Source organism: Temnothorax longispinosus, chromosome 4, assembly GCF_030848805.1.
Source record: "Temnothorax longispinosus isolate EJ_2023e chromosome 4, Tlon_JGU_v1, whole genome shotgun sequence".
NCBI lineage: Eukaryota > Metazoa > Arthropoda > Insecta > Hymenoptera > Formicidae > Temnothorax > Temnothorax longispinosus.
In genome coordinates, this window is record NC_092361.1 from 16,056,204 (window position 1) to 16,184,726 (window position 128,523).

The 128,523-nt window shown below is 38.3% G+C and overlaps 15 protein-coding genes across 24 annotated transcripts in view; 5 read left to right on the plus strand and 10 right to left on the minus strand.

The window, feature by feature from the left end:
• The window catches only part of Atu (Another transcription unit), a 4,866-nt gene extending 4,061 nt beyond the window's left edge, over window positions 1-805 (plus strand). For both annotated transcript variants that reach the window (XM_071776262.1, XM_071776263.1), the window contains exon 7: window positions 617-805. The gene's annotated coding sequence lies outside the window, so the exon portion shown is untranslated. The remainder of the gene's footprint in view (window positions 1-616) is intronic.
• LOC139811844 (ubiquitin carboxyl-terminal hydrolase MINDY-3 homolog) overlaps window positions 1-3,139 on the minus strand; it is a 3,278-nt gene extending 139 nt beyond the window's left edge. Inside the window, exons 1-5 of one of the 2 annotated variants that reach the window (XM_071776267.1) lie at window positions 2,756-3,139; window positions 2,012-2,411; window positions 1,653-1,921; window positions 1,230-1,527; window positions 1-1,098 (exon numbers count right to left, since the gene is read on the minus strand). The exon at window positions 1-1,098 is cut by the window's left edge and continues 139 nt beyond it. In XM_071776267.1, the coding sequence (XP_071632368.1) occupies window positions 792-1,098; window positions 1,230-1,527; window positions 1,653-1,921; window positions 2,012-2,411; window positions 2,756-2,810 (1,329 nt within the window). In that variant the 5' untranslated portion in view covers window positions 2,811-3,139 and the 3' untranslated portion in view covers window positions 1-791. The remainder of the gene's footprint in view (window positions 1,099-1,229; window positions 1,528-1,652; window positions 1,922-2,011; window positions 2,412-2,755) is intronic. The other variant, XM_071776266.1, reaches the window with a different exon arrangement.
• An 11,843-nt stretch (window positions 3,140-14,982) lies between these two features.
• Window positions 14,983-21,149, plus strand: LOC139811847 (uncharacterized). The gene is made up of 3 exons (XM_071776271.1): window positions 14,983-15,293; window positions 18,862-19,338; window positions 20,720-21,149. Exons 1-3 carry the CDS (start codon window positions 15,279-15,281, stop codon window positions 20,819-20,821), a joined length of 594 nt encoding a protein of 197 aa, XP_071632372.1. The 5' UTR covers window positions 14,983-15,278; the 3' UTR covers window positions 20,822-21,149.
• On the minus strand, window positions 20,054-29,274 carry Nes (lysophosphatidylcholine acyltransferase 3 protein nessy). Its single transcript, XM_071776265.1, has 8 exons — window positions 28,678-29,274; window positions 25,747-25,854; window positions 25,514-25,636; window positions 24,810-24,925; window positions 24,578-24,736; window positions 24,225-24,461; window positions 23,826-24,134; window positions 20,054-23,708 (listed from the first exon to the last, which is right to left on the minus strand). Exons 1-8 carry the CDS (start codon window positions 28,799-28,801, stop codon window positions 23,427-23,429), a joined length of 1,458 nt encoding a protein of 485 aa, XP_071632366.1. The 5' UTR covers window positions 28,802-29,274; the 3' UTR covers window positions 20,054-23,426.
• A 2,580-nt stretch (window positions 29,275-31,854) lies between these two features.
• LOC139811842 (putative sodium-coupled neutral amino acid transporter 11) lies at window positions 31,855-42,618 on the minus strand. The gene is made up of 7 exons (XM_071776264.1): window positions 42,207-42,618; window positions 39,144-39,197; window positions 38,054-38,141; window positions 37,688-37,897; window positions 37,282-37,534; window positions 36,827-37,175; window positions 31,855-36,744 (listed from the first exon to the last, which is right to left on the minus strand). The coding sequence occupies exons 1-7, from the start codon at window positions 42,276-42,278 to the stop codon at window positions 36,277-36,279; spliced, it is 1,494 nt and encodes a 497-aa protein (XP_071632365.1). The 5' UTR covers window positions 42,279-42,618; the 3' UTR covers window positions 31,855-36,276.
• A 676-nt stretch (window positions 42,619-43,294) lies between these two features.
• LOC139811130 (mitogen-activated protein kinase kinase kinase 7) lies at window positions 43,295-51,714 on the minus strand. 2 transcript variants are annotated; one of them, XM_071775221.1, is made up of 9 exons: window positions 51,450-51,698; window positions 50,386-50,611; window positions 50,186-50,303; window positions 49,761-50,090; window positions 49,415-49,527; window positions 48,712-49,130; window positions 48,394-48,496; window positions 45,279-45,532; window positions 43,295-45,109 (listed from the first exon to the last, which is right to left on the minus strand). In XM_071775221.1, the coding sequence occupies exons 1-9, from the start codon at window positions 51,525-51,527 to the stop codon at window positions 44,939-44,941; spliced, it is 1,812 nt and encodes a 603-aa protein (XP_071631322.1). In that variant the 5' UTR covers window positions 51,528-51,698; the 3' UTR covers window positions 43,295-44,938. The 2 variants fall into 2 exon arrangements, 1 of the variants encoding a protein (XP_071631322.1); XR_011731556.1 differs by lacking the exon at window positions 43,295-45,109 and adding an exon at window positions 45,858-48,106 and having other exon boundaries at window positions 45,387-45,528; window positions 51,450-51,714.
• An 8,180-nt stretch (window positions 51,715-59,894) lies between these two features.
• Window positions 59,895-61,272, minus strand: Grp (glycine-rich cuticle protein). The gene is made up of 2 exons (XM_071775771.1): window positions 60,589-61,272; window positions 59,895-60,491 (listed from the first exon to the last, which is right to left on the minus strand). Exons 1-2 carry the CDS (start codon window positions 61,195-61,197, stop codon window positions 60,318-60,320), a joined length of 783 nt encoding a protein of 260 aa, XP_071631872.1. The 5' UTR covers window positions 61,198-61,272; the 3' UTR covers window positions 59,895-60,317.
• A 10,346-nt stretch (window positions 61,273-71,618) lies between these two features.
• Coq5 (ubiquinone biosynthesis protein COQ3, mitochondrial) lies at window positions 71,619-75,152 on the minus strand. Its single transcript, XM_071774888.1, has 6 exons — window positions 74,932-75,152; window positions 74,185-74,531; window positions 73,633-74,045; window positions 73,348-73,436; window positions 73,133-73,256; window positions 71,619-72,890 (listed from the first exon to the last, which is right to left on the minus strand). The coding sequence occupies exons 2-6, from the start codon at window positions 74,363-74,365 to the stop codon at window positions 72,801-72,803; spliced, it is 897 nt and encodes a 298-aa protein (XP_071630989.1). The 5' UTR covers window positions 74,366-74,531; window positions 74,932-75,152; the 3' UTR covers window positions 71,619-72,800.
• An 81-nt stretch (window positions 75,153-75,233) lies between these two features.
• Hcs (holocarboxylase synthetase-like protein) lies at window positions 75,234-80,677 on the plus strand. The gene is made up of 17 exons (XM_071774890.1): window positions 75,234-75,457; window positions 75,754-75,975; window positions 76,257-76,384; window positions 76,467-76,631; window positions 76,783-76,939; window positions 77,025-77,097; window positions 77,182-77,342; window positions 77,418-77,664; window positions 77,799-77,930; window positions 78,076-78,405; window positions 78,529-78,883; window positions 79,018-79,200; window positions 79,379-79,508; window positions 79,568-79,728; window positions 79,897-80,017; window positions 80,110-80,323; window positions 80,422-80,677. Exons 2-17 carry the CDS (start codon window positions 75,825-75,827, stop codon window positions 80,594-80,596), a joined length of 2,883 nt encoding a protein of 960 aa, XP_071630991.1. The 5' UTR covers window positions 75,234-75,457; window positions 75,754-75,824; the 3' UTR covers window positions 80,597-80,677.
• On the minus strand, window positions 80,235-88,222 carry Clc-c (chloride channel protein 3). 5 transcript variants are annotated; one of them, XM_071774883.1, is made up of 11 exons: window positions 88,047-88,222; window positions 87,003-87,115; window positions 86,477-86,648; window positions 84,983-85,332; window positions 84,705-84,866; window positions 84,273-84,560; window positions 83,720-83,902; window positions 83,435-83,649; window positions 82,682-83,242; window positions 82,200-82,577; window positions 80,235-82,125 (listed from the first exon to the last, which is right to left on the minus strand). In XM_071774883.1, exons 2-11 carry the CDS (start codon window positions 87,099-87,101, stop codon window positions 82,035-82,037), a joined length of 2,499 nt encoding a protein of 832 aa, XP_071630984.1. In that variant the 5' UTR covers window positions 87,102-87,115; window positions 88,047-88,222; the 3' UTR covers window positions 80,235-82,034. The 5 variants fall into 5 exon arrangements, with proteins under 5 accessions (XP_071630984.1, XP_071630987.1, XP_071630985.1 ...); XM_071774886.1 differs by lacking the exon at window positions 87,003-87,115 and having other exon boundaries at window positions 86,477-86,623; XM_071774884.1 differs by lacking the exon at window positions 87,003-87,115.
• A 684-nt stretch (window positions 88,223-88,906) lies between these two features.
• On the plus strand, window positions 88,907-90,361 carry LOC139811233 (proteasome assembly chaperone 2). 2 transcript variants are annotated; one of them, XM_071775372.1, is made up of 3 exons: window positions 88,907-89,350; window positions 89,418-89,844; window positions 90,223-90,361. In XM_071775372.1, the coding sequence occupies exons 1-2, from the start codon at window positions 89,018-89,020 to the stop codon at window positions 89,838-89,840; spliced, it is 756 nt and encodes a 251-aa protein (XP_071631473.1). In that variant the 5' UTR covers window positions 88,907-89,017; the 3' UTR covers window positions 89,841-89,844; window positions 90,223-90,361. The 2 variants fall into 2 exon arrangements, with proteins under 2 accessions (XP_071631473.1, XP_071631472.1); XM_071775371.1 differs by lacking the exon at window positions 90,223-90,361 and having other exon boundaries at window positions 89,418-89,993.
• Tapdelta (Translocon-associated protein delta) lies at window positions 90,193-91,132 on the minus strand. The gene is made up of 2 exons (XM_071775373.1): window positions 90,756-91,132; window positions 90,193-90,498 (listed from the first exon to the last, which is right to left on the minus strand). The coding sequence occupies exons 1-2, from the start codon at window positions 91,002-91,004 to the stop codon at window positions 90,238-90,240; spliced, it is 510 nt and encodes a 169-aa protein (XP_071631474.1). The 5' UTR covers window positions 91,005-91,132; the 3' UTR covers window positions 90,193-90,237.
• A 635-nt stretch (window positions 91,133-91,767) lies between these two features.
• LOC139811232 (mitochondrial inner membrane protease ATP23 homolog) lies at window positions 91,768-93,476 on the plus strand. The gene is made up of 5 exons (XM_071775370.1): window positions 91,768-92,264; window positions 92,469-92,514; window positions 92,612-92,693; window positions 92,895-93,119; window positions 93,224-93,476. Exons 1-5 carry the CDS (start codon window positions 92,039-92,041, stop codon window positions 93,419-93,421), a joined length of 777 nt encoding a protein of 258 aa, XP_071631471.1. The 5' UTR covers window positions 91,768-92,038; the 3' UTR covers window positions 93,422-93,476.
• A 373-nt stretch (window positions 93,477-93,849) lies between these two features.
• On the minus strand, window positions 93,850-96,546 carry LOC139811231 (uncharacterized). Its single transcript, XM_071775369.1, has 2 exons — window positions 95,817-96,546; window positions 93,850-95,180 (listed from the first exon to the last, which is right to left on the minus strand). The coding sequence occupies exons 1-2, from the start codon at window positions 96,399-96,401 to the stop codon at window positions 94,947-94,949; spliced, it is 819 nt and encodes a 272-aa protein (XP_071631470.1). The 5' UTR covers window positions 96,402-96,546; the 3' UTR covers window positions 93,850-94,946.
• An 11,620-nt stretch (window positions 96,547-108,166) lies between these two features.
• LOC139811777 (uncharacterized) lies at window positions 108,167-117,844 on the minus strand. Of its 2 annotated transcripts, none has more exons than XM_071776162.1 (4): window positions 117,754-117,844; window positions 116,353-116,475; window positions 110,650-111,078; window positions 108,167-110,014 (listed from the first exon to the last, which is right to left on the minus strand). In XM_071776162.1, exons 2-4 carry the CDS (start codon window positions 116,365-116,367, stop codon window positions 109,745-109,747), a joined length of 714 nt encoding a protein of 237 aa, XP_071632263.1. In that variant the 5' UTR covers window positions 116,368-116,475; window positions 117,754-117,844; the 3' UTR covers window positions 108,167-109,744. The 2 variants fall into 2 exon arrangements, with proteins under 2 accessions (XP_071632263.1, XP_071632264.1); XM_071776163.1 differs by having other exon boundaries at window positions 116,353-116,528; window positions 117,754-117,835.
• Between the last annotated feature and the right edge of the window lie 10,679 nt (window positions 117,845-128,523).

Genomic DNA, 128,523 nt, shown 5'->3' on the forward strand with positions numbered 1-128,523 from the left:
TTATCTTGCGCGTCAATTTTTAATCCATAGCCCTGATTTTTTTGTTATATCCTTAATCGGGAAAGGAGACTTGTGAAATTGAATTTAACAGGTTTATTAAATACGGCGCTTTTTAAGACATTTCTTTGATTCGAATAATTTTTATGGCAAGAACAGCGAAAATAATAACGGAAGTTTCAAAATAATGACGTCCTTATAACACTTTAGTAACATTTCGTCTATATAATATGCAACAAAATGAATTTTATTAGAATCCACGAAGAATTACGTGTTAATTTCCGTGAAAATTAAAAATCTTTATTATGAAGTTAACTTCGCAAGTAAGCAGAAGTCTTTTAATAACCTTGTGTCACTGTAAATTACTTGCAATCGACCACCGTTAAATTCTATTGTGCTGAGAAATTTCGTTATAATGCTCTTTTGAGAAATACTGAAACTAGATTGCGCTTCTGACAATATATTCAATAAAAGTAATTATTTTAATATCGTTGACATAGTCAGTGTGGTGCAAATACTTCGACATAAATTGTAGATATCCTTAATAGATTTTTACTGACCATGCGTTACGCGAATACTACATATTTTCGTTGAAACAATTAATATTCCTTATTGGCAGGTATATTCAATGTCCTCGCGGTATTTACCGATGCAAATCAGAAGATGGCCGATTTGACTAGACTACGATCTTAAAATGGTAATCCTCTCAACGATATCCTATAGAAGCGCTCGGTCAGGTCACTCTATGCGTCAGCTCCATTGTATACATATATATATATTACAGTTTATAAATTCTAATTTAAACTAGGATTTCGTACTATGTCCCACTGTATCTCAATCCTTGGCCACTTTGTTTGCAGGACCGTTAGCATGGGATTGCTATCCATGATACATTTTACAGTGCACTCGAGCAATACCGCTTGTCCCTTGTGATATTTCACTCTGTTTTCTGGATTGCTACGCTGTAGACCATTGTAGTGATACAAGACGAACATGTCTGGGCACATACATGGTTCCTCGGGAAAGAATTCATCCATAAACGACGCGAGAAGTATTATCCCTAAATTTTCACCATCCAGTTTCTTCCTCATGATATCGACACTGTAAGAATATTTTGTTATAAAACTTACTGCAACTATCAAAATTAGAATCAAATTCAATATAAATAACTTTACATATGCCTATTAACGCAATATGTATATAACGTGTGAACTAAGAAAGCGAGTACATACTATTCCGCATCAGCTACCAGTCCTAATTCCGCCAATACGTCCTGCAGCAAATTTGCCGCGATAAAGTTATTCCCTTCAGGGTCAAAGCGTTTGAAAATTCTTCGCGCTTGTTCCGACGGCGTCTCTGGACTCACTAATCGTTTCTCCGTAGAGAACAGTACAGTTAAATGCGTGTCCGATCCTAGCACCCAGATCGGGTGCGACGGTGATTTTAAGAATGTTCCCACTTCGCAATAACGTAAATGCTCTAGCAGAGTGAGGAATCCCACCGTATTCTGTTTATCAATACCGCGTAATTCTGCAACATACGTAACGTAATGTATTAATGCAGAAAGACCAATCTAGTATCGCGCTACATTAAAACATACATAGAATCGAGACGATAAAGTCATTAAATTTAAAGAAAAAGAAAAGCCATCTCACTTAATCCACTAATATCTTGATCATGATCCCAGACGTGACTAACTGCCCGGCCGGTAAGCATTAAATTTATTAAACTTTGGCTTCCGTATCCATAGGTGGAATCGATCATGGGTTCTGTGGGGTCCGACATTTCGAAGCATATTTCCGAAACTCCTTTTGTACACATCACTGTGTAAAGTAGCAGCAGTATACCGTACTGATCTTTTAACATTCCAATTCGTTCCGTGAAGAAATCCTCTACGTCATCGATGCTACTCGTGGTAAATATCCTGAAAATGACGATCGAGATAAAATATCAAAAACGTTGAACAACGAAATAATTCTTCTGTTGGGACGTTATATTCGAACGTAAAACGTACCTTAATTGAGAATGAAAAACCTCCGATTCTAACGACGCTTGTTTCGCGGCTTGCGTTTCGTTAATTTGATTACCCTCGCTAATATCTTGGGCTGGATTCACCGTCGACTCGGTTGACTTCGAGTCAGTGTCGTCCTTGCCGGACACAAAGCCATTAGAATCACCGGCGTGCACCACCGAATACTTAGGATCCTGAATATCGGCGGCTTGAGTTATAATTTCAGTCATGGCTTTCACAAGCAGCTGATCACATTTTTCGGCCTTGATAGCCTTCCAAGTTATGACGTCGCTCTCCAGCAGTAACTGCTTCAAAATAAATGCTTGAACCGCGGCTATCACAGCGCAAGGTCCGCCCTCTCTCTGTACAAGCGCGGTAGGTTCATCTATGCTGAAGTAGAAGCCTACAACAGAGATAACTGTTATAGCCACATTTATAGGAAATACGACAATATATTTACAACATTTTTCTCGCTAACTATATTACGTTTCGACTATATCATGTTCTGTATTTATTATATAAGAGGTACATGAGTAACCAACGTTGAAACTTTACTCCGGGTCAAATTGTCAAGTTTATCAATTTCACAGTGCTGTCGAGCAACAGTTTTTTGTGCGGAATGACATTCAGAAAGGCGTGATAAACGATTTTTTTATGCCATCTTTCGCGGAAATGATTACAAATTGTCTCTAGTGATCGGCCATTAAACCGGTGTGACACGACGTGATTGTAAATTTGTATGCCTACGATGTGCGGCCGCATCTACGAGATGCAAAACGCTGGTCCAGTACCTTGCGCCCATCGCTTGAAAACGTCCTCCTTGACGGTCGAGCCCCAGAGGAGCGTTTTAATATTTTTCAGGAGCTCGTCGTCGCCTGCGATGGCATTATCGGCCATTATCTTCCGGGTTGCGCGCGATAATACGGGAGGTTAAAACGCGCCGTGTACACGAGTCTTATCTGGAGTTGATCATAATAATACTTGCGGCGCTATTAGCTTCACGTTAGATCCCGCGGAATTGTCGGTCGCATATAGGCACCACCCCGATAACCTATTTTGTACAACAGAAAACTGCCAAGTACGCCGCCATTTTGAGCCGTTTTCTCTTCTCACGTGAAGTGCGTTCAAAGATGGTTCCCACTCCGCGTCGACACGCGCTCGGCGCGGGACAAATCGATATATCGAATTTCGAGAGCGGACACGTTTTGATTATTTTCAAGCGCGACTTCGATTAAACAACGATTAATTTAACCGGCGATTTTGATTCAAGCTTGATTGCTTAAGGCCATTGTACGTAACAAAGTTTTAGTTGTAATCGTAAGGCCGTAAGAAAATAGACCAATCACAGTCGATTATTCTTTTCGCGCTTAAAGAATAATCGAGTGTGATTGGTCTATTTTCTTACGGCCTTACGATTAATATCTAAAACTTTGTTACGTGCAATGGCCTTTACATCGAGAACTATAGCTATAATTTGTTGTTCCTAATCTGAGTCCCTATTTCTAAGTTCTTTTAAGTTAACAACAAAAATTAATAAACTATTTACGTTAATAATAAGATATTGTATTATTTGACGAGTTAATTAACCGTCGCGACGGTCGATTAAGGGGCAGAATTGTTTAAAGCAAAAATTTGTCAAACAAAAAATTAATAATTTATTTACGTTAATAAGGTATTATTTTACTTGACGATTTAACCGTCGATTAATAGGCAGAATTGTTTCTAAATATATAGTTTGTTGTCCTATTGTTGTCAATCTAATCTTTTTTTCCTATATGTCAAACAATAAAAAATTAATCATTCTATCTGTTAACAAAATTATACCATCGATTGAATTCAACTAGTAGAATTGCTTAAAGTAAAATTTCCAGCTGGATGATTCGACGTTCTCAATCTTTTTTTTTTATCTTGGTCACATACTTTAGTGGCTTTAATTATTTCATTTGTAAAATTATCGCTCGTAAATTTTGATCGATGAGTTTTTTTCAGAAGATTATGACCAATTAATCTTTTTTGTGTGTCTTGTCTTCAAGAATATAAATGTCTTAATTGCTAAATTTGAATTGATTTGATAATATATATAAATTACCGTTTCAACTTACACAACTGCTTTTATATAATTTACGCACTGCTAATATCCATTGGTTCTTACTGCCCTTGTTATTTCGTCTTTGATGCAATAATGTACGTTTTGTTTTTTGCCCCGCGCGAATTACGCTTAAGTGGTCGTATCTCTTAACACGACATGTGCACATTCTTATCTCGATACAATAAATAACACGCTTTACGCTTATTTATACATATACATTATACGTTATTGCTCGTAATCGAGCATTCCGAGTGAAAGTAAAAGCTCATAAATCCACGACTGTAGGCAGAAGGCATTTCGTGATGGCTCGACACGGCGTGTATATTCTCGCGGTACCGAGAGAAATACCTACGGAAAATATTTTGCGAAAAAAATTAAGCTTACATTTTAAGACAAATTAAAAAACTAGATTTTAAAAGAAAATGTGAAAAAGAATATTGAATAATACATTACAGAACATTTTCGAAAAATATTTTTGAAAATTTTGAGTGTAAAATTGAAGCTATAAAACTATTGTTTAAACCATTTTTTCATCGTATCTTTTACCGTCTTAGTGATACACGCCTAGAAAATTTTTTTTCTATTTTCTTCAAGATGTTTTATCTGAGAAATAAAATAGCTCTAAGTATAAAATAGCTTTGAAACTATAAAACTATTGTTTAAAGTATTTAAAGTATTCTTCTTCGTACTTCTTATTGCCGTTTTAACGATACACGCTTAGAAAAATGCTTGTTTTTATTTTCTTCAAGATGTTCAAGAGCGCTATGAAAAATTACATGTCTCTTGTTTTGATCTATGCTACTAAAGGTCATGAAAAAATTTGGAAGCCTCGCGTGTAAGAGAACAAAACGTCTCGAAGTGACGAGTCACTTAGCAGTCGGTCCCGATACGTACGCCAGGAAACGTTTGTATCGTTTTTGGGGGAAACATGTTTACGTGACACACAAAGGTGGATGATCTTCGGCGTCGTTCTCTTTTAAAACGCGAGAAAATATTAATTTCACGGTTTAAAACATTTAGTATATAGTAATTCCGTTCTCGGATATACTCTTCCACCTGTCGCGACAGACCGCCGGTTGGCGAATCGTGAAAGTCTCGATTCCGATATATCAAAACGTCTCACAATGAGAACCGTCTCGCGGAATAGAGAGACGAGCGAGTTACACGTGTGGGATGTAACGGCGCGTATACTTACCGTCGCTGTTATATTTTCTCCTCGAGCACGCACTTCTACGCTAATCACGTAGCGTAATTAGATTCCGCCGGACCGCGGGGGCCTAACGAGTCATAATTGCTGGTGCAGCGCTCGCCGCTCGCGAGTAATATCGTACATATACTTTGTTACTGTTCCGAGGTTCTTACGACGCTTACGAGCGGAATGGAGCGAGGATATCTAGACGCGGAAGTAAGCCGCCGCGTTGCCTCTCTGCACTTTGCGAATTCGCTCGCGTACTCGCGTATATCGCGTAATCGCGCGCATTCGCAATCATAATGGACTAGGATGGCTATCCGTCTGTCGATCTACAGCGTGAATAGAATCCCTCATCTTCGATTATAGTTTCCAACTGAGCGCCAGAAAGCTACGATTCCGCGCTTATGCAAGGCGAGATAAACCGCGAAGCGAGTATCTCCTTGAAATTTAAACCAGTACTTTGAGTTAAAAACATTTTGTTATTTTTAACTATCATATGTGTGTCGAAATTTTTTATTTTAACGCAAAACAGTGTTATTCTCACTCCTGTGTTTCAAAACAAAGTTAGAAGTTCGAAGGCCAATAAACGAGCAATCGAGAGATGTTAAATTTAAAAACAAAAATAGTTTTAATATCTCTTAAATATACATGGGGACCTTTTGATCTACAAAGAGTCTCCCTCAATCATTTAAGAGAATAAATTATTAAATTAAATAATTAAAACAAAGAACACATAATACAGAAAAAAAAAAATAAGAACGCGGAGATAAGTCAATTAAACGTCGATAGTAAAACACATCCTCTCGTTATTGGCCTTTGAACTTCTAACTTTATTTTAACTCCATATTGGTTTAAACAGAATAATAAATTTCTTTCGCCAGTATATAGAATAACAATTAAAGTAGGTACATCAACTGACCAAAACCCATGGTCGAAATTAATAATGTCTCGATGATTGATCCGAAAAAGTGCTGTGTGAATCCGACAAACCAAGTTGGCTCACAGTTTTTCAATGTTCATATCGAAAAGACGTTATATATTGCCAGTCACGGTCCATTGGTTTAGTTAAATTAACGTTAACGACATATCGAGTATAGGAAAATTACTCAAATTGAGTACAATTTAGCAATGTAATTTGACTATGAATTTAATAGAGTAATGCCGAAATAAAAATCGGAAACATATAATCTTCCGGCGACCTTCCGTGCGACTTTCCGCCTCGGGGGAGGACAACCCATTCATATAATTTTGCCGGTAGTCACAAAGTAATCTGGAGAAAGGTATCTTTCGTTATATAAGGCGGTCCTCATTGTCGAGTCGCGTCGTTCTGCAACCGAAGTTCAAATGAATGAATGTGCGAGCGTCGCGGGCGTTTAAACTCCTCGACGCCGCCACGCTCCGAAACGCTTCGGAGGCGGACTCGTTAAAAAATTAATGCCCTCCGCCCGAGGATGGCCGCATCCACGTCCGGTCACGGTTTCGAACGTGACTTTTACGCGATCGCGTTAAATTTGTACTTCAGAATAAGTCGCGCACGGTCCATCACAGATCGGTGAACCGCGTCGGTTCCGGCTCTCTGCTTTCGCTTTCGTGGTGTCGAAAGAACGGAACGGAATACGGAGCCTATATAAAATCTACCCGCTTGCGCGTATACACGCACGTGTATACATACGCACGTGTTCGGCAACATTCATCATACGTACGTCGATGTTCTAAGTATCATAAGTAATTCGCGAGTACTCGGAAATATCGCGGGCCGGCGTAAAAGTGAAATGTACCGGTGGTACATTAAGGCCGACAATAAAAGCGGCCTTACGAAACCACCTGTATTAAAAAAAAACGGATTATCGTTTCCTTAGATCGTGCAACTACTGCTCCTGCACTGCGTCGGTCGTCGTGCGATGCTACATCCTATACGATATTGGATCGACGCCGAGGAAAACCGCGACCGGTGCCAAGGATCATTCTCAAACAGTAAGACGTCGGTTGCCCGTTGACGAACCGGCGGCGCCGAGTGCCAAGGAAATCTTCCGGACTCGACTGGAAAGTCAGTCGCCGCTGGCCGCGAAAGAGAGCGACGACGACGGCGGACCGAAAGGTGAGAGGAAGATTTTTCGCCGTGGTGAGGCGCGCGATATCGCGCCAAAGTGAAAATATTATTTCACAAGAATCTTGATCTCTCTCTTATACGCAGATCGTGAGATAAACACCACTGCCGGCGACGTCTTGCATCGCGATATCAAATGGCCCGAATGGGGCAGCGGCAGCGGCGGCAACTGGAACCCAAGTTGCGTCAGGGTCGCCCAAGCTCTGCAGGTCTCCGGTATAACCGGCAAAAGGGGCCGACCGTTCAAGGATCGAGGTTTCCTCCACGTCCTTGGCAGCCTGTCGGTTGTGCTGTTCGGTCCCGGCGAGTACCACGACAATCTCGACACGCTTCCGAGCGAGGAAGGACCGGTCCCGTTTAAATGCGACTGCTTTAAGTCTCCGTTGAGATTGTGGGGATGTATCAAGTCCATCAACGAATCGATAATGACATTTATCGTGCCCGGTCTCAACGACTGGGCGAATCGGTTGGAACCGGAAATACGCCGCATCTAAAAGCAGAGATCTGCCGAAACCGTAACAGTTCTTGACGATACGACGACGCCCGTATCTGCCGAATCCACCGATCGTTCGACAGTATCCCCGACCGCCACGTCGCTCGATGATTATTATGAAACTGTAGAAAACCACGGCAAGATACACAATGTTAGTAATGACAGAGCTGATAATGACGGTCTATTGATTGAATTGATTCTTGAAATTCACGACGAAAAATTAAACGACACAGCAAAGATACAATATACTTAACGAAGTAAAGATTGATTCTGGATACTCGAAGGTAGTAAATTGGTCGCGTAATAAGACCCTTGCGACTTAATTAATGTCCCGATAAGTATAGGATATGGACGTTATTAGAAATTAAACAACACAGTAAGAAATTAATTTAATGCTCGACTGACCATTGTGCCATATTCGTAGACGCAAATGATTTCTTCATACTTTCATTTCGCAGAACCAAAGATTGAGATAATAAAATCTAATATATATTTAAAAAAAATAAATATATAAATAGTATTTTAAAAGAAATTCGAACATTTTTTATTAAATAAGCATTTAGTCAAACATATGAGAGGACCAGCATCGCGGAAAAACGTCTATAATAAAATCTGTTACTCGATTTTTAAAAAAATAGATTCGAAATATAAATGTTTTATTATTCAAGAAATCCGAATAGAGATATATCTTATTTATTCTTCCCAACATCTTTCTAAAGTTCTTTCCAACTTTCATTTTATATTAAAATTGAGACAAAACACTTGAAAAAAATACCTTGAATATCCATGATACTTCGCAAACCTAAATATAAAAAAAATGTAACCACTTAAAGTGCTTCAGGCGTTTTTGCTCAATCTTATTTAAATTAAATAAGTATTTTATAAATGAGACAATGTATCGTTATCGAGCTTCTTATGACGCCACTTAGCGGCTTAATCGCGGCGTTTGAATTTTCTGCTTTCGCAAGTTTTAACGATGTTATGCGCGTATGGTGAAATTCGTGCGGTGAAATTCGTCCGTTAAAATCGGGCACGATGAAAGAGCATCGCCGAATACGCAGGTGACCCGTTTTACGATCAGATAATTCGCGATACTCGCGATACCAGCTCGAGATCAGCGAGCGGATGAACAAAATCCCCCTGGCTCGCGCCATCGTCTCGCGGCATCTTCTAACTTGGCTGATCAGCTTCGCGCGTCTTGAAAATTAACAGTGTTCGCGTATCGCGGATCATAGGTGTGCGATTTGGTGCGATTCGTAGGAACGCACGCAAAGGTTACATACACATCGGCGGCGGCGTAACGTAAGAGGGAGATTAATTACATTCGCAAGAGATCGCGAGGAGATTAGACTCGAGGGAAGGTACTCGGGGATACCTTCGCGCGGCGCTCTCGTTTGTGTGTTCCGGTTTAACGGTCCGGTATTCGCTCGCCCGGCGTGAATCGCGCGTCGTTTTTAGCGAGCGCTGTGCCTCTTGCAACACAGCCGGCGTGTACTCGCCGTAATTAGTTTGACTTTCACCCATCGCGGTCGCCGTCCATGTCGGGTGCCGTCCGCCACCGCCGTCATCCGCCACCGCCGCCGACGACGCTGTCCAAACAGATCGTCTCGTACTCGTGGGTCCAAGGGCTATCGAGACCCGCAATAATCGTCGTCATCGGTGTGATTTTTCACGCCGATGAGAGTAGATTTTGAAACCCACACGCGAACACGGCATATCGGCCAAGGGCACGCAAATTCCTCAGGATCGCTCCCCGAAATCTCTCTTTTTTTTTTATCTTATATGTTTTCATCGTTGTCTTGTATCTCTCTCATCGTTATTATCATATAACGTTATATATACGGGTCACAGGCCACGCGCGCCGGGAGAGCTTTGAATTCGCAATCGATACCGTATTTAAATGTCGGCGACTTATTAATAGATAAACTCCTCTTCGATAGTCCCGTCAGCCTTGAGAGCCGTCGAAAGTCTCGGGATTCTCCGCAATATCAGGCAGGTTTCGAAAGATTAGGAGAGTCCGCGATTATGCGAAATTTTTGGAATCTATTGGAGTCGATTTGGGGATCTAAGGGTGGGCGAGAAAGCGCCGGTATAATGCGACATTCGGCGATTTCGACATTATACGGGACACTCGGTGAGGATTACACGAACGTCAGAGGCGAGATTCTTTTACCATTTTCATATTCTACGCCGCCGCGCCGTGACGATCCTTTTGAAATTGTGCCACGCGTGTGTGTGTGTGTGTGTGTGTGTGTGTGTGTGTGTGTGTGGATACAGATCGTCCGTCGTCGGCGGCATCCAAGCGTGCGCGTTTGACATTAAATCTCCTGGCCCCTCACCGCGATTATATCGGATTGTGACGAAAGAAAAATCATGTAACTTCTTTTTCCTCATCGAACTAAATTAATTTGTCATCTACGAAAGGTAGCTATACTTTGCGAACTGTATCGCCGGAAATAAACGGCCGCATATATGAAGAACGTAATTTATTTCGTTGTATAAGATATACAGATGCAGGAGAAACTGATTCGTCGTGGATCGGCGAGGGACAAGGAGCCTTAGGTGAACGGGCTAAAAATGTAGGCTTTATTACACCCAATTCTATTATATCTCCGAACCGTGAAGACGGGTGAGAGTATTCGAGACTTGGACTTGGGCTTTAACTCTATACGCTGTTAAATTCGCAGTCTGGCAAATTATACTCAATTTGAGTTATTTTTAATTATTCCTGTAGATCGCCACTGCTCCTACTCAATATGTCATTAATTTAATTAGAACAATGTTAATTTAACTAAACCAATGAAGTTAAAATAATACTGTATTGTGTTAAAATAATAAATTCTGATACACATGGTAATTAAAAATAACAAAATGTAATTTTTAACTCGAGATATTGGTCTAAATTTTATTCTTTAATAACAGTGTATGAAGAGAGGAGTTCGGATAAACTGTTTGAAATTAAGAACCCGACCATCCGTCGACGATCTCTCCTACTTCTCGACGCCGCGGCGGCGCCGCGCTGAGAAACTCGTCTCCGACGACGGCCGTTGGTCGCGTCAACTTTCGTGCGAAAATCCATACAATTAATTAATTAAAATCACCATCGTATTTACAGTCTGTTACACAAGATCATTGTCTTGAAATTAAAGTTCTTCGTACCGTTTGAAAGATCGTTAGGTTGCATTTTCGTGCTATTATCTGATACAAAGATAATGTAATAACATAATATAATACAATAATCTAAAATCTAAAATACCTCTTGTACGCGCGCGGGTTGGAAAGTAGAAAATCTTACGACTTAACGTATTACATTAACCATCTCAGTCGGCCAACTCAACAGAAAAAATGTTCGGTCTTTCATCGGGATGAAGTAAACATGCGCCCGCGCGTCTTGAAACAGCCACGTACGCTTCCAAAAGCGATATAGCGATCATTATGCGTATCAAGCGTTGAAAATTTAGTGGAAAGTAGTGGAGAAACGTTGCCGAGCAGTTGGATTGAATATTATATTGGGTAATAGCACGAGAGTTAGGTAATGGCCTGAGTGTGTGTCTAATGATCTTTCAAACGACACAAGAAATTTTGTAAGGCAGCTACGCGAGAGCAATCGCCCACACGCTTTCCTGTGACAAATCTCTCTCTCTCTCTCTCTCTCTCTCTCTCTCATATTTACATATATATTTAATATCAATCATTTACAAACACATGCGTACGATACATATTTTGTGTTTCTATGTTCGTTGCTGCTCTCGCGCGCTTCGTTTAGACGCGATTAATTGATTTGCCAAGAGGAGTACATGCATATATTTAATATTAAAGGATGAAATTTAAATCAATACCTTGGGTTAAATAATATTTTGTCGCTTTTAACTATCATGTGGGTCGCGAAATTTATTATTTTAACTCCATTGATTTAGCTAAATTAACATTGTTTTAATTAAATTAACGACATATTGAGCAGAAGCAGTGGCGAACTATATAGAAAAAAAGAAGTTAAATTAAAACTTGTATACTCGTATATACGCAACAATGTATAACTTTCTTATAAGAATTTCAACTTTTTATTTTAACTTCTATTTCTTGAACTATAAAATTTCGTTTAACTATATAAATAAATGACCTTCCTTTAACACAATATAATTTCATTTTAAAATTATAGATTGTTGTGTATAAATGTTGATTTGACACTTCTCTTTTTTTCTGTGTATAATAAAAAAATGGTTAAAAAGGACTCAAATTAAATATAATTTGACACTACAAATTGAACAGTGTAGACAGTGCGCATTCGCCCGGTATTTATGGCGAATCAATCGCCGATTGATTGTTCGTGAGCCTCCATTGTGATCGGGCCTGCATCGGGGAGACTGAGATATCGCTCCGACGGAGGGGAACAATCTCAAGTCGCCGTTTGCCGAGCAAGGTGCCCTTCTACGTGTGGTAATAAACGATGCAGGCGTTAAGGAGAGCGCGCCGCGTCATATTGCGTTACATGTAATATTACACATCGGGCACGTTCACTCGAGCGATTTTGCGATTTTATAGACTCGACTCGCTCCGCTACTCGACTTGTGCGCCCGGTATCCTCGCAGACTCCTCTTCTTCCATGCTCCGTCGCGTCGTGCCCGCTGAGTCCGCTCCGGGTATAACGCGATCGCGACGATAACGCGTGGAGAGGAAAATGAATCAAATCACCGAGGCGTGAACCATCTCCTCTCCGCTTTTTCCTTCGCACGAAATCGGATCGCGTCTCGCGGTACTTTTCTACCACGCTACACCTGTCTCCTCTCGCGAAAACAATAGCAAGGAAGAACACGGATAAAGAAAAAATATTATATAATCACAGAAAGAAAGAATATTCTTGATTGGAAAATATCTTTGGTTTCAACGTGGAAATCTTAAAATAAGATAAGATTATGTTGCGTTAAACAAAGAAAACTTGCTTGACTGAAGTTATTTTATATAGTTCGATCGAGAAAAAAAGTTGAGATTCTTACAAGAAGATCATAAATTCTTTTACGTATGTACATAAGTTTTTTGATTTGACATTTCTTTTCTTTTCTGCGTATAAGTTCCAACACTTTCGTCTTCATATATATTGGGTGTAGGAAAAGTATATCCTCGACGCCTGTCTCGAAACCCCGCATCTCAAATTCAAATCTCCTTTCCGAAGGCTGTATTTCGAAGTATCGACATTAACATTAACGATTATAAGACGCTACGTGCAGACAGTAAGCAACGTGACTGAAACAATCGTTAGTGTTTCACGACGACGACCGATAAAATGTTAATATTAGAAATTGCATTCTTTTCATATACACGGCTGAAGAGAAACTTGAGGCCGATGCCGTCGAAATGGTTTATGGTTTTATGGTGTGCTCCTGGTGAAAATACCGCGTATTTTATTTATTCCATTGCAAGCGCATCTACGGCAAGCGCATGTATATACCTATCTAAGTCCGCCCGTTTCCAAGATTATAACGTCTCTTTCGGGAGATCACGGGGGACCGCACTGACCTACATAGACACGTTACAACGATCTGGGCCTCTGATCGGTAATTCGTGTCCCTCCTCGTCGTTCGCTCACGGACGTCCAATAAATAACTCGCGGGTCGAGCACCCGCGTGGATGAAATCAGAGTGAAATGCTCCGCGCGTGCTGCGCGCAGCGCATATCAAAGTTTTTCAAGAGGACGTTACGAATGCCGGTCATATCCTGGCAGCCGCATACGGTCGCGTAACACAGCGACGGACGACCACCTACCTATCCGCAGAAACAGATTCGTTTTCGCTGTTCTCCAGTTCTTGCCCCCCCCCTCTCTCTCTCTCTCTCTCTCTCTCTCTCTTGGCGTCTTAAACGAGCGACAGATAATCGCACGGCAACAAAGTATTCGCGGAAGAAAGTAACATTGGGTAACGAGCGATCGCGTCCGGCGTCCGGCTGACGATGATGACGGTCCCCACAATAATGTAGCCGTTAGATCGGTTTACGCACGGTAGCGGATTCTTTTTTTTTTACACGCTATCACGTTTCGCTCTTACCGCGAGTCCTCGTAGAAAATAATGAATAATTCATTGGTACCATCGATCGAGTGGATAGTTATGTCAAGAGCGGTTTCGCGACATTCCTGAGATTACGATAGCGCGATGAATAACTCACCTTTTACAGATTTTAAGCGCCTCCGGACCGGAGTTTAATCGGATATTTAAATCAATGGATGTCGGGTTCGGTGTAGTAAAGTGTAGTGTTTTATTAACAAGACGGCTGCCGTCGTCCAGAAATATCTTCTCGCACATTTTACGTAATGCCGACCGTGCGGTAACCGCGGCGGCGGCAGCGAAGAAAGCGAAAATTACTCTCCAGTACCGTGGATGATACAGTTTTTTAATCATTCCCAAGCGTTCGCGTTTCAATCCGTTTTCTCCGTTATATTCTTCACTCGCCAAATACCTTTCAATCTCTCGACTAATCGTCTTCTCTCGCGAACTATTCGCTGTGCGATCTCTACATAAATAATTAATTAACAAAAGTCAAGAAACAGAAAAATATTGTTCATAAATATATATTTTATTTATTCGTATATATTACTGACCATACTAAGCATTAAAAATATATATACTTCTTGCACTTTACCGAGACGTATCTCTTGCGTTTCGTCCAAGCTAATAAATAAAAATATCTAATATCTAATTAAATATATATAATTGCAATATTGAAAATAAAATAAAATCTGAAAATAAGATAAAATATTAAAAATAAAGTCAAAATATATTGAGTAAAATAATTTAACAAAAATGCACTTTGGTTTAATAATTCAACCCGAGTTAGCTACACGTTTCTTAACTTTCGTTTGCGGGCGGAATCTGCGCGCAATTGCCGCCGATTAAGAATTATCGTGGATATACGCGAGAGAATAAATGCTTTCGTTTCGGCGGTATATACGGAAGGAAAAATCTCGGCCAGGCAGCGTCAGCTAGATCGTCGCGTAAATCGTTCCGCGCGACGATGAATCTTCATTTTCTGGAGTACTTTCATTTTCTAGCTGTGTGTCGCGCACCTTTGGTCCCCGCGAATCGAACCGCGGCGGCCGAAGAAGAGGAGGCGGCCAGGCGGCGGCGGCGGCGGCGAACGATGACGACGAAAGAAGAAACCCCCTCGAGGAGGCCTGCGTAACGACGGCGACGACCACGAATACCGGCCACCTTCCTGTGCCTTCCTTTTCCGTGGGTATCCCTCTCGGTTGGCCTCTATAAAAGTTCGGAAGAGCCTCGACCGCACGCCACACGCGTGAAAGCTCGCAAGTGAAACGCTCGACATTCCTCTTTTTCTACGTGCCTCACATTTCGGGAGTACTACCTTGAGCCTCCGGCGCGCGCACACACGTGGGAGAAAATGCGGACCACCGCGGTAAGTAGCGAAGCGCGACCGCGAACGTATACGTTCTTAATTATCGAGCTCAATCATTCGGTCTCCTATCCGAAGGCTCGCGGTCTTTAAAAATAATCGGTGCATATTTTTTTTCTTTCCATCATTGTTACTTCGCTTCTCACGCGCTGCAAGTTTGGAGATGAATGCGAGGTGACCGCTTCGTCGCGAACGTTCTTAATTATCGAGTTTGATTATTGTTTCTTGTACACTGTTAAATTCCGTAGTGTCAAATTATACTCAATTTGAGTTATTTTTAATTATTTCTATAGGTCACACCACTGCTGCTATTCAATAGTTATTAATTTAACTAAAACAATGTTAATTTAACTAAGTCAAAGGAATTAAAATAATACTGTTTTGCGTTAAAATAATAAATTTCGACAAAAACATGGTAGTTAAAAATAGCAAAATGTTATTTAACTTGAAGTATTGGTTTAAATTTTATTTTTTAATGTTTAACAGTGCACCCAAAGGCGCAATTATTTCTTCGAAGATAATTGTGTATTTTTTTCCATCGTCGGCGTTACTTCATGTTTCTCGCGCTTCAAGTTTGGAGATGAGTACGAGGTGACCGCTTCGTCGCAAACGAACGTTCAAATTATATACTCAATTTGAGTTATTTTCAATTATTCCTACAGGTCGCTATTGCTCCTACTCAATATGTCGTTAATTTGACTAAAACAATGTTAATTTAACTAAATGGAATTAAAATAATACTGTTTTGTGTTAAAATAATAAATTTCGACACACATGGTAGTTAAAAATAACAAAATGTCAAGGTTTAAATTTTATCCTTTAATATTTAACAGTGTACTCAAAGGCGCAATTATATCTTCAAAGATAATCGTGCGTATTTTTTCTTCTCACCGACGTCTCTCACACTTCAGGATTCGAGATAAACGCGAGGTGACCACATCGTCGGTACGCAAGAATATCTCAATTAAATCATTATTCTCGAGTGAATCCGTTTACGGCGCGATGCGAGAGACGTTGAAAATATCCGAGTGTCACGTTTGCCGTTTTGCAAACATTTATACGCGGATGATCGTGCGTCATATGCGTGTCGGGAAATCGTTTTACTTCGATGACTAATATATTTACGACGACGAGCGTAATTTTCCTGTGAATCGCTCGCTCCTCCGAGCCGCGCGATTATCCGAAGGTGCAAACGAACGTCTCTTCTGCAACGTTCAAGACCGGTTACCAAATTTAAACGTCGATTGACGCAATCCTCTTGACCAAGTGAAACGCGTAAAGTCAATTGATCGAGTGGCCAGGTGCATTTAATAGGAGTAACTTTCGGTTCGAATTCTTACGAAATCGTCATGCAATCATCGCTGGATACATCCAGTCGCTCGTCTCTTTTTTGTCTCTTTTCTTTTTGCGTTTTCACCGCGTCGACAAGGCATATACGCGAGATTAATGATTCGTATATACGCGAGGGAATTTGTCGAAAGGCATCGGGAATTTATTCGAGATGTCCCTCGAACAAGAGATATGTTGCTCCGTCTCGTTCGAGGAGAACCCCGTGTGCGTTTACGTCAGCGCGGTTCCAGCGGTCGCGTCGGCTCCTGTTTTTTTCCCCAGCCGATGGAAAGCGACGACGTGATCGCGTTTTTCCCGAGGAGAGGAGAGGAGAAAAATCCGTCGAGCGTGCATCCCACTGTACGCGCGAGGTGCATCGGCACGAATTTCATATCGCGGATCAAAACCGCGCTCGCGGCGCGGGCAAAAGTAAAAGGGGAACCCGCCTATACCGTGTGCTGCTCCCGCTCTGTTCACCGACACCGACGCCGATACGGTCTCGATAATTATAGCGCGAAAGAAGGAAAATGGGGAAAGCGGCTCCAGAAGTCTTATAGCACGCGGAGCGGAGTTTCGATGCGGCACTAAAAGCATGATTAAATGATCGGCGCGGGGGTCGTTAAGTGAATAGGAAGCTCCGCTCGAGCGGAGTGAGTTATCGCTCACATCGCATCGCACGCCGCGCGCGCTTCTTCCGTTTTCGCGCTAATGGAACATGCCCGTCGCGGGAATGGGAAACGCTATTCGGAATTTAATGGGCTCTCTCGCAATATCTCCGGAAAGAACGCAAATCGAGAATTCAAAGATATCTGTCGGGCGGACGAATGATGGTTTCATCTAAGAGAGCGTAATTGGCGTGGATTATAACTCGCCTTCCTGCTCGCGCGACCGTAACATTCGAGATTTAAATTATACTTTTAAAACGCGCGCGGATGAGACTGGCTCAGTGGTGAAAAAAAGTAAACTTCATTTCCCAAGAGATGAAAATCACTTATCTTTCTCTCCCGTTCTTCTTCTTTGATTATACTCGGTGATTTTTATTTTGAAGTAATCATAAAATAAAATAATACTCTTCTCTTTCATTTATTAAGACTCGAAACTTAAGTTTTATGAGTGTCCACTGTATATTATTTTAAATTTTTAATCAAATTCCAATTACGGACGACTCGTCACTTCACGCGCTGAGATACACAAAGCTTTGAAAATCTATAAAGCCATTACAAGCTAACGAAATCTTAGATAAAACGTGGCACTTTGACCCTGTCTGTCGGAAATTGACCAATCAAGTGAAGAAGAGACGAATGTATAGCTTATGTGTGGGGGCTTATTGAAAGTCGTTAATCAGTTCCTTGACGCGTCGCATTTACCCTTTTACCGAAGATAAATACATGAATAATCGTGCGTGATTACGCGAGTCAGATCGTACACGGGGAGTTCGCAATAAACGAGCCATTGTGCTCGCACAATTTGGCCGATAGCGGCCGAGAGAAGTTGCTAAGTGGAAGTGTCTGTCGCAAATGAGCTCTTTAAGCGAGTTAAGCAATATACCATGTCGCGTATTTTCATTTCATTGATCCTGAATCGCCGTGGACGAGGTAATCGGTAAAATAATTCGCTGTTACACGCTTTATATCGCGAACGTGTTATATTCGACACGCCACTCGCCTGCGATAAATGATCGGCGAGTCGTTGATCTTGCGGAGAAAATATTGTAGCGTAAGTTACATAAAAAGTATAATCTGTTTTACATTTTTCGTAAAGCTGGAATGTAATGACGTAACCATCTGTTACTGCGAGGAGTGGCAATCAATTAATCGTCTATTTCGCATTAGTTAAAAATTATAATGTATATTACGAAAGATTATGCAGACTCTTCACACCAGACCGAGTAGAAACTTGTATATTATAAAAACGCCTATGCTGTAATCAGCCAATCTCTCGTTGCTATCTAAAAATTACTATATCGGTATTTTCATTAAATAACAAAATGTACAATTTAAATTGTAAAATCCTTTCTCGAACTTGGTTTTCTCTGAATTGCATTAAAGTGTATCGAATAATCGCAATTCTTTTACAAAATATAAAACGCAGGTGAAATTTTTGAATAAAGATATAATTCCCGTCGAATGTAAATGCCCGCGATATGTCTCGGGATACAGCAAAATCTTTATCGTAACTTTCGCTACAATTCCCCTCGTTAACATTACAGTCACGATCATGCCCGTATTTTCACTTTTAACAGGGCACGATTTTCGCTATCGCCTGCTCGTCGATCGCGCTGACGCTCGCGAAACCGGCGCCGGAGCCGCCGGTGAGCTCGTACTTTCCGTCCTCCGGAGGGGGTGGCGGTGGCGGCGGCGGCGGTGGAGGTTACGGACCGCCCGCGGCGGCTTACGGGCCGCCGCAACAGAACCCGGTGATCCACAAGCACGTGTACGTCCACGTGCCGCCGCCGGAAGCGCCGGAGTATAGGCCGCCCAAGAACATACCGCAGCCGCAGCCGCCGCAGAAGCACTACAAAATAGTGTTCATCAAGGCGCCGACCCCGCCTACGCCGACCGCGCCGCAGCTGCCGCCGCTACCGCAGCCGGACGAGGAGAAGACGTTGATCTACGTCCTGGTGAAGAAGCCGGAAGAGGCGCCCGACGTCGTGCTGCCGACGCAGACACCGACACAGCCCAGCAAACCGGAGGTCTACTTCATCCGCTACAAAACTCAGGTAACGGATCTTTCTCACCAAACATATGTGACTTTGCTTCGCCAATAAATAATTGACAAATTGTGATTCTTTATTCCAAAATTGACTATCTTGTATCTAATATAACTGTCACAACTATATTAAATAAAGATAGTCAGTTTGGTCGAATAAAAAATCACTGTTGATCTGTCTTTCTCTCTATAAAACTTAAGTAACGATCTTTCCTTCCAAATATGACACTGCTTCGCCAGTAAATAACTAACAATGATTTTTTTGTCCGACCAAACTGGCAATCTTTATTTAATATAGTTGTGACACGACTATATTAAATAAAGATAGCCAGTTTGGTCGAATAAAAATCATTATTGATCTTTCTTCCTCTTTCTTTTTTTACGCTTCGGCGGTGTAATTCACGCAGTTCTCTTTTTTTTCAACGCAATCGCTTGGACGCGCGCAAACTACGAACCTCGGCAAGGATAACGCACGACGTCCCTATCGTCGGATCTAAATGCAATGCGTTGCGCAATTTTTCAGTTGCTCAAACGCGCGTATATATATCTACAGCTGGCAGCCGCTTTCAAAGCGGTCTATCGAGAAACGATTTCGGCGAATGTCGAAAGACGAAAGTGTGACGTCTCGCGCGGCATATAAATTGCTCATTTCGATGATATAGGAGCGAGCGGCGCGGCGCATGTTTTTGCATAGGATACGAAAGGATCCGGATATTAAGCGTAGATGATATTCGCACGTCATATATTTCACTTCATCAGACGAGTATACGACCTTACTATTAGTCGGACGCGAATCACCTTTCCACGGCTCGACTATATAAAAAAAAAAAAAAAAAGAAGAAGAAATTGTCAAGGTGATTGCCGTGCCGACAATTTGAATAATTACAGAGAGTTTCTCCTCGAATGTCGCTTTGTAATGCCGCTCTAAGCGAGCTTGTCGAGATTTCTACTACAATGTGTCGCAGATTGCACAGGGATTAATTGTATTGTAGTACAACTCTAATATCGCTATAACTCTTTGTTACAAAAGATATCTTTCGCTCGCTATACACGTCGCACTCCGCTTAGCGCGCTACAAGTATCGAGAGCCTCGGTCCGCTTGTCGATCAAGGGATGTTCTTCCGCGTGGCGTACAATTAAACCGCTGAAAAAAATCCCTCCAGCCTGAGCTACTTTCCTTGAAATTGCTTGCCTTGCTAGCTAAACTACTAGATATATCGGCGAGAATTAAATTATGCGAATACGAAGACTAACTACCGAACTCTGCTAAATTGCCATCACAGAAAAGATCACGGCCGAGTGATAGCCACAATATAAAATTCATGTATGCGCCACGTGTCGTCTCTCTCTCTCTTTCTTGTCTCTTATGTATTTATTTTTTGCAATTGCAGAAGGAACAAGGCGGCGGCGAATACGGCCCGCCGGGGCAACAACCGGGGCAACCCATCGACAGTTACGGGGCACCGCAACCGGGCCCCAGCGGACCGTACTAGAATCAGTCGTCGCATGGAGCGCACATCACTCTCACCCTCGAGACCCTCGGCATTTCACGGAGACAAATATTTTACGTGGTGACTACTCTCGGTCGTTTCGCAATACGCGACGCGACGCGAACGCGGGCCCGGATGGATCTTAATAATCGTAGGAGGGATGTATATATATCGCCAGTATCTCATAAGATAGGCCGCATGGTGTTTGAAGGTGCTTAAGAGGCAGACGCTTCGTGTTGCTAAAGCCTAATCGTGATGTCGCTCGCACACACACACACGCACACTCACACATGCATAGATCACACACACACACACACACACACACGCATACGTAACAATAAGTCCTTGAACGACTGAGTGCCGACGTTTGTCGCGGTCCTCTGTTGAAAGAAATGTAAAGAAAAAAATAATTTTTATATACGAGACGTCGATGTTTCTTTTGTATCTTTTAAGAAAATAATCGTAAATACACTGTTTTTATATCAAATAACTTCCGGCATTATTAATCACTTCACCGCCTTTCTCTTCGCTAGTCTTACTCTTCGTTTCGCAGATTCTTACAATCCGTTTCTCTCTCTCTCTCCCCCTTTCACTTTCAAGCTTCTTGTTCCATCTTTCACTACTGACGTGACACGAAATCGAAATTGTTGAAATCTAGATCGCAAGCACACTTGCAAGTGCAATCCTTATCATTATCCTTGAAACAACGTTTTAGATTAGAGAGTCCTGAACTGTACTCGAGAATATACCTATTGTCCAAACGTCTTGCCTATCTGTCGACTAAATTTGCGATTATATATATAACGGTAACGATTCCCACGAAGACGTTTGGAACGTATGATTCCAAGATAAGGTATTCGCAAGTATTTAATAGCGCATTTGCCGAGCGTGTTCGCATTGGTATTAAGTACGAAACAAACGACCAGCGTGAATCTTAATTCTCAAATTAATTTAAGAGTTAAAATTCCACCATTCGCGACTTATCAACTACGTATAAGGGTCTCACGTCAGAAAAGTCACGTTGGACCGTCCTGTTAGTTTCAACTCTATAATAAATACTATCGGCAAATGTACGCAATATAACTCCTGACTGCGCTACGCTTGTACAGTCCTATTTGTTCCAGTATCTAAAAATTTGTAAACCTGTATGCGACTACGTTAAAGACTCCAGAGACTGGGCGTACTTGCAATCGATAAATCAAGGTCGTTAAGCGAAGGATTACATTTTTTTCGTCGATCTATCTTAATCGCACGTGAATGCGATAAGAGTGTCAAAATCGCAAAGTATATCAGTTTTCTGAACACTTTGTTTATATATCGAACTGGTATCCACTAATATCTCTTAATTTCGATGAGCTGTGTGTTCGAAGGGCTGTGTGCATAATAAGAGCCGTGTTCTACTGCACGAATAGATAAATACATCGTTGTTAAGACTTTTACCTACAAAAATAACTGCAAACGTATAAGATTGAAAATCGCTTCTCGCGTCGCTTTATACCGTATATTGACACTAATAGAGCGTGCATATAAACGATAGAAGGTACACACTCGACTAGAATCACGGTCAATCTGTTATCGTCGTATTTACATCTAGAGAGGTATAGCAAACGCGTTTAATCGCATTAGATCGGTAAAAATGTAGCACTACGATAAAATATATATATTTCAACTTCAATCGTGCACGATATCGCGTATACCTGACTATGTTCTTTTAGCTATTTTTGCACTTACAAAAACCGCGGTATTATTCTCTAGGTGTTCTCTGCAACGCAATTTCCCTGAAATTATTTTAGCGAGTGGACGTCCTTATTGCGTTACCTAAATGCACAATTGCCTCTTCCTTCGAGTCTTTTTTGAGATATTGTGACACTTGACTATCTTACGCGGCCGCTACACTATTATATTCGTAACAATCCTTATCGCTAAAATAACGCATTTAAACAGATTTTATTACAAATGGAATACATGTAAATAAAACTTTCCAATCGAACACGCTACATATACAAAAATACGATTGAAGACGCAAGAACGTACTGTTGTAGGAAAATACTGAAGTATCTAGAAACTATTTGCTAGAATCGCTTGAATTTTTGTGTCGTAAAGTTTGATCGTAGAAACGTCCAAATACAGGCACACAAAATTCTCGACCAGCGAAATTTTCTCTAAATGGTGCGTCGATTTACAAATTAAAATGTTCTTAGCAGTAATATCCGTGCATATATTCCATCTACCACCGTCATTTCATTTCAGCGATAGATTCTTCAAGGGAGAATTTTTCACTCATGAAACTCGATCGTCGACCGTATATTCAAGCCATGGAAATTCAGCATTATGAAAGGATTCACAGCCGTTACGAAACGCGATAGTGATGGTAATACGCTTTATTATTTCCCGTATCTTCCGTATTGGATATGCGCTATCACATTTCTCTCTGAAGACTAAGTGACTGTAAGTGAACGTAACTGTATACCAGCGTTCCTTACACCACAGCTGTACGTCTTCTCGAATATCGATTCGCAACGAACAACGGTGCGAAAGAAAAAAAAACCAAGTACAGGGGCAATGCCTTAACGATGTGGAGGGAAAAGAAAAGAGAGATTGTGCTATCTTATTCTTGGTGCGATCGCTGACGTTCATGTCTTTGACCAATCAATCGTTTAATGTACGGCGCGAGGAACGGGTAGGAGAGGAAGAACACGTGTCCGCAATAATACAAACTAGCGTAAACTTGATTATACCGCGGATACGAGAGAAGTACGAACGACACGAGGACGTATCCCATGAAAACAAAAGTGTAAAGCTTCATAAAGATCCAAGCGAGCATACGTGCTTCCCATCGCGTCTTCAGGAGCGTTTGCACTTTCTCGCTGTTCTGTAATACTGGTCCAATCTGAGAAAAAAAGAGAAAGCGAGCGGGACATGAGGATTAAACAAGCAAGCAACTGTCAAATGTCAAAAAACATGCGAAAGCTCTCTGTTCGTGCGAGCCGTAATTGTATATACTTACGTCTCGTTCAAAGTACAACACGATAAATTCCATAAAGAAACTGTGATAGTATCCAGAGTGAAAACCGTGCCAGAGGGCAAGGAAAAGCAGCGTTATTACTTGACTGTACATTTTTGAACCCAGAAACTTCAGCCTCTTGTAAATGTACTCGGCACACCAGTGATTGGTGTTTATGTTGAACGAGAGAATGTAGTGATTGAACTGCGTGCTAGTTTCGAATGTTCGCAGTTTAACGTTCGCACAACCGTCCCATTTAATACGACCTTTGGAGTCTTTTCCGTTATGTGTGAGACCAAAAGTGATGCACACCTGAAATCGAAACATTAAACGATAACAACACAACAAGCACATACAAATAAAAATAAACAACGTTAAAAAAAAACTGTTTCAATTACGTACCCCTTCTGTGATTAGCCAGACGCTGACGTATTTGTATAGATTGATACGGCCCCACAAGCCGATCAGCAAGCACTTCTTTATTAAATTCAGCTTCTGGAACGATGGTTCAAAGAGATACTGATCGGAAACGTAGAGTGTGCCGATTTGGAATATCGCTACATATATGAATCCAATGAAAGCTCGTAACAATCCCGCTGACACGCAATCCGGCAGCTTAATGGCACCAGTTCGAGGATCCTATAAAATGTAAAAACATGATACTTATATTAAATGGACAGTCGTATTTTCTTAAACTGAAGAACTAAATGATTCGTCGATAGATTAGTATCTTTCTAATTCATTCATCAACGTACGCGTTCTGTGAGATGACCGTTGACATAGTCCAAGTACCGTCGCATATTGAACTGCGGCCCGATGAGGAAGGCGCCTGGAAAATAAGCGTACGCCGCAATTTCCAACAGCGACGGTCGCTCCTTCAATGCCACGCGTTTTTGACTATCGGAAAGCTCCTCCTACAACACCGTGATCGTTACGCCGCGAAATGAACGAGATAATAGAATTATGGAAAAAAATTGCGTTTCGTACGTCACGTTTTTGACCGTCCCATAAATTAAATGCAAGTCCTATTAACCTAAGGGTCAGCACGCACTGCGGCATTGTCCATTTTATATCGTAATCTTGGGTACTGGTGGTGTAATAGCCTGTATTGGAAAACAATTTATGTTTAACAAACAACAATTTGTTTAAATTGCTTTGTAGCTCGAAACGATCGACGAGAGAAAATGAGAAAACGATGACGCTCATTACGAAATAAAAGCAAACGATTGCGAAACTGAAAAGTAATATTTCGACCAATTACAACAAAAATTATTATAGTGTAATATTTAAAAAATATATTTAAAATGTTATTTCAAATTATCGATACAAATTGCTCGCAACTTTTCGAATATGCCAAAGAAAATTCCGAATGGAAGGCTGTAACGCACGTAATGTAAGAAAATTGTCGTTTTTCGTTATAATTGTCGTTTAATTCTTACATTTCAATTTTTTGCGCCGTTCTAGTTTTCAGGTGCGAAAAGTGAATTTAATCGGTAAATCAAAAAAAGTTTTCTGCTAGAAACCTTGAACGCATTATTTTAATTCTACGATAACCGCGCCAGATAGCTTGAGAATAATAAATAGATAGTGCCGCAGAGTATAAATATGTAAATATATAAATATGTAAATATGCGTGGACTAGTTTTTCGAAGATGAATAAATTTTCAAATTTATCGTCATTGTTGCTTTACCGTAAAGTAGGTACGTCATGTTGAAGAGGAACGTCACTATGACGGACAATGCGCTGCTGCCGAGGATCGTCAGGATCAGATACGTCGCGCATACCGCCGTCGATGAATGGAGTATATTACAATCTGCAAAATCATTATTATTGCCATGTGATCATCTATTATAAATATACGAGCGCCGGGGTATCATTTGCGTGTCATTCTCCGCGAATTAAGATACTGTTCAAGTGAATTACCGTAATTCCAGTAGCCAATTGAGAGACCGCACGCTATAAAAAATAAGTGCTGACGAATGGGGTCTTTGCCGTAGAGCGTATACCTATGAATAAGAGCAACGGGAAATCCTGAAATCAAATTACATATCAAGTTAGAATTTTTTATAATTTTTTCCTTGGTTATTATAGCTCCACATTAATTATCTCTATAATTTTCTGCGTCTTTTCTACATTTTCTCTGTTGTATATCGATCTTGAATGAAATAAATATTGATCTGTATACAAATTTTATATACCTACGTGTATAAAATCTTTATATTGTGATTCTAAAAGTCTCTGAACCTGGCCAAAATCATTTATACAATACTTATATAACTTATATTATTTTTTAAATAAATTTCGTTTAAAATAATTCTTGTAATAACAAAGTAACACAATAATACGTGTATCTTGTAACATTGCAATAAATTATCAGAACGAACGGTATTGGTTGAGCCATTTATATATGGATGTCGATCACATATTCATTTATCATGAACACCTTTAAATATCTTCGTTAAATATTTTACGATATCAGCAAAGGGGGCAAGTTCTTTCTTCAGAAATTCAAACTTGACATTCAGATAGCACATTAAAAATGAGATCTCAATCGGGCTTTTTTGTAGGCCTATGAATGCAATAATTTATTGAATCAAAATAAATAAACCATATTGGAAATAAATATCGTTTAAATATCAAATATCAATGCTCATTTGGTTAAAATTAATTGCTCCTCCACAAAATTTTAACCAAATAAAGTAAAAACGGACATATTATTTCATATCCGAAAAAAATCCCAGAAAAATAATTTAAAAAATACTTTTGACGCTATAGAAAAAGTAACATAGAAAATTATCTATTTTTAATATTCCTTTTAAATAGAGTAAAGTGAAAATATTCTCGAGATTTGTTGGTTCTATAATCTTTCGATATAGCACAATAAAAAATCATTACAATTACCACAAATTGATAATTAAAAAACAAAGCTTTGGCCTGTTTTTTTGAAAAAATTGAAACCACTGTGCGTTGTAATGTTATATTACTAATGTAAGCAAAAAATAGTGTAACGATTGTTTTATAATTATTTTATTGTTGCAGGTATATTTATTTATAACTATTACATATCATACGATTATTTATAATTATATTATTATATATCATACGTATGTATGTCATCCAATGATTCTTTTATCTTACAATTAGATACTCATTCAAACTCGCTCGAATTCGCTTTATCTCGTTTTCTGATAAACTGTTATAATTAAAAATTTTAAGATTAAATACAGTCAATATAGTAAAACTCCAAATTTTTAATCAGATAAAGTATCAAACGGGAAGCGAGAAACAAATTGCAGAGCTAAATGTTTCCTCTTTACTTTCCTTTTTTCACTCCGTCTCGCTTCTCGTTTTATCAAATCTCATTATTTGATACAATACAAGCGCAACTTTGTGCTTATCATATGCCTGTCATATTCTTGGCATTCTTACGCAATCTGTCTGTTTAAACTCTGTTTCTCTCGTCTTACGTTCCGTTCCCTTGCGATTAAACTATCATTTTGTTACGGATAGGCATCGTATAATAGCCGCCCCTTTTGCAAATATGTATATTTTTTTCCATTTTCTCTATGCTCTTTTTAATCATCCAACCAACTTAGAACCAAATCTTGTAATGTCTTGTATATACAAAGTAATAAAGTTATCATTGTATTCTTGCTAATCACACATCTTCGACGCTATTTTAACAATAGATCGTCTAACGCGTAGCGTATTTTTCTATTGACCGGACTAAAATTCTATCAAAAGAAGAATAGAATTCGACCTTATTAGGACGGAACAGATCACGCCTGTTTTTTAGATATAGCGATGTATCTCCTAGCGTAACGTGGTTATGTAACGTGACGCGGTCGTAAATAAACACACTTGTGCATATATACATATATATGTATGCCCAGAGGTAGGTTCCGGGACTGTTTATGTTTTCTAAAATGTACAGTACTGGAATATACCCTCACATTTGTAAAACAGATTCGAAAACTGTCCTGGAAACTGGCCGTCGGACTTAAATTTTTTTCAGGACAGTCCTGGAAAATATCCTCTGGAATATATGCCGATATAAAATATAAAAGTCCCGGAACATACCTCCGAGCCTGCATATATTTATATATATGCTGCACGCACGCGTTTTTTTTGCTCCCACATATACATTTCATATTATTTTACGCTGACTAAACACACGTAATATATTATTACTGCGTGTTATTGAGCAGAGGAAGGAGCGATTGTTGACGTACGCGCGGGACCGAAAAGAGTGCAAGGTACAAAAATTATGAAATATCTTAAAATATCTTCCCCGTGTGCGTAAAAAAGCTCTCGGAAGATGAAACGCGATTTTCAGCGTCGTTAAACAAAGAAACAGCAAAGGACAAAGAGCCTGGATCCGAATCTGCGCACATGCCTTTTTACGGGACACGGAAATGAGACAGTCCGACAAGAGAAAGGCTGCTGACAGTAAAGTGTGTTTTTTAACGATTAGATAGGCAACCTTCGCGTAGGAGCAATTACGTCGTTATAGATTACTATCAACCGTATCGCTATACACGCTATAACGACGTAACGCGAGGGGTGTCCCCGAGGGGGGCTCCGCGAGGACGGGGGTGGTGATACGGGGTGGGTGGTTGCAGTTCGCACTTCGCACGCCGGCGATTCGAGCGGACGAGTCATGAATGAACACGCGCGGATCGATTCGATTCGCGAGACCGAGGAATCTCGAGAAACGGAAAGAGAGATGAAGATGAAGGGAGGGAAAATCGGGTCCGCTTCTCGGATCGCCCCTCGTCGATCGTCGACGTCGACGCGGCACGGCGCGGCGCGGGTGGAAACGCGGAAGAAAAAGAAGAAACGGGTTAGGTTTACCTAGCAGAATGGAGACGAGGAGACGCAGCGCGGGTTCCGGAGCGCCGAGCAACGCCGACAGTCTCGCCAGCCCGCCCGGGCTGTGCGTCACCGCGCTGTCCATGATCGGCGACGACGAGGACATTGTGTGTGGACGACGGAGCGGCGGACGACAGCGACGACGATGCGTGGCGTACACGCGCAGCGGCGTCGAGTGTATTGTATTGTATATACGCGGCGCGACACGCTACACTGCTACAGCATGGCCGCGTCCGTTTATGCGCGCGCGCGCGCGCGCGCCCGTGCGTGCGTGTATGTTGCACCTTTTATCAGCAGCGAGACGTGCCGCCAGACTCGGCACTCTCGGCAGCTGCCACCGTCAGCAACGCGTAAACTGTCACTATCGAGCTCTCGCGGCTCTCGCGCGGAACGGAACGGCCGCGATTAAACCTTCGCCACCGTCGTCGCCACCAGCCACCGTCGCCAGTACTGACCATCGCCACATTCGCCACCCGACACCCGACCACCGCTACTACCACTGCCAAGTTTAGTGCCAAGTGCTGGCACCGTCGTCGTCGCAGCAACGGCAGTGGGGTCGGGGAGTCGGGGTGACAACGGCGACAACGTTGACGACGCGACGCCGTTACCCGGACGACGCGGCCGGCGGCCGTCCGAGAGAGACGCGTCTCGTCTCTCGCCGCGTCGCGTCGCGTCGTTTGCGACGACGATGATGAATCAGATGCTCGGATTAGATTGGAAAATTTAGAACGAGAAAACTAGGGCCATCACTGGTGGCTCGTCGGAAGCGCTTGCGCTTTTCTTCAACGGCGATACGTTCCTCCGGATGAAAGTCCGATTCGGACCTTTTGCGTTGTGATGTATATTGTATGTTATTCGTGGGACGCATAGAGGGAAAGTAGAAATATACTTTTGCGGAATGAGAACCAGCTATCGATTAGTCCATGCGAGGTCAATCGGTCCCAGGAGTTATGACTGAAAAATTATATATTCTGTAAAAAAGGTAGAAGAAAAAGTGCGCGTACTTGAGTTGAAAAAAAAATACAGCCGGATAAGTTAAAAGCGTAGGAATATTTCGCTAATAATAAAGATAGATTATAGAGATAAATTTGAAACGGTAATTTATAGCCCTGTCCTCTTATATCGTTTTCAAATTTGAAGCATTGAAAATTATATAATTTTAAAGATAAAGAAGACTAAGCACAAAGTATTAACATGACAAATACATTACAATATATTATTGTTTAAATCTATTTTTTCTAAAAAGAAGATAACGACGTTACAATCTAAGATTTTCAGGTTCGCTTCGTCGTTCGCAGCACCGCGTCTCCCTCGATTAGGGATCTGCTATTGAACTTATAATTTTCTCACCTTTTCCCACTGTTTTCTCTAAATGCACGACTATTTTCTATTTTTTTTTTTTTTTAAATAGGAGCAGAAAATGCAATGTAATAGAGCTATAAAAAAAACAGGCCTTAGATCTCGATCGGTCGGGAGGTCGCGGTCCAAGCGGTTTCGAAATGCGGTGTATGTACGAGCGACGGCCGTCGCAAGATTAAATGGGTCGAACGGGGGCCAATCGAGGCTGACAGCGGGCCAATTGGGCCGGCCGCGGCCGCGGCGTTCTCGAGGCAGGGCTGCGCGGATATCGGTCGGTCGGTCGGGGGTTCGCGAGCCACGATCTCTTCTCATCTCGGCGGAAGATCGATCGATCGAGCGCGGGCGACCGGGGAGGGTATCTACGATTAACACGCGCGCGGTCGTCGCCATCAAGGCCGTGTGTGGATTTTGTTCCCCGCCAATTCCGTTCCCTTGGCGCTCGCGCGTATCAGTCAGTCTCGCGATTCGCGACCGCGTAATCATCGTGATGAGGAAAAAAATACGACGATCCGACACTCGCGAGCCGCGACTCCTCTGCCTGCAGATTCCGCGGGTATTTGATCGCGGCGCGATTTAGAAACCGCGAAACGGATGGACGCGACGTCGCGTCGAAGTCGATATAGCCGAGCGGGAGATTGCGCTTTCCCTGGAAACGCAGGCACGGCGAAATGGTCATGGAGTATGCTTCTCTCTGATCACTTTCGCTCCCCTCTTGCTTTCGTTGTCGAGTGAAATCCTAATGATAAATCGTCCCGATAGAAGAGACGAGCGAGCGAGCGAGCGATTTTGTCCCTGAATTGACGGGCATTGAAAGCGCGACATTGTTGCGGGCAGCGATTGAAAACGCTATGAAAAGAAATATCAATTTCTACGTGTATGAAAACGAGTTCCCAATTTTATACAATAATCGAAGTAAATAAAAACTGATTAGAAATAGAGCTTGGTACAACGTACGTTATTATTGGACATCGACGTTCTCAAAATAATCACGAGGGAAAAATAACATGAAATCCAAACGAGAAGGAAATGCCGTGTATGAATTAATGTCCGTAACAACACAATTGTAATTTAATTACAATTGTGATTAATTGTAATTGTCTAGATGTGTACATTAACAATATTGACTTTTTCCTCGACCCTGGTCACCTTTATTCATTATAATCACAAAATAATGAACAAAAAATAAATTTATTCATTGTAGTTACAACGTTTCGACAATTGGTTTTGGTCTTTCTCAATCGATTTAACTTTTGATGCTAATAAGCATCCTTTTTAAATCACTGTAAAGAATATGTGTATTAATTTATGTAAAATGAATATTAAGGAGATGCATATTACAAAAATCGTATTGCTTACATTGACATTCAATAACGCAGTAGCAATACAGTAAATTACCGAAAAACTGCATTTATTGCCGATATTACTGAAATTTTCGGTTAAATACCGGTATAATTGAGAGCTTTTAGAGCATTGCGGTTTTACATACACACTGAAAAAAATTTATTAAAATCAAGAAAATATATTTTTTTGTTTAAATAAGTATTAGGTAGATTGGATAAAATATTTTTAACTCAGAAAAATGTTTTCTTAAATCTACCCAATACTTCTTTGAATTAAGGAAACTAGATTCAAAGAAATCTATTTTCTTGATTTTAATAGATTTATCTTTTAGCGTAAATTAAAAACGCGCACGCGATATATACATGCGCATACAATAGCCATATAAAATTGTCACGACGTTCAGCCTTTATCTGCGAGGACAGGTGTACGGAAAGGAGGAATAATAAACAGAACGTTGCGTTAATCTCAAGTCGTCTTTTATTTCGCGAAATAAACCTAAATAGATAACATTATACGTATAGCGTAGCATCGCGGGTACGCGCGCCTTATGTGCACACCCGTATATATATTTTGTAAACGCATCATGTGTGCCACGTGTCTATCACAGAATAAATGTGGTCGGAAGACCCGCGATACGGTGGCGAATAACGGCACGATTGCTTTTCGCTCGCTATCAACATCCCTTACGCAATCGCCTCGCGTCACGGCTGTACGCACACGCATATACACACGCGCACTCGGTGTGCCCGCTCCTTACGCGTCACGCACTCGGAACCTCCTCCCAAGGAGGAGAGGAGGTCCTCCTCCTTCCGTGGCTCCCGTCTGCGTGAAATTACGTCGCGGCACATTTTCCCATGCTTCCCCGTAACGTCCTCTCCGTTGCGTGACCCACCGCGATTCTACTTCACTTTCTCGCATCGCGAGAAAGTACTCGCGGAGGAGACGTCGCTTCTTTCTCCTAATCTTCAACTTCAACTAATTCGAAACGCTTTGTAAATAAATTACGTTTGTCCGGAGAAACGGAATGCTTTAAAACCAAAGCAAACATCGTTGGAGGGATATTTAAGTTGGTATGAAATCACATAGAATTAATATTGCACGAATAATAAACTATAACGTTCTTTTATACCAGGGTAAGGCGTAAGTGTCTTCGTTTTGCAACCCTCAAATATGTCGAAAGCGCAAAATTTATGAAAGAATTTTTTGACATGTAGATACTAATCGATTTATCTTGTTGATTTTATGTATAAATAAGGTATAAATCGAAATTATAGAAAAATCGATATTTTATGAGATATCTCTCACACTTTTCTATCAAAATAATACATTTAAAATATTCCCGTCTCTTTTATAAATTTTCGAACTTTTTTTTTTATAGCTTTATGTTAATACTTTTATATTCAGGAAAAAATAAATTACGTAAGAAAATATTGTGGCTCCATTAATAACATCTGTGACATATATAGATACCTCATGAAAAATGCATGCGATAAAATTTGCATGCGCGCATCACGTTTATTCTCTGTTTGAGATGCAACATTTTTATTCGAGATATTTGCTTTTTAAACGCTTCGTTATTTAAAATATCTGGGGCCTCTTTTCCGTTCTCCTCACTATACCATTCAACGATCTCCAACGTGTGTAAAGTTTACTTAACGTCAATATAGAACAATCATAAATAATACGTTCACGTTTATATATTTACGAACATTAAGATTGGATTAGTCTAATAAATTTTTCTTTTCTCTTTCGTCGAAATTGGCACTTATAAATGTTTTCTCGGACGCAACAGATTGATACTAGCTTTACTAATACACGGCGTCTTGCAACGCGAAATTGTCAAATTTAATGTCTTCAAGCGTAAAAAGATCAGTCTGTCGTTCGCATCGAGTCAAATTCTTTTGATCTTTGCCTTCTTAATCGCCCGCCAAACACTAAACATATATAGTTTAAAAATTCCCTCTCTACGCGGTCAAGCTTTATAGAGACAAATCATAAAGAAAGCGTCGTTAAAAATAATATCACAGGACCAGTCCGAGTTATTAGTCGCTTACACGTGTCCTATTTGTTTGTAGAGAGTCGTTTTACAATTAAATCATACGTTTGCTGGGCGCGTCACGTTACGAGAGCGAAAGGAAAAGAGTTGGGAAGTCTTTATTCTGCATGTTTCAATTATACGAGTTACTCATGTCCACGCGTGATAAACTTTACTACTTATGTCCGGTCGTATATATGCGCGCTCCGTGTCTTTGTATCTTAAATCAATAACGATAATCTTGACATTACTACAGTACTGTCACAACCACGTAATGTTTATCCAGTCAGGTCGTGCGTTACGAGCGAACGAGCGATCGAAAAGAGATCGGCGGGGCGAATAATATGTGGACGCTCTTAGGGCCGGTTGTTCCAACCTTTTGATAAACTAATTAATAGTTAAATCATATATATGTCTTTGTTTATCCTTTACATTAAACAAAGATAGACATATGATTTAACTATTAGTTAGATTACCAACAGGTTGGAAAAACCCTAAAGGGCGCAAAACGCGAGTCTTGTCCTTCCCTCTCTCGTACGTGCATATAGATTTACACTTATTTTGCCGGTTAAATTATACATATATCTATATAAGGAATACCGCCAATGTGCGGCGCGCATGTGTATAATGATAACGCTGCGAACGTAAACGTCACTAAACGTACAAGTCTTGTCGCTCGAACGAGGCGTCTGTTTCACTGCGACACGAAACAGCGGATGTGTATGTGCGTGATAACATGCGATACACGGTCACAAAATCTCTCTCGCTTTGCCTCATCACGTGTATATTCACCGATAATATATATTCCATTTTCCCTAGGCCGTTCCTATAATATATGTACCAACTTAGGGTCTTTATATAGTTTTTTATCTTAAATATGCTTTTTATATATCTTTCTTTATATTCAAATGTGCATAAACAGGTAAACATATTTGATTCTTTTGCCTTATGTACTATAGTACGCGAGCTACGCGTGAATAAATACTTTCCTCTTGTATGTGGTCTTTTTCGCATCAGTGTTTGTTTTCTGTAAGTGTAAAGCGTCATTTGGGGGGTAAAAAGAGAAATTCACTTTTGCCCCCCGATTTGATTGTGTCATTTCCACTGCGGCTCTATATTATATTTTGATACATTACAGACACTTTGGCTCCCCTTTTCTTTTTTGTCTTTTGAACTATGAACATACAATGTAACTCCTCATAGCCAAATCTTCCGATCAACTAAACTTTGCAACGGTAAATCTAAGCGATGATTGTACCGGTATGTCAAGTGTTGTCGTTATTCGTCCTATTTTATGCTATTATATCTTGTATTTTCATATCGCAAACAAAATACTTGAGTTTAATCGTATCAAAAAACTTATGCAAAAAATACTTATAAAAACGATTTTACGAGTCGTAAAAAATTAAAAAACTATCAGTGCTGGTTCTCTCTTTCTTCCGATTCTCTCTTTCTTCAAAAAAGAAAACGCAGAGCATGTCAAGAATCTAGGTAAGGTAGAACAAGTTGCGAATAAAAAGCTTTTAAGCCGCTAATTATCGCATTATCTTTTATGAACATTATAGATCCGTTTGTATGTTTCTTACTTTCAACATTCAATATTAGTCCCGTATCACGAAAAAATACAAACGTAGTGTGCATATATGTGTGGTGTATATATAGATATACAACGTACATATACATAATATCTTCTCGTTTATAAACTATTTGTCTGTTCAACATCTTTTTAAAAATATAATGATATTTTAGCTCACGTATTCTATACGTTAGTTGCCTAGTCATAATTTTCTAATCGCAATAACTATTCTTTAAAATTATAATATATTCCTTAAAATTCGCGCATTTTTTATAACCACAGAGATTTTGTTTTCACGTTAGAGCCGTACCTCTGGAACTTTATCAGGACTAAATACACACAAGAGTCCTTTCTATATATATTATATATTACGTACAATAATAGTATCGGAAGTTCAATAATTATCTCGATTGGTACATTAAGATTCTGAGACTCTAATAATATGCGTCGCGGAGAATTGATTAATCGTCTTCAGTCGTAAATCCCAAACTCGTTACACACTTGAAAGATTACGATTTTACTCTGTGACTCGGTAAATTTGCGTGCGACAAACATTCATATAGGTCTGTACACTTTACTAAATGACGGAAAGAACGATTATATATCTATTGCCAATTTTTTTCGGATTTCTCGCTCGTAAGCCGAATCCTATATTGCATTGATTTTATATTGCGATAATCATGCGTTCGAGATATATGATTTTCCAATCATATCATCCCGATATCGTGGAATAAAATCGTGGAGGGAACAGTATTTTGTCCAATATAATTAAATGTTCCCCATCGTTAACGTAAACAATAACATTCCGTTTTTTTTTCCCTATAAATTTACGTCCCACATATTTAATATTAAAGTCTACTGTAGAGCATAAAATGTTTCCACAATATGAGATCTATCGATTAGGACATCACAATAGCACAATCGCTATTTCTCTTTAAACCTGATTTACAACTAGTTTGATTTACAACCAGTTTGATTTGCGCAGTTTTATTTTCCGTTTAACGACATGGTATTATAATCTCGGGTACCCTCTCATTGGAATAATATATTTAGTCATAGATAAAATCCTGCCGTATCTGATCTTGTAGAAACTTTCAACTCTTTTCCCGCAAGTTTGTTGTAAAATTTCACGTTTTGAGATTTTCGAAGCAATTATATATTGGATGCGTTGCGTCAAAATGTTATACGTTACTTCTCCCACAAAATTAATCACCCGGCTATACTTTCACCAATTTAGCAGACCTACGATTAAGCTAGAGATTTACCGTGCTTAACCGTTAAGCTCAGATCTCGGGCTCTCCGTGTTGTTGTAGTTTTCGGTGGACACCATGATCACCTCGCTATACGGCGTCGTCCCATTTTCGGGGGTGCAATACGACGCTATGCCGTGAAAGCAGGTACCGACTGAATTATTGTTGAATATAATCAGCAGGAGACCCGAGATGGCGACCAGAATACCGGCGACCATCAGGCCGAGCGCCGGCAGCTTCTTGGACGAGAGGACGGGCCCCTCCTCGAGCTTGAGGTAGCAGAGACCGGGCAGAATGTAGGCGAGCGGCACGGCGGCGAGGATGCCGTTCAACTCGAGAACGACGCCGAGGCAGTCCGTCCACGTGGAGATCAGATATGCTATGAATAATATCGCCAAGGTGATTATCAGGTACTTACGGTCCGAGTCAGGCACATAAGCCTCGTCTCCCTCCAATTTTTCCGTCCCCTTGATCGCCGTCATGAGCACCTGAAGCGGTAATAAATCGCGATCGTAACTCTTGCAAATTCTCCGATCTGATGCGTTAGACGACCAGGATGAGAGACATTACCTCGCGCGTAACGAAGCACTCGATCGGAAAGGTGAGGAGTATGGTGCCGCTGAACATGATCCTGGCGAAATTCATCAGATCGTCGTCCAAGCAGTAATTCTCCATCAGATCGCCCTGAACGTACGACGTGAAGGTCGCGTAGCCGGCAATCCCGAAGGCCGCGGCGATCAGGAAAGAGGTGAAGAGAGACCAGTGCGTCACCACGTCCCACTTCTGCTGGGTCGCTCTCTCAATCGAGCCATAAATCAGGAAGGTGTTGTGATGGCACATGAAGGCGAACGCCATTATACCGATGGACTGGACGATCCCTGAGAAATTGGCGAACCTCCAGCTGTCCTTCTGACTCGGGCTGCAATCAATCACGCCTATGATTACAATCATATAGCGAATTTACAGGAGATAACACAGTGACCCTCCCCCCTTCCCCATGAACTACAGGCGAAATTCTCGCTTACACCGTGTCGGACATGGTGTCCATCCGGATGAAGATGGCGAGGAGAATGAACCCGATGCAGACCAGAGAGAGGAAGGAGATTCTCGCTAACCGCGCGATGTTCCTGTACAGACAAAGCGGGACGATGATGCAGAGGGTCGTCAAGAGGGTGACGATGTTTCGATGAGCGAAAATGTTCCATTGGTCCGTCCCCGTCATTCTTACCAGGACCGTGGTGACCGTGTCGCCGACGACGACGTTGTAAGAGATCATCGCTGCAACATCAATAAAAGCGTTTCATGCGTTGATTAAATACATGGTCGAAATATGACGGTCGACATGGATAAAGATAGATAAATATCATTATTTATTTATTATTTACTATAAACGTTCTTTGGGATAGCATATCCTTTCAAGCACTAGTGTACCTATGAACGGATAAATGAACTGCAACACCGTGAGGATGTAGAAGCCGACGCGGCCGAAACTCGCTCGCATCAGGCCCTGATAACTCATCTCGCCACAAATGTGTCCGCTTCGCACCATAAGAATTAACGAGTAGTCGGTCAGTGCCGCTACTAAGATTAACAGGGCGATGCCGAGACCGAAGCCGGCTTGATGCAGAGCATACGGTATTCCTGTAAAAATTTACATTAATCTAGCCGACTTTAGGATAGGGCTTCGCAGAATGTCAAGCGGATTTCTTTTTCCCTTCTACAATTATTTTGACGATATATAATTTTCAACGATATTATATAATCTCGGATCTAGAGCTATAGATCATTTTTTCTCACCGATGACGCCGCTGCCGATGATGGAATTGATGAAATTGAAACTCGCGAGCGGCAGGCTGCTGAATTTGTCGGACTCTCCTTCCTGCTCCTACAACACGCGCCGACATTAGCACGAGTGCTTTTCGCAGTGATAAACGCGGCAAGAGATCGTATTCAGTGTATTCAGAGTATCGCGATATGTTAACGTTAATTAACGTTAAACGTTAATTAGATGTCACATTGCGTATTCGAGCTCGTACCCGCGAATATTCTACGAGCATCCATATATTTTCATACTGATGAATATTAATGGCACGAGCGAGGGAAAAAGCCGTTAATTCCGAGGCGCCGGTTAAAAGTAAATAAAAATACGCGGGTATAAATTACAGCGTAGGCAAATTAGCTAAGACAGGCAGGAGCTAAACGGTTACGCGCGATCGTAGTTCAGCGGAATAATTTGGAGCGATACCGAGCTGAGAGCGTAGCGGAGAGGGAGCGGCGCGATAAAAGTTAAAAGAGCGCTGCGAGAAAATGATAACGCACGTGCGCCAGGTCGTAGGCCAACGGCCCGTGACTAATTGACGAATTGAACGTCGCGTCGCGTCGGAGGAGTGCATCGTCCCGTCGCGCGTCGGAACAACATTACGCGGGACTAATCGATAGGCCAATATCAGCGAAGCTACTTGGGAAGTTTCTGTCGCGCGCCAATTAATCCATGCTTGTTGTACGCAGCCGGGTATCTCGCCTTGCAAATTAGAACGGGCATATAATGAAGCTGCGTCCGTGGCAATTAATCGCTCGTCGCTCCAATAATTAGAGGGAGATGGGAATGAGTGAAGGAAGATGGCGAAATAGTCAATTTCTATAATTAATTTACAGAAAAAAAGAAGAGTTAAATCAAGAGTTATATAAACTGCAATCTATAATCTTGGAACTGAGATTATATTGCGTTAAACGAAGAAAATTTGCTTGAATGAAGTCATTTATATAGTTCAATCAAAATAAAAAAGTTAAAATTCTTATAAGAAAATTATAGATTGTTGTGTATATACGAGTATATAAGTTTTAATTTGACACTTCTTTTTTTCCTGTGTAGATGCGCAACCCTTACCCCGACTAGGTGTCTCGTGTCATCGTAGGACTCTTCCGATGCGACACTGCCGACCTGTCGAAATTTCCGAAACAATGCGTCATAGTCATATATAAGACAGTTGTGTGCGAGAACGTATCCGTATTCCTCTTTCGTGTATCGAGAGAAAACCCGACGGGGTAACGAGGATTTTCATCCCTCTCGTCGCTCGCACACAGAGAGAAAGAATATTCTTGATTTAAAAATATTTTTAGTTTTAACGTAGAAATCATAAAATAAGATTATATAGCGTTAAACAAAGAAAACTTGCTTCAATGAAGTTATTTTATATATAGTTCAACTAACAAGTAAACCCTTACCTTCTACCCCCTCGCGATTGAAATGAGACTTTGGGAAATGATTTAGGCATGCCTCAGGATCATTTAAAGCTAGTCAGATTTGCTGCAAAATTCTCAGAAGCACCAGAATTCAGAATCATTGTTAGTGGGCGGGGTCTACCGCCCAAACTGATAATTGCATTTGCATGTACCTGAAGAATTGCGTGTAAAATTCACGCGAATAATATTATTAGGCAACCAAGTTCTGACCGTTTTAACGGCGTTTTCTTTAATTTGATTTTATAAATAAATTATTATAATTTATAGATAATAATTAAGTAGAATAGAGTAGCATGGTGGCCGCATGTGCCCCTACCAAGATGGCATCACATTAATTAACCGCGCGCGCAGACAAAAACGCGCTTTCTCGCGAGTGCTCGGCCGCGCCGACTTAAATATATAAACAAATTCGACAACAATATTCATTATCCTGATCGACGCTCTCACTGACGATCTTATCGGACGACAAGAGCTAGGCGGGTTTAATATTTGTGGAGTCTCACCATCGCGACTCACGGAGAGTCACATGGTATTTTTGGGGACACATCCTCTATACAAGTACATCCATCCAACCATATATTTCTCTCCATCACCGTCATCCCACGATCTACCAGGCGATCACCAAAGTAACGAAACTGCGTTCAGCTGCTGCTATAGTCGCTGCAAACAGGGGTAATTTTGTGGAAACATTCAGAAACAACATTACCCATAGAAGTACATGCAATGCATTATCAGTTTGTACGCTAGACCCCACCAAGCCATCAACAATTATCCATCTGAATTTTGGTGTTTCTGACAATTTTGCAGCAAATCTGATTAGCTTTAAATGATGCTGAGGCATGCCTATAAATAATTTCCCAAGGTCCTCATTTTAATCACGAGGGTAGAAGGTAAAGGGGGTTTACTTGTGAGAAACCGAAAATAATAACGAAATTTTGCTGAAATGTATTTCAAAATTTCTCTCAATTGACCCCATTTCATTATTATTCCATCCATATTTCAGTAAAAATTCAGTTTTTAGTTAAATTCAGTTAATTTCGTTATACCTAATATTTCAAAGAATTTGTTACTACTTTTCAACAGTATATAATTTAACTTTTCTTATATTTTGCAATATTACATTATATTCATTTTAAAATATATTCAAAATTTTTCAATAATTTTATTTCACTTTTCATAGTATTTTCAGCAAAATATTTCCGTCAGGGAAAAGATTATCAAATTCTTATAAAAAGATTATATAAATTGTTGCGTATATACGAAACAATGAGCGCGTTAATTTGAGTACACAAGTACAAAATCTACAAGTTTGATTCGACACTCCATTTTTTTTCTATGCACTTTCCGTCGTTCGCAGGTGCTCGCACATCCATACGAGTACCTTCATTGGCAGTGTACGTCTTAGACGGATATGACAGCTCTTCGCGAAAGGCAGAACCGCGCGGGAGAAATCACGGAGGCATTGATTGAAACGAGCGTATCGGGCGAAATGTCATCGCGGAAATTTCTCATCGCGGATGGAATTGTTAAGAGACCGCGTCTCTCTCTCCCCCTCCCTCTTTTCAAGACGACGGAAACTTCAATCTCGAAGATATTGGAACCCGCGCTCGCGCGAGGAGAAGAGCCGTAATTGCGCGTTTCTGTTCGGCTCGCGCGATTACACGCCGCGGGGAGAATCGAGCGAGAATCGCAGCTAGAGCAATCAAGATCGCGGACTTTCTTGCGCTTAACACCGCGGGTTAAGAGCGAATAGAATTAACGAGGTAGCGAAAGTGGCGTATATAGTAACTTTCTCGTACACTTTTTACAATCGCTAAGAGGATTCTCGCGATTCTCCAGCACGGTCGTTCGCGAAATTACTTTTAGTAAATCACGCGACGGGGTTGCTCGATAGCCGTGCGGTGGCTATTCACTTGATAGATCCCGAGAGATTTGCTTATATTTCGAGCAAAACTTCCCCTCGTATGTGGAAAAAAACTATTACGTAATACAAATTACATAAAGAGCGTATTCTTTTTTCACATTCTATTATAAAGCTGTAACATATTGTAGCATACGTTGCTATAAAAATTGACGAGTAATTATTTTTACTTGAATCAGCCGAAATTATAATGCTTCTGAAAAGTTTATGCGCGTATTTTAAATTCTACCAACGTATAAAAACTTAATTATAATAAAGGTTTAATATGCAATTAATCTTTTTTCATGTCTGAAAAATGACTATATCGATATTGTAGTTTACTACAAAATGTTCAATTTGCATAAAAGCAACCAAACTCGGGTTGTAAGACTTCTTTCTCACTTTAGAGGAACTTGAATGTTTTAAATTGTACATCAAATAAAGTATTCGAATAATCACAGTAATTTTTTTGTAAAACGTAACATCTTTGAATAAAAATACCGTAATTTCCGTCATAATGTCAGTATAATATCCTAGAAAAATAAAAACCTTATTGCAATTTTCACTACGTTTCCTTCGCGTAGCAAATCTCGGTAAGACGGAAGAAAGAACACACACGAGAGATAGATACGAGACGTTCTCTCCTCGTTGTAGTGCCGTTTAATGATCTGATACGTCGCGCGTCGCTTCGCCGGCGATGATTTCGCTTCCGCGAACGAGAGAAAAACGGAACCGGATGTGCGCGCTCGACACGGTAGACCATATCCTCCGCCGTCGAGCAGAGCGAGATGGAGACGGCTTACTCACGTCCTCGAGGTTCTTTTTCGCGTCCAGGATGTAGCTCTTCTCGTTGACATCGTTGGACGCGGCGTGGGCCATCCCGATCTCTCGCGATTAGGATCTCCTCTCCCTCGGTGAAGACGGCCTAACTCTAACGGGAGAAAATGATAGCGCGAGAAAAACGTGCAAAAACTTAATTAAAGGGAGGGAACGAGACTCGCGGGCAGGTCCGTAGACGTCTGAAGTTCCGGCCTGTCTTCTGCCCCTTCTTCAGCTTCTCCGCTTCTCGTCTTTCCCCTCTGGCCATGCCGTTCTCCCTCTCTTACACACTCAATCCGCTCTCCCCTTAGTCTCTCCCTCCGCTCACGCACGCGCGTACATGTATTTTAGCTTATTTCTCTCTTCCTCTTTACCGAGAGCCTCAATCGCACCCCATCGTCCTCCCCATTTTTCATCCTTCTCCCTTGTTCTCGGTTAATCGGGAATCACTATAGTTCCGCACTCGTCCTCGTCTACCCAATGTCCGCCCACATATGCGCACCCCTCGTGCCCTCCCTCCCGCCCCTCTTCTCATTCATCTATCTCGTCTCGCCCTCGCAACTCGCAACCTCCCTCTGCTTTCTCCCCCCGGTTAACCGGTCGTGTCCTATTTTCTTTCTATCTCTCGTGCTTTCCCTCCGTCAAGATATCGAACGAGACTGGAGCCAAGTTTATTGATTCCGTGGCGTTTAATCTTCCCCATCCAGTTCCACCAGAACTTCATTCTGCATGACGGATACGTTCCACGTCCTGCGTTTTTTGCGTGAAATACATGAGCCCCGCGCGCGCGGATCTGCGCCAGATCGTTACGATACGCACGGATATAGCAATGTACAGCAATAGATTCAACAATAGATTAACCCGCTGATTGCAAAAAAAGCGGATTCGATGCACGACAGACTAGATTTTCCATAGTTTCCCGTATAACAAGTTCGCCGCTATTAAGCCATTAGTCTTTCATCGATCTTGTAAATGACCTATCAATAGCATATGTTCATACGAGACGTTCTTCTAACTTTACTAGCGCTAGCGTCTCCGTGCCGGGAATACATAATAAAAGATCTTGAACACGTTAGTAAATCTCACGGCAGCTTTCAGAGATATATTTACAATTCTATATTACATTTTCACATATTTAAACAACGATTTCATTAGCGATTCTCAAGAGAGAACCTATCGAGAATTTTCGCAGAGCGTATAATTATTTGATTGTTTGTTATCGCTGTCAAGGTAATTCACGAAGATAATTTCAGGCTCTCGTTACATTATACTTAACATAGGAACAGAAATGAGAACGTTAGCTGCGAGCTGCAGTCGCCGCCAATCGTTAACACGCGCGAAACTTTATCATTTCCAATATCATTTTCTACGAAAAGACAATCCGTTGTAACCGCTATCGACATATGCGCATTTTCCCGTACTTATTTTAATTCTAACAAGCGCTTCATGCGCTTAATATCGTTTAAAATCTTTTTAATACACGCCTCGCGCGTATTTATTCCAAATATTATATTTGCCTTGCATTTAATTCGTCAAATTCAAATGGAAACACTAGTATGCTCCTGTATATATCATGATTAGTGCACTGACTTGAGTAATGTTACTTCGTTAGATCTGTCATTACAGAGAAGTCAAGCTCGCAAGCGAGTCGTAAAATAGTTATTTACATAGATAACCACATATTAGCAAAGCGAGAAATTAAAAAAAATTTTTAATCTCTTGCATAATTAACTAAAAGTAGCAACAGGATGTGGATTGTGTTTTTGACACATGATTAATTCAATCAGACACGGTCGAATATACAGTATATCATACAGTAATGAAAGGATGCAGACCTATATCCATTTCGAGATTGATACTTGAAAATATCTTCACTACTGTGCGATATGCCATGCATGAGCACGCAAATTTCAGACAACTTCGGATTTTCATTTCAAAATGATCTCAGGAATCTGCTATTAATGGACATCATGATAAGTCTGAGACATTCCTATACTGCAAATACTGTATGTATACTGTATACTGCGAATATCACATATAGAAATAAGCGCATAAAATACTTTCCATCGATAGACAATAGTTTAAATACTAAAAGCTGCATATTACATCACACAATATACATACATATTATATGTCAAAGTGTAAACGAATGACTCGATGAATCGAAAGGACTAGATTGCAATTCATTATTAACAATGCCTTCGAGGCTATGCAATCAAAAAAATCTTCCATATTCTATATTCTCTAACATTCTTAATGATATTGCCGCACTTGCGTTTGAAAGTGTGAGTGTGTGTGTTTGTTTTACTCTCTTGTATTGATTGTATATCTTGTATTAATTCAACTCGTGCCGCAAACGAGAATAAGACAAAAGATGTGACTGTGGGGGAAAAAAAAACTAACGGAAGGCGTATCTGTAAGTGCGTACTTGAAATTGCGCTTTTCATGTCGAAAAATCGGAAGTCAATTGTACGGTTACCGCGCGTGGATAGATAGCGAGTTTTGATAAGATCGGAAATGATCTTCCGCTATGGGCGACCACTCTGATTCACATACTCTAGTAAGCGACGCGGTGTTGATTTACATTCGTACGAAATTGGATTGGAATCTCAAGGTAATTCCATCCGCGTTGCGCATCACCGACTAGTCGTCGGGACCGTGCAACGTAGCGTAAGTACACTTATCGTCGAGACCTTTGAAACACGTCAAGTCGCAGCATCTCAAGAGAGCCTCGATGGGTCTTGACGGTGAGGTACCACCACCCAGCCGTTGTTTCCCGAAACGGCGGGCCCTATCGTCGACGCGGCAGCGGCACTCGTCAACGCCCCCCTCTGATCCTTCATGATCTGCAATTGCCGCGTCAGATTGCGACACAGTTTCAGCAGGGATTCCTGAAAGTCATCGCAATAATCATCAATTGCAATAATTATCGATGTTTGAAGCCTTTTTAAGCTCAAGGATATTTTAAGAGTTACATTATCATCAACAAGAAATCATCCATCGGCTCCAACGCTGCAAGCGAGTGCGAAATTTATGCAAAGAGGAATAAAAAGGAGAAACCTTTTCGTCTTCCAGCTTCCGTAGCTCCTGCTGCTGCCGGAGACTGTCGACGCTCAGATTCTTCAGCATCTCGTTCTTGTGCTGGCTTAACAACGCTATCTCCGTTTGGACCTTAAGGTATTCCTCAGCTATCTGCTTGTGCTCCTCGAAGATCTCTCGCGAGAGTTTGCACGTGTCGTCGGGCGTGAGAGGCCTCAGGTCGGCATCCAGTAGGCGGCAAACGTTGCCCAAGTCTTCGCTCGTGGTGCTGCTACCTATGACATCCCAAGATTTTATTACGGATGTTGATAATCGCGAGACTATCATCGTATTCGGCTGCAACGAAATACGTATCATTAAGAGTACAGCCCTAAATATACAAGCGTAAGCCTAAGCAAGCCTAAGTTTCCAGAATATTATAAGATTGCATGTTTGCACTGACAAATGACTCGCTCGTGAAGGTTTTAGACCCAGCATCGCTTTAACAAATCTGCGCGCGCTTCCAGTCTTACTAGTCATCCGTAAACGTAATTCCTCTTAAATTCTAAATATGCTTCGAGCACCGGTTTCGCCTAGAGAATCTGATGAGCATGTACTAACGCAGTAGGACCCAGCAGCGTTTGAGAGTGTCGGTGCCGACGATCTCCGGGTAGTCGTCGCACATGTCGATCATCTAGCAGCCGCCGCTCTCGCGCGAGCCGCAGTTACTTCGACGATGACGATTAACGTCCACGATTATCCTCCGACAACGTGGCTGATCCCGTCGGCATAATTCCTTTGTTCGGTTCTTCGCTATCAGATTCGGGTCCCCGTCCTAAGTAGTAAAGTGGCAGCCACGCAGACAGCGTGATAGAGAATTGCAGCGCGGCGATAGCGATATATCAGGAATCTCACTGGGACGGCTGGACCCTCGGTAATCTCACGACGGTATCGCTAACTCGATTGTTCAGTGGAATGATCCGGGAATGTGCGGCCGTGTTAAAAAGATATATATCAATCAATTCCCGGTCGGATCGGTCGATGTGCCCTCGATAAAATCGAGCTCGTATTGCGCGCTTGGCGACCTGCGATCGGCGGGAGGTGCTCCTCCGTAGGGAGTCGGCTCTCTACTAAACAAACGTACGTCTATATTGGGGATGCTGACTCAGCCACACCTGCTTCTAAATACCCCCCACCCTGAGACTTCGTCGAGGAACGTCGCGGAGCGTATATGCGAGCCAAGAACAAAACCGCGCTCTCCGCAGCTTGATTCATCCTCGAGAGAATTTCATGCTTGATATTTTTTTTTATTCATCTTGCGGTCATCTTCGTCATCTTCCTCTATTCTTTTGCGCGTATTGCCTTATCTTCTTTCTCTTTTTCCTCAACGTTTCTTTTGCTCGTTTCCACAATTCTTCTCTCTTCCTCGCGCTTCCCTTGGCCGTTGGCGCGATGGTCGTCCTCTTCTTCGTCGTGCCAATCAAAAGCGAGTCACACGTCCTAACGATTAGTCGTCAGTTAAATTTAGTGCACGCGCACATCGCGGCTGCTATTGCGGCTACACGGGCCCTTTGCCAGGGTACATCACCGGCGAACTCCGCCGATCGACGAACCCTCGATGAATATAGCATGCCGAGCTCATAACTCCGTCCCTTCTCAGATCACCGTCCGATCGTATCTCGAGATTTGACCGCGATTACATTATTTGTACGGTCACTATACAAAAATACATGATCCCGTGCGAGGAGATACTTTTTCTGTTATACACAGCATATGTCTTATATACAGCAGTGTACATACGTAAATTTTTACAAGCTTTATGCGTAAAGTTCAAGATGTTTAAAATTATAACAAAATGTGCGCACCCAGAGATCTATACACTAACATAAATATATGCTCGGCAAAGGCAGAAAAATATTGTAATATTAAACGATTGTTATACCTCCCCGGATGATTGCGTAAAGAGAATAATTATCGTGTTGAGCTAATAACTACGACGAATTGCGTACGTAGAAACGCATTATGAGCAATGTGCGTTAGTCGACGCAGACGAGAGACGAAGACGTGGTCGAGGAAGGCGCCCGGTGAGTCAGCGCACGGTGCTTAGTATTCTAGGCCGAAAATAATCTTATACTTCGTGTACCACAAAGCGCTACTCTGTAAGCTCAAAATGCGTGCTCGTGTCAGCTCGCCTGAGGCGTTGTGTCCATTCGTTTCGCATTATCCGACATATTAGTCACGCTAACTTCGTGCCTTTTTCGTAATTGTGCCCAACGATCAGATATGATGAATTAATGATAGAAGTTAATGATAGAAAAAATATCTCCTTTATCATCACTGGTCGATTACTATATCGCAAAAATCCTGTGATGAACTTCCTATATCGATATTTATAATGCAAATACAGTGATTTATAGTATTTTACATGCCATATGTGCTATAACATTATATGCATTATATAATTATTTATGTTATATCTATATTATATAATATAAATTTATAATTATTTATAAATTTATTATTAACAGTATTATTTATATATAATACTGTTATATACTGTTAAATAAATATAAATCTTTTTTGATATGTTCAATATTTCTGGCAATAACGCAATATTATTGTACAGTTAATTCATGCATCGATTGCCATATAAGGCATAAACAGGTAATTCTTGCGCTAATGTTCCTGGCAATATGCCTTCAACGCGACAGAGACAGGTCTCGCACAGACAGCCAGTTTGGTGCCACAGCCTCCTTGCGATCTTTTTTCGTCACTTGTTCTGAGAAAGGCTCGAGTGCATATTCAAGTACAAGCCTCACGAAACTCTTCCTGCTTGTTCGTGAATAAATCGAAATCAAAGCGATCCTGTACTATATTTGAGCATCGCGCACAAAAAAAAAAAAAATAAAATAAAACAGAAATCAGAACATCGATTCAGTAAAATGAAAAATATACTTTATACAAGTATAGATCAAAATTAAATAAAAGTTTTTAACAAAAATATAACGCACAATTAGAATTTAAGCATAAAGTTTCTAATTTTTTTTATTCAGTATATTTTTTCATGAAATAATTCTATGTTAACTAATAGCTCAACATTATGTAAAAATTGCATTTTTATCTACATACACAAGCAAACCAAATTCAAAATACTCACTTTGGTTATTTTTCTTTGTTTTGTGAACCACTTTGTCTAATCCGGCCATGTTATTTGGAATTACATAAGATGTGTCAGAGGAGCTCTGCAAATCCCAAGCGTTCTGCAAGATGACATAAGATTTATAAAAATTATTTTTAATACAGACAAATACACATTTACATACTTTTGATATTATGAATTTAATAATATAAACAAAGAGATATGTGAAATAATCAAAGAGAAAAAGTTATATGTGAGACGTAAAAGACAGAAATGTATAAACTAAATTATACAAAAATAATATTCAAAATACACGCTAACAAAAAAATTACCAACCGGATCGCATTCCACATGCAACGGAGCGAGACTGCAGTTTCTGTCTTGTAATGCGGCGAGCTTGTCGTCACATGCCGTTGTATTTTGCGAAATCGATGATTTAACGTGTCCTAAATTGCTGTCCACACTACCATGAAAGTTATTCAATACCGGAACTTCGTCAGGTATTCCTTGAAATCCTAAATTATTTTCTCGCGGCGAGAATTTCGTCGATCCGTCGTTGACCGACGTTGTACGAGATAATGCAAAGGGTGATGAATTCTCTTCATTGAAGCATTCGTTAGTTTTATCTACGGGCTTTGGAATTGTACGAATGGTGCCGTTTGCGACGGAACCATTCATACGAAAATCTAACGTACTGACTATATCTAGTGTATCTTCCCTCGAAGTTTCGTTTTCATCTATATCATCTTCACTACCTGCAATACATATATGACACGTGTATATATATATATGGAGGGGTAAAAGTCATAGTGGTGTAAGTCAAATTTTTTTAAATTTTTTCTCGAGTGCATAGATGCAATCCATACAATATATAAATTGCATCTGTGCACACAAAAAAATATTTTTAAAAATTTGACTTACACCACTATGACTTTTACCCCTCCATATATATATATATATATATATATATATATATATATATATGCAAATGGTTTATGTGTTATGCACTAATCATGAAATAAATATGTATTGTACATACTTATAGAATATTCAACGGGTTCTAAATGGCGGCTGAAAAATTCTGATAGCTTGGTCATTATCCTCACGACCTCGTCCATAGATGGTCTTTCTTCAGGTGTTTTCTGCCAACATCTATCGAGAAAAATAACAAATATAAGATTAGGAGATAGATCTTATATATTTCAATAAGTACACATATTTTTTTATAATTGCGTGATTTTTAAACCATCATCCACAAATATTAGAAATTTATTTCATGAATAGTCTGTATACAAATAGTAGACTTAGATTTGTAAGTCAATAGATGAATTTATACACTAATGTGATAAGTTATTAGTCACGCTGTTCTTTCGCATATCTCTTACCTAGTCATAAGATCCTCAATTGGTTTCGGGCATCCTTCTATTAAAGGAGGCCTTTGTCCTACATGAACAGCCCACATTATCCTATAGGCTGAAGCACCAATATCATCAAAGGGTTTTTTGCGTGTTAAAACCTCCCACAAAATGATACCCCAACTAAATACATCGCACTTCTCTGTATACCTAGATCCTTCAAACACTTCTGGTGCCATCCACGCGGCCGAGCCTTTATTATTAGTCATATATGTGTTTAAGTCACAGGCTGTGCCGAAGTCACAGATTTTAAGCATCTGTCCACCCATAACTAACAACAGATTGGGTGGCTTTAGGTCTCTGTACAAAATCAAATACAAATTCATCAAATTTACTTCTCAATTCAGTTTCTCGAACATGAAAGGACATCAAGAGCGCGTTAACGTTATATTTACCTGTGTATCAGCGGTTTGGGCTTCATATTGTGAAGATAGGCGACACCACGCGCGCACTGGAGAGTCCAACTCATAGCATGACTGGTAGTGTAATGTGGTTGAGGATTGCAATGTAGCACTGCACGTATAAACGTAAAATCTTAATACGATTTATTCAGTTTGCGAAATTAGATGAGACAATTTTTTCCGAGGGGCATTACCATTATATAACGATCCACCTTCGGCATATTCCATCACCAGGCATACCGGATTCTTGGTACACGCCCCATATAATTTAACAATATTAGGATGGGCGACTCGGGACAGTTGTCGAACTTCCACAGTGAAGGCTTTTCTCTCTCCTTCCGAATTTATGTGTTTCACGGCGACATCCTGCCCTCTCCACTTTCCTTTCCACACAACTCCAAAGGAACCCTTGCCAACTACCTACGATCGAATAAAGACCAACGATAAGTCAGCGAAATACAAACACTCTTAGGGCCTGAACAGCATAGCTGACTTATAATTCTAAGACAATGTTTTATGCTTTAAATTTTTGTTTTTAGTAACACAATACTGTTTTGTGTCTCAAGTCTTACAACTATTGACACTTCGTGCATATGTACAAGACGTGTGACACAAGACAGTATTGTACATTACTATAAACAAAGATTTAAAGTACAAAACACTGTCTTAAAATTATAAGTCAGCTATTCTGCTCAGGTCCTTAGCTGAACATTTTGATCTCATATATCAGAACATCGGGTAACAAAACTGTATATCAAAAGAGAATGTCATGTAACCGTATGTTCTTTTTTACATATGGGTGACTTCGGTCAAACTCCGATTGATTGAATCGACAATTAATTGATCGGCAGAATCATTAACAAAGTAAATAGTAAAAAACATCCAGCTGTTTCACCTTTTCTGATCTAATCTTTCTTACCGTGTATCGAACGACGAGAAATTAATAATTATGTTCGTATTAACATCACAGGTATTACTTAAAGTCTTAAAAAGTTAATCGCTCATCAAGTTAATAGAAGTTCGGCCGAAATCACCCCCTGTATTCTCTTGTGTACGACTGATCGTTCTCTCTCTCCTTTGAGGTTATCCTACCGAGATCGAACGCTCCGTAGGAATGATAGGAGTACAAAACAGGCTTCGGCTGTAAAGGATTAACGATCGAGACGACGTTAAATATACGTAAGAATCATCCGGTGAGAGAGAGAGCGTTCGCTTTCAACGATCGAGGGAAAATAGAATACGATGCGGGAGGAACTACCTGCTCCGTTGCGATTTCATTGTAATCGATTTCCTCAACGAACTGCTGCTGATGGCCGGTCATCTCTTTGCTCGCCATCGCGCACAGTCGACATCACATCACTTTCAGGGCACATTTAACCAACGAGTTGCGAGTGCGCGCGCGAGTCTGTGTTTACTCAAAATTGGCTGCAAACAACCTCGCGGATCGCCATTTCATTTCCCGTATCAGGCCGAAGGGCACTGCACGGCTAATCCCGTTAGGACGAGCGAAGCGCCACTGGCGGCCCTGCGGGGGGTGTCTGTGGGGGGGGAGGGTGAAAGCCCGTTTCGAGCGACTGAGGACCGCGACGTCGGATGGCGCTCGCAGTACAATTCGGCTTCGTCTCTGCTTCGGCACTCGATCGCGTTTACGAGGTTTACGATGCGTACGATATACGTTTCATTTTAACTGAATGGCATATTCTTTTAAGATTCGCTTCGCGAGTGCGAGACTGAGGGAACCTGATGTGACAAGAATATTTGGAGGTAATGAGGTTATATACGTTTTAAATTTGTTAAGTTCGAATTTCGACTTGATCTCGAAGTATACAAGTATTGTATCCGAAATCAAGATTTCAGATTTACTACACGAATACATTTATGCGCGTAATTAATTATGTCAATTGTAGGAAACATATTTGGTAAAATGAAGAGTTTATATTATTTATTTGTATATCGCGAAACATATGCATACGTAGGCGCGCGCATGTGTGCATATGTGTTGTACAAAAGATTAAAATAGAGAAAAATGATAGAGGAAAAAATTGGGTGATATAAAGGTCTATGCCACTCTATGCGATAGATCTGTTTTTTTTCGTATTTTTTTCGTAAGTACAAGAATGCCTTACATTTTTTTAAATATATAAATTTATTTTTTAAAAATATACAATATAAATAACATATTTATTCAAAGAATAACATTATATATATATATATATATATATATATATAATGTTTATTTATTATATTTAAATATATATTTTTTATTTATATTATTAAATTTATATACTTTTTTAAATAAATCAATTTCTTTAATTATTTCGCTTATTAGAAAAATATATAAATCATCAAAATATCAATAATTCATGATATATTTTATACTTTATTTTCACATAAAATATAAAATGTCTCGTGAAATATTTGTTTATCAATTATCTTGCCTTAATACATAAAACATATATTTTTATTATTTTACGCTTATATTTCACGAAACATGTTTCTTGTACGTGATACAATTTTTATGACACTAATTCCTATCATACTCGGCGTAAAATTAAGATACCGAAATACAAATCGAGCGAGATCGAAAATCCCCGCGTCGTTGCGGCAGGACGCGACGAAACAAAATACGTTCGCGGAACATCCGCGTTATCTGGCAATGCATAATTCCAGATGTGTACAGATATCGTTCTCGTACCACGCGAAGATTCGCATGCGAATGTGGCAATAAATGCGCGCGCGCGAGCGCGTCGTAGAATAAGGAAAGCGAGAAGGAAATGGCTCCTCTTTCGACCGAACTAAACTAAGCTTAACTCGCGCGCGCGCGCGCGTGTAATTGCGAGTTAGGGATATGCGGTTGTATGTACGTATATCGGGCCTAGATATACACCGGTGCCTGGCCTTTACGATGACCCATGCTTTCACCCGGTAGCGTCTTCGCCTCCTCGACTCGCCTCGCCTCGCCTCCTCGTCCCCCCGTAGCCCTCATCGCGGATTCGTCCCCGCTGGTCACCTACTTAGCCTGCTGGTCGTGACGTAATGTACGAAAGGACGTTTACGCGAATAATGCCGGATCTCGAGTCATTATCGAATCTCTCTAGGTCCTCTCGAGGTCCTCTATGCGGTAACGCCGACCTTGCGATTGCTCTCCCGAGAGAAGAACCCTCTTTGCGCCAAAATATATTACCTCGCGGAAGTTATTTGCCGGTAAAAAGAATTTTGTGGAGATCCTTTTAAGTGCGCAGCACTTTGCACATATTTTCAATCCTTCGTGTACTCTCCCTTATGAGATTCGAAAACTGAAAACGCGCGACTTTGCATATCTGCAAAGGGCTTTCTCCGGCCCTTCCGGTCCTTTTTTCCCTTTTGCACGGGAAGGCCCAGAAGGTCGTTACTTATTTAAAAAATACTCAGAATGCTAAAGAAAATTGCGCATATAATGATTAATAATAATGATACTAATAATAATAATTTATTGCGTGCGAGATGACAGCGATAGTTGACGGGATAGACAAATATGCGGTGCGAGTGATGACGGAGATACACGCAGAAGATAAGACGTCGGCATCCCGCTGCCGTGATGTCTATCAGAAAATTAAAGGAAGAGATAATGAGAGATTCGCAACTTAAAACATATAGAGTGTGAACGAAACAAAAAGGTGCGGCAAACACCTGATTTGCACACGCGATTTTAGACATCTCGAGTCGCCACCTTATCACTACACTTTTCCTTGTCACGCTATTAACGGTGTGAAAAGTTAGTTGGAAGAAACGTTATTGTAAATATCTATTTATAAAAATTCTAAAGTAGAGCGGAGCTAGCCAAGGCGTGTCGCGTCGACACGCGAGAGCAAAGAGGAGAGCGCACCGGAGTACAACGGATTACGCCAAAGTTACATTAGGGTCTGCTAGATTATGGAGATAGATTAGACAGTAGCGTGAGTCTGAGAAAGCCAGAATATACAGGTATCTCTGCCGCAGTGCGACGGCGACGGTCTCGTATGTACGCGCTACTTTGGCGTTATTCATTATGTCTCTCGCAATATTTCGTAACGCGGTCTACGGCAGTACGGTTACGAAACCGTATTATTTCGAAGCTCGCGATCAATTAATGAAATATTGAGCGAGGATCTAATAAGGAAGGAGATGGCTCATAAGCTATACGCTTTAATGTTGCTTGCGGTATGTGCGTGTGGTGCAACCGTCATCTATTTGTTATTACGTGATTATGCTACTCCACGGATGATCATTTTGTCATATCCGCGCGAAACCGGCAGTGCCTTAATTACCACCATTTTTCATTACGATCGTTGTGATACATCGTTGACAGCGATGATCAGATCAATCAGAAGTTAGATAGAGATTTCAAAGATTACAGCTGTAACGATTAAATTAATTATCATCATAAAAATAGACCGTTGTCTTGTTTATTGAGAAGGGAAGAAAAACAAGACAGAGAACAACGAAATAAAATTATATATTTCGCCCGATTTCATTGATTGTGCGTCCAAGAAATGTATATCTCTTATGTCCATTTCCATCAATGTAGATTGACTTTAATCTCGGCAATCTTCAAAGTTAATCTGCATTGGTAAAAAATGGACATTATACTCCGCGAGACATATTTCTGTATTTTTCAATGAATGTATATACATCTATTTATAAAATGCGAGTGATAAGTAGATTGATCAGAAATTAGATAGCAATTTCAAGGATTACAACTAATTACAACCAATATAACGATCGGTTAATTAATTGCTGTCACAAGAAACACGCGCTTTAAAATACGTCGCGTCGTTACTTTACGGAGAAGGGGAGAAACGAAATGGTAGTTAAAAGATGAAAGCAATTACTGATAAATTTATAATTATTACCTTAATTACACATTAATATATTTAATCGATCGTGAGTATCGTGTAAGTACAAGAATGTATCTGTTAAAACGCGCGCGTGTTTCGTCGAGATGAGCGATGTGTCTTTTTATCCAAAATGCGTTTGTCAGGCTGACGTAACGCGATGTACGACCGGTCGATGTAATCGTATGATAATTCGCTACATTACTAGGGTTAGCATCTCCTTCGATTCGGTCTTGTGCCCCGTGAATACGGCGAAAATGGACGGGACATACCGCGCCGTACCGTGTACTACGTACTAATCTCTCGCTCTCGGCACCTTTCACCGAGCGCGTGTCATCACGGTCCATCATATTCGGGGGAATTGTGTAGCGGCTCCAGGCTCCAGAGAGCCTCGCGCGCTCGCTCGCGAATCCGCGATCTTAACGTACCCTCTCGTCTCGTGAGAGCTGAGAGCTCTACCCGCCGGCTATAATATCGTGTCCCGCACGACGATGCTCCACGTCGCTCGGCACGTAGAGCCCGGCTTTAAACAGTATATACCCCGGTCTTACGTAAGGAATGCACGCGGGAAAAGCCGCGGTTTACTCCCCACCCCACCCCACCCCTGTTCAGACATCGCATAATCGCATTTTTTTCACCGGTGCCTCAAACTATGCCGGTGAATTACCCCCGTAAATGCCGCGCGACTGGTAATTCCGCTTTTCTTACATTCCTTCGTGAAGAAGGAAGCGACACGGGAGGCTTCCAGTGGAATCTCGGGCATACGTGGTCGTCGATTAACCGAGATCGACGGCCGCTTATTAGCGGCTATTACGGCCGCGATATGGATATATAAAAATAATTATTTATCGTACCGGGACTAACGATCGTGCGCAAAAAAATTCCAAGACTAGTATATGAATCATAACGAATGGAAAGGCTTTTGGAATTTTTTAAACTCGAGCTGGGATGGACAACGTAAACGATCTCGGTGAACATCCGTAATAATGGTACCGACTGCTGATTTCGCGCGATAATATGGTGTACCTTTGTCAGGGATCTCGAGAAGATCCTCGACTCATCGCGGACGTTTCCGCAAAGATGAAATTACGCGATCGCGTGGAAGTATCGGGAAACTTGAGACAGTGAAAGTGATCCCTCGACCCCGGCGAATGTACCTCCGATGTTCTAATAAATTAGTTGGATGGTGCTGATCAGGCATTCATTCTCAAACTCGTGGGATAAGATCCACGGGAAGAAATCTCTCGCGTTAAAATTCCTTCCGCATATTATATTGTTTAAGTTTAAACCTTACTATGTTACAATATATTATAATGTATTATAAAAAAAAGATAAATTTTATTGTTGCTTATAGTATTATTTAAACCTGTTTTTTCTATAAAAGTAATGATATAAAACATTGCACTAGTTGGGATTAAAATATTATGTATAATGATATGAAAATTGAATTCTTTCGCGCAGCACATTTCGATCTGCTAGATCCATTAAAGAAATACAGAAGTAAAGAAAATTTAATAAAAAATAAACTTGGCGATGCTATGCAACAATTTTCAAGTGAGATATCTTAATTAACTAAAAAAATATCTGGTTATTAACAATAAATGTTTATAACGGCAATATTTATTTTTTATTAGCATACAGGATAACTTGTAACAACAATTTGGATAACTGTGTAACTGTTTTCGTATTAATTAGTCAATAAAATATTTAGTTACTAACGATAATTTTTATTAATATGTCAGTCAGAATGTTATCTTTGATCGACACTCGATGGAATACATCGTGATCGGTGAGAGATCGTTATCTCATGGGAGATTTAACATTCTTGATGAATAATTGATCGCGAATACGCATCGCTGGCGCTGTAATGTCTTTAATTGAAGTTACGAAATACCTAAATGTAAACCGCGTAATGATATTAAACACATCATTACTCGAACATAACGCGTTAGCGTGAACGTCCTGCCGTGATTTCACGCTCCACCGCGCGTTATTATCGATCTCTTGTTAGAAGCTATTAAGTACCATTCATTTCTACGAGACCCCGTGGCGACTCGGGCAAAGAATTCATTCGGCATCGAGCCCCACTCTTAAAGCCAATTATATCGATGCACCTTATAATCTCTAATTCTCCACGACAGGTGCGTTAACGCGCGGACGATGAAAAAGCTCGACACTAAGGATCATGCGGCCGGTTTAGAAAATGTATTTGTCATACCACCCAGTGGGAGGGGAAAGGATCGCGCTTTCACGCTCGGACCAAGCGTCCCGCGACCGGGATGAGATCACGATCGCGGGAGAGACAATGTCCGAATAACGGCCTCGAATCGGAGTCGTCCGATTTTTGAAGGAGGCCGGTGTCCGACCTTTCGAAAGTGTTTTTTCTCCTCCCTCCCGCCTCCCTGCGTGCCAGCCGGCCTTCTCTCTTCCTCGGTTAGGCTCGAAAAAAAAAGAAGCGATGTTCCCGTGAAAGTTGCCTCCTGGCTACTATATACGAAGTGCCGTCACGCCGCCTCCCTCCCCGGTGATCTCCCCTAACTTACCCCCCGACCTCTTCGCTCCGCTCAACCTCTTACCCTGTCTTCCATCCCATAGCCCTATTTCGCGCACAGAGTTTCTCTCCGACGCCAATTTTCTTCAAAATTATGGCTAACACTTTTTTCGTTACGTTTTTAACGAAGTTCGAGGTTTCCTCGAATCCGGAAAAGTTACTTGAATATTCTATATCGATAGACCATCAGCACAACGAATTCGCGGTAATATAAGTTATAAATTATTCTTTTTTGTGCGACAACTGGGAGCGTAATTTTTCTTTGGAGATTTCTCTGCTCCGGTTCATTCGCACACAGCGCAACGCGGAAAGACACAAAGCGGCTAGAATTCACGAACCGCGCGCATAGGACGCTTGACTTATTCACATCGTGAATTCAAAGCGATTTGAATCGTCGTCCTGTTCCCATCGTTACTCGCGTCACGTGCACGTGAGAGCCCGCGAAAGAGAGAAAGAAAGAGCACGCGTACATATACAGACTGTCGCGCGAGCGTGCCGGCGAGCTTCCCTTTCTTTCTTTTCATCCGTTTTCTCGTCTTCTCTTGCGCGTTAAACTCTCGTGTCAATGAGTAAAGCAGCCTCGCTTTCGCTCGTCGTCTCATCTTTCCCCTCCGGGCAATTTCGAGCAGCGACCAGCTGTTCGGCGCTGTGATGCACGCGACGTACATACGCTTTTCACCCTGCGTGTTTGCCGCACGGTAAACGATAGCCGAGACGACGCATTTTCTCTCCTTTCGATCATCATCTCCTTAAGAAACATGCAGGCACTTCCCTCCGTTAAATTATCTTTAATTTACACTTTCTTCTTTTTTTTAAAGACCTACTAAATTGTAAATAAAATTAAAGCGATGTGTGCAAAACTCTTTCTTCGCTAAAGAAAACAAATATTACGTGTTATAACAAACGTGGCTTAGGAGGCTTTGTTAAATTTGAAAAATTCAAGCAAATAAGAAATTAATACAAACACGTAACGAGCAAGTCGATCATTAAATTCGTATGTTACATTCAGCCTGTAACTCCCAATTTTATTACATTACGTGAAAAATAACAGAAATATATTACGTACGATGTATATATCTATAGAGTATATTTGTTCTCTCCTGTTTCTTTCGTCCAAGACTTTCGTTTGCGAACAGATCTTAATTTCGCGATACGAGAATTTGTGTCGCCTTAATTAATTGAGACTCCCAGCTGTCTCCTCGCATCCTGTTAACACTTTTTAGGAAGACGCGTGCAAATTTCGCGCGTGTCCTATGCATTTCCCATGCGCATTGACGCCTAAAGAAACGCACAAGCATTATTCGCCCAGTCATCGTGGGAAATCCTCCTGCGCTACTTTACGGATTCCATCGGATCTCATCGTTGAGTGTCGAGTATAGCTCGCGAGGATCCTTCGAGAAGCGTTCCGAGAGCGAGAGAAAAAAAAGGAGAAAGATAAAGAAAGAGAGAGACCGAGAGAGACAGAGGTAAGGGAAACGCTTGAACGAAATCTGGCGACGAGCGTCGTTCTCGTCTCTTGATTAGCGGTTGTTTAGAGGAGCAGTGAAAGTTCCTCCGCTCGCGAGAGATGCGCTGCCTTTTTGGAAAGAGATAAAACGCGGCTTCCTCCCGTCTTCTCGCCCTCTCCCGCCCCCTTTCCACCTGCGTTCTCTTCTCTCTTTTTCTCGGCGAGAATTGTTGTCGCTGTCGCGTAACACTCGACGGCGTTCTCATGCGGAAACGCACTGAGAAGGGAAATCGTCGCCACGGGGAATTAACCCCGTGGCCCACCTGTCCGATGAAACCGGGACCAAGCTGGAGTTCGGCGTCTCCCTCTTTTCCCTCCTCTCCCCGAGTATTCCCTAAAATGTCAGTTGTGATACTCTCATACAAAATACGATTATGTGCGTGCGAGTGTATTATAAAGCCACGCACCGAGTATAATCGGGATTAAAGCGCCTCGTTGGCACACACCAATTGTCGTGAAATTAATCGTCCATAAAAATGGTGTCGCGAATTTCTAGAGGGAGAAAAAAAGCCGCGCGCGCGATCGGTTTGGGTCCTTTTCTAATTTGCAATTTTTTCCGAATTTTACTTTGTAATCCCGTTTGGAAAATTGACGAAATTTTTGACGAATTTGTCTATTGTCTTTTTCGTTCGAAAAAAGCAACCTTGGCAGATTCAGAAATGAAGGAAATTCCACTGAATCGGTTAGAATGTTATTAGAATCGATTCGAGTTGGAAAGGTGTACAATAAGTTGAGAGGCGTAGACATATTTTTTTTTATGTAAAAATACATAAAAAAGCTTTATTTCGCCACCGTTTTCTTGCAAAAAATAAGTATAAAAAACATCTCTCCTTTGCTCTAGTCGTCGTAAACATCATCATCATCATCGTCATCATCATCATCATCATCATCATCATTGTTATTGTCGTCATCATTATCATGGTAGTCGTCGTTGTGATCGATATCATCATCATTCTCCTCATTATCGCCATCGTCATCATCGTCGTCGTCGTCATCATCGTATTCAACATCGTCATCATCATCGCCGTCTTCAACTTCGTTATCGTCGTCGTCTTCTTCTCTCGGCGATCGCGCATACAACACAGCGATACGTCAATACGGCAAGTATCATCGTCGCTGATCATGTTAGAGGTATGTGAGCGGTGTGTGCGTGATGTGTGTCGGTGAACGGGGGGGTAGGACGGAGGGGCCGCGACGGGGGTAGCGGTGAATTGACTAGTATGGCCCGGATCCACCACTGGGTGCCCCGTAACTCGTGCTGGGTCCGCTCGGTCCGGTGCCACCGATTCCGCCGCCGATTCCGCCGCCGTGACCGCCGCCGATACCGCCGCCGCCGATACCACCGCCGAAACCGCCGCCGCCGCCGCCGCCGCCACCGGTAACTTCCTTCTGTTGATGCGAAGAAAAAAGAAAATTAAATGATTGGAAGATTGGTTTAGAATTTTCGCTTTTTGTTTACGTCACGCCTCGAGCTTCTTTCCCTTACCTGCGTCTTGTATTTGATAAAGTAGACTTCCGGTTTGCTGGGCTGAGTGGGCGTGATGGTGGGCAGGCTGATCTCGGGTGCCTCTTCGGGTTTCTTGACCAGCACGTAGATGAGCGTTTTCTGCTCGTCCTGTTGCGGCAGCGCGGGGATCACCGGAGCGGTCGGGGTTGGCGGAGTGGGCGCCTTGATGAAGATGATCTTGTAGTGCTTCTGCGCCGGACCCTGCGGCGCGATCGGCCTGATCACTCTTTCTTCGGGAGCCTCCGGGGGTGGTACGTGAACGTAGATGTGTTTCTGAATGAGCGCGCCACCGCCGAATCCACCACCGAATCCAGCTCCGCCACCTGCGCCGAACTGTTGGATACCACCACCGCCAACCCCGCCGCCGAGGCCACCTCCTCCGCCGAATCCGCCGAATGCACCGCCGCCGCCGAATCCACCGCCACCGCCACCACCTTCGAATAAAGCGCCGACCCCTCCGCCGCCTCCTCCGAGGGATATCCCTCCGCCGCCTCCTCCGCCGCCTCCGCCGAATCCACCGCCGCCGCCGGGAGCACCGTAGCTACTGCTAGGCTGGCTGTAGGAGTATCCGGCTTCCGGCCGCGCCATCGCCGTCGCGGCGAGCGCCAGAATCTATGATTGCAAATTGATTCAATTTTACTTTCCCGATGTTTAGATGTCAAAATAGATAATAGAGATTTTCGCCTGATGTTCGAGCATTGTCTCGTGGTTTTTCTTTAAGGATATTTTAATATGTTTATGTTTGGTTATAATTTTAATACAATGTATCCCTCGTTATTCCACTTTCTCTTTCTATTCTTATTGTAATTTATTATATATATTAAGCAAAAACTATGCTACTGTTAAATATACAGCTCATAAATAAGTCAAGATGAATTCGTTAAAATCTCTCAATATTTCTCACATAAAAGAGATATACACGTGCGAAAATATATTATTATTTACTTGGTGTACATTAATATAAACAGTTCCCACGCGTTCTTAATTGATAAATATGTAATAGATATAGATCTCTCTTGAAGACAATGTAAATGCTTTGAAATATGTCAAGTGAAATAATCCTCGGTATTCTTCTGCTCGTTCTTAAACTTCGGCAAACGAAGCAGTAAACGTATATCTAGAGAATAAGCGGTAAAACGTTTCCGGAAGTGCACGGCGGTGGATTTACGAGCACGTGGAACTCATCCTTTTGTTTCAGCCACCGGTTCGCGCTTAGCGTTCCACGGTGTTGTTAGTAGTTAGTATTACGTAAACCCGGGAGAGAATCCCGATACTTAAGTTCTTTTCTTCCTATTTTCTCTCTCTCTCTCTCTCTCTCTCTCTCTCTCTTTTAAATCGCGCGAACGGAACTAGAGAAGTGGCACAATCACTGAACCGGTTCTCGGGTTAGTCACTATCACGGAGTACATTGACACCGCACACAATACTCCCTGTGCACCTTCCCCTCTCTTTTACTTTCTCCCGCGTTCTCCGCGCCTCCCGCCCTCGGATGGAACCCCTCGTTCTCGGTCGTGAACGAACGACGAATTCTCTCCTTGTCTCTCTCTCACGGACTTATCATCATCCTCCGAGAAATCTCCCGTACGCGCGAGAAGAAAGTCAGAGAGAAGGATCCGAATGAAAAAAAAAAAAAAAAAGAAAAGAAAAGAAACAGCGAGGACGGGAGGAAGAGGAAGAAGGAACGAGAGGGAGAGGAGAGGAGGGGAGGAGGAGGAGGAGACGAGAAATCGGGGAAATGAGAAATCGTCGTGGACGGGCTACTCACCACGAATGCCCTCATGGTTGCTGCTGTTCCTTGATTTGAGGACTGATGCTTCGCGGATGTCTTGTAGCCCCCTTTTATACGGGCCAGGCATGGGGGCCCCACTCGATGCCTCGACCCATCACCTATGAGATGCGACGGGAGCACTATTGCAAATCTCTCTCTCTCTTTCTCTCTCTTTCTCTCTTTCGGGGTTCTTACCTCTTCTTGCGATACAGAGAGCCCGTACTGCTCAAATTTGTCTCTCTGTACTTTCGGTTGAAAAATCAACCATTCGATCCGGATAGGATCGGTTGCGTCCATCCGTGACACACATGCGTCAGGTAGTGTTAATTCAATGACGAATGAACGTGAGAAATGGGCCGTACGACATCTTGTATCACGAATATCGCGAGAATTTATCTAGTTTGTTTATACGCGATACCGTAATAACAGGATTATTTTGTTAACACAACGGTCTTTCAACGAAATGATCTTATCACTGCTGATCAAGCTCAGATAGTTCTTATTAATTTTGATGGCTGCGTGATGTTCTCGTACATAAATTTAGATAAAAATTAAGTATTTTTTGCGTTACATTATTCCTAATAAAGAACGATAAAATGCTGCGATAAAATATTAAAAAATTCGTGTATAAATTTCGTTGACTTTTATTGACTCATCGAATGTCACATTTTATGAAGTTGTTAATGGCGAACTTTTTAATGATATCGCGCAATCATTACATTCCTTATTACAAGGCTCTTACGAAGAGACACAATAATGTCGCGGGTACTTGAAGAAAGATTGTAATGCAGGCATTATTCCACCCGCAAATTATGCTGCGGTTTGCCATACAAGTTTCAGTCCATTTCCTGCAGTCACCTGCAACTTCCTATATAAGTCGATGTCCGCCCACGAAAACGCCGCTTTCTTTAATACCAAATTTTTTTCACGGCCAGGTAAATTGTCGATTAATTGTCGTCGAGCTGAAGCCGGGAACGCTAATACTGGAACGGAACTCCACACAGAGAGAATTTTCTCTTAGAATTTATCCTGAAAATCATGGTATTTGTGTGGGACGACATGTATTATACGAAGAATTTTATGCGAGCTATTCTGATTAATATATCTACCGTAAGAAAAAATATTAATATCTATCTATTACAATAAAATGTAAAATATGTTTGATTAATTTTACTGAAATATATAGTAAAATTTCAATAATTTTTCAAAAATTACCAATTTGCTTGGTAATTTTTATTAAGTTGTTTGTAAAATGTTTTGTATATTTCAAAAATTTTTCGGTTGCCAAGTTGTCCCAAGTTTGTAGTGAATTTAACGGTAACATATGACGAAAAATTCTCTCCGTGCAGATATTTTTATTGCCGCGATTCTTTTCGTACCTCGTGCACGTACACGTGTTCGGGTAAGCAGATGACGAGGGTACACACGGTATAATGACACGCAACAATACGAAATAGGCGAATAATGCGAGCGTGGATCTTGCGCAGGGTAGTTAAATCTTACACTTAAATGCAGCTACGCATTTCGGAAAATGTGAGTGAGAGCCGAGGGCAGGCTGAATCGCGCGAGAACCTCTGTTTTGTATGACTCGTGGATTTGTAGAGCGATGATGATAACTGATATAATGCTCGCCGGCCTATTCAGGCCCGTGGGAAAAATTGAAATTGAGTTTTACGGCGGTGCGTAGGCCCATTATCGTGCGTATCGCATGTTTAAAAAGCGTGATTTTCGCGCTTTTGTAGAAAGCGTAACTGGTAACGTCCGACAGCCGCTTGTGGCATCTCCACGAGACGCTCGACTGAACAAATTTTGCTCTATTACGTCATATTGAGATGTGCTACTTGAAAAATATTTATGCAATACTCTAATTCATAAATGCTGCGATATATATGAAAATCTTCGGGCTTAATGCGAACTCTGTTTCGTAAGAGCTTATAAAAACGTTGCTATCGATGAAGAGGTCAATCTTTCCTCGTAAAAATCTATAATTGGAATTTAAAATAATGAGCCTGAATTTATTTTCCTCGTTTTTATTTATTTATTTATTTATTATGATCGATTTCGATCGAACAATTAAGCGACGAGAATCCATCCAATGTCATTTTCGTCAATTTTCGAGGCTTCTGTCACACGTAGAAATCTGCATAAACGTTTATCTCGTTTTTTTTCTCCTAACTGAGATGCGGACGTTTCACGATTGACTAAGGACTTAATTCGCGGTAACCGAATGCTTTCCGCCACTGGTGGTTGAAACAATGGAATTGGCTGCTTCCGCGATCCGCCGAGAAACGGGCAGGAAGAGAAAATAACTTAAAAAATTTCGATTGCAACTTCCTCGGAAATGCCTTACGTTCATGCATACCGCATAACAACGAGAAAAGCAGAAGGACCGAGAAAGAAAGGGGAAGTGAGAAGATCGGTGAACCGAAACTCGTTTTTTTTCACCGATATATCGTCGCTATTAATGCGGAGAAAATTAGCATAGAGGATCCTACGAGCACGTGCTGACTTAATTTTGCAATGATGCGCGATGCTCTTGCCGCGATACAAGAAAAGTAGATCACGAGCGGAACGAGTTCTCCAATTCGGACGCGGCACGACCATCGGTCGACGAAAAGTCAGCCTTGCTAAGTGACGGTATCCTCTCACGTTCGAGGTCCATCTTTCCTGCCTCCCCCTTCCCCTCCTCGCAGTTAACATAGATATAGACGAAGAGAGGCTACGGTTTCGATGAACGATTCAAGAATGACATAATAACGAAACTGACACAGGCCTCCGCGCAGGTCCTACTCTTCTTCTGGCAGCCTCGACACGTAAACGCTGTATCATTCGGCTCTTCATTTCAACGACTGTTTCAGTCAAACAAAAATAGGATAAAAATTCGAGAAAGTTTAGTCGCACGCGTTGTGGGATTCCACGATTTTATCTTGTTTTTGTAAACACGATTAATAATCGTTAAAATTAATTATGTCTACAGTTCGCATACTTATGTAATAAAATAATATAATTAAAAAACTGAGAGAGAGAGAGAGAGAGAGAGAGAGAGAAGCAGAAAAAACGTCAACTTAAAATAATGACCAAGCGGGAGAGATTTTGGTCATAAAAGGCACACTCGCTACACGAATTTCTCTCGGAGAATCCTTCTTACGATATAATCAACATGATAGATCGCGGTAAAAGCAAATGTGTTTTTCGTTTGATAGATAAATATTTCGGGGAATGTTAGAGCTCACACGGTGACAAGTCGCAAAAATTATCGTCGGCCTTCATTGCGAAACTGAAAGTCTTCGTTGCCCGCAAGGAAGCTTTTGCCTTCCTTGCGGGAGAAAGAGAGAGAGAGAAAGAGAGAAAGAAAGGGACCTCGAAATCCATTTGACCCGAATATTCGACTCGACGTACATACATACGGAGACGCATCAGCTTCTCGTTTTCTTCTTCGTTTCCCGGTCGAGGAGGAATTAAACTTTCCCGGCGAAGGAAGCGACGGCGGGAATCTTCCTTCCTCTGTCGCGTTCTCCTCCTTTCCACTGCCTGAGCGTGGATTCAACGGGATCTAGATCGTTATCGATCGCACACCGGATTCTCCGATCGGCGGCGGCCATTGAGGACGAGGACGAGCACGAGCACGCGAGAGAGAGTCGTGCCGACACAGCTTACCGTGTACCACGATTCCCCTTGGAGAGAAGAACCGACGCAAATTGCTCATAGAATTTGGTTGCCAGACGATACATTTTTTAAACTGACACTAGAAACTGACGCTCGTTCCAGTTATGTAAACTGTTAAATATTAAAGGGTGAAATTTGAACCAATTATCTTGAGTTAAATGACATTTTGTTATTTTTAACTATTATGTATGTCAGAATTTATTATTTTAACACAAAATAGTATTATTTTAACCCCATTAGTTCAATTAAATTAACATTGTTTTAGTTAAATAGCATCATATTGAGTAGGAGCAGTGGCGACTTATAAGAATGATTAAAAATGACTCAGTTGAGTATAATTTAACACTACGAATTTAACAGTGTATTCTAAGATACTAATAAAACAAACTAACAAACTAACAATAAGTTAAATAGATATATAATGAAATCAACTCGTCCTCTTTATCGCCGAGTTTTAAAATGTTACAACCTTACCGAATGCAACTAATTTATCATTAAAAGGACGCTCTTAAACGGTAGCATTGTAAACCTTTATGCGTTCCGTTGCACAAATACCCGCTACACAAAAAATTCATATCGTCCCGAAAAAAAGAAATATCACCGGCCTAGAGAGTGTCCCAACTCCTTCCCATAAAGCGTCGTAGCGCGTAATGTAAACGTAACGTAATTTGCGTCACGTACATTACGGGCAGATTAGACGTCACGCTCGTCGCGAATGTGGAATACCGTGAATAGTGCCTCCTTTTCCGTGACCGTTGTGCAACACACGTGTGTGTATATGCATGTAACGCAACTCTGCGCTAGCCATTATGCGTAAGTATCTTAGAGTATAATGATAATGATAGGATACGTCCTCGTAAATTTTACGCTCCCTCGAGGCAAAACGCTAAACCGTCGGAGCACATACACCTACGAGGCAGTGAAATCCCTCGAGATCTTCGAGATCGTGGCGAATAACGCGTATTCGTATGTCGGTACGTCGCGCGCAGAGGAGTCGACTTTGCGTAACGGATCTGCCTTCGAATATGAATACCGCACCATAACGGACCATTCGATAGGTACCGATAGTTTCCTCATTGAGAGCACTGGACAATCGGCGGGAAAAATTTTTTCTTCTCCCCCTCACGCGTCCAGCGTGTCCGGAGATCACCGGGTATAAATTAACGTTGCGCAATATTTATTGCAAGACGTAATCGAGCGAGAAGCTGTAAGAAACCGAATGTGTAAGACTCGGGCTCGTTAGAAGGTGAAGCGAAATAGGAATTCGCTCGATCTGATGGCCGCGATATGCCGCGGCCGAAGGTGCGGCGAAGAAGCTGGACCCGTTACGCGAAATATATTACAGCGAGAGAGAGATGCCCTCGAAAACGCGGCGTGGCGCTCGGCAAATGAGTTACATGCAAATAACGTTTCGCGAGCGATTCAATTCGTGACGGAACATCCCGACACGCTGGACACCCCGCCGCCAGTCTTTCCCACCCCGTTAGATAATTTCGCAACGCGAGCAATTTGCGCCGAGCGCTGCGTCAGATTGAGCATCGATTTTTCGCAGCATCTAGATATTCTGATATTCAATAGTTATAAAAAATACGCAGCATTTTTAATAATTATAAAAAAATACTTTATATATATATATATGGAGAGGTAAAAGCCATAGTGGCTTTTAAAATATTGACTCGTGTGCACAGATGCAATTTATATATTGTACAGATTGCATCTATGCACACGAATCAATTATATTTCAAAAAATTTGACTTACACCACTATATGGCTTTTATCCCTCCATATATATACAGTATATTTTTTAGCAAAAATCTAGATGCTATACATATTTATATATTAAGATGTTCAAAGTGCTTTATATGCGGCGATCCGTGCGTGGGCCTCTCGAGGACAACCAGAACAAATCTCTCCTATTCACTGACCCGGGAAGGAAGACCTTTCTACCTTCGAGCGCTGTGGCATATCTCGGGACGTCCGGTTAAATCGCGCGGGGTACTCGAGATACGATTTTCCCGTTCACCTCGGGCCTTACGCGGCTTAATTACATGCCCCTTCGCTCTTGCTCTCGGCTACGTTAACTGCCCAGTAAGAGCGCAGCGAGGACGCCCGTTCTTCCTCCGCTGTACTCCTATCTCCGTCTCCTCATCTGTCGCATCTCTTTCACCGTACAAATTCCATATTGACGCCGATCACACCCGGAGTGGTCGTACTCATTGCCGTAATTGCGAGGATATTTTAATTAGATCACTTAATTTGTCGAAAAGCAGTAGATGTATCAGAGATGCGGTAAGAGTAAATAAAATTTAAAAGAAACTTGCGTTGTTGAAATCAATAAATTAAAAGTTATTAAATATGGTAAGTTATTAAAATAAATAAATTAAAAATAAAAATTATTAAAGCAGGGAGCAAATTATTCGTTATAATGCTCATTACAATGAGATCATTACAATTTATTCCATGCTTTAATATATTTTTTTTAATTTATTGATTTTAATAACTTAATGTATTTAATAATTTTTTTTTCTAATTTATTGATTTATTGACTCTTTGGGATATTGAATTATAATTTTAAATTACGCAAAAGGGATACAGTTAGTGTTATGTTGTAAGCTACAGGATTAAACGCGACGCGATCGCCGATACTGACACGTGTATTCCATAAGGCGGCGCGTAAAGTCTCCTCTTTCGTGTTCTCTCGATCGGCTCATTCGATTTGTCGGTCTGGCATGGTATTTCCGCGGGGATAATCGCGTTATAATTGTAATGCCACGGGAGAAGAAGCGCTACGCAGACCACAGACTTGCCCGAGTGCCAAGTTATCCTTATCTAACACTTTCTCTCCTTTCCAATACTGTCGTCAGAGTATCCGAACGTCGTCTCCGAGGCGCTCATCTCTCGTCGGGTATTAAGGTAAAATCGTCTATGCGAATTTTCGGTTAAACCAACACACAGGTCAATTGCGTAACGCGCGCATCTCTCTCTCTCTCTCTCTCGAGTCTATAATCGCGTGATTCCTTATTTATTACTGTACTATATCAAAGAACTCTACATACCAGATAATTTTATGATGACTCTCTCTCTCTTTCTCTTTCTCTCGCTCATTCTGTATAGGATCTTACGAAATTTTTACTGAGAAAAAATATAAGGAGAAAGAGAGAGTCGTTATAAAAATGATTATAAATTGATTTACGTGGAAATTAGATATAATATTGCGTCATCAAGCTGCGATACTCGTTCTCGTAAGCACGAGAGGTCTATAACATTGATCTATAGATCCGCCGATGATTTCGTCTGGATAATGTTAACTCTATACGCCGAAGAGTTTCTTTCCGTCGAGATTACTCGCCCGATATTGCCCGTTCTCCGTTCTCTAAAACTTTTGCAAGCTCGGAGAAATGGAAGCACGTTAATTCCATCTCCTGGGAACACGATATAGCGGCTCACCGGGGACTCACCGTGTTACTCTCGATTAATCGGCGCAATCATCGCGTAATTCTCACGTTTGCTGATGTAATCTGGAACGGCCGACGCGACGCGATTCGTCCTTTAAATGGGCGGAGTAATTGGCGCACCGGCTTCTTGCTCCATATCTATCATCGCCCACGTCATAATTCTCCCGAGGTAACGGTTAACCCTTTCGCTCTTCCATTTTTGCTGCGTTGTTAAATATATATTGTATAAGATATTTAACTATACGAGGATAAGTTCCACGTGGTTCTCGTTGTGTGAGAATGATATTCATTAAACGTTACGAAATTTTGGTGTTTTATTTTATTTCTTTACAACATATATTATAGATGACGGTAAAATTGATCGAGAGGATTAATCTCAATCTTTATATTAATCTCGTATTAATCGCATATTAATCTCGTGCCCATAAAATTCTGTCGAAGACTTAACTCCAGAATTAAAATGATTCTACCAATACACAATAATTGATAACAATGGAGATTGGGTATCAGAGTGCTTGATGATCTTTCAAATTGAGTAAAAAATCTTTTTTTATTTTAAGACAATAATATAAGAATAATGATCCACGATGCTCCTGCACGACAAGCTATAAATTCTTACTTTAATTTATTTAACATGTTAAGAAAATGAGCGTTTGCTCGCTCAAGTCGCTCATAAATCCGATAGCAATGATTATCAATTAGACGGACCATCGTACGATGGGGTATCGTGAGAAACGGCGTGTTGTATAATAGCGCTGCACCGATCCTCGCTAACAGACGGATATAAACCGTAGGCCCGAGCGGCGGCGGCGGCGGCGGCGGCGCGGCGCCGGCGGCGGGGCGTTATATACTTTCCAGGAAGTATCCAAGGCGGAAGGGGTACGTGGTCACCGGGGTCAGGAAAATCGATACGTGCGCAAGAAGCTGCATCACGATTCTGCATCTCCGTTCTTCGGTATAACCGACACACCGCGCGATTTCTTCCGGTAAGAAATATCTCTCCCAATTCATCACCTGGCGAGTTAGACCTCTGTTTGCATTAGGTTTCCGGTATGAAGGATAATTTATTTTTTGGGGGAGGGAAGGGGAACAAATTATGCAATATACTTAATGACATTTCGTATAGCACATTCGTAGCCCGACGTCCAACAAATCTTCTTAATCCAGCTATAATATAAATAATTTATAAAGAGATACTCTCAAATGCGCGCGCTGAAGAAATGCGTATGAGCATCTCGAAAAGCGCAAATCACGCCGACGAAGTTAGAAAATCGGCGTGCAGCCGTGAAACTCCCACGCCGACAAAGGTAGAAAACCGCCGGGTCTAAGAAAAGAAGAAAAAAAAAGAGAGGAATCTCCCGCGGGGGTGACATAACGTATTGTGAACGCCGATCGAAGGCGAAATCGTCTCGGCGGCGCCAGTAACACCGGGAAGTGAGGAGAAGATGCGTCAATAATAGACAAAACCGGCGGAGTACTGAAAAGCTGTGGGAACGCGCGGTGCCAAGCATCATCGGCGGTGGTAGGAATGTCTCTATGGCCGAAGAAAGTTAAGAATTTTCACCTCCTAGAGAAAGCACACCGCATGACGCATGTAGATATTACGCCACGTATAGAATGAATTTCCCCCCTCGCCTCGACGGCCTTCGATCCCGTCGTCGTCGTCGTCGTCTTCGCCGTTGTCGTCAGCACAATACATCTTCTCTCAATGGGTCGTGTCTTATCGTCGCGTTGAAGCTTCCTTCTTACTGCCTTCCGTTTTCTTCCTTTTTGTATAATAATAATAATAATAATAATAATAATTTTATTGCATAAGATCCCAGCTAGCAGAAGCTTCTAAGACATCTTAAAAACGCTTAAAAGACGTCTAACGTCTGAAAAATTATGTCGTCTTTCAAACGTCTTTAAGACGTCTCTTAGAACTTTCTGCCAGGTAGGATTAATTTATGATAATTATAAAGAGCTCGAATATATATATATATATATATATATATATATATATATAAAGAAAATGTAAGGATAAAACTACTGATAAAAAAGTTATTGCTACGATGCCTTTCTGTAATAAAATGAGATGATCGAAGCGAAAGGTGGATAGATTGTAAAATAAAAACGCGGCGAACAGAATAAAAAAATTTCCCTTATTTCTCTCTCACATCCATTAATACTATTTTCGAATTATCGTTCCAATATAACAGATTCATATGAAAATTGTGGTATTGCTGGTGCACTATGCAAATTCACGATGTTTTTCGAAGAAAGCACCCGCGTCTCTCAACGTTCTTCATCCAATCAACATTCCAATATGTATATATGTTCTGCGGCTCAGCTGTGCGCGCGGAGGAGATAGTTGTCATTCACTCTTACAGCACTAATACAACTTGTAATTAAGTCGGTTAATTAAGTCAGTTAATTAATATCATTTATACTTGAAAAATTCATGACCCAAATAGCATTTTCGTTTAGGCTTAATTCGGAGATGCGAGCAGGCATAAATGGCAAGCTCTGAAAAACTGTGAGATTTTTCCAAGACAAGTACTAAACGATAACTAATTAAAGAGGAAGCAATCTCGATAATTGTTAAAATCGTTTTCGGTTTTATGCGTATAACTCTGTCAGAATTTTCGCTTGTACCTCTTCGCATCCTCCAGATCCACGAAATTACGAAAGAGCGATCCGCGGAAGCGTCCCGCGCAGCAATGCGTAGTAGCGTAAATCGCGATAGGCACCGTCGGTCGCATCACCTCGTGTTCGAGGCACCCAGGAGTCGCACGATTCTTACGCAATACGGTGGATTGCAGGCGTAAAGCGATTACGCAGTAGGCAAGCAAATTTCACACTCGGACAGGTGGCCGAAATGTACAATAGCATAGAGAAATGAGTTCCTAACCGGTATTTCTGCGATACCGCGAAGAAATTTCGCGCGAAATGTAGAAAACAACTGTTGATAGAGTAAACTGACGAGACATCGTATGCGTATTACAATCAAAATGACGATAAATCAATCACGAAATTGTAACAATAATCGCGTAATATATTTACGCAACATGATTTATTTTTTACAATATGATCGTATACTTAATAATACTAATAATCGTATACTTAATAATACTAGAAACAGTATTTGATTACTAATAGAAATATACAATTTTTCTGAAAAAGACAAAGTTTTATCATATTTTACTTGTACTTTAATATTGCCGTAATTGCCGCAGCTGTCATAATTTATGGTTTGGTGGTGTTGTATTATAGGTGTAAGGCATTTTTGTCTCAAAAAATTCTTTGGTCTAAAGATATCTTGCTTATAGTTTAAATCCCGAATGAATAGCGACCATACCGAACGTAAGATTTTGATAAGTCACATTTCTGAATCCTGCGAATTCGATCATGTTCTGAAAATATAACAAAGAATATGAAGAGCAAGTATAACTAAAAACCGCAAACTACATTAGCAAGTTGTTAAGTATAATAGTAAAATAGGCATAATAAAGGAGAGCTTAATGATTAAAATAAAAATAGAATTAAAATGAAACTCCAGAAAGTTCTAAAAAAATCTCTCCTTACAACTCGTTATCGCAGTTTATGTGTGTACGTATAAGAAAAAATAAAATAAATATAAAGAAGTATTCTTTACCTTAAAATCCTCTTGTTTTGGAAATCTTCTTATGCTCTCTACAAGATATCGATAAGGTTTCCACTGCCCTGCGATTAGTTGTCCCATCACAGGTATTATTTGAAAGGAATATTGATCGTACAACCTGAAACAGACACCAAATAAATTTTTCTACAGATTGGTTCATGTACAATTATCTTTTTATAAGTTTTCTATAATTTAAAGGCAATATATACCATTGTAAAGGTTTATTTTCGATATGACTAAATTCTAGGCATAAAAATCTCCCTCCCGGCTGTAATACTCTGTATGCCTCGGACAACACCTGTGTAAAAATAAACATAGATATATGTAACACACAACATAGATATGTTTAATATAAATTTAATATTCAGATGTTAAGACCTTTAGCTTAAAATGTGTAGCAGATATTCTTTAAAGATTAATAAATATAAATTTCATATACTTTAGTATCTTCATACAATGAATGACTGATTGAGCGATAAACTCATTACAAGCACCTTGTCAATACGCGTCACATTCCTTACACCAAACCCTATGGTATAAGCGGAGAAAGAATCATCCGGGAAGGAAAGCTTCTCCGCATCTTCTTGCTTCCACGTGATATCGCAATTACCGTCCTGCGATAAACCTAGTCTACTCGCCCGTTTCTTCCCAACGTCTAGCATATGTTGATTTATATCACACACCGTTACGTGGCTACGCACATTGTGCGGATTTGGCGTGTTCCTCAGAAAATTAATATACCGAAACGTAATGTCGCCCGTGCCACCGGCAGAGTCCAGGAGACGGGTGCCGTGCGTAGGTCCTAATTCTTGCATAAACATATCTTTCCAGATGCGATGGATACCCAGACTCATCGTGTCGTTCATCAAGTCATAAGAATTGGCGACATTTTCAAATACGGTATACACTGCAAGAAATATTCAACATTAAGTGGCCGTTGTACATCCAAGATTTCAACAAGCTGCAAATGTTTGTGATCTCGTCCGCTTGACAGCTGCCAATCTTTCACGGAAAGAAGAGAGGAACAAGAACAATAGAATCTTTACCTTCCTTTCCTTTCTCGCTCTCCTTAACCGTCTGAAAACCGAAGTGCGTCGACCTCTCATCGTCCTCCGATGGTGTCCTCGCCTCTTTCGAGTAACCGCGTCCAGCTGCAGCGGCTTTTAGACATCTGTCTAGTATCCGACCTTCCTTAATGATGTTCGCGCAAAGATTTTTACAAGCCATCGTACCAAACCACGTGTAGACGATCAGGTAAACAGTGCCGTATGATCACATGGAGATCACATATGATACTTGACACGTTGACACTGGTCTGTTCGTTTCACGTGCACTTCCCGCACTCGGGATTGTCTCTCTTCCTTCCTCCGACGTCGCAGTGCAAGATATCCATCTCGTTTCAGACGTAGACAGCGTCGCAAGGTGCAAATCAGTGCAAATACAACAAACAAATCTCAATGGTCGTCGCGTGTTATCAATAGGGGTACTCAAATAAGTTTAACGGTTTGACAGGTTATGTCGGGTTAAAGTCGAGAAAAGTTAATTTTTAAACTTTAGGCACGCTACTCTTTAAGGTTATGCAAAATAAATAAGTGATTCATTAACCTATCACATTAATCTTTGGGTTAAAAGTTTAAAAATTAACTTTTTACCCGACTTTAACCCGACATAACCTGTCAAACCATTAAACTCTAACTTATTTGAGTACCCCTAATGTTATCAGAAAAACACGGATAGATTGTGTCAATTGGCTGTCGAATGGAGCACGTCCCAGGGTCTGAAAACTTTTTCACCTGATAATCAATCGTGTCTGGTTATTGCAGGAGCACTGCAGTTAGTTGCTGTCGGCAGGCGACGGTTGTGCGGTTGATAAGCAGCAGTCCAACGTCGATGGACCCGGTAAATTGGAGTGAACAACAGGATGCTCGGCTTTGTTCTGCCCAATGTCCAGAGAGTCGTCTTGTCCAGTCCGGCGGTGCGTTCCTGGCTGCCTTTACGAATGCCACGGTAAATATCGATATTTACAATACCGCTTCTGCGCTGTACTTCGATCCCCCCGTGCGAACACACTGTTGAGGGTGAAAAACGCTGGTTTAGGATTATGGTGCGTATGGGTGTTCGCCGATTCAAAATTGCAATTACAATTTACCTTGAATGACACCGTGTATTTTGGCGTTCGCCAAGTGGCCTTGCGCGTCGCTCGCGTGTACGATTAAAAAAAGAGAGTTTGGTCTGGAGTCCACTTACGTTAAGTGCTTCCCAATATTTATGTGAAATCTTCCACATGTGAGATATCTAAAGGCTGTTGAAAAAACAAATGTACGATTAATAATGTGCACTTTATAATTAGCGCTGCTTTCCATCGCGATGCCATCACTTTGCAAACAGTAGATTTTGTATATTTAATGTCACACCTGTGTGATTTTAGGCATAATTGATTTTTATGTTTGTTCAAATTGCTTAATTTCCCTTGACGTGACCTTATTTTAAAAAATATATTTTCTGAGGAAATATATTTTTAAATATATTTTCATTATGGTACAGTTTGATGATGAAATTTTTGCAAGTATACTTACCTCATGCCTCATTATATCTTATACATCTTATTGTTTTAGATTTGAAGGCAAGAATCCCGGTTTGAAAGTAAAATAGCAAGTATTTTAAACAATTATCAACTGTTAAAGAAATGCTGTTAACGTTTCTTTATATGATAGCCACCATCATGCAAGCACGAAGGATAACATTTCTAAAAGCGCACTTAGATGCCATCTTTAAGGGGAACCAGAATCGTCCTTCTTTTACGCTTAAAATTAAGTCATCTCGACGTTTAAAAAAAGGTAATTTTTATATGTATACACATATGCCAGATTTTATCATACAACTAACGAGTAACGTTACTTTTGCTCAATGTATACATAATGTGGTCTATGAATACCATAAAAAAATATCGCAAATAGAGAGAACTTTGTATCGTCAGAAAATTTATTTCATAGCCATGTTTTTTTATATACATATTGAGATTTTTAATTCACATTTATTAAAGGAGAAATATTACATCAAATAAATATGCATTGAGATAATATTGTATATTTATATCTTGTATAATGATTTTTTTAAGATCGCAATGGATACGAGCAGAATGAAAAGTTTTTGAGTTCTCACTTATGTACTAACAAGAATCTCGCGAAACTTGATGAACTATTGTGGTATGATGAAAGAGCGAAATTATATACTATATATCCTCAAGTAAGTACAATATGGCTAATATTATTTCACTTATATTTGCAAGTGCGATAAAATGAGATTGACAACTATTATTTTATTTTAGCAAAAAGTTGACGTATCTAACTGGCTGACCTGTCCGTATGGAAATTCGTTTCCCCTATATATAAATAATAATTGCTGTCAGGTTTTAAGCGAATATGACTTGCATATTCTCGTGGAAATTGATATTGAAACTTACGGATCTAAGGCCTCAACGACTTCTGCAAAAGTACAATGTTCAAGTCTTTAATTATTAATTTTATTATTATGCATTCTGCATGTATAACTATATTAATTGTGTAAGCCTTTGAATCTGTATTATTATTTTTCGAATAAGTGAAATTCAAGATTTATCTCATGTTCTACGCATTGTTTTACAGCTTGAAGATTATGGTCTAATTGTGGCATGGACGGTATCGAGTAGAAATATGAACTTTATTTTAAAAACAGACCTAGAACATATTACGAGCTTCATAACTGGGATCATGCAGGGACAATATTGCATTAACAATGGCTTATTTATAAAACGTGTTCAATGTATATATCACTCTTGCATCTCGAAATCTAACATACTTCGATAACTTGACATTCACTTGCTTCATTTTGCTTTATTTTTTTTCAGCTGTTTTGGTATCGGGAAAACCGCGTATTTACAGTGATACTGGACACCTCGGTCCACCGCCAAATAAAAGCAAGTTGTAATAATTTAACTCTTGTACTTGTTGCGACATATCTTCTAACGTGTAATGATTATATCACTATATACTTTTTACAGATAGTTTTTATGCATTATGCGATGCAGCCCAAGGAAAAACTTCCCAGCAGAAACACAAGCCTAAAGAGGTTGTTAGAGTACGTGGTATGAGTGTACAGTCACAAGATAATAATTTGAACACCGAATTTACAGACGAATTCTTTGCAGAAGTTATGAAAGACATTGGTATGTTGGAAGGATATTACGCAATTGCCCGTAAAAAAAATTCATAAGTATAATTTTTATTTTTATATCTCTTAGATGCTAGTTCATCTAATTCTGCACCAGCAACATGTAATTCGTCACCAACCAAACAGCATGTAGGATTAACAAAAAAGCCATATGATTTGAACCATTTACCGGAGGATGTGTTCTTAGCTGTTACTCAAGGCACATCTAAAAATTATACTAACGTTCATTTACCTGACACGGAGAAAAAAGACAATACCGACGATGAAGAATCTGAACATACTGATCAAAGCAAGTCTACTAGAGAAACTGATTCCAAGTTAGTATAATATATCTAAAAGTAAAAAAAAGTATATATGAGGGTGGAGAATATTTAATGATATACTTTCTGTACTCATATTATGAACAATAGAAAAAAAAAACGTGATTTTTATGAATCATATTAATTTACAGAAGTTCTGAATTGGAAGAAGAAGAAAAACCTAGTAAGGTGATTAAACCACCAAATGTACTCGTCTGTGCGGATAGCCTAGGCGCGACCGACAATTTACAGAATTTATTATCAAGAGTGCTAGAGGAAGATAGGTATGTTATGTTAGTTTTATATTATATGGATTAGAATTTATAAGTTTTAATAATTTGTTAAAACTTAATGGTTTCAACAACTTGCTTCTGCAGTTAATTATCTATTTCAATAATTAGTTATGAACGATTGATTTATCTTTTCTAGGTATGTCATCCATGTATTTTCTAAAGGGGAATATGATCGTTGCAAGGTTTGGATAGATCAGGTTTCGTTGGTTGTTCTCTGCGGCAATGTTGGTGCAGAGCTCGGTGCTCATCTTGTAGAATACGTTATACGCGGAGGTAAACTCCTAGCGTTATGCTCCGACATGCTCCATATTTTGCTACCATCATTCAAGACTGCAGAAGTGCGTGAAAATGAGCTCGTTGACTTTTCGTACGGTAAATGGAAACGAGTGCGTATGATGCATCACATTTTTTGCTACCACGCATCTCCCATACGAACTCGTTTTTCTCAAGATCACGAAGATATAAGGTAATAAGTTCTCTGTATTAATAAAATAAAATATAATTATATCGCAGGAGAAAAAGAGAAAAATAATATTAGATTAAAATAGATATGAAGAAAAAGTAATTATCCAAGATGTTACTTTTGTAGGGCGTCTGCGCTGAATCCTCCAACGTCGGCTAGCGTTAAGGACAAAAAAGGGAATTTACATTCGTTTGATGTAAAAGTATTGGGCAAAGAAGAAACGTGGCACAGTCCAAGCATATTGCTTGCAACTCTGCCTAATAGTGGTGGTAAAGTTGTGTTCTCCCAAATCCATTTAGAGATAGATCCAATGCAATATGTGTACGAGGGGGATAAATTTGATGTGTTGAAGAAGAGTAATGTTGCACGTTTGGAGATAATCAGCGATCTACTGAGCACACATTTAGGATTAGATGTAAATCGTGATACAAGTCAAAGATCTGTTCGGTACACTCCAGGTTACTTTTTAGGCAAATTTGAGGTACATAAATATATTTAAGAATGAACAATCTTGATAATAATATCTCAATTATATAATTAGCAGTTAAATGCTATGATTTATTAATGACTACGTACATATGTACACATACACAATATGACATTATACATTCGTAGATGAAGCTTAAGATGCTTGAAAAATTAAAGGATAAAATGAGTGAGAATAACGTATTAAAAATGTCAGGAATGGAAATTCAATTTTGCGCAAACAACGAAAATGTGCAATCACCATCAGCTAATTTTCTTCCTATTATGATGCATATGTGCCCGCCTAATTTCTCGACCGTCGATTATTTTGAGGTAAATTTTTCTAATACGTTTGGATCATTAATTAGTGTACCAACCTTCCAATATATTAACAATAATTGTGCATATTTAGAAATTAAATCATTTTCTGCACTGTGTGTGTAACTTTGATATATAGCTAAATGAGTTAAAAAAAACAATTTTTATTATTAAATTCGAAATTTATTTTCAGAATCTCTATACAAAGGAATTAGGACGCTTAGTAATATACGCGGATGTCTTAACATCATCTATGAATGCGATCGACGCTCGATTAGAACATGGACTGACAGTTATTCCACGACAACAAGCAGATGGACGAGGTACTATTTTTTATTTTTGATTATGTGCAGAAATAGTATAATGGCTACGTCATTTCCAGGGCGATATTCTAATAAATGGCTCAGTCCAAAGGGTTGTGCTATGTTCACTTTACAAATACATATTTCTATAATGTCGAGTATCGGTCATTATATCTCAATTCTTCAACATGTTGCTGCTGTAGCACTTGTGTCAGCAGTAAGATCTATTAAAGGATACGAGGTATTTTTTTTCATTTTCCTATTACAAACTATGAGAGATCCTCATCTCTAATTTTTTTTCATTTTCCTATTACAAACTATCATCTCTATAAAAAAATTCTGACTTTTCATATAATACAATTTATTTTATGAAATTAATGACTAATAATTAATAACTAATTTATTTTAGGATATTGATCTCAGAATAAAGTGGCCTAACGACATATATATTGGTAATTCGATCAAGATTGGTGGTATAATCGTTTCTACGCTGGCGGAAGATGGTGGAGCAATGTTCATCTGCAATATTGGTATGCAACATCAATCACAAATAAAATATAAATTTTATGGATAATTTATCATAATTTAATCCACTTAAAACGAATGTAAATATATATTTCAGGTGCTGGTATAAATCTTTCCAATAGTAAACCCACAACTTGCATTAATGATGCAATTCTGCAATATAATCAAAAATATGGTACAAAGTTGGAAACGTTCTCTTGTGAAAAGTACTTGGCGATGGTATTCAATGAAATGGAAATTTTATTAGATATTCTACATAGCGGCAAAACAGATCACTTCTACCAACTCTACTACAAATATTGGTTGCATACGTAAATAGCCATCATACTTTAACTTCACTTTGTTAATGTTCATATAATAATATTTTCACAGTATTCACACATACGTACATACATATATTCTTTTTTAGGAATTCAAATGTCATGGTAACATTTATAAATGGAAGAAGAGAAAATGTTACGATATTAGGTATTGATAATTACGGATATTTGTTGGTACAAGGAAAAAAGGGCATGTTTACTGTACATTCAGATGGAAATAGTTTCGACGTTCTCAAGGGGCTAATAGTACCAAAAGAAAAATAGGGGATTATATATTCGTTAATTGTTACCGAGAATTATATCTACATGTTAAAATATGGATAATAAATATGTGTACATATAACAGTTTTGTAAATATTAGTACACACGTATCATGTATTACATACATATATTTTACATATGTACATATATAATATAAAGTTCTCTATATATGTATGTATGTATAAATGAATGTATGTACATATGCATAAAACTTCATATTATATATGTGTATACGAGTGTGTGTATATATGTAACATATAATACAAAATTATACATACACACACGTGTATGTATATTATTTTTTTTATTTGTTATATATTTGTTCATTGTGTTGTTAAGAAATACAGTTATGTTTGGAGATTTTAGACAAATAATTTTCTTTATTTTACATGAAATTTGATTCATTTTAATGTTCGATGCTCTGTATGCGTACAGAGATGCTCTACACGCGTAAGTATATACATACACGCGAAATGGAATAATTATACTGCATGTATAAAAAAAAATTTGTAATATCTTAATTTAATTTAATAATTTTTTATTTGAATTAAGTAATGGCTACTGAAATTACTTCGAAATAAATTATGTATAAAGATATTTAACTATATGTGTTATCTATTTCATAAAAGTTTTTCTGAAATGACGGATCTGTGTTTTATAGCTAACATATAAATATACGTTGGATTAACATATAAAGGAATTTAATTAAGAGTGTTATTTCAAGAGAGTTATCTCGTGAACGACGGAGATGCAAATCTAATATTTAAAAATAGATTAAAAAAAAAAATTATTGAGATAAAATGATAGCAAATAAGTGAAATCAATCGCGCAGAACCATGAAATAGATATGCGGGGTAAAAATACACTTAGGATAATGGTAAGATACATATTGTTAAACAATATATGTATACTTATCATTAACTTAATATTATAAGAAACATCATACACAACGTATATTTATGCAATTACAATGCCATTCAAAAAAGTGTATATCATAACAATATTCACATTACCGCCAATAATGAATAAAATTCGATGTAAATAATTCATTATGTACATCTTTTTTTACGTACATAGTAAATCATTTACATGAATTGTCAATTTGATTCATTATTGACTACAATGTGAAAAATATAATTCTGGTCGCAGTATATGACCAGATACGGTAAAATATGGTAAAGAAAAAAAAATTGTTTTCCCTATTTCTCATTCAAATAAAGATAAATATACAAATTTAATAATCTAAACCTATTGCACGCTTATTTCTATCTAATTACATACAGTGTTATAATAATTTAAGTGTGCAGATAGATTGACGGAGTAGATAAAATACATTTTATATAATTAAATTCATATAAATTATCTCTGTATATGTTTTTCATTTTATTATGCTAATGCATCGAATTCATAATCTCAAGTTAGCTATTTGCAGCAGCAATGTTTAATTAAATAAAACTGAATTTGGATCCTCATTGTCGAGCTGCTTTACATGCCTCAGAACGTCTTTCTTTGTAATTACACCTAGTAATCGCCTGCATGAGAAATTTTAATATTAGTTAAACACATAATGTGTTACTATGTTAATATAAATGATTTATATACATACCCGTTATGCGTAACTAGAGTTTGACGTAATCCCAATTTTCGAAACATATCAACTACAGTTTCCATAGGAGTTTGGTCTGTGATAGTGATAGGGGCCATATCCAATATCTTTTTTAATTTCAAGGGCGGTGGCGAATGACTTTGAATATTGTTTCCATTAGTAAAGACAACTAACGATTGCCTGCTAATATCTTCGATCATTCGCTTGGCATTGGCAATAGCAAGATTGAGGTCCCGTCGTAAAACAAAACCAACTAGATATTGAGATTCTTTCGAGACTATTACAGGAAAACCATTATGTTCCGTTTCTTTAAGCAAGTTCTCTACATCTTCAACCGTCATCGAATCTTGAGTAAGAACGTGAAGAGCTTCGTTTCGTCTAAAAGTTAACATATATATATATATATATATATATATATGTATGCATGCACACAATCTTAAAATATACGAAAACATTTTTACATATTATCGTTTTGTGCTTACTTGGGTTGCATGACATCCGCTGCCAGAGTCGTATGTTGAAACTCATCCTTGCTATCCAGAAATGGATATCCATTCAAGCCGATATGAGCATCATAGATGCCTTGTTTCCCGAGAGCATCGCCGACCCATTTACTCGCCATGGCTGCAGCCATTAAAGGTACGATATACCGCACGCCGCCCGTTAATTCAAACATGATGACGACTAAAGAGACCGTCATTCTAGTTACACCCCCAAGAACAGCAGCAGCCCCGACCATCGCGTACAGTCCAGGTGTTATACAGTCGACGCCCATGGAACACTCCTCGCTGAACATCCATATGTGAGGATAATTGTAAGCGAGTTGTTCCATTCCTATTCCGACGATACGACCCATTATCGCTCCCAGACAGAGAGAAGGAATAAACAAACCGCATGGAACTTTCATGCCGAATGTGAATATTGTCATAATGAGTTTTAATATCAGCGCCAGCACGAGTAGCCATATAGCTTTGTAGACTCCTGGACCAGCCGCGGCAATTTCGATTGCAGATTTCACAGCGGTGAAGTTTCTATTGTAATCACTGTTGAGCAGGAGAATTTCTCGAATAATTTAAATACATCCAATAATATGTTAATTTTGAATCTTGATAAAAATTTATGCAATTGTTAAATTTGTGTATTTATAGTAATTTAAAGTTACGCGATATCTTCAATATAGAATAATTTAAATTAAATCACTAAATTAATATTAAAATCTCTTCTTATTTACTAACCATAACATATCCGCATTTGACACTCCACATTGGCTGAACAACAAGTAAATGAGTTGACTAGTGTTCATCCTTGTGTATGGATTAGGATATCCAATTACTGCTGTTACCACTGTTACAATTAACACTTCAGTAACAGGATATTGTCCCAGTTTGGAAGTTTTACGATATCGGCACCAAAATAAATTTGCTTTGATAAATAACGTTGCTATTATTCCCTATCGAAAATTCGCTCTTATAAATACATGCTTTTGAACAATTTTATAATATATAATGAAAGTTACGTACCCCAATTATACCGAGCATGACGAAAGGAATCAATTCAAAGAATATCCAAGGTTTATTATACTCTACATAAAACAGTACTGAATGTTCATTTCCAAATGGATTTATGGAGCGTAGTACAAAAGCAGCTATCAAAGCACAGAAGAACGATCGCCATAAAGTTTTTAATGGAAAATAATAGCTGACCTAAAACAAACATAATTTTTATAGCATAATTTCAAAATATAAGTACATTAGGCCTGTTTGTTTAGCTGAACTTGTTGCACAGTTCATCTATTCTCCTTTTTTCTCCAACACGAAAGGAAAAAGAGGAAAGATGAATCGTGCAAGAAGTTCAGTTAAAACAAACAGGCCTATTATTATTCATGTACACGTGCATACATGCACACATATAATTTATGACATTTTTTCTCGTTTTCAATTCTAAATTCATTTCAGATATATTCACATATAATTAAAAATTACTCTGTATATTTTACTAAGATATCCCTAGCCTTGAAAAAACTTTGTAACCGCTCTTTAAAACACAAGATTATTATATTTATTTTTCAAATACCTCTTCCAAGCTAAACAGGACACCGCCAATCGGGGCTCCAAAAGCGACGGAAACTCCCGCCGCGGCCGCGGCAGATAAAATTTCCCTCTTTTTTGCTTCATTCCTACCATATTTTGGAAATAGATAAGAAAATATATTTCCTATACAACATGCAATGTGTACCATGGGACCTTCCTTTCCCAAACTTAAACCCGCCGATACCGAAAGAATCAGACCTACTGACTTAATAATCAGTGTCCATTTACCGAGATATCCGCGAATAATAAAACCACTCAAAATAGTTTTTATCTGAAAAAAAAAAGGAAAATATAAATAAACATTTAATGTAAGAATCATAAAGTAAATACATTAATTTACTAGATTATATATTTATTATACTATATTATTAGATTATGTATATTTCTGAAAAAGAAAAACTTGATAAATCTTTACTTCGGGTATTCCAGAGCCACAAGCGTAGGGAGCAAACATTCGCACTAGAGATGCAGAAAGTGCTGCAAACAGAAGCGCCCATGCTGTATAAAATAAATATGATATCGTATAAGGCCCTGCACCCTCTTTTGACTGACCAAATACTTGGGGCCATGTCCTCCACTACAAAAAAGATATTATATCTATTAAATTAACTAGAAAAAATTTTAATTAATAGAATATAGCTTTCAAAATTGTAATAAATTTGTGACTGAAATTGAATAGAGAGATATATTTACCTGTGAACAGTTTCCACCATCGAACGTAGTCTCATTATAGCTCCAACAACATTGCTCTTTATTTAGCCAGAAAGCTTGTGGACAGATACCGAATTTGAGATCTGTCATCCAGGAAGCGCCAATATCTATAACACCAGCCGCCACTCCCGTAAAAAGCCCAACTAGTAAAACACACAGCCATCCCGACCATGCATCGTGAGCTCCTTTTATTAAACCCCAAATAGAATCGTGCTTCTTTTTCACGATATAACGATGTCGCATTCGATCCCGCGCGATATCCCGTTGCCAATCGATAGTATGGAAATCATCATACTGCCCGATGCCAGGTATGTCATCAGAGTCAACTGAAACTATTAAAATAAATTTACAAAATTTCATAACAATGAAATATTTTTTTAATACTTGACTTTGAAAATTGTATTTTTTAATATTATTATTGTTATGTACATACAAAAAGGTTTAATGATTACATGAATAGTATCTCAGAATATTGTGTATATGTCAAAGATTAGCAAATAATATCTTTCTTATTAGTGATAATTTATCATAATTTCTCTATCCTCAATTTATAAAAAAAAACATAATATATATTAGATATAATAGTTGAGGTAAGATTTTAAAATAGAGTAAAACGAAAAACGTACACACATTACATTTAACTGTTATGAGTTAACAAAGTAAATTTCAGCATTAAATACATATAACACATACACATAAATACTTACCAGTTTTTCATTTTGTAATAAATTGTGGGATATGTATAAAAAAAGTGAAAAATGTCTTTGAGAAAAATACTAAATAAATCTTTGAAAATAACTTCATAATTAGAAATCAATTTTATTTTAATTATACATGATTAGAAGCACTTTACAAATTACATATCATATTCTGCCGAAAAGACAAAGACGTCATACTAGATTTATGCATATGAAACTTCATTTTTACAATCAGTAATAGTGTAAATACTTTATCCAGTTTGAAAAATATCTTATTCAGATAAATAAATTTAGAATCAATATATCTATTTGGTTATTATCGAATCAACTATATCGTATCTATAGTTATTTTTATTAATTAGTTAAATTGGCATTAGATTGGCAATTAGTCGTGTTAACTTACACATTTTGCCACTATGACATGCCGCAAGTGCAAATAAATTTGGCTCGATTGTTTAACCGGTATCGCTCGGGATAAACCACAGATCAGATGAGCGGATCAACAGATAGGATGAACGGATCAACAGATGTCCCTCAAAGTTTCTTCAGTAGAAAGAGATAAAGTATGACGATATTTCAAGCTAGGGATACAGACACCAATAGGTATAAGACTACTAAACTCCGTGACAAAATTATGCAAATGGATTTACATCTAGTTTTGCAAAATTTCTTTTACACTTCTTTATAGTGCTCGCTAAAAATAAATAAAAGCACTACGTAATTGGATCATTCGGAATCGTGCGTGTGCGAAATCGATTGAAATAAACTTGAAACTTACTATGGGAAGATGCATCGTCGATGCGGACGCAATCCGACAACACGTTATTATCCGAATGAGACGTGTGGTGATTGATATCCAGCATGTCGTCGTCGCTACTTAGATTTGTCTCGCGTCTTACAGTTCCGGTTCGTAGTCGTACATCCTCTGTAATGTCACCATACTTTATATTCTGAAAACACAAGATTTATCAGCTATATCTACAGATTCTGTCTTCACTTAACAACATTGTCGACTTCCGTAGTTTAGTTGTGGTTTAAACACTGATAATTTTAGAACAAAAAGATACATTAAACAAAGTTTATAGAGATAAAACGTGTGATGATTTTTAAATAATTTCAACAACTTTTAGTACATACGAGTATACATAAAATATTAATACATGCAAGAAACATAAGATAACGTGCAGAACTGTTAAGGGAAAAATAAGATAAACATTACACATTTTACAAAAAGATATTGATCTAGGCACAATGGCCTATAAACGTGCAAAGCAAGAAGATGCAGATTGGAACCACCAACATACCTTTGCATCAACCGAACGATATGTTGTAACGGCATTTGCATTCGAATGAAGAATTGCCGAGTTCAAGGACGCTGTACCTTTCAGCGGAAACTTCTCCATGGCATCATGATAATCTAATTTTACACAAGCAAGATATTATTTTACCCGTTTTACCGTCTTGAAAGAGAGATATACAGGGATCCGTCGTCAAGACTCTACGCGGCAGAGAGAAATCGAGAGCTAACAGTGCCATGCACGGTACTAAATATTCTATTTACGAGCGCGTCATTAATATGTAGCTCAATCAGCTTTACTGTAATCCCTCTTTAATCCTCCAAGTGGACGCTACACGATATAACAGACATGTTCTTTTCAGCTCAACTTCTTGCACAGAGTATTTCATCCTTTCTCTTTTTCTCTCCAACGTAAAGAGAGAAAAAGAGGAAAGATGAACCGTGCAAGGGGCTCAGCTAAAAAGAACAGGTCTAATTAGAATGACATATATTCGTGATACAGCAAAATTGCTTCAGATACTTGATCTGTTATGGATTACACAGGTGTGTCATACGTTGTACAAGTAATAAAAAATTTCTTGTGAGAGAAACATCGGTTTTTCCTCTCAGACTGTCTCTCAACGATTATCTCAGTGATTTGCATCTTCTTGTTCGGAAAAGAAAAGAGATTTGTTAGAACATCGATTACACACACCATGCCAAACTGACACTGTCAAAAATGAAATGAAATCATTCCTGAAAAACGATTTCGAAACCAAGTGTAAAAAAAAAAGAGACGCACAAATAAATGAAATGAATACCACAGTACAATGCACTTGGGGACACCATATGACAACTTTTTCTCGCCCTCTCGGGCAAAGCGTGGACGTTACGAACATCGTCTCGCGGACGAGTCAAGCGCGAAAAGTACGTTGACGTTGGTCATGCTCTCGAAAACTGCGTATTTTTAGAGCCTACTTCCAAACTTCCCTTTCACATGACGTTTCATTCCTCAGGCGAGATGAGGTTATCTTGTCAACTTGTGTTGCACGCATACCGCTCGTGAACTTACCATTTTTAAAGGAACGTCCTCGTGTTTTATCTACATGCGCCGATCACTATGCCATGTCCAAGATTAGATTGTATCAGATCAATTTGAGAGTTCCACGACAAGAACTCCGTCGGGCAGATACTCCACTTTACTCCACTATCACGTCCGATAGACCACCCCTTTCCACTACGAAGTCAAAAGTAATTAAAAGGCAGGTAGAAGGTTCTGCGCAAAAGTTGTGGCGCACAGAGAAGCGAGTCGTCGACCAATCGTAGCTGAGAGTTTCGGAACGCAGCCTTGTATCCTCGAGAATTCCTCGATTGTGATTGGCCTCATTTGTTGTATTGTTGGATGCTATAGATTAACATTAATCTCACTCATTGTCTGTTTAACTTACTTTTTTTTATAGTTTTTAAGAATTTTTTTATTGCTTATCTTTCTCTAATTTTAAGAATTAGAAAAAGATAAAAAATAAAAGTTAAACCGAGATTATAAAGTTAATCTGCATTGATAGAAATTAACTAATTAGGCTGCGGTCCACTTGACGCTACAAATGCTTCGAAGCATTCGTCTTTTCTTTTCTTTCAATGAAGAAAGAAGGAGAAGAAAAATGCTTCAAAGCATTTGTAAGCGTCAAGTGGACCGCAGCTAAGATAGATGAAGAACGCGCAGTTTACATTAGATTTGTTCATGTAGCTTGAAATTCTCAAAAATTCGTGCACTTAAAACAAGATAAATATACATTGGGCGTTGGAGAAAGAGAAAGCAATGATTTCAAGTGCAAAAAGTGCAAGCGACACGAACAGACCTATTTATCACGTCTACGATCGGTTTCCGAAACTCATCAAAAATTATATGAACGCAAGAGCACGCACTTTACTGCACTTTGTGCATTGCCGGTCGAGTGTTGAATGTGTTGATGTTGTGACATTACTTGGCAATATTCACCTCCTCACACTTTGACCGAAATAAAAACATCATTAAATGTGAAAATGATTAAACTAACGCAGGATATTAATTTGGAGAATTATACGCTCATCTTGCCGTCGGTGGCGGTCGGAAACGTCGGCCAGTTGTCCGTCGATTTACTCGTTTCGAATCTTAACCTTTCCAAGATCGGTCAAATTTTTAGCGCGTCATTCGTGCCGGTCGTCGGCGCGAATGCCTACAATGAACATTCGAACGAGCTCATCACGGCGATCGACATTTACGCGGGGATCAAGGAACGTATTGTCGTTATACAAATCCGCTCGCCGTACGTGGGCGAGCTCGTGGAATTCTTCAACGAGCTGGCGCAATTTGTCACCGAGAGGAAGATAGCTAAAGTAATTATTCTAATCTACTGTTTCGACAGTGTCATAACTTATGAAATGTTTTTTTTTCTCCTCACAGGTAATAATTCTCGCGAGCAGTCACGATTATGCGAAGAGAGAGGTCCAGCCGCAGCATCTCAAGTTGAGATACGTCGCGTCTCCTGGCATACGCTCCAAGATCGGCAAACTCTTTGAAGACCTCAAGTGGATTCCGCATCAACCGGGAGTCGCGTCCGACCTGACGAGTGGAGAGGAAAGATTGCAGATACCAGGGGGTGGCTTCGCCAAGAGCCTCTTCAAGTTTCTGTCCGATGCCGACATTCCTTGCGCTGTCTTGTTCAAATTCTGCTCCGAGGGGGATAACATAGAGGACGCGATAGCTCTGGTGTGCTACTTAAATGAATGGATACGTGTGTTAGAAACAAGCGGTAGTGATAATTTGAAGTATCCACCGTCTTGGAAACACTTATTTGGGAAACCACCGTCGCAGGATATATATTGAATATGTATGGATATATTTTATATTCCGTTAATCTCGAAATAATAATATTTTTGCTATGGTTATACAAGCGTATATTTGAATTTAATATAAGATCTAAAATAGGAATGTAATTTTTTGTGTATAAAAGTAATAAAGCTATAAACTTAATTTTTATACAGCTTTGCTATGTAAAAATTAAGATTACGATATATTTATATATATACATATATATAAATTTAATTCTTTATGGTTTTCAATGTAAATGCAATAAATTGTATATACCAACTTCTCTATGACGAACATGGAAAAATGTCTTAAATTTTATTTTATCAAGTTTTATATCTCCGAAGGATAAATAATACTTGTTTGAATATACTTTGTTTAAACGTTTATTTTTTTTTAGTAACAAAAGAGTTTTCTACGCTAGAAGTTTGTACTTTGCGGAAAATGCCGAGTAGGACACAAGAATAGCTAAAGCAGCAGCTAAGAATTCCGAGTTTACCCAGGGACCGAGGAAAACACCGGGATTGTTGAGAACGACCACCGCCAAGGGATTCACGCTATCGGGATCCTCTCCATTCCTTATCGCTTTACGTACAGCGACGTATTTTTCCTCGTCATACAGTTTTATATAATAATCGCCGGATCTTGCCTTCTTAATGTCTTCCGTCCAAGATATCTGCGGCACGTGCAAAACAATTTCATGAGTATTACATTATCATTGATGATTTCTACTGAAAGATCGAGTTAGATACTTTGTTTCAAATTCAATTTTCGATCGATAGTTTAAAACAAAAATAAGTAAATTGTTCAGTATCTCTAAATATGTTGTTATTCTCGTTCCAATCGTGTAATTTACAATCTTTGTTTATTTACAGATGTACCTATCTTGATTCATTTATGTCAAGACAAGAAGTGTCAAAAAGATTGTATTACCTGATATTTATTATCGGCGCTCAATCTGACGGCCGGCAACGTCTTGCCCTCGACTTCGGCGTACAAACTGATTCCCTTTACACCGTTGCTGCACTTCAACACGAATTGCATGGTAAAGGCGACGTTCGTGAGGACCGTCGCGTCCTCCGTCACATATGACGAAGCGACGATCTCGGGCTTCTGACAGGTCTCGGCGAGAGCCGCCGAAATTATACCCGTTAACGCGCACAAGAAAATAATTTTATTCATCTTGCAAGTTTTGTCGGTTCTCTCGAACAACTTGACAACTGTCGACGAGAAATGTTGGTTGGAGAATGCGCCTGATGCCAACGTGCGCCGACTGTGCGCCAATAACTCCAACCAGCCACCAACTGACGTTACTGACGTGCCACGTCGATGAGATTGGCGTAACTCGTGTTTCCCTCGTTTAGACTACTTTCGATTGGTGCTTTAATCCACCACGTGTTTCAGACTAACCGCGCGGGAAAACTTGAATTATTATCGATAAATATTTATAATATACTTAAATAATAAGTTATTTTCTTTAAAATCATAAACTATTAAATTCAAATAGAGTTATTTAAAAAGATAATGGAAAAGTACAAAGAAGAATAGAAATATAGATGTAGGTTATAGAGGTTATTAAAGAGGCATTAAATTATAAATTAATAGATAACATGAAAATTATGTGTTAAAAATTGTTTAATTATATAAATCGATAATTTATTTAAATATATATTTAACATTTTTATATTAACAGAGATACAATTTTAATATTACTTTAACAAATAATGAAATTTCTGTTTTACAGATGTAGATTAAAAATGTGTAGAGGTATTAAATTATAAACAGACAATCAATATAAAAATTAAAGATTTTTAGATCATATAAAGTGATTTATTTAAATTTAACATTCTTATATTAATAAAGATAAGATTTTAATATTATTTTGCAAACTGCACGAACTGATGAAATATTTCTATTTCATTATTTATTTCTACCATTGTAGATATAATAATAATAATAATATTTATACATGTGAATTATTGAGTTAAAAATGTTTATTCCCTCAATCTATTTTACGATGTCTTCGTTCTGGCAGTGAGAGCGAGATGATGTAATCAATTGTAATCCACCCGAGTCTACCATAACCTCAAATTGGAAAATATACTTGCACCGTCAATGCGCGATTATTTGACTGATAGTACGATAAGTTCTGGTGTAATTAATATTTATTTATCTAGATTTATTTTTGTCGCATCGATTTTTCTATTCGCGCGACGATGACAGTCGAGAATGAGAAAGCGGACGAAGGAAAAAGGAATGAGAACGGTGCTGGCGGAGGAGCGGCCGCGGACAACGGCGATTTATGGGGATCTGATATGTATCCGGAGAGGAGAGGAGCGAAATTGAAGCGTAACTGGTGGAAGTGGTTAATTGGCGCTCAGGGACGAGAATCAATAGACAAAAACAAGTGCGAAGACAATGTTTATAGATGTATAAAAAAGAGTAAGACATTCTCTTATTTATATAAAAGGAAGTAGAAAGTGAATTAGCGATGCAAATTTATTTCTAATTGCTAGAACCTACTGTATTATTTCAACATATTTTCCATTCTTTTCAAATAGAATTTATCATATAATTTTACTGTTTATTCTATCTAGTCAAATCTAATATTATTTTTTCATCATTTTAATCATGTTTTGTTTCTAGGTCCTATAATAAAACTCATGATGGGAGCACTGAAGAGTTCTGGATGGTTTGTAACTTATTCTTTCATGTTGCATATATATGTGTAAATTTATAATTTCATTTCGTTTACTGTTTACTAGATTAGATTATTATTGATATTCCAGTGAAATAGATATTCGGCGACATATTTCTTGTGAGGTGTGTAATCCGATAGTAACTGGTGGATACGATTCAGAATTTAATCAGGTAAATATTTCTTTTAGTCGTTTAATTAAAATTTTATTTATGCCAAATGTTTTGCTGATAAAATATTTTGTATTATATGTTTGTCGACATGTCAAAAAACAATCTGTAAAAAAAAAAAAATTCTTTTAATATATATTTGTATTTTGTATATTATTGATAATTATACATGCTAAAAACAATAACAACTTCTTTCCTTTACAGATAGTTGTCTGTCAAAATTCGGCAAGTAGTGAAAGCATGGTTCGGGGAGTTCTTTTACATGAAATGATTCATATGTTTGACTACTGCCAGAATAAATTAGACGTGAAAAATATTGATCATCTAGCCTGTACAGAAATTAGAGCAGCAAATCTTGCACACTGTAGTTTTATGAGCTCATTTGTGCAAGGCGATTCATCTTTCATTAACGTAAAAGCAACACATCAGGTAAATTGTTGATCTAAGGGATCGATAGATATATTTATTCATATGAGAGCTATTTCTAATTTACCGTAGCATATGTTAATATATGTATAATGTTATTTATCCAGAATTGTGTAAAACGCAAAGCTAAGATGTCAGTAATGGCTGTGCACAAAGTATCAGAAGAAGTAGCAGATGCGGCTATAGAAAGAGTGTTCACAAAATGTTACAATGATTTAGAACCAATTGGCAGAAGAATTCGTAGAAATTCACTTGATATGCCTAGAGCATACGCAGAAGGACATTTATACGGATATGAAATGTAAATAGATTATATGAAAAAAATCAAATAATAGTATAAATATATTCTGTTGGGTTATATTTACTAGAATTTATTAATATCACATGATAAATTTTATTTTTTTATTCACATTTAGTCATATTTTTTATAGTCACCTTTTTTGTAGCAAAAGGATAGGAAAGCTTACTTTGACAATATAGAAATAAAAACTTAAAATTCTATATATAATGATCTTATTGTATATAGATACAGTTCTAGTAACCAAGTGAAAGATAATTGATGGAAATTTAGCATGATATATAGACTTTATTAAGTTAAACGTTTGATATTAATTGAGTATTTTTTATTTAAAAAGTTTAAACATTTTATTTAACATGGAAATTATTACAGAAATTAAAATTTTTATTTATATTACACATACATATCAGTTGAAACTAGGGTTGGTAACAAAAGTATTTCTATTTACCTCTTTACCTGGCAGTATCAGGCAGTATTTCAGAAAGAGAGGATATTAATATTGTTTTTAAATTTTATCGTACGTAAATTTTCCTCAGGTATACGATTGTTTATAGCCACCTTGTTACATGTTCAATCGTGAATTAATTTTACGTTGTAATATCGGTAATTATCTATACACTAATATTGTTTAGTTTAGAGTTTTAAATTATTCGATAACTTCAAATACTGAAGATAAAACAAGAGATTTTAGTGTACAAAGCAGAACAGTATAAACGTAGAGTATCATATGTCTATTCTATGTCTATTTTCTTTTTCATTCTGTGTCATTTTTATCACAAAGCAGTGCTAAACAATACGATTTTATTGCACAATAAAATATGTAGGAAATTTGTAATATAGATCAATGTAATCCAACTTTTCAAACGATTCCCTATTAAAATTGGTCTGTGATCAAAATAAAAATGTAATAATAATATAATAATTATATATCACAGATAAAATAAGTACTTTTTCTTAATTTACTTTATAATATAACTTATAATTTTGTATTATTTTTTAAATTATTTCTTTATTTAATTGATTATTTAAATATTTAATTGTTAGCTTTGAAAAGTAAAAGTGTCTCACGATTAAAGATTGCAAATAAACATTAGAATTATTATTCTACTTTAAATTAAAGTAAAATTTAATAGAATTCTGATTTTTAGATGAAATTTAAATATCGAATAATATCGAAATTCAAAAAGTTATCAGAAATTATCTGTTCGCTTTTTTCGTTAAAGAAAAATTAATAAAGTTTCGCGAGAAATGACGTTATGTGTGAATTTTTCGTGAGTTCTAAAACGCTGAACACTATTATCGGTATCGTAATAAGAAATATATAGCAAACATTTGTCCTCTGCGTAAGCTAACATATTTTCACGATACATCCTTAATAATCTCCAATATCTCTAAAAAATATTGTTACATGCGGTATATGCGACGATTCGTTGTGCTCTGTAGTCTTTTCGATTTTAACGGAAATTGAACGACAACCCTAGAACCCCACGCTAAAGCTAGTAGCCTCGATTGAAGCTTCCACCCGGTCTTGGTTAGTCGAAGCGAGGATTCTCGTCGTAAGAGATCTGTGGTCTAAAACCGTGTTGCCAATCCGCGGTGTATCGCACAATTTGCGTTCTACCGTCCGGAAGTTGTACCTTATATTTACCGCGGGTGATTTCGCCGTCGCTAATTGCATTGTGAGAATAATCGTTGCCGAAAACGTCCTCCTTCACGGCGTAGTTGAAGTCGAAGGGCATACCAGGTTCGTGATGATGATGATCATGCTGCAATACATCATCAGTTAAATACGCGTGCTATATCTAAATATGTAACATATATGCATAATGTATACATAATATATATGTATAATTTTACATATATACAAATCTTATATCATCTCATTCAGATAAGATTAAACAGTACGAAGCGATTATTAATTTGAATAAAAAGTCATGCTTATACTTTTTATTATAACTGAGAGATTATATCAATATATATCTTATCATGTATCTTACATTTTTCTACAAGAAGATGCAAATATTTAGTACTTGGAATTCTTATGCGTTGAAACAATTTAAACAGTTTGAATAGTATGAATTTTAAGACTAAATTTGAAGACACATTTAACAGTTCGATCTGTTATTTTGACTTCAAGTCTAAAACAAAACAAGCAAAAGCTATTTATTTCCTTTTTTGTAAATGAATACTGTTTTTATTTAAATTTTCTTTTAGTTCGCTATACCTCCCATCTATCGATTCTTAAAATGACCAATTCTACTATAAATGGAAGAAAAAATAATTTTATCTTCTACGATTTCTGAATTACAGATTTCTTATTGAGCAAAGAACGTTACATATCCACCTATTCTGTAAATAATTAAATACAATTTTTTTTATTTGGCACAACAGCGTATACTTACACCAGGGCCGATAACATTTCCATCACCACCGCTTGGTTTGCCGGTATAGTCCGGGAAAGTAGGTGTGGGTCTCGGTCTTGGTTCGGGGTAGGTGAAGGTGGGCGTCGGCCTGGGTCTGGGGTACGCCGGCGTCGGCCTGGGTCCGGGGAACGTCGGCGTCGGCCTGGGTCCGGGGAACGTCGGCGTCGGCCTGGGTCCGGGGAACGACGGCGTCGGCCGCGCCGGACCTCCGCCACCTGCGTCGAACCCTTTGATCTCTTTGATACCACCACCGCCAGTCCCGCCGCCGTGGCTACCTCCTCCGCCGAATTTGTCGAATTGTTTTTTCTTTCTTTCTTTATGCCCCGTATGGATTTCTGGTTCCGTCGGAGCCTGAGTACCACCCTTTCTATCAAGATGGAATGGGGGACTCTCCGGGGAAAGAGTCGCCCTCTTGCTAAATGATAATCCGCCGAATCCACCACCACCGCCACCGCCACCACTTTCGAAAGCGCCGATCCCTCCGCCGCCTCCACCGCCGCCGCCGGGAGTACCGTAGCTACTGCTAGACTGGCTGTAGGAGTATCCGGCTTCCGGCCGCGCCATCGCCGTCGCAGCGAGCGCCAGAATCTATGATTGCGAATCGATTCAATTTTACTTTCCCGATGTTTAGATGTCAAAATAGATAATAGAGATTCTCGCCTCGATGTTCGAGCATTGTCTCGTGGTTTTTCTTTAAGGATATTTTAATATCTTTATGTTTGGTTCTAATTTTAATATACAATGTATACCTCGTTATTCCACTTTCTCTTTCTATTCTTATTGTAATTTATTATATATATTATACAAAAATTATGCTACTGTTAAATTAAATACAGCCCATGAATAAGTCAAGATAAATTCATTAAAATCTCAATATTTTTCACATGACAGAGATATACACGTGCGAAAATATATATTATTTACCTGGTGTACATTAATATAAACAGTTCCCACGCGTTCTTAATTAATAAATATGTAATAGATATAGATCTCTCTCGAAGACAATGTAAATGCTTTCAAATTTTTCAAGTGAAATAATCCTCGGTATTCTTCTGCTCGTTCTTAAATTTCGGCAAACGAAGCAGTAAACGTATATATCTAGAGAATAAGCGGTAAAACGTTTCCGGAAGTGCACGGCGGTGGATTTACGAGCACGTGGAACTCATCCTTTTGTTTCAGCCACCGGTTCGCGCTTAGCGTTCCAAGGTGTTGTTAGTATTACGTAAACCCGGGAGAGAATCCCGATACTTAAGTTCTTTTCTTCCTGTTTTCTCTCTCTCTCTCTCTCTCTCTCTCTCTTTTAAATCGCGCGAACGGAACTAGAGAAGTGGCACAATCACTGAACCGGGTTAGTCACTATCACGGAGTACATTGACACCACATACAATACTCCCTGTGCACCTTCCCTTCTCTTTTACTTTCTCCCGCGTTCTCCGCGCCTCCCGCCCTCGGATGAAACCCCTCGTTCTCGGTCGTGAACGAACGACGAATTCTCTCCTTGTCTCTCTCTCTCTCTTTCTCTCTCTCTCTCTCTCTCTCTCTCTCTCTCTTTCTCACGGACTTATCATCCTCCGAGAAATCTCCCGTACGCGCGAGAAGAAAGTCAGAGAAAAGGATCCGAATGAAAAAAAAAAGAAAAGAAAAGAAACAGCGAGGACGGGAGGAAAAAGAAGAAGGAACGAGAAGGGAGTTGTGGGAAGGGGAGGAGGAGGAGGAGGAGACGAGAAATCGGGGAAATGAGAAATCGTCGTGGACGGGCTACTCACCACGAATGCCCTCATGGTTGCTGCTGTTCCTTGATTTGAGGACTGATGCTTCGCGGATGTCTTGTAGCCCCCTTTTATACGGGCCAGGCATGCGGGGGCCCCACTCGATGCCTCGACCCATCACCTATGACCAGGGTTGCGTAAGTATTATACTCGATGTAATTCTGTAAATTCGTAATTTATTGCATATATGCCCCGCAGCGTTCGCAATCTACTACCAATTCTATCGTTCTCCTCTCACTTTAACCCTTTGGACCAACGGCTTAACGTCTCTTTCCGAAAGACGGAGCCCAGTTTTTCTCCGTACAAGAGCCTATCTTGCACGGAGGGGCGCAGCTATCGGAAAAACATTCCATGCTTCATGGCTCTAGTGGACTCGAAACTGGTTCCTCAGATTACGAGTCTGGCGCTCTATAGTTTCTTTAGTAATTTTATACTTAAAAACTGTTATTAATGATTGTCTTGGAAATGAGTTCGTTGAAATATATTTTCCATTGAGATTTTTATTCTTTTTCCAGCACGATAAGGTCGATAAATATTACGTTATGTGATTTAACTCTTTTTTCTACTAATTTTATTGTTTATATTATTTAACAGGATGTAGCAAGTTCTTCATCGCAGTTGCTGAAACGTCCAGTGTTGTTGCCAATTGATGGCAATCAGAAAGGATCATCCAGCAACAAAAAAGAGAAAGCTTGATTCTTTTGTTGATAAAATATCGGATACAGACAAATCTGTTATTGACAATCAACTTATGAAATTTTTGTGTGGGTGCAATATTACTTTTGACGTCGTAGAATCTTGCCACTTTAAAAATTTGAATAAAGTTGCTGAGGCCTGCTTACAAACTTCCTTCTAAAGACATCATGAATACCACACTTCTGGATACAATGTACCAACAATTGACAAAGAATAATTCTTCAAACTGTGAGAAGTTGGACAAAATATAATGGTGTCACAAATAAATTACACAGCAGATACAAAACACATTATCGGGGTATTATATAGTAAAAAAACAAAGAAATTTGTTTCTTAAACTCTGGACACTCGCAGGCAATGAAAATGAATTACTCGCGTTAGAAGAAATTGGCGACAGAATTCCTGTGCGGCTTTGGAAGTTGCGTTCACGCGCTCCGAGCGTGACACACCACCATTTCGCGATATCTTCTGTTCGACCATACTTCCTAGTTACACTCTTACCTCGCGTTACTCCGATTATTTGGTGTTCGGTTGTGGCTTTTGCTGACATCTATATTAGTTGTATGAGATGATTTGGTTAATTTCGCGTTTCTATGAGTTAATGTCAAAACCTATTTTGTTTACTCCGTATTATTTTCTTCTTTTCTTTATTTACAATAAACCAGGTTATTCGTTACAATGATTTAAGTGAATAATTTGTGCGTCACCCCGCCGAATATTGCGATGCCCTTCATCAACCCCGCCCATAGCTATTAGGTCGAGCTGGTCGACCTCTCGTCCCGCCGCATTAATTCCGTCTTGTGTCGCGGTTAGAATTTTTGGTGATTCTAGCGTACTTTAGTGGACGCGAATTCCGCGTCTGGCGCCTAACACAATACTTTCGCGTATAACTGTCGAGCGGTACGAGAGGACAGTTGAAGGGACTGACATCCTTCCCTCCCTCCTCCTTTTGATCCGTTCGCAAGTCCCGGAGCGGTCCGGGAGTGTAAAAAGACGCGACAATCTTTATAAAAATTTGAATAAATATGAGAAAGTCTGTGCAATTTATCAGAAATTTTCATACATTCGAATACTGAAATATTCCGAAAGTTTTTATCCAATTTTTTCTGAAAGTATCTGAGAAATTTTATAGAAGATTTTTCAGAAATTTTTATAAATTTATACTATTTTTGCAAAATTTCTGAGAAAATATGAAAAAAAATGAGAAATTTTTTCACCAGGGCTTTGTTGTAATTTCTTCATGTACCGCGTCTAACAATTGGTTTGAAAGCTTCTTTCTTGTTGGCACTTTATAATTAGGATTCAGCAAATTCACGGAGTTTTTGAATAATTTTGATTCCGCCGCATTAAAGGGAATGTTGCAGCTAAAAAAGAATGTAGCTAACGCTAGATCAATTGATTGATCGGAAGGATAAGGGCGTTTTGCTCCAATTTTCTTTTGCTCCATTTTTTCCTGATACTCCAGAATTCCTTTTGCTTCAGAATTTATTTTATGATCTGCTGTACTTTTTCATAAACATATAAGGTTTCGACCAATCGCGTTGCGCCAAATCGAGCAACGTGATTGGTCGAAACCATATACCGTCTACGTCCTGTGTGCAGGAGCCATTATCCCACATAACACAAAACTCAACAGAAATGTTTTCAGAAACATTTCAAAGTTTCCAAAAAGTTTCTAACATAACACCTAAAGCGTCATTGGTACATCTAAAAAACATAATATAGAAACATAACAATTAAAACGTTTACCGTAATGTTCATGAAAGTTTTCTATATACAATTCAGCTGAAATGATATGTACAATCGGATGTACTGCTTGTATTCATATAGGTCTAAAAATCCGAAAAGAAATCCTTTACTAAACATCGGTGACAACGGAAAAAAGTACTCGTCCGATAAGAGCTAATTAAAATTATATAGAGTTAAGTAAATTTTAATGTTAATAAATAACATTAAAATTCACATAAATAAACCGCGTGAAGGCCATAATATTATTTAACATTTTGAAAGAACGAGTAACGCATTTCAGCCTGCTCTATATATAAAAAATTGAATATAAAATATAAAAAATATTAAATATATTATCATTGCACATAAAAATATCACGAAACGTACGTTATTTGACTACTTTTGACTGTATTAATTATTAGTTTTACAAATAAATCTTAGCGGCTAAATATCACGCTCGGCTCTATTGCCTGAATTTAATTTGAATTTTTTTATATATAGAGCCTCTACATATTTATAAATTTTATACATATACTTGCATTACAAATAAATTGATGTGAAGAAGGAATAATATTAAATATTTATTGATCTATTTTTCTACATTTTTTAAAAATATTCTTAAAATTTTTTCTATATCTTTTAAAAAATAATCTTGCAACTCCATTTAAATACAAAATAATAAAGTACGATAAAATTATTTTTTGTAATTTGGTCAGCGACCTTTCAATTCAAAACTAAATATCGATCAAAAATATACATAAAGTAAAATCTAATAAAATTAAAAGTTAATATAACTTTATGTAGGGTCCATTAGAGAAATGGGAGAACTTTAAAGAGATAGACTCAAATATGGAATAAATGAGATGGTAAGTAAATGCGAGAACAAATGTTTATGCAATCAAATACATTTATGTTTGTGGTTTAACACAGTTTTGTCCTCTTATTTATCTAACGGTTTTAATTATCCTACTATATAATAATTGCCAGATACCTCTATGCAACGTACTTATAATGTTTTGCAAAACATCTCAGAGATGGTAGCAAAATCTCTAGGAGATGTCTGTGCAACCTTCAAAAGGTCTTTCTGACAAAATAGCGGACATTTTCACGTAACTAAGACATATATGAGACATTTGCGAGATCTTTTTTGTAACGCTTGCGAAGGTCTCTGAAAAATATTTGTTGAGTTTTGTGCTGTGTGGGATGGTTATGTATATGTTTCCTACGTTTCATACGTATAATACAGTTTCCTACATGATAATGTAGGAAACTACTCAAAATGGTCAAATGAGCTAACCCTGCCTATGAGATACCTATGCGACGGGAGCACTGTTGTGCAAATCTCTTTCCTCTTTCTCTCTCTTTCTCTCTTTCGGGGTTCTTACCTCTTCTTGGGATACAGAGAGCCGTACTGCTCAAATTTGTCTCTGTATACTTTCGGTTGAAAAATCAACCATTCGATCCGGATAGAATCGATTGCGTCCATCCGTGACACACATGCGTCAGGTTAAGTCAGGTAGTGTTAATTCAATGACGAATGAACGTGAGAAATGGACCGTACATCTTGTATCACGAAGATCGCGAGAATTTATCTAGTTCGTTTATACGCGATCAACGAAATGATCTTATCACTGCTGATCAGCGCAGACGTTCTTATTAATTTTGATGGCTGCGTGATGGTCTCGTACATAAATTTAGATAAAAATTAAGTATTTTTTGCGTTACATTATTCCTAATAAAAACAATAAAATGCTGCAATAAAATATTAAAAATTTGTGTATAAATTTCTCGTTGACTTTATTGACTCATCGAATGTCACATTTTATGAAGTTGTTATATGGCGAAATTTTTAATGATATCGCGCAATCATTACATTCCTTATTACAAGACTCGGTATTTATGCATAAAAGGGGCCTCCTCTCCGATTTCAATGACCTTGACATATGTTGTCAAGGTCACCCTCCTGAGTGACCTTTAGAAATTTTTAGCCGTCGCGGCGTCGGTCGTTATTTGTTAAAAAGTTATTAACAAAAAAAATTTGAAAAATATAGCAATTTTTTAAAGTACTGAGAGGCATAAACGACTAATATTACGTTTTTTTTTAAAGCAGAGAATACTTTATTTCGCGAGAAAATCGCTGCTTTACCAAAACACAACATTTAAAGCAGTAAATTGTTGATAAATTGAAGTCTTTTGTTAAAGAGAGAATACTTTATTTCGCGAGAAAGTCGCTGCTTTACCAAAACACAACATTTAAAGCAGTAGTAGTTAAATCTTACACTTAATTGCAGCTACGCATTTCGGAAAATGTGAGTGAGAGCCGAGGGCAAGCTGAATCGCGAGTACCTCTGTTTTGTATGACTCGAAACGTGGATTTGTAGAGCGATGATGATAACTGATATAATGCACGCCGGCCTATTCAGGCCCGTGGGAAAAATTGAAATCAAGAGACACGGCAGTGTCTCGCACCAAGTACGCGCGGAGCGAGACGCACCGTGACTCATTTACGCGAACGCACGAGTTGCGAGTACCCGAGATGTTGAGATCTCGATAACGAGTGAATGGATCAAGTTCTAAGTAGGTTGAGTTTACGGCGGTGCGTAGGGGCGGCATTATCGTGCGTATCGCATGTTTAAAAAGCGTGTGTTTTGCGCTTTTGTAGAAAGCGTAACTGGTACATCCGACAGCCGCTTGTGGCATCTCCACGAACGCTCGACTGATTTTGCTCTATTACGTCATATTGGTGTGTAACTTGAAAAATATTTATGCAATACTCTAAATTCATAAATGCTGCGATATATATAAAAATCTTCGGGCTTAATGCGCAACTCTGTTTCGTAAAAGCTTATAAAAACGTTGCTATCGATGAAGAGGTCAATCTTTTCTCGTAAAAATCTATAATTGGAATTTACAATAATGTACGGGAATGCTGGAGACAGGTCTGTTTACCGCGATATTTTCAGACACACAAATCTTTTGATTGATTTCACCGAATTAAAAATTTTTGGTCCAGAATTAAGTATGGACGATAACGAAGACTGCAGGCACCCATTGCGTTATAAAAAACGAAAAGACATTAGAAAAAATTACAGTTTTATTTTCGATTCTATACGGTCGACTCATGACCAACATTTGCTGCACATAAAAAGTTTTAGACTGTGTAGGGGAGACCGGGGCTAAGCCGACACTATTTTTTCAAAGGCAATTTTTAATATTTAATTAAAATTTTAGGCAAATTCAATGATATATATTTAAAGAGTGTTTCTTCAGGTACAAAATTGATTCAGGAAGTTTTGCTGTACGTCGCTTTGTTTTGCCGCCAGGAAAGGAAAAGTGACGCGAAGACAAATTTTCGAATTGAAAAATGACGGGGCGAACTCGACACCCCGCCGGGGCAAACTCAACACTTTGTTTGATCGACACAATTTGATCTGGAACTTATTTTTTATTGTTTAAAAATAAAAATACATTGTTTATCAAATGAAAAGACATTGTGTATTAGAAACAAAAAGTCGGAATAAAGTAAACAATTATTTAAAATAATGAGAAAAAAAAAGATTAAAACTTTTAATTATCTTTTTCTGAACTGTCAGAAAAAACAATTTATACACGTAAACTCGCGATCAGATGTGCGCACACATTCGTCATGAGCCATACGGGTTGCATTGTTTGTTATTAGAAAGCTAATGAAAATGTTTTCCGAACACACGCAACAGATGTTCCTTAAATCGTCATCGGAATCGGACGAAACAGTGACCTTTTTTGCGATAATGTCACTTTAGGTTAGTGTCGTCTTTGCCCCGGTGGCGTCGTGTCGACTTAGCCCCGAACGTCGTTTTTTACTTTTGTTACTCCAAAAAATATAAATTTTGAAAATATGCAAAAATTATTATCGGATTCGTATAAAGCATCGAATTTCCCATCAAAATCACTTACCGCTAGATTCGCAAGAGTAAAGCTCGATGAAAGAGTAGACATTTCGAGAGATCAGAAAAATTACTTTTTTCACTATCAAAAACACTTATGTCGCGTTAAAAATTACACTATAACTCAGAATGTTACCAAATTCCGTTGATAATACTGGCACATAAAACGCATTTACAGTAGCAAAGGCAAGTTTCTACGATAGATTTAAATTGGCAAAAAGCTTAGTGTCAGTTCGCCCCGCTGTCGGCTTAGCCCCGGTCTCCCCTACGTATACAAAAACCTTGCAGCAGTCACGAAAATACAATAAAGAAGAATCCTGTGCTTGCAGAAATGAGCTGCGAGCTTTAGTATAAGGTATAAGAGAAAAGTGTGTTTGATAATTTCATATGCACATGTTACGCGTCTCCTCGAATTCAGCCAAAAACATACGGATCAGTATAACGGGTAGCCCTAGAGCAGGCGCTCTGTATGTATGTGTAAGAATCGGTGAGCACTTCTTTATCGACGCTGATCGAGTTCGCCTGCGCTCGGAATGGAATTGGCTGCTTCCGCGATCCACCGAGAAACGGGCAGGGAAGAGAAAATAACTTAAAAAATTTCGATTGCACGTTCGAGGTCCATCTTTCCTGTCTCCCCCCCTTCCCTCCTCAGTTAACATAGATATAGACGAAGAGAGGCTACGGTTCGATGAACGATTCAAGAAGACATAATAGTACAGGGAAATTAAACAAAAAAAATGTCAAATCTGCGGAATAATTCGCATTTAGCTAAATTTTTGCATGGACCTTTATTTCGTCGTTAAAAACAATATGTGGAAAGTCCCCATCGATGTGACCCCTGCTAAAAATTTTACAGAGGGTCAAAGGTAAAAAAAAACAGTTTTTCGCGAATATCTCATTATTCATTAGTCCTACGGCAAAAATAGTTATTACAAAATTTGTAGCTTATAAAATTCTCTACAAAAAATGTTCTATACGTTTTTTTGTACAAGCAATACTTTTCACGTAATAAATTTTGCAAGATATGTGCTGCGCGGTAAATTTACGGAGCGCGCTGACAGACGTCAAATAAATTGAAGCGTGCGTCGCACGCGCGCACAAAAAATGTCATATCTTTTGAACGAATCATCGTACAAAAATGATCGAAGAATCGTTGAAAGCAGAAACTTTCAGCTTTTTAATGCAATTTGGTTCGTTATTCTATGATAATTTTTGAAAATTCTACGATGGTTTAAACAAATTGTTACATGCATTTTTTGCCTTTTTTCATAAAATCAGCCACAAGTAGGTTCCAAATTGTTTAAAAAAAAAACGCCAGCAGGATATTACAGTATATACTTCATACTTTGACCCTACCAGAGGAAAAAAATTACAAAAATTTTTTGCTTTAAAATCAAGCTATTGACATTTTCAGTAATTTTTAAAATTTTTGATGAAACGTTAAAATTAAAATCGTCATAACTTGGCGAAAAACTGAGCTAGAAAATTTTTTTAAAAAGCAATCGAAAGCTTGAAATGTCTACTTTTAGTCCTACATTGCAATATTCCTCATTTTCTTGCATTTTTATTTATTTATGTAAATATACGAGTTGTCGCGAAAAATCTTATTTAAACAAAGGACTATATATTTACTTATAGTAGTTTTGTATAAAAATTTACGTTTCTCGGGGATAATGCACTGTTTTCCACACCACCTCGGAGGTACAGTGCTAAGCGCGATTTTTTTTTTAACGTGGTGTCCCCATTAGGCCTAATCCACTGTTTTTCTAAGAGAAATGAAACAAATCAATTTCCATGGAAAAAAATTGCGGATTCAACTGTGGCTGCAGAAAATGGGTTTAAAATGTTCAGCAGTATGTAACATTGCCATGGCCAGACTTGCCTTAACGCAGCACCTAATATAATCGAAAAATGCTATGTCAGCTACGAAGACGAATCTCCAGATTTCTTGGCGGAAGCCATAGAAATTGATTTGCTTTATTCCTCTCAAAAAAACAGTGGATTAGACCTAATGGGGACATCACGTAGAAAAAAACGCGCTTAGCACTGTACCTCCGAGGTGGTGTGGAAAACAGTGCATTATCCCCGAGAAACGTAAATTTTTATACAAAACTACTATAAGTAAATATATAGTTCTTTGTTTAAATAAGATTTTTCGCGACAACTCGTATATTTACATAAATAAATAAAAATGCAAGAAAATGAGGAATATTGCAATGTAGGACCTAAAAGTAGACATTTCAAGCTTTCGATTGCTTTTTAAAAAAATTTTCTAGCTCAGTTTTTCGCCAAGTTATGACGATTTTAATTTTAACGTTTCATCAAAAATTTTAAAAATTACTGAAAATGTCAATAGCTTAATTTTAAAGCAAAAAATTTTTGTAATTTTTTTCCTCTGGTAGGGTCAAAGTATGAAGTATATACTGTAATATCCTGCTGGCGTTTTTTTTTTTAAACAATTTGGAACCTACTTGTGGCTGATTTTATGAAAAAAGGCAAAAAATGCATGTAACAATTTGTTTAAACCATCGTAGAATTTTCAAAAATTATCATAGAATAACGAACCAAATTGCATTAAAAAGCTGAAAGTTTCTGCTTTTCAACGATTCTTCGATCATTTTTGTACGATGATTCGTTCAAAAGATATGACATTTTTTGTGCGCGCGTGCGACGCTTCAATTTATTTGACGTCTGTCAGCGCGCTCCGTAAATTTACCGCGCAGCGCATATCTTGCAAAATTTATTACGTGAAAAGTATTGCTTGTACAAAAAACTTATAGAACATTTTTTGTAGAGAATTTTATAAGCTACAAATTTTGTAATAACTATTTTTGCCGTAGGACTAATGAATAAAGAAATATTCGCGAAAAAACTGTTTTTCTTTACCTTTGACCCTCTGTAAAATTTTTAGCAGGGGTCACATCGATGGGGATTTTCACATATTGTTTTTAACGACGAAATAAAGGTCCATGCAAAAATTTAGCTACATGCAAATTATTCCGCAGAAAAATCCTAATTTCCCTGTACTATAATAACGAAAACTGATCACACAGGCCTCCGCGCAGGTTCTACTCTTCTTCTGGCAGCCTCGACGCTGTATCATTCGGCTCTTCATTTCAACGACTGTTTAAGTCAAACGAAAATAGAATAAAAATTCGAGAAAGTTTAGTCGCACGCGTTGTGGGATTCCACGATTTTATCTTGTTCGTAAACACGATTAATAATCGTCAAAATTAATTATGTCTACAGTTCGCATACTTAATATGTAATAAAATAATATAATTAAACAACTAAGAGAGAGAGAGAGAGAGAGAGAGAGAGAGAGAACCAGAAAAAAAAACGTCAACTTAAAATAATGACCAAGCGAGAGAGATTTCGGTCATAATGCTATAAACAATAACAACTTCTTTCTTTTACAGATAGTTGTCTGTCAAAATTCGGCGAGTAGTGAAAGCATAGTTCGGGGAGTTCTTTTACATGAAATAATGATTCATATGTTTGACTACTGCCAGAATAAATTAGACGTGAAAAATATTGATCATCTAGCCTGTACAGAAATTAGAGCAGCAAATCTTGCACACTGTAGTTTTATGAGCTTATTTGTGCAAGGCGATTCATCTTTCATTAACGTAAAAGCAACACATCAGGTAAATTATTGATCTAAGGGATCGATAGATATATTTATTCATATGAGAGCTATTTCTAATTTACCGTAGCTAAAGCTAAAATGTCAGTAATGGCTGTGCACAAAGTATCAGAAGAAATAGCAGAAGCGGCTATAGAAAGAGTGCTCACAAAAGGTTACAATGATTTAGAACCAGTTGGCAGAAGAATTCGTAGAAATTCACTTGATATGCCTAGAGCATACGCAGAAGGACATTTATACGGATATAAAATGTAAATATATTATATGAAAAAAATTAAATAATAGTATAAATATATTCTGTTGGGTTATATTTGCTAGAATTTATTAATATCACATGATAAATTTTATTCTTTTATTCACATTTAGTCATATTTTTAATTTTTATAGTCACGTTTTTTGTAGCAAAAAGATAAGAAAGTTTACTTTGACAATGTAGAAATAAAAACTTAAAAATCTATATATATCTAATGATCTTATTGTATATAGATACAGTTCTAGTAACCAAGTATAGGATATGGGCGTAAGGATGGCAGGATTCCTGGGCGGAAAGGAATACGCACGAGTACTTTTGAGGAATATATTTCTTAATTCGCAAAACGTGATTCACACGTCCTGTCACGTCTCTCGTCGGTAGCGAACTGCCTCGAGGGCAGCGGCGCCTCCCTCTTCAACGCATCCGGCCTTAATGTAACGCGGCAATCCAAAATTTGTGAAATAAGATACATATTCTACACAAGTGAAAGATAAATAATTGATGGAAATTTAGCATGATATATAGACTTTATTAAGTTAAACATTTGATAGTAATTGAGTATTTTTTATTTAAAAAGTTTAAACATTTTATTTAACATGGAAATTAGTACAGAAATTAAAATTTTTATTTATATTACACATACATATCAGTTGAAACTAGGGTTGGTAGCAAAAGTATTTCTATTTACCTGGCAGTATTTCAGAAAGAGAAGATATTAATATTGTTTTTAAATTTTATTGTAAGTGAATTTTCCTTAGGTATACGATTGTTTATAGCCACCTTATTACATGTTCAATCGTGAATTAATTTTACGTTGTAATATTGGTAATTATCTATACACTAATATTGTTTAGTTTAGAGTCTTAAATTATTTGATAACTTCAAATACTGAAGATAAAACAAGAGATTTTAGTGTGCAAAGCAGAACAGCATAAACGTAGAGTATTATATGTCTATTCTATGTCTATTTTCTTTTTCATTCTGTGTCATTTTTATCACAAAGCTGTGCTAAACAATACGATTTTATTGCACAATAAAATATGTAGGAAATTTGTAATATAGATCAATGTAATCCAACTTTTCAAACGATTTGCTATTAAAATTGGTCTGTGATCAAAATAAAAATGTAATAATAATATAATAATTATATATCACAGATAAAATAAGTACTTTTTCTTAATTTACTTTATAATATAACTTATAATTTTGTATTATTTGTTAAATTATTTCTTTATTTAATTAGTTATTTAAATGTTTAATTAAGTCTGTAAATCAAAACAAGAAAATTGGATCACACCGATATACAGTTTGTCCCAAAGTGGTTGAATAGGATACATAGCACTATTCCTTACAAAATTTTGTGTTAAAAATATATTATAATTTGTTTATTGAAAATAATAAGCAATAAATTCTGTTAGTAATTTTTTTTCAGTTGTGAGCTTTGAAAAGTAAAAGTGTCTCACGATTAAAGATTGCAAATAAACATTAGAATTATTATTCTACTTTAAATTAAAGTAAAATTTCATAGAATTCTGATTTTTTTAGATGGAGTTTAAATATCGAATAATATCGAAATTCAAAAAGTTATCAGAAATTATCTGTTCGCTTTTTTCGTTAAAGAAAAATTAATAAAGTTTCGCGAGAAATGACGTTATGTGTAAATTTTTCGTGAGTTCTAAAACGCTGAACACTATTATCGGTATCGTAATAAGAAATATATAGCGAACATTTGTCCTCTACGTAAGCTAACATATTTTCACGATACATCCTTAATAATCTCCAATATCTCTAAAGAATATTGTTACATGCGGTATATGCGACAATTCGTTGTGCTCTGTAGTCTTTTCGATTTAACGGAAATTGAACAACCCTAGAACCCGACACTAAAGCTAGTAGCCTCGATTGAAGCTTCCACCGGGTCTTGGTATGTCGAAGCGAGGATTCCCGTCGTAAGAGACCTGTGCGCTAAAACCGTGTTGCCAATCCGCGGTGTATCGCACAATTTGCGTTCTACCGTCCGGAAGTTGTACCTTATATTCACCGCGGGTGATTTCGCCGTCGCTAATTGCATTGTGAGAATAATCGTTGCCGAAAGCGTCCTCCTTCACGGCGTAGTTGAAGTCGAAGGGCATACCAGGTTCGTGATGATGATGATCATGCTGCAATACATCATCAGTTAAATACGCGTGCTATAGCTAAATATGTAACATATATGCGTAATGTATACATAATATATGTATAATTTTACGTATACAAATCTTATATCATCTCATTCAGATAAGATTAAACAGTACAAAACGATTATTAATTTGAATAAAAAGTCATGCTTATACTTTTTATTGTAACTGAGAGATTATATCAATATATATCTTATCATATATCTTACATTTTTCTACAAGAAGATACAAATATTTAGTACTTGGAATTCTTATGCGCTGAAACAATTTAAACAGTTTGAATAGTATGAATTTTAAAACTAAATTTGAAGACACATTTAACAGTTCGATCTGTTATAAATTTGACTTCAAGTCTAAAATAAAACAAGCAAAAGCTATTTATTTCCTTTTCTTTAAATAAATACTGTTTTTATTTTAATTTTCTTTTAGTTCGCTATACCTCCCATCTATCGATTCTTAAAATGACCAATTCTACTATAAATAGAAGAAAAAATAATTTTATCTTCTACGATTTCTGAATTACAGATTTCTTATTAAGCAAAGAACATTACATATCCACCTATTCTGTAAATAATTAAATACAATTTTTTTTATTTAGCACAACAGCGTATACTTACACCAGGGCCGATAACGTTTCCATCACCACCGCTTGGTTGGCCGGTATAGTCCGGGAAAGTAGGTGTGGGTCTCGGTCCTGGTCCGGGGTAGGTGGGCGTCGGTCTGGGTCCGGGGAAAGACGGCGTCGGCCTGGGTCCGGGGAACGACGGCGTCGGCCTGGGTCCGGGGTACGACGGCGTCGGCCTGGGTCCGGGGAACGACGGCGTCGGCCTGGGCCCGGGGAACGTCGGCGTCGGTCTGGGCCCGGGGAAGCTCGGGGTCGGACGCGTAGGAAACGGCCCCGTCGGCGTGGGCTTCGGAAACGGTACCGTCGGCTTGCTGTACGTGTAACCGCCTTTCGTCGGCTCTGGCGGCAGGTAAGTGTTGCGCCGTGTGCCCGGTGGCAGATCACCAATAACGCTGGCTACCGTCACGCATAGCACGACCAGCTGCGCAGGAGAAATCAGTTAGTTGAGACACACCCTCTCGGAGCAAATTTTACTGAAGAAATTTCACCGAATGGGACTAAAACCTGATGGAAAAATATGTCTCAAAACTGTCTATATTATTAATCAGAATTTCTATAAAAATTTTACCGTTACTTGGATCACTTACTTCGAATACTGTTAATATGTTAGCTCGTATTGGCCTACAATTTTCCGTTTAAATTGTAGAACACTGCTGTACTTTTGTAATAAAAAGTAAATTTTGATGCTAAATCGAAACGCGTGGATAGTCAGAAGAATAAAGAACCCTCAGCAAAACGTACAGTTAAATAGGCAGTTAAGAAAAAGCTGCACCTCTCAACGTTTTTATAATACTTATGCATATTACTTCTACATCGTCGAGTAGTTCTTCGTAGTGCGAGAAGAATGTTGGCGGCTGCTTCAATGAAATATTATTGCCGCATCTTAAGATCTTAAACTTCTCTTACGCCGTTGCGCGCTGTGATATGTAGTTTTTTTATTATTTTGAAGGACTTTGGGATAATTTACCGTACTACGTACGGTAGAGAAAGTTGTGTAAATTTTTCGTAACACACATTTAAGCATTCCACAAAAATAGAACTAATAAAATAAATCGGAATTTCTTGCGAGATTATATAAATTTCTTAATTTTTAAAAAATATTTTTGCTGGATAAAAGATTTTTAAATTTGACAAAAATTAAGATTTATTAAAGTAAACCTGTTTTTCTTTTTTTTTTTACAAACAATTATAATAATCTAGTTCGTTGTGATTTTGTCTTACAATTTTGATTGAGGAATTAAGTTTCTAAATTTTTAATCATTATATCAAAAGAAGATGCAGAATTGGTAGGAAGAGATAATACATAAAAATAAATTTAAAAACCTCTAACGACCAGTGTCCGGTTTCAGAAATTAGGAATTTATAATCTTGCAGAATAACTTCTCTTTCTCTCCATCCTTTTTAAAAATTTATTTATTGCCATGTTATTACGTGCTACATTACTACATTGATGGAAAATGTTACCAAATCTTAATAAAAACTCGTTCTTTAAATAATAGATCTTGTATTTCCAGAATAACGAAACTGAAATAAATGTAATATTATGTTTTGATGCGTAATAAAGCGTCACAAACGCGGCTATTATTTATCTCACAACGTTGAAGACGCTGCAAGTTTACCGTGATGCATCAGTTCGCACTTGCGTTGTGAATGCGCATCGAAGACGTGTTTTTATAACTGGAACATATGTCAGCAGTCGACATTTCGAGAAATCGTCCAAGTCTATATAATGAGTAATAAGTTGTCACGATGTCGTAAACCGATGGAAACAGTTTAGTGCCATACGCACAGATGCGCACTGACATTCGATGCATAGGCTTCATATTTACTTTTGCAATTCTAATTATCATATATATTAGTGCAAGAGTGTTTCGGTCAGCTTTTTTCATCTACTTTTATCGCGATCACGTGTATTTATATAGTGTATCTTGATACGTAACATATTTTATCATGTAGACGAAGAATGTTTATTCTTTTTTTAAATATAGTAACAGTTTTTATAATTTTTAAATATTGCTGCAATATTGCATATTATAGGCAAAGCAAAATATTATATATAAAGTTACATATTTCTTTATTTTTTATTGCAAGATATACTATCTTATAATCTTTTGTATGTAATTATTACGCAAATAGGTAAAAAAAATGACTAGGTTTATGCGACGGGTTAATGTGGCCGGATATATGAGTTTCCGTCGAGCCTTGATTCCACCGTATTACGTGTCTAATACAGTAGAATCTTTTGTTTGAATTATACCGGCATGCACACACGCGCGCGATAAACGTTCCTCGACTTTCACAGATCCGGTGTTGAATATCGCCACAATCGTTCTCGTGTGTAAACTGACATTTGTCGCGTAGCTTATCAGCTACAAGTGCGAGCCGCAACGCGAGTCGTGTGTTAAGAGGTGTGTAATTTTAATAAATCAAGCGTCTCCTCTGTTAGTACTGAGCTTGATATTTAGTACGTCAAGATGCCAGGTATGCCAGGGGGGATATTTTTTTTCCATAGTGCAACGTATCCCGTGAGTTGTGACTTTTGATGAGATTGATGGAAATAATTATAGTCTGACGAAACGCTAGTTGAATAAAATAATTCTAATCTATCGTACATTTATCGTCTCCAATGCCCGTTATCATCGATATTATCGCATTATTATTTGTTACGATAAATCATACGATAATGCAAATATAATTTTTTTGCGGTAATTGTATAAATCTTAAAATGGATAACTCTTATTAATATAAAGATAAAAAATAATATTTGGTAATTTTCTCATTTTCAGATATTCCGATGTTACAATTATTTAATACTTATGTTGCATTAATCGACATAATATTTAGCTTTTGTGATTTGTCATAAATCGAAAAGAGGTTGCGAGAAATGTTTTGTAAGTTTGAAATAAATTATTTTAAATTTCAGGCTTGATATGATTAGCAAAGTTAAATTTTATAAACGTTGTTTTAACATATTTAAATGTTACACTAAGCACTTAGTCATATATAGAAAAGATCAAACATTGATAAAGCTTTGAAAGGTTTATTATAAGAGAATTTGCGGTTAATAAAATTATTGTAATGATTACAATAACTTTATTTGCTTCAATCAAGAGACGAATTATGAAGTATAAGCAATGCAAATGATAAATAATGCAGAAAAATTAACAACAAACTTTTGAACAAATTCTCAATTTATTTGCACTTGGTTAACAATTATTTAATTATTTTCGAAACATTTGTATAAATTACATTTTATTACAAGTTGCAATGTACTATTTATTTAAATTATTTAAAATATACCCGTGATAAGTTACGAAATAGTAATGCAATAAATTAGTATTAAATTTTGTCATTTTTTAATTAATTTTAAATAATTGTTATTTCTCGTACAATATGTGTATAGGTGTATATATGCTGTTTATCCACATATACTGCACTTTTTAATAAAACGCAATATTTTACATTAAGTTTTCATTCAAAATGGCAGAGGTAATGAAAAACGTAAGGAATGCGCTCGCGTGAAGGATCGTTCACTTGCGCTCACAGCGTTAAGAATTAATATATAAGAGAGCTAAAGCAACCGGTTAGCAAACGTCCGTGCGCAACAAACGAGACCGCGATATTTCGCATACGATAAGTACAGCGGGACTTCTATCGCGAATCTTTCTTTTTTCCCCGGCGTAATAACAGACAGATACGCGCGCGATTCGTCGCTGCTCATTAGCCTCGGAGCCGGCCGCGACGGCGAAAGAAAATCGACGTGAAAGAGGAGCAGACCGAATCAATAATGTTACGGCGAATGTTACGTCAACGTTGCAATCGGAGATGCGGCCGACGATCTGTGCTCTATTGCGACAGTGTAGAGACCTTTGTATTATGCTCTTAACCCTGTACTTCGATTGCAGCGCGCCGCCAGAGAAGAGAGGTACGCATATATAAATATAATATAAAATATAAAGGCTGCATTCGGGGAGCGCGCTATTAGCGCTATTGCATTATTCTATTTTTATCGCTCGTCGGGTGTAAAACAAGGATAGAATAAGCAAATAGCGCTAATAGCGCGCTTCCCGAATCCAGCCATAAACACACACGCGAGAGGGTAGAGAGGGAGGAGAGAGGAAGAGAGAAAGAGAGAGAGAGACGGAGAAAGTGAGAGCATATTTGAAAGATGCTTGTCCCGCGGCGTTGCGCGGTGCAACGTACGCTTCGCGTAAGGTGGTTTCGCAACTTCGTTCCAGTAGTCAATCGAAATGTGGAGAAGCGTGAGAAGAGCTACACTCCGACGGGGCTGACAAATGCGATATTGCATGCGCCCCGTTAGTTCATTAATATCTCATTATGATGTCGATGCGCACGACGTGTGGGCGCGCGTCTGACGTGTATATTATGCGATGATATCACCGACCATTGTTGTAATCGCTTTCCTTCATATTTTAATAAGAAGAAATAATGAGACACGCTAATGACAATGAAGGGGGCAGAGAGGGGCGGCCGGATTGAACTGGCGGATAACTTCAATCCTTTCGGAAACTGAATTTATCGGAAGGAAAATCTAAATTTATCACCAGTTGTGTTTCTACATGGCGGTAGATAACTGAGATATTTGCTTAATGCAAATTAAAATAAATATTCTTCTTCTTTCTTTTATTCATATGAAATTTGTCGATCTAATGATAACAGATAATTTTTTGTATCTCGCGACCGTGGGCTCTCTTCGCAAGATCGAGAGCTAGTCAGATCTACCTGCATCACAAACGGCGAGTAAGTATTTAACGGATAGATACGGCGATCATCGATTTGCCGCGGATAAGAGATCTTTCGATTAATCAAGCGGGACGTAAATTAACCGGGCGACAGCCGTAAGTGATTTATAACAAAACCATTCTATCAACGCGCTGACTCTTTGTGGGTGGGCAAGGATTGAGCCGTAGTGGTTTTACAAACGACGTAAAGGTCGCGCGCCGTGTAAAGAGGGAGAGTAATCTTGGCTGATCAACGCACGTATGGCAAGACAAGCTCCACGCACCTTCCCTCTGCGAATATCTAACTTGTATAGGTATTCATATTTTTTTTTACTCGACACGAGTTAATCGAGGTATTCGAGGTAAATACGAGAGATTTGTAATTGACAATTGAAGATCTGAATATGTTTCATGTCGTGTATCGAGAAACTTTTATACCCATCGCTCGAGTATAATATCACTTGTCTTTTCTTTAAACAGGCAAGAAATATGTCGTCACTTTTATGATATAATAAATTACAATTGACTTTTATCTCTGCAAATTACTATAAATTGTTTATAATTATAACGAATTATATAACGAAGCGTGCGACAGTTATGAACAATAAAGTACGAAAGCGAAGATTGTGCAAAGGCTTTTCTAATATTTCATCTTTTGATTTGATGATCAATTTAATGATTTTTTTTTCACGTCATCGCGTGAACATAAACTCTAACTATATATGACAGTTTTGAAGTTAATGATGTTTCTCAATTGTAAATGTGCTGATGGACCACGTGGGCGGTAACGCGCGTCTTGCTGCAACACTCGTGTGATTGCGATTGCACTTACTAAGCGATACACGCGAATCCGTGGTAACAAGAGGATCAATTTTTAATTTTTATAAATTTGTATTGCGTGATATGTACGGCGAATTAATAACTGGAAAAAACCAAATCGATCTCACACGTACCTGCAAGTAATACATCTTTCGGCCGCACTACGTGATACAGGTCGACGTGCTGGAACCACGCTAACTCGCGTGCTCGTTAGCGGAAACAACAACGAGACAACCCTTTAGAGCGATTAACGCGCACTGAAAAAGTTTCAAATTAACACTGCATGAGAGGGGTACGATGGCAGCTTCCGCTATTTGAACAAAATACATGCTCGCGAGAGACGTTTTATGATCATGAGCGAATAAATGTACGAACGGGGGAAAAGGGGATATCAAAATGCGTCAGATGATGATCATCTTTATATACAGAATACGACAGTATTCTGCAATAAATCACGACATATACTTCTTTTCACGATATCTTTTTATTAAACAGTGTACGGTTAGGAAAGAAAAAACTCGATTATAAATTTTATCTTATTTCTTTTGTGCATTCAACATGTAATAGGTACTTGTTTTCTTTGTTTTCAACACATTTTATACAATGTTGCGATTTTTTAAAATAGAACTTACAAAGTTTACTTTAAATTATTTATAACTTGTATCGTATTTGGGAAAACTATTTTCAATTGTATATGTTATATATTTTTTAATATGTATATGTATATGCGTGTGTATTTTAAATATATATTTTATATGTTTTCTGAGTCTTCAAAATTTTCATATTATAAAATATAGGTAAATTTTCATATTATAGGTAGAATCCTATCTAAATTGTGATACGAATTATAAATTATCTGAATTTATATTCTAGATTTAATATAACAATCAAAAGGTGAATATATGCAAGCATTACATATAAATTTAGTCTATTTTCTCAATTTATATTTATTTAGAAATTTAGTTTTTATTTTGTCTTTTCCCAGTAATATCTTTTACACCATATATTTTTTTAAATATGGCAAAATTTCATTTATTATTTGCACAATTAATTATCTCTTTAAGAAACAAAGACTCTCGCGGGTTTAAAAACACTTTAGGAAGATACTGCTTTTACTCCAATAAGTCATATTATTTGCATCAACATTTTCTTTAAAAGTATCAAATTAGTGCCACATTTTTAATTTTTTGCAATAATAATGTGTGACAATAACATACACGGAAATCATCCGACGATGTTTGATGCAGATACGAATAGAATCGTATTTCTAAAACACCAAATAATTTAATTATCCAGTTAAAAAACTATAGGCATAACTTTCCGTGCACTGCTTTGAAAAAAGATCCTCGATAAATCGATGGTGTCGATTTTAATGATCGATGACGATACATCCACTCAGACGCGATGGGATCTTGCCCGGCAAGTGTCGATTCGAAGGTTTTACGCGATCAACAATTTTTCGAAGAGAGGTTTCACAAAACAAGGTGATACGATCGGCAGAATTATGTAGCACACGTGCGTATGCGTATACGAACAGGATGCAATGTATTATGCTGTGGTGTTATGTCGTCGATGCACTCTCCGGCGCACGACTGTGAATAAAGTCAGTACGTAACTACTCGGCATGCTGGCACGTTGGGTTTATATAGCATGAGGGACTCGATAATAAGATGATTCTTGGACGGCGTGTCGGGGTTCTCCAGGTAGGCGGTCCTCAAGTAGAGGGGCCTTCTTCGCCCGTCCGTTCATACGGAGGGGCGGCTTCCTTGCCGTGCCTTACCTTGTCGTGTCTTGCCTTGCCTTGCTTTGCTTTGCCTTGTCTCACCCTTGCCTCATCACCGCGCCTTTACCTTGCCTTAGAATCTTGCGCGGGAGATCGGCAGGGCAAAACGCGCGGCGACGCTCCCTCCGAGATCCTCGTTTCTCGGATTATGTTAAGAACAAGAGTACGCGACTGAGAAAGAGCGTTTCCTTGTACACGTGAAATTTACGTCAGATCATTCAATGCTATTAATCTATGAAATATTGAAGGAAGAGAGGGGGACGCAGAGTATGTACATTTTTGGAAAAAGTAAAAGTATCTTGTTGTAACCTAAACAGCTGTATCTCGTATTAACTATTAAAACTGTAGTCATTGTATGTAATTTAATTAAAATAGTAATTGTACTCAAACACTTTTTAAAATTATATCTACTTTGCATATGCTAAATTGAAGAACATAAAATAACCTCCGTGTGATAAAATCGAATTTATGTTTAATAAAGTAAGTAATAATATAATATTATCAGTACACTTTCTGTCAAGTAAAAATATAATCTACAGATAAATAGCACGAAATAATAACTTGACAAATAATATAATAATAATTAGATTGTATAAATAAACTAAATACAAAAAAAATAAAGATTTAATAAACTGCTTAGAACGAATCGTATACGATAATAGTAGTACCATTTGCTATCGACCTATTTATGCAATACGTGTGAATTATATTACGATAATAAACCTACATAATAAATGAGCACTTAACAAGAGATATCGTAATACGTATAAACTACTATGCGCGGAGGATCGAGAATTTCTGCAGTTATCCATGTATAATACGGCAGGCTAATGAGAAATTATGTTATTCTAAATCCTCTTACTCAAATATCTCGCATTTAATACGCATAAAATATTTGTTTACTACTTTTAGTCGCTAGTTTATTATTCCATTAAATAGATTAAGAATCGTGTCATCGCGATTTATTAGAATATAAACTTCCATCATCGCGGTAATAATCATTATTCAACTAATAAACTACCGCACAATACAGTTCTTTTGTCTAAAAATACATACTTTCTATTGCTTGTATCTTTCCCTTTTCATGTAATGTGATCATATACAAATATCATTGTGACCTAATTTTATTCAGATAAACTAGTTTGGATCGTAGAACTTTAATATAAACAAAATATGGTGGTTTTTCAATAACTATTAAATATGTATATGTATATGGGTACCAATTATGATTCTCTCGTTTATTAATTTTAAAAAATTATTATTCTTGTCATCAAAAATCATATTGTTTCACTCATGACTTTCAATTCTTGTTGACAGAAATATTGAATAAACATTTCTATTGACAAAATCATTGTAGAACTTAATTTTGACAATAAAGGGGAGATGATATCCTACATCAATTTCACAACTATCGTACTTTTGCTTCCACGAAAGAGATTGAATAGGAATTAAGTTTCGACTAAAGATTATATTCTTCATTGTCGAAATATGCACTTCATTGCTCATTTCAATTTCGTGATTTGAATTTTGTAAGATTCGTTTGTGTTCCTGTCAGCCGTCGGTTATTTAGCATTTGAAGTTGCTAAATCAAGATTCTAAGATTCACGTCGTAGCTATTCTACAACGGTGAGCGGCGATCTTCGTCCAGTTATCCGTGAAAGAAGAGTTCTCTACCACTCGATGCACGCGGCGCGGCGTTCGCTCTAGGAGTTTCCAATACGGTCATCCGCGTAATCGATGGCGTAATACGAGGTTTCGAATCCACCGAGCACAGATGCTCCTTCGTGCTTCTCCCATGACGTTTAACCCTTTCATAACTCTTCCGCGAACGAAGAGAAATTCTCGCATCGTACTCAATCGCTGTACAATCGCTTCCTCATATTCTCATGAATTATTATATCATTGGCCATCGACTAATTGGCCCAAAACAATAACCTGATTATGCTTTAATGAGGAAAAAAATCAAATTATCTTTCAACGTTAACGCAGTTACAGATTGTATCGAATTCTGCATCCTTATACAATAATTGATTGTATCAGTCTTTTTGTAATATCACTACAATTTTTATGTTATTTATTTTTACAATACATACACGTTTACGATGTAGTCAAAATGTATTTGAATGAAGATAAATAGTTCTTCCCTCCGAAATTAATTGTAAATCTGTTAATTATCGAAATATTTGATAGTTTTGTAAATTTCTTTTTTGGATGAATGAAAGAAATATATCATTTCACTCATGTGCGTCACAAAAAATATTTAAATATTTATTTACCGTACTTTGCTTTATCTTGTTTGTCGCATTGTACTTCATTTATCACATAGTGCAAAACTGTTTTTGAGAAGGCTCTGATTGCAACATGTACTTAAAAATAGTTGTTTAAATATCAACAAGCGATTTGTCACATCATATTTTGCTAGTTGGATTGGAAAATACATAAAACAATAAAATATACTTTTTAAGAAAAGATTGAATCGATAATAATGCGTACAGAAATTATATACAACTATATATGTTCGGCATACAGTTTTAAAATACGTGATAGGTCCTTGACTATGATTGTCCACGTATAGATAATTGAATGAAATGGTACTATGGAATGCTGATTTGTTGCGAGAAAGTAAGCCTTATTAGCACAGGGATGATATCGAACGGATCATAAGGAAGACATTCTCTTCCCCGGTATTTTTTTTTCTTTAATCGACGAGGCGAGCAATAGCTCGCCCGATGAATAATGAGAAATATTGCGATTCGATCTGCAGCTGCTTCGCGCGCGGATAAAGCATGACTTGCCAGCGCGGTTATTATTTTATATTTCTTCATTTCCGTTTCTTGTCAATCTTATACGGCGCGAAATATTTACTCCATAATCGCATAATTACTGCTTCAGCTTCACTTTTTAATTCTGAATTAAATTTATTCTCATCTTTTAACCCTTTTATACATATAACATGTTCCTTTTATGTATAATGTAACATGTTCTATTATTTTCTACATTGGATTGATTACTGAATGACTTAAATAATGTGACTTAAAAACAATATTAATTATATATTGTTACTTGAAAGACTCCAGTTTTTTTCAAATTTTATTTGTTAAGAAGGAATCTTCTAAAGATATGTTAGGCAAATAATGGTGGTAATTATTGGATGCGGCAAAAGCAATCATTCTTAGGATTACTTTAGTAAGCTATCGTGATAGCTTGCGAATGCAATTTTCCATTTCGCAACTTCTTATCCGCCTGTAATCGAAACGCTCTGATCATTAAAGCCGAAATGGAAGATCGGCGAGATGCCAACTTTCCATTTGCATTACATATTTTTCGAGAAATCGATCATTTCATTATTTTTGTCGATGCGGATGTAAATAATTATCTCTTTACGTTCCCTGTACGAAAACCTGTTTTTCCGTGCCACGAATTATATTTGATCGTAATGAAATGCAATATCAGTTCCCTTTCTTTTCATACATTCTTCTTTCATTCATTTCTTCTTTTTGCTTCTTCACTTACTGCGCCAATATCTTCCAGCAAACGTTACACATTAATAAATATTGTCGCATAAAATTTACTGCTTTATATAAGGAGAATTACCGCATTCCATGAAACGCACTTCGACTTGTGCAATATAAGCACATTTTTATTATTAATGTAACATATATATTTCGCATTTTATATCGTCTTTTATTACATTAAGAATTTATTTTAAAATGAATGACTCGTATCAACGGATATGAATATTGTGAATATAGTAAAATGTCTGACGCTAACAAAAATGCACTTAGCACAAGCAAACTACTTTGTCTACATGATATTTTCTCAATGAAATAATTAAGACAAGATTGTTTGTAAAAACGATAAGATAAATGAAATATTTGTGTGATTTAGAAACATTATATTTTATATATTATTTATGTGATATATTTAAAAACGTTATAGTTAGCCATATTTAAAGACTAGTATAAAAATTTATACATGTATTTTGTTACCAAAATATGATATAATAATCTTTAATTTATTAATTGATATTCGTCATTCCTTTCTATTGCGGAGGATTTCTAGGAGAATGTCGATTGGTCTTTTATGGCTTGTATCGATAATAATTTATTCGCTTAAAGAGATTTCTGTACATATTTTCTACGTTTATATTTAGAAAATTAAGATTTTTGCTTGCAATCTTGTTTGACATCTACCTATCCAGCAGGCAACAAACTAATGTCATACTCAAGCATTGATTATCTGCTATTAATATATAAATAAATGCCATTTTAATTTGATAATAATGAAGAGTATTTCTTCATAAGATTGTATCATATTCACTTCTTCCATCGGCGAAATGAAAAATACAAATGCACGCATATAAAATAATATTTTCAATTAAGCTTCTTGTTGAATATAACTATATAGTTAATTACGAGACCGGCAATCGTCGACTCCGGCAACTGTCATGTAACGGTGGACAAGTGTCGAGATATAAAATTTATTTTTACGTGCACAATTTGCATCTCCGCGTTCTTGCAAAGTTGCAGACGGCGATCGGTCGGAGAAAGGCATGCACGCACGGTCTGGATTGCTCGACGAGCAATCCCTATTCTGCCGAGCCTCGTTCATTCTTGATCACTCAATGCGCATCCAGCGAGAGCAGGTCAGGGCAGAGCACAGTGCAGGGATTACCTCAATCTTTCCTCATGATTATGATGAGCATAGCACGATTAATTAAAACAAGCACGCTCACGCGCGCGCAACAGCAGGTGCGAGAAGAGAAATTGCAGTTCTTCCTCTTCCTATTATTACTTGGATGTCCGTTTTCTAAAGAAACCACAATTTAGTGTCCGCAAAAAAAATATACATATAATTAGTAGTTCCGTCAATATGATATATTGCGCACACTTTTTGTGTCTTTAATAGCGGGTTTTATAGCTCATTAAATGACGGAAATTTAATTTCTATTGTACGTAATATTGAGCAGTAAATTTCGGCAAGTTATTTAATTATACGTTGTATACTATGCTTAATTACTGAAAAGTAATTAAGTCAAATTCTGATTGATATATCGTTTTAGGTTGTTGGTTGTGATATCAATATGTAGAGAAAGTATCCTGAATACCATCCAAAGAACTTAATTTCTTTTATAACCTAATATTTTATAATAACATATAGATACCTAACATACTTGTTATCTGTAATGTAAAATATTAAATCATTATATTTTTATATTATAACTATAATAATAAAATAATATAATATATAATCGTATACTTAAAATATTTAAAAATAACTTTTTAATAATTAGAGTAATATTTTTAATTTCGTTTAATAATGCGTTGATACTGAAATGTTGAGTTGATCGTGTGGAGTAAAACGAAATATATAAGATAATATATTCAAAATGTAACAGGTATAAAAAAATCATTTGATAAATTGACATTACGGATTTCCGCGATGTTACGCAATGACAGTCATGACGCTTTCGATTGACAGTGTGGAATTATGTATGTGACTGTCGAATGCACCATACGTGTCGTGTTCGCTGAGGTCGCCGTTGGATGACTGGCTATATCGTGGGAAATGATCCGAAAAGAAGTAATGGCGCGCGTGCATTCCAAAATCGCTCAAAGCCAGTCGAATGCACGGCGAAGACGCAGGATTAATCGCATCTTTGATTGCGAAACGCATCACTTCGCTGGAATGCAGTTGCACGAATTATCGAATAATTAGAAATCGCGGTTACGCCCACCTGTCTCTGCCCGCGGACTTACGTGTGACTCGCATTGAGAAACGATGCATCAGCCACTCGCTCGAGTATGCTCTTCGTCCCATCTTTTCCTTGTCGCGTCATTGCCGTGTGAACGGTTTAGCCATTCCAATCACAGGGATATATGTAACTCATCCATCATTTTTAATCGATTTTAATCGATAATTTACTAATCTTTTAAGATATATGCATCATGTAAGATGTCTTCCTTATACAAGTCTCGATTCAAGCCTTTACAACATTCAAAATCTCGAAATTGGTTAGAAGAAATGTAGAAAGGAAAAAGCTGTTATTTTTTTTTACTTTTGTTTTCGAATTAAATAATACAAACGCTTTTAAATTTATTATATAATCAAAATTTTTTAAAATGTTTGTATTAAAATTTTTTTTATTTCTTAAAATCTTAATTCTTAAATCACAAACATTGATTGATACGTTAAATTAATTGAGCTTCGTGAAAGATTGTTTGCGCAATCGTACATCTAAAGATAGAAAAAGCGTGGTAACAGGAATGCGCGATTTCCCCTTGTCAATTTTTTAATATATGTATGGTATCTTTATGAGCACATGCCTATCACTTTTTAATTACTTTTAGCAATACTTGGCGCCTTCTCTCGGCGCCTTGATAGATGATATACGGAGTCTACGGAACAAAGCGCGTTTCAAACTTGCAGACGTGCAGCCGAAAGGTGAACAAGGTGGAAACCGAGGACCTTGCGCGATCAATTTCGTTACTGACAATAAAGTAATAATTCCGTAACAAGGAGTTCGAGGACATCGGCCCTCTTGTTCGACAAATAACGTCCTCGGTATTTCGTTGGCGTTTCGCGAAGCCGCTCCGAGAGGAGCGCGCACTTTAAAGATCAAGGTTCGTCGAATTGGAATTCCATCTGATTTCGAAGTGCGTGTGGCATTAACACTTCGCTTCTGGATCGCAGAGCGGTTGCGCCCTCCTGAATGGATCGCATTCTTCTTTTCCACCTTACCCGTGGCGCGAGCGCGAGCGCGAGCGCGACGTATTCCTCATCTGCTCGTCCTTCCCTTTCTCGTTCGCGCGCGTTAATGTTCGAAGACATTCGTGACATTTCATTCTCCTCGATCTTAAAGTCCGAGCACCAAGATCGCGCCGCTGCACTGGTCGTAGGTTACCGGAGCCGCAATACATCAGCTTTGCCACAATGTAGATATTGCTCGCGTTGCGAACGTTATACGTTAAATACGCTTTCATATGCATATTTCATACGTATATCTCGTCTATACGTGAATGTACAGTAAACATTCGTAACAGATTTTGTCATACATAGGTATGTATTTAGATTGATTACGCTATTTTTATTTAAAAAAATTAAATTCCAAAAATGTTTTTTCCAATATTATACATTTATTTTACTTCTGTTTTTAAATTATTATTAAAATTTAATTTTCATATTTTTTATTGCGTTATTTTTCCATACTTTTTTCCTTTTTTATTATCGAAGTATCGATCTTACATAATTATGTTATATCTCATCTTTTAATTCAATGATTAACTTACTATCCTCGTGTTATCGTCACCTTCTGTAATTTTCTTTACGTGTTCATCATTTTCGTCATCTCTACATGTATATTTATGGTTACACATCTTGTTATAAGACTCTTTCTGGGTCAGACATCATAGCAGCATTTAATGTAGCCTCGCCATTTGCGTGCAGTATACTTCAATATACTTTACACTTGTATCGAGCTCGTTACTTATTTATATGTATGCGCAGAATATCATTACTTATCTGTCTATTTTATTTATTAATTATTAAAGAATTTTTCTATATTTCTAAAAAAAAACATTGTTCGCAAAAATCTCCTTATTTCTGGTTAAACTTCTTGCACTCTCTTGGTCTTAATCGTTTACTTCTTTGAAATTTCGCTTCTCGCGACCTCGAGGCGAGATCTTCCGTAGAGACCCCCCTTCCCCTCCTTGACTCGCCCAAATCCTACGAGAAGAAATGCATCCAAGATTGCACCATGAGAAGCTGCTGCGAGCGGCTGCTGTGCCTAGACAGCGCGTTCGATGCCGAGCGCGCTTATTATCGTGTGACGTAAGAAGTGAGCGTAGTTGGAGGCCACGATCCTTTTTTCGCCGTGGCGATGCCCTGCCGTGAATCGCGGGAGGACGCTGGTGTGTATCCACGCGAGAAAGAGACGGATGGTCGGATATCATTCCGTGTAATTCTTAATTAAGAAAAAAACAATCAGAATTTATATTAGGTGGTTTTCTCACTGTCTCTACTTGTTTTTTCTAAGACTCACTATTCGGAACTCGGGACAAAGTTCTATCTACAATTCTTTGCACGTCAAGTCATGTATTACAGAGAACATTGGAAAAATTGAAATTTGAAGAACTCTGCTCGCACCAGTAATAATATCAGTCGAATAAATTCGGTTTACGATTCTTGTTGTCTCGTTTCAGATTTTGATCTATATAACATGAAGTAAAATGACAAAACAGAAAATTTAGCGAGGCGACATCGACATTTATTGTAGACAATCACGTCGACCTTGACGCAATTCTTATTCGCGAATCATCGCCATAATTCTTTCGGCGCGAAAGAGAAGAAGAAAAAGACGGAGGACGTTCGCGCAACGCGTCTTCTTCCCCGTAGGATGGCTTTTCTGCAGGCGGGGGCCTCGGAAGGGGCCAAGTGGAACGTAGAATTCGCACGGCTGCGCGAATTCAATGAAAGGTTGAATACCCGATCTTCTTGTCGAAGACCGCGTGTCATACTTAAGCCGCCGCTACGCTCGGCGATGCCTTTGTCCGTTGCGCGGATCTATGTAGGCATTCCCTTGGTCGCGATGAAAGTGAAAACCCCCTCGCTCTGCTCGCGAGAGATGACCTACTGCTTGCCGAGAATCTGGGTGCTCCATCGCGCATGGCGCCGTGGCATTATTCGCGACTCCTCTTTGCCTCCTCCCGCCTCCTCTCTCTCGTGTGTTGCACGATCCGCTTAAGAAAATTGGACCGCCAAATTAGTTGCTGATCCTCCACTTTTGATACTCGAGGAGGATTTCGACGACGCGATGTGTGAGAACAATTCTTAAAAGTATTTTAAATGTTGGAAATGATAGTAAAGAGCAAACACAGTTATGGTTGTAGCCGTTTTCAAGTTATTGTCGACAAAAATCAAGTAAGAAATATAATATGCAAACATTGAAATTGAAATTAATTTTGTTATTAATGTATCGCACCCCTAAAAGAATACTGTCACAACTCAACAATTCACAATTTTCAGGAGAGAGATTTTGTTATAAACTTATATTGTTTCTTGAAGAGGTCTGCTATGATTCACTTGTCAATTCAGTTGTGAAACTATACTCATTCAGCGACCGCAACATAACCGATTTAAAAGAATAACGACTTCAGCCCTGTGCAGCGGATTTCGCGTACAGACTTGTGACACTATTATAGCACGTAGGTAACATATTTCACTTTTTATGGGCTTAACTCAAAATCGAAATTTTTTGAGTTGTGATAATAGGTACTCTTCTAGGAACGCTATAATTAACGAAAATTAGATAAAATAAAATTTAGTATTAAATTTATAAAATACAATTAAATTTACAAAATAATGACGGACATATTTTTACATAAAATTCTCAAATCTTTTGTCGTATTTATCTTTTGGTGTATTTAATAATGCTTGAAAATAAAAAATTATCTTATTCCGGGACAGTTTCTCTTTTGTAAAAGACAGTTAAAAATAGTTATCCAATCGTGTCGTTAAAGTTTTCGGAATCATATATAAATGATAATATAAATCTATTTTCCAATAATTCATAAAATTGTTAAACCGCTTAAATCGGTTAAAGATACATTTATGTTGAATTTAAAACAAAAACTTATTTAATAATTCAGGACGCAAGTATATTATTATTCTTTTCGAGAATTATACGTTGTGCATGTCATTAAAATACTAGTTGTTCCCTCAAGACACTCCGACTCTCATTATTTTTCTTCTGCTGTACAAGGATGTCCTATCTTGCAAAACTATCGAATCCTGCGCACGCCTGATTACTTCATCTTTACGTTGCAATTATGCCATTATGCTTGCTGCTTCATACGTACACCGTAGTACCGTACACTCTTAGAATTAGCTTCTGAATGCGCACCTGCCGAGTATATTCTCTTCTCGCCTGTGTACGTGCGTATATGCATGCGTGCGTTTTGAAACCCCCGCACGGTACTTGACATCATTCCCGAAGAATGTAGTACACTTTTGCTAGTCTCATCAAGGGAAAATTAACTTTCTCAGGAGCTACTCGCGTATCGAGCAAAGCAAATCTTTAAATGAAGTAATAACTCTGACACACGTAACGATTAATCATTCAGCATAAATTTTGCATATGGAATATCTTATATTAATATGCTAATTTCATTATTTTTAGCTCTTGATGTTAAGTCAATCCAGAGAAAGAATTCGAAAAAGACTTAATTTTCTTTTGTAAAAATATTCAAGCGCCAAGGTTTTGGCGTAATTAGGTTTTGAGTAATTAACAGTAGAAATTGAAGACTGTTTTATCAATTAAACTTCAAAAGAGTAAATAGGTAAAATCATATTCTTTAATCCATTTTGTATAAAATTTACTTTCACAGAATCTGAAAGCTTATTCGTTATAAAGATATAATAATATTAAGTAAAGATAAAATAAAATAGAGACATGTTTAAAAGAGAGGCTTTGCCACCAAGAAGCTTCAAAGTTATATTTATATTAATTATTTATGTATTATTT

Excerpts from the sequence above, each read along its gene's own strand:
- LOC139811847 (XM_071776271.1), top strand. Across the intron at positions 19,339-20,719 it reads TCATCCGCTACAAAACTCAG|AAGGAACAAGGCGGCGGCGA; the intron begins GTAACGGATCTT and ends TTGCAATTGCAG.
- Nes (XM_071776265.1), bottom strand. The coding sequence starts at position 28,801 with ATGTCCTCGTCGTCGCCGATCATGGACAGCGCGGTGACGCACAGCCCG. Across the intron at positions 25,855-28,677 it reads CCTCGTCTCCATTCTGCTAG|GATTTCCCGTTGCTCTTATT; the intron begins GTAAACCTAACC and ends ATTTGATTTCAG. Across the intron at positions 24,737-24,809 it reads GGGACGGTCAAAAACGTGAC|GAGGAGCTTTCCGATAGTCA; the intron begins GTACGAAACGCA and ends ACGGTGTTGTAG.
- LOC139811842 (XM_071776264.1), bottom strand. The coding sequence starts at position 42,278 with ATGGCCCACGCCGCGTCCAACGATGTCAACGAGAAGAGCTACATCCTG. Across the intron at positions 39,198-42,206 it reads CGAAAAAGAACCTCGAGGAC|GTCGGCAGTGTCGCATCGGA; the intron begins GTGAGTAAGCCG and ends AAATTTCGACAG. Across the intron at positions 36,745-36,826 it reads AGTGCTTCGTTACGCGCGAG|GTGCTCATGACGGCGATCAA; the intron begins GTAATGTCTCTC and ends TTACCGCTTCAG.
- LOC139811130 (XM_071775221.1), bottom strand. The coding sequence starts at position 51,527 with ATGGCGAGCAAAGAGATGACCGGCCATCAGCAGCAGTTCGTTGAGGAA. Across the intron at positions 49,528-49,760 it reads ATTGAGGATCTTATGACTAG|ATGTTGGCAGAAAACACCTG; the intron begins GTAAGAGATATG and ends TTTTCTCGATAG. Across the intron at positions 45,110-45,278 it reads GGAAGCTGGAAGACGAAAAG|GAATCCCTGCTGAAACTGTG; the intron begins GTTTCTCCTTTT and ends GATGACTTTCAG.
- Grp (XM_071775771.1), bottom strand. The coding sequence starts at position 61,197 with ATGGCGCGGCCGGAAGCCGGATACTCCTACAGCCAGCCTAGCAGTAGC. Across the intron at positions 60,492-60,588 it reads TTATCAAATACAAGACGCAG|AAGGAAGTTACCGGTGGCGG; the intron begins GTAAGGGAAAGA and ends TCGCATCAACAG.
- Coq5 (XM_071774888.1), bottom strand. The coding sequence starts at position 74,365 with ATGGCTTGTAAAAATCTTTGCGCGAACATCATTAAGGAAGGTCGGATA. Across the intron at positions 73,437-73,632 it reads ATGTGACGCGTATTGACAAG|GTGTTGTCCGAGGCATACAG; the intron begins GTGCTTGTAATG and ends ATTTTTACACAG. Across the intron at positions 72,891-73,132 it reads CAAAACAAGAGGATTTTAAG|AACATGATCGAATTCGCAGG; the intron begins GTAAAGAATACT and ends TTATATTTTCAG.
- Hcs (XM_071774890.1), top strand. The coding sequence starts at position 75,825 with ATGCTGTTAACGTTTCTTTATATGATAGCCACCATCATGCAAGCACGA. Across the intron at positions 77,098-77,181 it reads CCACCGCCAAATAAAAGCAA|TTTTTATGCATTATGCGATG; the intron begins GTTGTAATAATT and ends TTTTACAGATAG. Across the intron at positions 78,406-78,528 it reads CAAGATCACGAAGATATAAG|GGCGTCTGCGCTGAATCCTC; the intron begins GTAATAAGTTCT and ends TTACTTTTGTAG.
- Clc-c (XM_071774883.1), bottom strand. The coding sequence starts at position 87,101 with ATGGAGAAGTTTCCGCTGAAAGGTACAGCGTCCTTGAACTCGGCAATT. Across the intron at positions 83,243-83,434 it reads TCAAATGCGGATATGTTATG|TGATTACAATAGAAACTTCA; the intron begins GTTAGTAAATAA and ends CCTGCTCAACAG. Across the intron at positions 82,126-82,199 it reads ACTCTAGTTACGCATAACGG|GCGATTACTAGGTGTAATTA; the intron begins GTATGTATATAA and ends TTTCTCATGCAG.
- LOC139811233 (XM_071775372.1), top strand. The coding sequence starts at position 89,018 with ATGATTAAACTAACGCAGGATATTAATTTGGAGAATTATACGCTCATC. Across the intron at positions 89,351-89,417 it reads CCGAGAGGAAGATAGCTAAA|GTAATAATTCTCGCGAGCAG; the intron begins GTAATTATTCTA and ends TTCTCCTCACAG.
- Tapdelta (XM_071775373.1), bottom strand. The coding sequence starts at position 91,004 with ATGAATAAAATTATTTTCTTGTGCGCGTTAACGGGTATAATTTCGGCG. Across the intron at positions 90,499-90,755 it reads GCGCCGATAATAAATATCAG|ATATCTTGGACGGAAGACAT; the intron begins GTAATACAATCT and ends CACGTGCCGCAG.
- LOC139811232 (XM_071775370.1), top strand. The coding sequence starts at position 92,039 with ATGACAGTCGAGAATGAGAAAGCGGACGAAGGAAAAAGGAATGAGAAC. Across the intron at positions 92,694-92,894 it reads ACGATTCAGAATTTAATCAG|ATAGTTGTCTGTCAAAATTC; the intron begins GTAAATATTTCT and ends TTTCCTTTACAG. Across the intron at positions 93,120-93,223 it reads ACGTAAAAGCAACACATCAG|AATTGTGTAAAACGCAAAGC; the intron begins GTAAATTGTTGA and ends TTATTTATCCAG.
- LOC139811231 (XM_071775369.1), bottom strand. The coding sequence starts at position 96,401 with ATGGCGCGGCCGGAAGCCGGATACTCCTACAGCCAGTCTAGCAGTAGC. Across the intron at positions 95,181-95,816 it reads GAAATGTTATCGGCCCTGGT|CATGATCATCATCATCACGA; the intron begins GTAAGTATACGC and ends GATGTATTGCAG.
- LOC139811777 (XM_071776162.1), bottom strand. Across the intron at positions 110,015-110,649 it reads GAAACGTTATCGGCCCTGGT|CATGATCATCATCATCACGA; the intron begins GTAAGTATACGC and ends GATGTATTGCAG.